Source organism: Ranitomeya variabilis, chromosome 4 (genome assembly GCF_051348905.1).
Source record: "Ranitomeya variabilis isolate aRanVar5 chromosome 4, aRanVar5.hap1, whole genome shotgun sequence".
Lineage (NCBI taxonomy): Eukaryota > Metazoa > Chordata > Amphibia > Anura > Dendrobatidae > Ranitomeya > Ranitomeya variabilis.
In genome coordinates, this window is record NC_135235.1 from 6,649,447 (window position 1) to 6,793,625 (window position 144,179).

Sequence of the window (144,179 nt, forward strand, 5' to 3'; positions counted from 1 at the left end):
ATTCTAATGAGGCCTGCCAGTTATTGCATTCAGGGGTCTATAGATGACCCTACTTATAAGTTTTTACTGGCTTTACACTTAAACATAAGGGAGGGCCTCATACACATTCTGTTCAGACTCAAAGGCTATGCACTAATACAGGGTGGATCTGAGTCCCTAATTTTTGGCTGTTGTTGCTTCATAAATTACACTGAAATTTCCTATTTTTTTAATTAAAAAATAAATTTTGGTTCACTTAAATTATAATTTTTTTTTTAATCCTTTTCAAATTTTGTATTATATACAAGTCCTTGCACAGGAGAGAATGTTTCTTTTCTGTAAAATGCTATTTCTCATGGGTTTGGAATGTTTTATTGTCAGTCCTTAAAGTGGAGTAAAAGTGTAACCCCTATTGTTCTCAGCATCGATCTGTGAGTCAGAAATGCTTCCAGGGATCTTCCTCATGCGGTTCTTTTCCCATTCAGCACTTTTGCCATCCATTTTAACATTTTCACTGCCCCCAGATCTCCTTGTAGGGTCTGCCGGAAAAAAGCTTGGATTTCCCATTGACTCCAGTCTCATTATACTCGTTACTCGAAACGAATATCCAAGCATATTAGTGCTCACTCATCTCTAGTAATATATGTTCTGGTCATGGTGTGGCGGTATTTGTCCATAGTATGTGGTATTATTTAGTCACTATACGGTGGTAATATGTGGTTTGGTCATGGTGTGGCAGTATTTGTTCCTTGTATGTAGCATTATTCGGATACTTTGTGGTGGTAATATGTGATCTGGTCATGGTTTGGTGATATTTGTTCCTTGTATGTAGCAGTATTCCTTCACTATGCGGTGGTAATATGTGGTCTGGTCATGGTGTGGCGGTATTTGTTCCTTGTATCATTTGGCATTATTCGGTCACTATGTGGTGGTAATATGTGATCTGGTAATGGTGTGGTGGTATTTGTTCCCTGTATGTAGTAGTATTCGCTCACTATGTGGTGGCAATATGTGGTCTGATCATGGTGTGGTGGTATTTGTCTCTTGTATGTGGTATTATTTGGTCATTATGTGGTGGTAATATGTGGTCTGGTAATGGTGTGGTGGTATTTGTTCCCTGTATGTGGTAGTATTTGCTCACTATGTGGTAGTAATATGTAGTCAGGTCATGGTGTGGTGGATTTTGTCCCCTCTATGTGATATTATTCGGTCACTATGTGGTGGTAATATGTGGTCTGGTCATGGTGCAGTGATATTTGTCTCTTGTATATGGTATTATTCAGTTGCTATATGGTGGTAATATGTGGTCTGGTCATGGTGTCATGGTATTTGTTTCTTTTATGCAGTATTAGTGGTCATTTTAAAAAATGGAAGTGACACATTCCCTTAAAGAAAACTAAATTAAAATATCCAATACTCTTTTTAGGAATAATTTTTAGGGAACTTGTCACCACGTTTGGCCGATATGAGATGAGACCATCATCTTTCAGGCCTGATATAGAGCATTCTATAATGCAGTATATCTGCCTCTAACTTGACCAGTAAAAGAAGAAAAATACGTTTTATTATATTCACCTGCGGGGGTCCGGGTCGAAGGGTGTCACTGGTCCTGGTCCGGCACCTCCCTTTTTACGATAGCTGTCCTACTTCTTGCTTCTTGGGATGACACCTCCCTATCTCATTCATACAGTCTCCTTGGTATTGCGCCCTTGTGCAGACGTACTTCTCTACCCTGTTGAGGGTGTCGGGAAAGATCAAAGAGCCTAGACACATGCGCACTGCAGTACTTTGCTCAGAGGGCAGAGACGTATGCCTGCGCAGAGAACAATATCTGGGAGACTGCATGAATGACACATCCCTCCTAATGATGAGTGAGCGAGCACAGATAAAGTGTTATAAGGTGTTATCTGAGCATGCTCGAGTGCTAATAGAGCATCATCAGACTGTTCTAATACTATGTTTGCCTCTCCGTGGCTGCAGATCTCGTGGCTGTTCATGTCACACACAGTATAGGACAGACTAAGTTCAACACAAAGGGATAAGGGAAGCAGAACCAAACACTAGGGAAGGGGGAAGTGGAGATGATCTAACGTCACCCTGTATGTCCTACCATCCCTATAAAGGTCCCACACCCATCGCCGAGCAGGATAACTAATCCCTGTGTGACTCTGGCGATAAGCCCTGGTCCGGGAGGACAGGATAAGCGCTAGTCAATCCCACTAACACTAAAGACAGTAAGGATAAATGAAACCAGGGGGGCACTTAGCTTGAGTAGACTAAGAGAGAAACACCGACGTCCTCCAAACTCCAAGAGGATGCTAGCAGACTGCTACAGCTCCAGAGGAGTACAAATAGGAAATAACACCTGCAACTCCCAACACAAAGTTGGGAGTTATAAACACCCAGGTCCAGGTGTGGCCATTAGCATCGGGGAGTGAGGTGGCCACTCGTCTGCAAAGCAAACAACTGAGACTTCTGCAGACAGATGCAGTACAACGGTCTGCAGCCTCTGATACATCCATGACAGTTTGACAGTTGCAACGCATGCAGGGATTGCATAACAAACACAATTCCTGCATGTTTTGCAGCTGTCGAACAGCCACAAGACCTGCAGCCATGGGGACACGATCATATTATTAGAGCACACCGAAGATATTCTATTAGCACTCGAGCATGCACAGATGACCCCTTATGACTCCTTATCCGAGCATGCTTACCCATCAATAGTAGGGATGCATCATCCACATGAAGCAAGAAGGAGGACGACGGTTGTAAGAAGATGGGAGGCGCCAGACCAAGAATATCGACACCCCCAGACCACACCACCCCACAGGGCAGTATAATTAAAGTTATTTTTCTTCTCTTACAGGTCGGGTTGGGGGCCGATATACCGCATTATAGAATGCTGCACATTAGGCCTATAAGGTGGAGGCCATATCACATATTGGCCAAACCTGGTGACAGGTGTTGTGGATTCTGTTTGTGGGCTCCCTCTGGTGGTTACTGCTGGTACTGGGTGACTTTGGTGGGTTGCGGCCTTTGGTTTCCACCTGTCCATCAGAGGCTGGGTGTTTCCTATTTTACCTGGCCTTTCTGTCATTCCCTTGCCGGCTATCAATGTATTCAGATGTGCTCTGTTTGGTTCCTGCCTACCTGCTCCCAGATCTTTCAGGATAAGCTAAGTGCTGATTTTCAGTTGTTGGTTTTTTTGTCCAGCTTGCTTATTATGTCTCTATGCTAGCTGGTAGCTCTAGTGGACTGAGGTTCTCCCCATGTGCCATGAGTTGGCACATGGGTTCTTGTAATCTCAGGATGGTTTTTTGATTAGGGTTTTTTGCTGACCGCTCAGACCCCTTTTGTATCGTTCTGCTTTCTAGTTTACAGCGGGCCTCAATTTGCTGAACCTATATATATCATCTGGTCTCCGGTGTATAAGAAAGACATAGCTGAACTAGAGCGGGTGCAGAGAAGAGCGACCAAGGTTATTAGAGGACTGGGGGGTCTGCAATACCAAGATAGGTTATTACACTTGGGGCTATTTAGTTTGGAAAAACGAAGGCTAAGGGGTGATCTTATGTTAATGTATAAATATATGAGGGGACAGTACAAAGACCTTTCTGATGATCTTTTTAATCATAGACCTGAGACAGGGACAAGGGGGCATCCTCTACGTCTGGAGGAAAGAAGGTTTAAGCATAATAACAGACGCGGATTCTTTACTGTAAGAGCAGTGAGACTATGGAACTCTCTGCCGTATGATGTTATAATGAGTGATTCATTAATTAAATTTAAGAGGGGACTGGATACCTTTCTGGAAAAGTATAATATTACAGGGTATATACACTAGATTCCTTGATAAGGCGTTGATCCAGGGAACTAGTCTGATTGCCGTATGTGGAGTCGGGAAGGAATTTTTTTCCCCATGGTGGAGTTACTCTTTGCCACATGGGTTTTTTTTGCCTTCCTCTGGATCAACATGTTAGGGCATGTTAGGTTAGGCTATGGGTTGAACTAGATGGACTTAAAGTCTTCCTTCAACCTCAATAACTATGTAATCTTACTCTTACCACATGGGTTTTTTTTTTTGCCTTCCCCTGGATCAACATGTTAGGGCATGTTAGGTTAGGCTATGGGTTGAACTAGATGGACTTAAAGTCTTCCTTCAACCTTAATAACTATGTAACTATGTAACTATCTCTATGTGTGTGCCTTCCTCTCATTTCACCGTCAATACATGTGGGGGACAACTATACCTTTTGGGGTTCATTCCTCTGGAGGCAAGTGAGGTCTTTATTTTCTCTGCAGTACTAGTTAGCTCTTAGGCTGGTGCGTGGCGTCTAGAACCAACGTAGGCACGCTCCCTGGCTATCTCTAGTTGCATTTGTCAGGCGTAGGGCAGCGGTCAGCCCAGGTTCCATCACCCTAGAGCTCGTCCGATATTTTGTATTACTTTGCTTGTCCCTTGCTATCCCTAGCCATTGGGATTCATGACAGTATAGCCGGCCCACAAAGTGTTAATTGTTTGGGCTGAAGCAGGAGAATTAGAAGTGTTTTAGGGAAATTTTTTTTTTTTTTTTTTCCTTCAGAGTTTTGCTGCCTAGCCCTTAATTGCTGTCTAGCTGCTTCTTACCTCCTCTTAACCCTTGAATGGCTCTGATATTAGCTGTTTAACATGGATGTCCAGAGTTTGGCTTCCAGCCTGAGTAATCTCGCGGCAAAAGTTCAAAACATACAGGATTTTGTTGTTCACACTTCCATGTCTGAACCTAGAATTCCTATTCCAGAGTTCTTTTCTGGAGATAGATCTACCTTCCTGAATTTCAGGAACAATTGTAAATTGTTTCTTTCTTTAAAATCTCGCTCCTCTGGAGACCCTGCTCAACAGGTTAAGATTGTAATATCTTTCCTGCGGGGCGACCCTCAGAATTGGGCATTTGCATTGGCACCAGGGGATCCTGCATTGCTCAGTGTGGATGCGTTTTTTCTGGCATTGGGATTGCTCTATGAGGAACCCAACCTGGAGATTCAGGCTGAAAAGGCTTTATTAGCCCTCTCTCAGGGGCATGATGAAGCGGAAATATATTGTCAAAAATTTCGGAAATGGTCGGTGCTTACTCAGTGGAATGAGTGCGCCCTGGCTGCAAACTTCAGAAATGGTCTTTCCGAGGCCATTAAGGATATTATGGTGGGATTCCCTACGCCTACAGGTCTGAATGAGTCGATGGCTATGGCCATTCAGATTGATCGGCGTTTACGGGAGCGCAAACCCGTGCACCACTTGGCGGTGTCTTCTGAACAGGCACCTGAGACTATGCAATGTGATAGAATTCAGTCCAGAAGTGAACGGCAAAATTATAGGCGGAAAAATGGATTGTGTTTTTATTGTGGTGATTCAGCTCATGTTATATCAGCATGCTCTAAACGCACAAAAAGGGTTGATAAATCTTTTGCCATTGGTACTCTGCAGCCTAAGTTCATTTTGTCTGTGACTTTGATTTTTTCACTGTCTTCCATTTCCGTCGATGCCTATGTGGATTCAGGCGCTGCCCTGAGTCTTATGGATTGGTCATTTGCTAAACGCTGCGGTTTTAGTCTGGACCCTCTGGAAGTTCCTATCCCTCTGAAGGGAATTGACTCTACACCATTGGCTATGAATAAGCCGCAGTATTGGACACAAGTGACCATGCGCATGACTCCCGTTCATCAGGAGGTGATTCGCTTCCTTGTACTGTATAATTTACATGATGTACTAGTGCTTGGTCTGCCATGGTTACAAACTCATAATCCTGTCCTGGACTGGAAAACAATGTCTGTGTTAAGCTGGGGATGTCAGGGGGTTCATGATGATGCACCTCCGATTTCAATCGCTTCATCTACTCCTTCTGAGATCCCTGCGTTTTTGTCTGACTATAGGGATGTTTTTGAGGAGCCTAAGCTCAATTCGCTCCCTCCTCATAGAGATTGTGACTGTGCTATAGAATTGATTCCTGGCAGTAAGTTCCCTAAGGGTCGTTTATTTAATCTGTCACTGCCAGAGCATACTGCTATGCGGAATTATATTAAGGAGTCCTTGGAAAAGGGACATATTCGTCCATCTTCATCCCCTCTGGGAGCAGGTTTTTTTTTCGTGGCCAAAAAAGATGGTTCCCTGAGGCCTTGTATAGATTATCGCCTTCTGAATAAGATTACAGTCAAATATCAGTATCCACTGCCATTATTGACTGATTTGTTTGCTCGCATTAAGGGGGCTAGGTGGTTCACTAAGATAGATCTTCGCGGTGCGTATAATCTGGTGCGGATAAAACAGGGTGACGAGTGGAAAACCGCATTTAATACGCCTGAGGGCCATTTTGAGTATTTGGTAATGCCTTTTGGACTCTCCAATGCTCCGTCAGTCTTTCAGTCCTTTATGCACAATATTTTCCGTGAATATCTGGATAAGTTTATGATTGTGTATTTGGATGATATTTTGGTGTTTTCTGATGACTGGGAGTCTCATGTTTTACAGGTCAGGAAGGTGTTTCAGGTTCTGCGGGCCAATTCTCTGTTTGTGAAGGGCTCAAAGTGTCTCTTCGGAGTCCAGAAGATTTCTTTTTTGGGGTACATTTTTTCTCCTTCTACTATTGAGATGGATCCCGTCAAGGTTCAGGCGATTTGTGACTGGACACAACCTACATCTGTTAAGAGCCTTCAGAAGTTCTTGGGGTTTGCTAATTTTTATCGTCGGTTCATTGCTAATTTTTCCAGTATTGTTAAACCTTTGACTGATTTGACTAAAAAGGGTGCTGATGTTGCTGATTGGTCTCCTGCGGCCGTGGAGGCCTTTCGGGAACTTAAGCGCCGGTTTTCTTCTGCTCCTGTGTTGTGTCAACCAGATGTTTCACTTCCTTTTCAGGTTGAGGTTGATGCTTCCGAGATTGGAGCGGGGGCGGTTTTGTCACAGAGAAGTTCTAATGGCTCGGTGATGAAGCCATGTGCATTCTTCTCTAGAAAATTCTCGCCCGCCGAGCGCAATTATGATGTGGGTAATCGGGAGCTTTTGGCCATGAAGTGGGCATTTGAGGAGTGGCGTCATTGGCTTGAGGGTGCTAAACATCGTGTGGTGGTCTTGACTGATCACAAAAATCTCATTTACCTTGAGTCTGCTGTTGTGGATTCTGTTTGTGGGCTCCCTCTGGTGGTTACTGCTGGTACTGGGTGACTTTGGTGGGTTGCGGCCTTTGGTTTCCACCTGTCCATCAGTGGCTGGGTGTTTCCTATTTTACCTGGCCTTTCTGTCATTTCCCTTGCCGGCTATCAATGTATTCAGATGTGCTCTGTTTGGTTCTTGCCTACCTGCTCCCAGATCTTTCAGGATAAGCTAAGTGCTGATTTTCAGTTGTTTGGTTTTTTGTCCAGCTTGCTTATTATGTCTCTATGCTAGCTGGTAGCTCTAGTGGACTGAGGTTCTCCCCATGTGCCATGAGTTGGCACATGGGTTCTTGTAATCTCAGGATGGTTTTTTTGATTAGGGTTTTTTGCTGACCGCTCAGTCCCCTTTTGTATCGTTCTGCTTTCTAGTTTACAGCGGGCCTCAATTTGCTAAAACTATATATATCATCTCTATGTGTGTGCCTTCCTCTCATTTCACCGTCAATACATGTGGGGGGCAACTATATCTTTTGGGTTTCATTCCGCTGGAGGCAAGTGAGGTCTTTATTTTCTCTGCAGTGCTAGTTAGCTCTTAGGCTGGTGCGTGGCGTCTAGAACCAACGTAGGCACGCTCCCTTGCTATCTCTAGTTGCGTTTGTCAGGCGTAGGGCAGCGGTCAGCCCAGGTTCCATCACCCTAGAGCTCGTCCGTAATATATTTGTACTTTGCTTGTCCTGTGCTATCCCTAGCCATTGGGATTCATGACAGTCTGCCAGGCGTTTGAATCCTAGACAGGCTCGTTGGTCGTTGTTTTTTTCTCGTTTCAATTTCGTGGTTTCATACCTGCCAGGTTCTAAGAATGTGAAGGCAGATGCTCTTTCCAGGAGTTTTGTGCCTGACTCTCCTGGAGACTCTGGGCCTACTGGTATCCTTAGGGATGGGGTAATATTGTCCGCCGTATCCCCAGACTTGCGACGTGCATTGCAGGAGTTTCAGGTGGATAAACCGGATCGTTGTCCGCCAGAAAGACTGTTTGTTCCGGATGATTGGACCAGTAGAGTCATCTCCGAGGTCCATTCTTCTGTGTTGGCTGGTCATCCTGGAATATTTGGTACTAGAGACTTGGTGGCCAGGTCTTTTTGGTGGCCTTCCTTGTCTAGGGATGTGCGTACCTTTGTGCAGTCTTGTGAAGTGTGTGCTCGAGCTAAGCCTTGCTGTTCTCGGGCCAGTGGGTTGTTGTTATCCTTGCCCATCCCGAAGAGGCCTTGGACGCACATTTCCATGGATTTTATTTCTGATCTCCCGGTTTCACAGAAAATGTCCGTTATCTGGGTTGTGTGTGACCGCTTTTCTAAGATGGTTCATTTGGTGCCCTTGCCTAAGTTGCCTTCCTCCTCTGAGTTGGTCCCTTTATTTTTTCAGAACGTGGTTCGTTTGCATGGGATTCCGGAGAATATCGTTTCTGACAGGGGATCCCAGTTTGTGTCTAGATTTTGGCGGACGTTTTGTGCCAAGATGGGCATTGATTTGTCTTTCTCGTCTGCATTCCATCCTCAGACGAATGGCCGGACGGAGCGAACTAATCAGACCTTGGAAACTTATTTGAGGTGTTTTGTTTCTGCTGATCAAGATGACTGGGTTGCTTTTTTGCCACTGGCCGAATTTGCTCTTAATAATCGGGGTAGTTCTGCCACGTTGGTCTCTCCTTTTTTTTGTAATTCGGGGTTTCATCCTCGTTTTTCCTCTGGTCAGGTGGAGTCTTCGGATTGTCCTGGAGTGGACGTGGTGGTGGACAGGCTACATCAGATTTGGAATCAGGTGGTGGACAATTTGAAGTTGTCTCAGGAGAAGACTCAGCAGTTTGCTAATCGCCATCGCCGCGTGGGTCCCCGACTTCTTGTTGGGGATTTGATGTGGTTGTCTTCTCGTTTTGTCCCTATGAAGGTTTCTTCTCCTAAGTTCAAGCCTCGGTTCATCGGTCCTTATAGGATCTCGGAGATTCTTAACCCTGTATCTTTTCGTTTGGATCTCCCAGCATCGTTTGCTATTCATAATGTGTTCCATCGGTCGTTGTTGCGGAGGTATGAGGTGCCCGTTGTTCCTTCGGTTGAGCCTCCTGCTCCGGTGCTGGTGGAGGGAGAATTGGAGTATGTTGTTGAGAAGATCTTGGATTCTCGTGTTTCCAGACGCAAACTCCAGTATTTGGTTAAGTGGAAGGGTTATGGTCAGGAGGATAATTCCTGGGTGGTCGCCTCCGATGTTCATGCGACTGATTTGGTCCGCGCCTTCCATAGAGCTCACCCTGATCGCCCTGGGGGTTCTCGTGAGGGTTCGGTGACCCCTCCTCAAGGGGGGGGTACTGTTGTGGATTCTGTTTGTGGGCTCCCTCTGGTGGTTACTGCTGGTACTGGGTGACTTTGGTGGGTTGCGGCCTTTGGTTTCCACCTGTCCATCAGAGGCTGGGTGGTTCCTATTTTACCTGGCCTTTCTGTCATTCCCTTGCCGGCTATCAATGTATTCAGATGTGCTCTGTTTGGTTCCTGCCTACCTGCTCCCAGATCTTTCAGGATAAGCTAAGTGCTGATTTTCAGTTGTTGGTTTTTTTGTCCAGCTTGCTTATTATGTCTCTATGCTAGCTGGTAGCTCTAGTGGACTGAGGTTCTCCCCATGTGCCATGAGTTGGCACATGGGTTCTTGTAATCTCAGGATGGTTTTTTGATTAGGGTTTTTTGCTGACCGCTCAGACCCCTTTTGTATCGTTCTGCTTTCTAGTTTACAGCGGGCCTCAATTTGCTGAACCTATATATATCATCTCTATGTGTGTGCCTTCCTCTCATTTCACCGTCAATACATGTGGGGGGCAACTATACCTTTTGGGGTTCATTCCTCTGGAGGCAAGTGAGGTCTTTATTTTCTCTGCAGTACTAGTTAGCTCTTAGGCTGGTGCGTGGCGTCTAGAACCAACGTAGGCACGCTCCCTGGCTATCTCTAGTTGCGTTTGTCAGGCGTAGGGCAGCGGTCAGCCCAGGTTCCATCACCCTAGAGCTCGTCCGATATTTTGTATTACTTTGCTTGTCCCTTGCTATCCCTAGCCATTGGGATTCATGACAGACAGCGCAGCCCAGCAGCAGAGCCCATGGACAGCTCAGCCCAGCAGCAGAGCCCATGGACAGGGCAGACCAGCAGCAAAACCCATGGACAGCACAGCCCAGCAGCAGAGCCCATGGACAGCGCAGCCTAGCAGCAGAGGACATGGACAGCACAGCCCAGCAGCAGAGCCCATGGACAGCGCAACCCAGCAGCAGAGCCCATGAACAGGGCAGCCCAGCAGCAGAGCCCATGGACAGGACAGCCCAGCAGCAGAGCCCATGGACAGCGCAGCCCAGGAGCAAAGCCCATGGACAGCACAGCGCAGTAGCAGAGCCCATGGACAGCTCAGCCCAGCAGCAAAGCCCATGGACAGGGCAGCCCAGCAGCAGAGCCCATGGACAGCTCAGCCCAGCAGCAGAGCCCATGGACAGGGCAGCCCAGCAGCAGAGCCTATGGACAGGGCAGCCCAGCAGCAGAGCCCATGGACAGCACAGCCCAACAGCAGAGCTCATGGACAGTGCAGTCCAGCAGCAGAGCCCATGGACAGCGCAGCCCAGCAGCAGAGCCCATGGACAGCGCAGCCCAGCAGCAGAGCCCATGGACAGGTGAGCCCAGCAGCAGAGCCCATGGACAGCGCAGTCCAGCAGCAGAGCCCATGGACAGCGCAGCCCAGCAGCAGAGCCTATGGACAGGGCAGCCCAGCAGCAGAGCTCATGGACAGCGCAGCCCAGCAGCAGCGCCCATGGACAGCACAGCCCAGCAGAAGAGCCCATGGACAGCGCAGCAGTAGTCAATTTTGCGCTCCACAATGGCAGCTGTCATCTCGTGGGTCTCATAGTGAGGGTCTCTGCCTACCACACACTATGCCATTGAGTGGAGGGATAACCCCTGTATTGGCACCCTCTCATGACTCAGACAAAGCCTGAAGAAGAAACGTTCTCGGACTTGGTTTTATTGAAGTTTTGGATATTGAGGTCCCATCCGTGACTCCTGTACATGTTGGCAGAGCCACCATTGCTCACAATAGAAGATTGTGGAAAATGCACCGCACTCACAAAAGTGCAGAAAGGGCGACACCATCACATACTTACACAGGCACTAACAATCCCAGCAGTATCTCCACCACCCTGACCGTCTGTACATAGTGATTGTGCCCTGCGGCGACCCCACAAGCCCCAGTCCATATATATATATATGTATTTATAATGTACCTTCATAAACAGGGAGCGAAGCATGCCGCACTCGTTGCCACTATGTGCCGCACCCTGTGCCCGCCATAACGCCGGAGATTATCATCTGGCCCGGGCACGAGGGTGTAATGCCAGAGATCTTTATGGGGTACATGCACAAGGACCCTCAGACTTTACAGAGAGCATTCTGGCATTGGCAGGGGCACTCTATCACACTGGCATCATTGGCGTAGAGCGTAATGTGACATCTCTGTGCCAGCGCCATCTATGGTTTACCAATGGGTGTCCCGTACTCCTTCCTCACGCTCACACAAGTCAGGCACTTCTTATAAAATGACACCATCCGCTTCTGCATCAGTTTGAAGGCCATGCAGATAATGGCCATGCCCAGCACCGTATACACTGACAGAAGCAGGAAAAACTTTGGGTGATCAGGAAAAATGTCGCCAAATCCAATGGTGGTCAGCGTTATAAAGCAGAAGTAGAAAGCCTCCAGCGTGGTCCAACACTCCCACAGGGGCAGGATCAGGGCCCCCAGCATGATGAACGCTATCACCACCAAGATGATGACCAGGATGGGCACGTCCAGCTGCTCCAGCTCCGCGCCAAGCTTGTCAAAGTTCAGTAGAGCCGGATGGGGGGTCTGCTTCATTTCCAGCTCGGGGCAGGAGTAGCACCTCATAAATGGGCCTTTTTTGGGTAAAACTCTTTCAGTGTTCTTCAATATCAGCAGCTCAAATATGTCCAGATTTCGGAGCTGCAGGAAGTTGTTCTTCACCGGCGCCTGGCTCTTCAGGATGTCTGTCAGATTCAGTGGTTCCTTGATGGATACGTGGCTGACCATAGTGGATGGAGGAGCCGACCTCTCCGGGAGACGACTCCGGCTACGGAAGACACTGGCTCTATGCCAGAAACATCGGTGCCAGGCGTCCAGAGCAGAGTTGTATGCCCGGGACATGAAAACAGCAAGGATATCACCAAGGTCCGCCAGCAGAAGAAGCATCAGAGGAATGCCAATTGCTGCATACAACATGGTGGCCACTCTCCCTAGCTGGGTGATGGGCACCATCCGACCATAACCTGAAAGGGAGACAGATGGAAGCCTTGTAAATCAACAGGTTAAATCCCTGATGTCTAGTGGGACAATACATCATGATCCTGGTGTCTCGTGGGATAATAGATCACATCCTTGGTGTCAAGCTCGCGCCCAGACTGGTTGGCGCGGGCATGCGGGGGTGTGGCCCCACTAGACCACAGACCAAACTTCCCTGGAAGGGGCATAACTAAGTAGCTTCCTAGGTGTTCGCTGGAGCCTCTGATGGTGAGGTCAGACTTGTGCAATAGGAAGCTACCAGGTACCACTCAAGGGTGGAGTCTGGCTGTTGCTGCTGATCCCACCGGGGAACGGAACATAGACAGGCAAGCACGGCTGGCACACTGGCAGACAGGCGGGCACGGCTGGGACACAGGCAGGCAGACGGGTATAACAGAGAAACTGGCAGGCAGGCGGGCACGGCTGGGACACAGGCAGGCAGACGGGTATAACAGAGAAACTGTCAGGCAGGCGGGCACGGCTGGGACACAGGCAGGCAGACTGGTATAACAGAGACACTGGCAGGCAGGCGGGCACGGCTGGGACACAGGCAGGCAGACTGGTATAACAGAGACACTGGCAGGCAGGCGGGCACGGCTGGGACACAGGCAGGCAGACGGGTATAACAGAGACACTGGCAGGCAGGCGGGCACGGCTGGGACACAGGCAGGCAGACTGGTATAACAGAGACACTGGCAGGCAGGCGGGCACGGCTGGGACACAGGTAGGCAGACTGGTATAACAGAGACACTGGCAGGCAGGCGGGCACGGCTGGGACACAGGCAGGCAGACGGGTATAACAGAGACATTGGCAGGCAGGCGGGCACGGCTGGGACACAGGCAGGCAGATTGGTATAACAGAGACACTGGCAGGAAGGTGGACACGGCTGGGACACAGGCAGGCAGACGGGTATAACAGAGACACTGGCAGGCAGGCGGGCACGGCTGGGACACAGGCAGGCAGACTGGTATAACAGAGACACTGGCAGGCAGGCGGGCACGGCTGGGACACAGGCAGGCAGACGGGTATAACAGAGACACTGGCAGGCAGGCGGGCACGGCTGGGACACAGGCAGGCAGACGGGTATAACAGAGACACTGGCAGGCAGGCGGGCACGGCTGGGACACAGGCAGGCAGACTGGTATAACAGAGACACTGGCAGGCAGGCGGGCACGGCTGGGACACAGGCAGGCAGACGGGTATAACAGAGACACTGGCAGGCAGGCGGGCACGGCTGGGACACAGGCAGGCAGACGGGTATAACAGAGACACTGGCAGGCAGGCGGGCACGGCTGGCTCTCTGGTAGGCAGACGGGTATAACAGAGACACTGGCAGGCAGGCGGGCACGGCTGGGACACAGGCAGGCAGACGGGTATAACAGAGACACTGGCAGGCAGGCGGGCACGGCTGGCTCTCTGGTAGGCAGACGGGTATAACAGAGACACTGGCAGGCAGGCGGGCACGGCTGGGACACAGGCAGGCAGACGGGTATAACAGAGACACTGGCAGGCAGGCGGGCACGGCTGGCTCTCTGGTAGGCAGGCAGGTACAGGTGGCTTTCTGGAAGGACAGGCGGACAAGGCTGGTACACTGGAAGAACTGGTAGGGACCGGTCTGCAGGCAGGTATGTAGAACAGGTAAGAACCTGTTTGGACAGGAGGACTAAATAATAGCTAGAGAAAGACTGCAAGAGTGGATGCAGAGCAAAAGCACAGGAGCTAGAGCCAAGAACAGAAACGCAGGAGGCGGAGCCTAGAGCTGGAGGCGGAGCCAAGCACATGACCGCAGGAGGCGGAGCCAAGAGCTGGAGGCGGAGCCAAGTGCAGACATGCAGGAGGCGGAGCCAAGTGCAGAAACACATGAGGCGGAGCCAAGAGCGGGAGAAGTAGAACCACAAGGAGCAGAGCAAGGTAGAACCACAAGAAGCGGAGCCGCAGAGCGACAGCTGAGCGGAGCCGCAGAGCAGGGCCACAGAGTGCAGAGCAAAGTCAGAGTACAGAGCAAAGTGCAAAGTGCAGAGTAAAGCTACAGAGAGCAAAGCTGAGAGCAAAGCCGCAGAGTGCAGAGCTGAGCAGAGCAAAGTCAGAGTGCAGAGCAAGACACAGAGTGCAGAGCCGAGAGCAAAACCACAGAGTGCAGAGCAAGTTCACAATGCAGAGCAAGGAGCAAAGCAAGGTTGCAGAGAGCGGAGCCGAAAGCAGAGTAAAGCAAGACACAGAGGGCAGAGCAGGGCAAAGCAAGACACAGAGTACGCACAGCAGAAAAAGCAAACCAAGGCAGGGATATAAACAGACACAGGAACGGGACTAGGCTAAAGCCCCCGTCACACTAAGCGAGGTCGCTAGCGAGATCGCTGCTGAGTCACAAGTTTTGTGATGCAACAGCGACCTCAGTAGCGATCTCGCTATGTGTGACACGTACCAGCGATCAGGCCCCTGCTGTGAGATCGCTGGTCGTGTCGGAATGGCCTGGACCTTTTTTTGGTCGTTGAGGTCCCGCTGACATCGCTGAATCGGTGTGTGTGACATGGATTCAGCGATGTCTTCACTGGTAACCAGGGTAAACATCGGGTTACTAAGCGCAGGGCCGCGCTTAGCAACCCGCTGTTTACCCTGGTTACCCGGGGACTTCGGCATCGTTGGTCGCGGGAGAGCGGTCTGTGTGACAGCTCCCCAGCGACCACACAGTTACTAAACAGCGACGCTGCAGCGATCGGCATCGTTGTCTGTATCGCTGCAGCGTCGCTAAGTGTGACGGGGCCTTAAGACAGAGTCAGGAACGAGACTAGGCACAGAGACATAGAGACATGGACACAAGCCAGGGTACGAAGCCCCTCTGGGTGGCTACACAGAAAACAGACCAGGGTACAACGCCCTCCTGGGTGGTAGACATGAGAGTAAGCGAGACAGGGCCTGGCACCTGGAGTAAGTTGCACAGGCCCCCACCAATGGGTGGGGATGTCTTAAATACAGGAAGCTTCATGGTGATTGGCCAGGGACACCTTAGCAAGGTGCACAGTCTCTATAAGAAACAGGAGTTGCCGGCGCCGCCCCCCTATGCACACAGACAGAGCATGCACAGAGCAAGCAGCAGACATGAGGCACACAGCATGGAGCTGGTGTAATGAGCTGGCCGGCTGTGACTGTTCTGTGATCATTGACATAGAAGAATCTGTGACAGACACTGCCCCCGTGTGGCCAGAAGTTATACCTATGCCGAATGTGATTACAGAGAAACAAACTGTATTGGCTAAGCTCCCCCCTGTTATGTCATGTGATCAGGAAGGAGAGGAAGAAAAAGCCCGGGAAGTCTGTCGGTGCAGAGAGAGATCAGTGTGTGATCTGGCGTCCTCCCATATATGCGACATAGGAGATTGCCTGGATGATTCCCCTCCCTTGAAAGCTGACTTCCAGATTCTTCCCAGCTCCCACACTGCAGACCACTCAGCGGTGACATCTCCACAGATCCTGAACCCACGAACTGTAAGCGGGTCCTCTGTTGAGAGGCCGAACATTCCACCCCTACCTGCCGTACCCCAAGGACTACAGTTTGGACCTGAGAGACGGAATTTTGTTTAATCCCTGTTGTTTTCTCTTCGGCTGGAGCGTCCCCCTGCAGTGACAGGCCTGCGACGTGGGAAGATAACCTTCTGGAGCAAAGAGACTGGTAACGTGTGGATAGGGAAAGTGAGGGACAGTTTGTATTACACGTTATTTCTGTGGATAGGCATATTTTGTGTTGTTTATTATTGTGTTCCGCTGTGTTAAGGAAAAATGTATAACAGTAAAGATATGTTTGTTAAAATGGAATCTGGGTGTGGAAGTTTTGCTGGGCCAGATCATGGATATACATGGGCGGCCTTGCCCTCGTCCACTTCATCTGGCGTAGTCGGCAGGATCTGTGCCCAGCAGGATTCCCACCCAGGCCCAGTGTACAGTCAGAAACCGCCGCCTGTGTCCATTGTAAACCAGGTCAGGAAATTTGGCGGGCGAAACTACCCCGTACCAGAGTGGGCGGAACAAGTGCGGATACTGGGAGAAATGTATAATATTGACCCTAAGACCTTGGCGGAAATGGCGGTACTGACGCTAGAGGGGGAGGCATGGACGACAGTCAGACTGGAGACGGTCAGGGGGCAGCGTGTGTTAGAGGATTTGGTGCGGGTGCTGGAAAAGACCTATGGACCTACTACGTACCAGGGAACACTGCGATACCTGTTCTTCAGACGGACACAGCTTGAATGGGAGGACATTCCCCAATATGCAAATGCCCTTCAGGTACTCCTTGAACAAGTCTGTGCAAGAGGGGAACAACTGGCTACTATAGCTCCTCGTGACCTGGTACTGAGAGACCAATTTGTTATAGGGCTGAGAGACCAGTATCTTAACCGTACGCTACAGGACTTGATTCGGATGACGCCGACTCTCACCTTCGCTGAAGTCAAGCAGGAAGCCATAGAACGTTCTAGGGGACCCGTCATGGATGTGGGGACTCAGAGCGCTGCGTGCAGATCCATATTAAACAGTAAACAGCCCAACAGTGACACCGAGGAGCTGAAACAGATGGTAGCAGATTTACAGCAACAGGTGTCACAGTTAACACTAGAACGACAGAGAGACCAGCGGATACGACCTAGCCGTCCCGCGGGACCGTGTTGGTCATGTGGTGACCCTCGCCACAGGGCGAATCGTTGTCCTCAACGAACAAACCATCAGTTACCACGACGAACAGAATATCGGCTACATCCACAAGCAGAGCCACCACGCCAGGTCTCACCACAATGGCCGCCGTTAAACTAGACACCGCTGCAGCTGAGGTACGAGCAGCAGGGGGGACAGAGAATGGGGTGTAGAAAAACAGAACCAGCAACGGAGTACTCTTGCCTCGAGTAGTCCTATACTTGAAGTTATTCTGGAGGGAATTGCGGTACAAGGATTGATGGACACTGGGTCGCAAGTGACCACGATCTCTGAACAGTTTTATGAAAAGTACCTCAAACCAAGAACTGCTTGTGATCCAGATACCACCGTTAAGATAATTGCGGCTAATAACCTACCCATTCCAGTAACCGGAGTCGCCTGGATGGATACGAAGGCCTGTGGACAAGACCTAGGAAAACGAGGAATCGTCATTGTCAAGGAAGGCTTCGGCTCCGAGACCCCAGTAATAATTGGAATGAATATCTTGAAAGACCTAGATCTTATGCTGTTGACAAGAAAAGGGCCCAAGTACTGGCAGAAAGTTACCAAACATAAACCGACTCGTCTGGCGTTCCAGCGCGTAATCCGGACCGTTGGACTTCAACAGATGGCAAAGGAACAACTACCCCTAGCAGCCATTAAAGTGCCCCGCTGTACTCCGATTACTTTGCCCGCTGAAAAAGAGACAGTCATTTCCCTGCCTCTTAACACCAACCGACAACTTGAAGGAGTTGAAGTGTTAATCGAACCGAGGGCTCCAAGTGGGGGTAAGCTAAACCCACTAGTCGCCCGCACCCTAGCCGTCGTGAGGAACGGAAGAGTCCCTGTCAGGTTAAACAACACCGCAGACGTAGGTGTAGCTCTCGAGGCTGGCACGCAACTTGCCAGAGTATATGCTCTACCCACAGAAGTGAACCCCATGGGACCCTTACAATTCACCCCATCTACAGAAGATGGCCGGACGGTAACTGTCTCAGCCATAAATGCTCAAGCAGATGATGAAGACATTGGGCGAAAACTACTGGAAAAAGTGCAACTGGACCCGTCCCAGTACACCAAACAGGAAGTGTCTCAAATGGAGAAACTACTGCGAGAACACCAAGACTCCTTTGCAAAGCATGACACTGACTTCGGGTACACCACCAGTATCCAACACGAGATTCCCACGGGTGATGCTGCCCCTATTCGCGAGAGGTACCGACAAATACCACCTCAACAATACCAGGAGGTGAAAAGCCTCTTAGAATCTATGCTACACGCCGGAGTGGTGCGGGAAAGCCAGAGCCCATGGGCTGCACCCGTGGTGATAGTCAAAAAGAAAGATGGATCCCTGAGATTTTGCGTAGACTACCGTCGGTTGAACGCTTGCACGATCCGGGACTCCTATCCACTCCCCCGGATCGAAGAGTCACTGACCGCCCTGAAAAAGGCCAAATATTTTTCGTCTCTAGACTTGGCCAGTGGATATTGGCAGGTCCCCATGAGTGAGAAGGACAGAGAAAAGACCGCCTTCATCCTTCCCATGGGCCTGTACGAGTTTGACCGGATGCCATTCGGCTTGAGTAACGCACCAGGGACCTTTCAGAGACTGATGGAACGCTGTCTGGGAGATTTCAACTTCGAATTCACGCTGATATACCTTGATGACATCGTGGTATACTCCGCCACCTTCGAGGATCATCTTCACAAGCTTGGCAAAGTGTTCCAGCGCTTGAAGAAACACGGCCTGAAGTTGAAGCCCAGCAAGTGCCATCTATTCCAGCAGGAGATCGATTACCTGGGGCACCGGATCTCGGTCGAAGGTGTCCAACCCTCTCCAGAGAAGATAGCAGCTGTCCAAGAGTGGCCACAGCCAACTACCATCAAAGAAGTCCAGGCTTTCCTGGGGCTAGCGGGCTATTACCGCCGATTTGTCAAGGACTTTGCCCGGCTTGCGGAACCACTGCATGAGACCCTCCGAGGAACCGCGAACAGTCCCAGAGGACGACGCATCAGCTGGGGGCCCGACCAAGAAAAATCCTTCCGGGCGCTTCAAGCTGCTCTGACATCACCCCCTATTCTGGCATTTGCAGACTACACCTTGCCGTTCCAGTTATACACCGACGCCAGCCTTCAAGGTCTCGGGGCGGTCCTCTCCCAAGTCCAAGATAACAAGGAACGCATAATAGCCTATGCCAGTAGATCCCTCCGTGAAACTGAAAAGAACCCCGTCAACTACAGCTCTTTCCGCCTGGAACTCCTGGCCCTGACCTGGGCTATGACAGAGAAGTTTGCTGGCTACCTGACAGGGGCGGAGGTGCTGGTCGTGACAGACAACAATCCTCTTGCCCACCTAGAAAATGCCAAACTAGGGGCAATGGAACAGCGCTGGATGGCAAGGCTCTCTAGATTCCAATACAAAATTAAATACAGAGCAGGGAAGGAGAATCAGAATGCTGACAGCCTTTCCAGAGTTACATCATCCCCGCCAGTGGGGAACCGGGATGAAGAGTTGGAGGAAGATGAACTGCCTGACTTTGCCCGGCTAGCTAAACAAATAGAAGATAGCCGCCAGTATGCTGTAGGCGGGATTGAAGCCGTAGTGGGGTCCCCCCTGTCCCAACAAGAATGGGCCAAGCTTCAAGATCGAGACCCTGAACACGTCTTAATGAAACAGTACGTGAAGACACAAGAGAAACCACCCTCCGAAGTAAGAGCCCGATTATCAACCAGGGCCTCTGCCCTACTTGCCCAATGGGATCGGCTGATCGTGAAGGATGAAGTCTTGTATCGCAGGGCCCTTTTATCTCATATGCTGGAAGAATGTTTGCAGATTGTCGTCCCGGTGCAGCTAGCCCATGAGATGGTGGCTGAAGCCCACAGAAGGAACGGCCACTTCGGCATAGACAAGACCCTCCGGTGGACCCAGCAATTCATTTTTTGCCCAGAACTCCGTAAGCTGGTTGAAAACGTCTGCCTAAGCTGTCGTACATGTGAACTCCACAAGTCTACTGAGCAGCGTGCACCCGTCCAGACCATTAGCACATCCAGGCCCCTCGAGTTGTTGATGGTGGACTGTTGTGTATCCGCTTTTTGGGCTCCCCTGGTGGTTGCTGGTGGTACTGGTGACTTGTTTGCACTTTGCTTCTTCTGTTCACCTGCTTCCATCAGTGTTTGGGAGTTTACTATTTAGCCTTGCTCTCCAGTCATTTCCTTGCCGGTCATCATTGTAACCAGAGCCTTCGGTTGCATGTTCCTGCTACTAGTCTGCTGATCAGCTAAGTGGACTTTGTCCTTTTGTTTTGTACCTTTTGTCCAGTTTGCAGTTTTTGTAAGTCTCTGTAGCTGGAAGCTCTTGCGGGCTGAAATTGCCACTCCTGTGTCATGAGTTGACACAGGAGTCTTAAAGTAATTTCAGGATGGTTTTTGAAAGGGTTTTCAGTTGACCGTGAAGTCCTCTTTTGTATCCTTCTGCTATCTAGTAAGTGGACCTCTCTTTGCTAAATCTACTTTCATACTGTGTATGTCTTTTCCTCTTAATTCACCGTTATTACATGTGGGGGGCTGCTATCATCTTTTGGGGTATTTCCCTAGAGGTAAGCCAGGTCTGTTTCTTCCTCTACCAGGCGTAGTTAGTCCTCCGGCTGGCGCGTGGCATATAGGAAGCCGTAGGTATGCTCCCTGGCTACTGTTAGTTGTGTGGTAGATTTAGCTCACGGTCAACTCGAGTTTCCATCACCCGAGAGCTCGTTCGTTACTTATGTGTTTTTTACGTTCCCTTGCCATTGGGAACCATGACAGTATGACCGGCCTACAAAGTGTTAATTGTTTGGGCTGAAGCAGGAGAAAAAGAAGTGTTGAAGGGAATTTTTTTTTTCTTTCCCTCAGAGTTTTGCTGCCTAGCCCTTAATTGCTGTCTAGCTGCTTTTTACCTCCTCTTAACCCATGAATGGCTCTGACCTTAGCTGTTTAACATGGATGTCCAGAGTTTGGCTGCAGGTTTAAATAATCTTGCTACGAAGGTTCAAAATTTACAAGATTTTGTTATACATGCTCCTATTTCTGAACCTAAGATCCCTACACCAGAGGTGTTTTCCGGAGATAGATCTCGGTTTTTGAATTTCAAATATAATTGTAAATTATTCCTTTCTCTCAGACCTCACTCCTCAGGAGATCCTGTCCAGCAGGTTAAGATTGTAATCTCTTTGCTGCGAGGTGACCCTCAAAATTGGGCATTTTCATTGGCACCAGGGGATCCTGCGTTGCTCAATGTGGATGCGTTTTTCCTGGCTTTAGGGTTGCTTTATGAGGAACCTAATTTGGAGATTCAAGCTGAAAAAGCTTTGATAGCCCTATCTCAAGGGCAAGATGAAGCGGAGATATACTGCCAAAAATTTCGTAGGTGGTCTGTGCTTACTCAGTGGAATGAGTGCGCCTTAGCGGCAAATTTCAGAGAGGGCCTTTCTGATGCCGTTAAAGATGTTATGGTCGGGTTCCCTGCGCCTACAGGTCTGAATGAGTCCATGACAATGGCAATTCAGATTGATCGGCGTTTGCGGGAGCGCAAACCCATGCACCATTTGGCGGTATCTTCTGAAGAGACGCCAGAGAAAATGCAATGTGACAGAGTTCTGTCCAGAAGTGAGCGGCAGAATTATAGGCGTAAAAATGGGTTATGCTTCTATTGTGGTGATTCTGCTCATGTTATATCGGCATGCTCTAAACGTACTAGGAAGGTTGACAAGTCCATTTCAATTGGCACTTTACAGTCCAAATTTATTTTGTCTGTAACCTTGATTTGTTCATTATCAGTTATTACCGTGGATGCCTATGTGGACTCGGGCGCCGCTCTGAGTCTTATGGACTGGTCCTTTGCCAGGCGCTGTGGGTTTGATTTAGAGCCTCTGGAAGTCCCTATACCTCTGAAGGGTATTGATTCTACACCTTTGGCTTGTAATAAACCACAGTTCTGGACGCAAGTGACTATGCGTATGACTCCAGACCATCAGGAGGTGATTCGCTTCCTTGTGTTGTACAATTTACATGATGTTTTGGTGCTTGGATTACCATGGTTACAGTCTCATAACCCAGTCCTTGACTGGAAGGCTATGTCTGTGTTAAGCTGGGGATGTCGGGGGGCTCATGGGGACACTCCTATGGTGTCCATTTCGTCATCTATTCCATCTGAGATTCTGGCATTTTTGTCTGATTATCGTGATATTTTTGAAGAGCCTAAGATTGGTTCACTCCCTCCTCACAGGGATTGTGATTGCGCCATAGATCTGATTCCTGGCAGTAAATTTCCAAAGTGTCGTTTGTTTAACCTATCTGTACCTGAACATGCTGCTATGCGCGAGTATATTAAGGAGTCCCTGGAAAAGGGACATATTCGTCCTTCTTCATCACCTTTAGGAGCCGGTTTTTTCTTTGTCTCTAAAAAGGATGGCTCTCTGAGGCCTTGTATTGATTATCGTCTCCTGAATAAAATTACAGTCAAATATCAGTATCCGTTGCCTTTGCTGACTGATTTGTTTGCTCGCATAAGGGGGTTAAGTGGTTCTCTAAGATTGATCTTCGTGGGGCGTATAATTTGGTGCGAATTAAGCAGGGGGATGAGTGGAAGACCGCATTTAATACGCCTGAGGGCCATTTTGAGTATTTGGTAATGCCTTTCGGCCTTTCTAATGCACCTTCTGTCTTTCAGTCCTTAATGCATGATATTTTCCGGGAATATTTGGATAAATTTATGATTGTGTACTTGGATGATATTTTGATTTTTTCTGATGACTGGGAGTCTCATGTTCAGCAGGTCAGGAGGGTTTTTCAGGTTTTGCGGGAGAATTCTTTGTGTGTAAAGGGTTCAAAGTGTGTTTTTGGGGTTCAAAAAATTTCATTTTTGGGGTATATTTTTTCCCCTTCTTCTATTGAGATGGACCCTGTCAAGGTTCGGGCTATTTACGACTGGACGCAGCCTACTTCTCTGAAGAGTCTCCAGAAATTCTTGGGCTTTGCTAATTTTTATCGTCGATTTATAGCTGGTTTTTCTGGCGTTGCTAAACCTCTGACGGATTTGACTAAAAAGGGTGCTGATGTTGCCAATTGGTCCCCTGCTGCCGTGGAGGCCTTTCGGGAGCTTAAGCGCCGCTTTTTGTCTGCCCCTGTGTTGCGCCAGCCTGATGTTTCTCTTCCCTTTCAGGTTGAGGTCGATGCTTCCGAGATCGGAGCGGGGGCGGTTTTGTCGCAGAAAAGTTCCGACTGCTCAGTGATGAGACCTTGTGCGTTCTTTTCGCGAAAATTTTCGGCCGCCGAGCGAAACTATGATGTTGGTAATCGGGAGCTTTTGGCCATGAAGTGGGCATTTGAGGAGTGGCGTCATTGGCTTGAGGGTGCCAGACATCAGGTGGTGGTTTTGACTGATCACAAGAATTTAATTTATTTGGAGTCTGCCAGGCGCCTGAATCCTAGACAGGCACGTTGGTCGTTGTTCTTTTCCCGGTTTAATTTTGTGGTCTCGTACTTACCGGGTTCTAGGAATGTGAAAGCAGATGCTCTTTCTAGGAGTTTTGAGCCTGACTCTCCTGGGAATTCTGAACCTGCTGGTGTCCTTAAGGATGGAGTGGTTTTGTCTGCTGTCTCTCCAGATTTGCGACGTGCTTTGCAAGAATTTCAGGCGGATAGACCTGATCGTTGTCCGTCTGGTAGACTGTTTGTTCCTGACGAGTGGACCACTAGAGTCATCTCGGAAGTTCATTCTTCTACTCTGGCAGGTCATCCGGGAATTTTTGGCACCAGAGATTTGGTGGCTAGATCCTTCTGGTGGCCTTCCCTGTCTCGAGATGTGCGTGTTTTTGTGCAGTCTTGCGATGTGTGTGCTCGGGCCAAGCCTTGTTGTTCTAGGGCTAGTGGGTTGTTGTTGCCCTTGCCTATTCCAAAGAGGCCTTGGACGCACATCTCTATGGACTTTATCTCGGATCTCCCTGTTTCTCAGAAGATGTCTGTCATCTGGGTGGTGTGTGACCGTTTTTCTAAAATGGTTCATTTGGTGCCATTGCCTAAGTTGCCTTCCTCATCTGAGTTGGTCCCTCTGTTTTTTCAAAATGTGGTTCGCTTGCATGGTATTCCGGAAAACATCGTTTCTGACAGGGGTACCCAGTTCGTGTCTAGATTTTGGCGGGCAGTCTGTGCCAGGTTGGGCATTGATTTGTCCTTTTCGTCTGCATTCCATCCTCAGACCAATGGCCAGACGGAGCGAACTAATCAAACTTTGGAGACTTATTTGAGGTGTTTTGTGTCTGCGGATCAGGATGATTGGGTTGCCTTTCTGCCGTTGGCGGAGTTTGCTCTTAATAATCGGGCTAGTTCTGCCACTTTGGTTTCTCCTTTCTTTTGCAATTCAGGGTTTCATCCGCGTTTTTCATCTGGTCAGGTTGAATCTTCGGATTGTCCTGGAGTGGATGCGGTGTTGGATCGGTTGCATCAGATTTGGGGACAAGTGGTGGATAATTTGGAATTGTCCCAGGAGAGGACTCAGCAGTTTGCTAACCGTCGTCGTCGTGTTGGTCCCCACCTTCGCGTTGGGGACTTGGTGTGGTTGTCTTCCCGTTTTGTCCCTATGAGGGTTTCTTCTCCCAAATTTAAGCCTCGGTTCATCGGTCCTTATAGGATTTTGGAGATTCTTAACCCTGTTTCCTTTCGTTTGGACCTCCCTGCATCTTTCGCTATCCATAATGTGTTCCATCGGTCGTTGTTGCGGAGATATGAGGAACCGGTGGTTCCCTCTACTGAACCTCCTGCTCCTGTGCTGGTGGAGGGTGAATTGGAGTACGTCGTGGAGAAGATCTTGGACTCCCGTATTTCCAGACGGAGACTTCAATATCTGGTTAAATGGAAAGGCTATGGTCAGGAAGATAATTCTTGGGTAACTGCCTCTGATGTTCATGCCTCGGATTTGGTTCGTGCCTTTCATAGGGCTCATCCAGATCACCCTGGCGGTTCTTGTGAGGGTTCGGTGCCCCCTCCTTAAGGGGAGGGTACTGTTGTGTATCCGCTTTTTGGGCTCCCCTGGTGGTTGCTGGTGGTACTGGTGACTTGTTTGCACTTTGCTTCTTCTGTTCACCTGCTTCCATCAGTGTTTGGGAGTTTCCTATTTAGCCTTGCTCTCCAGTCATTTCCTTGCCGGTCATCATTGTAACCAGAGCCTTCGGTTGCATGTTCCTGCTACTAGTCTGCTGATCAGCTAAGTGGACTTTGTCCTTTTGTTTTGTACCTTTTGTCCAGTTTGCAGTTTTTGTAATTCTCTGTAGCTGGAAGCTCTTGCGGGCTGAAATTGCCACTCCTGTGTCATGAGTTGACACAGGAGTCTTAAAGTAATTTCAGGATGGTTTTTGAAAGGGTTTTCAGTTGACCGTGAAGTCCTCTTTTGTATCCTTCTGCTATCTAGTAAGTGGACCTCTCTTTGCTAAATCTACTTTCATACTGTGTATGTCTTTTCCTCTTAATTCACCGTTATTACATGTGGGGGGCTGCTATCATCTTTTGGGGTATTTCCCTAGAGGTAAGCCAGGTCTGTTTCTTCCTCTACCAGGCGTAGTTAGTCCTCCGGCTGGCGCGTGGCATATAGGAAGCCGTAGGTATGCTCCCTGGCTACTGTTAGTTGTGTGGTAGATTTAGCTCACGGTCAACTCGAGTTTCCATCACCCGAGAGCTCGTTCGTTACTTATGTGTTTTTTACGTTCCCTTGCCATTGGGAACCATGACAGTGGACTATCTGTTGATTGGAACGGCGAATAGTGGCTACCAGTACTGTCTGCTGATGGTGGACCACTTCACGAAATTCGCCATCGCTGTTGCTACCAAAGATCAGACTGCCGAATCAGCTGCACAGGCCATCTGTCAACACTTCGTTCCGGTCTACGGGTGTCCGGAGCGGCTGCACTCGGATCAGGGGGCGTGTTTCGAAGGGCGAGTCATTGAAGAACTTCAGCAGATGTATGGAATCAAGAAGTCCAGGACCACCCCGTATCATCCACAAGGGAATGGCGCGTGTGAACGTTTCAACCGGACTCTCTTACAACTGATGCGAACCCTAGCAGAAGACAAAAAGCCCGACTGGCCTCGATTCCTCCCAGAACTGCTGTGGGCCTATAACAATCAAGTCCATTCTGTCACCGGATACACGCCTTACACCCTCCTTTTTGGCCGCCCAGGCAAAGGCATCCATGAGCTACACCTGTCTAACTCTGATGAAGACACCTGTGGTACCTATCCTTCCTGGCTACAAGCACACCGTCAAAGGATGGAAACTGTATACCGGCTGGTGGAACAGCAGATCCAGGACCAGGTCCACACTGATCCACTTCCAGTACAAGAAGACCTACTGAGTGTTGGCCAACTAGTCCTAGTTCGTGTAAAGAAACCACAAGGAAAACTCCGACCCAAGTGGGAGACCGAAGTCTATCGAATCATTGGACACCCGTACCCTGGTGGCCCCGTCTACCAAGTACAAGGCGAAGACAGCGGCAGCCTTCGCACCCTGCACCGTAACATGTTGCGCCCCTGTCGTTCTCAGCCTGACTCCCCTCCTATAATGCCTAGAGAGACGGATGTCACTAATACTGTGGGAGACACCGATACCGGGGATGTAGAAGTGGAAAACATCCATACCCCTGCTCGCCTGACTGACACGTCTGCACCCCTTACCTCCTCGACTGACTTACCGACTGGGGCGGAGAGTGGAGTGACTGATCGGGGAGAGAGACTAGCACCCGTTAGGCGGACAGCGAGGACCACCGCAGGAGTGCCCCCGGGACAGTCCTACAGAGACCAATATGTGTGGCCCTTTTCACAGCCGGGTCCTACAACCTCCACAGCCATCGCCGCCCTGGAGACAGTCGTTGACAGGGACTGCCAACCTTCAAGTGGGGGGGCGTGTAATGAGCTGGCCGGCTCTGACTGTTCTGTTATCATTGACATAGAAGAATCTGTGACAGACACTGCCCCCGTGTGGCCAGAAGTTATACCTATGCCGAATGTGATTACAGAGAAACAAACTGTATTGGCTAAGCTCCCCCCTGTTATGTCATGTGATCAGGAAGGAGAGGAAGAAAAAGCCCGGGAAGTCTGTCGGTGCAGAGAGAGATCAGTGTGTGATCTGGCGTCCTCCCACATATGCGACATAGGAGATTGCCTGGATGATTCCCCTCCCTTGAAAGCTGACTTCCAGATTCTTCCCAGCTCCCACACTGCAGACCACTCAGCGGTGACATCTCCACAGATCCTGAACCCACGAACTGTAAGCGGGTCCTCTGTTGAGAGGCCGAACATTCCACCCCTACCTGCCGTACCCCAAGGACTACAGTTTGGACCTGAGAGACGGAATTTTGTTTAATCCCTGTTGTTTTCTCCTCGGCTGGAGCGTCCCCCTGCAGTGACAGACAGGCCTGCGACGTGGGAAGATAACCTTCTGGAGCAAAGACACTGGTAACGTGTGGATAGGGAAAGTGAGGGACAGTTTGTATTACACGTTATTTCTGTGGATAGGCATATTTTGTGTTGTTTATTATTGTGTTCCGCTGTGTTAAGGAAAAATGTATAACAGTAAAGATATGTTTGTTAAAATGGAATCTGGGTGTGGAAGTTTTGCTGAGCCAGATCATGGATATACATGGGCGGCCTTGCCCTCGTCCACTTCACTGGCAGCAGAGAGAAGTCACAACAAGGCCCAGAGAAGTGAGTGAGTTTGAGAGTAATGCAGGTGGGGGATGGGAGGCCATGCAGTGATGCCAGCAGGGTTGTTACACTTGGTGTTTAGTGGGATAACAGATCTCTTTCCTGGTGTCTCGTGGGATAACAGTTCACATCCCTGGTGTCTTATTGGGTCCTACACATCCCTGGTGTCTAGTGGGATAATAGATCTCTTTCCTGGTGACTCGTGGGATAATAGATCTCTTTCCTGGTGTCTCATGGGATAATAGATCACATCCCTGGTGTCTTATTGGGTCCTACACATACCAAGTGTCTAGTGGGGACCCGTCTATTTTTCATAACCAGCCTTGCTAAAGCTGACAGCCCCCAGCTGTCAGTTGTGCCTGGTAAATATGAAAAATACAGGGGAACCCCATGTCATTTTTTACATTTTTTTTTTGTATTTATAGCGCAGGTGCTGGCTGATGAATACTCCCATTACCTACGCCTGCCCTCGCTGTCATTAGATGCAGCAGGTGTAGGCTGATGGGAGTAGTAGTCCACAGACACAAAAAGAGGACTTAAAAATCCTCCAGAAAATTGAAAAAAATTGTGATTTTTTTTTGGGAGTAGTAGTCCCATCAGCCGCTGCCTGTGATTGGGGATACACTTATTACCTCCGGTCACAGCTGCGGGCTCATGCTGTCATTTGACAGCATGGGTGCCGCAGATTTCTGACCAGCGGTAATGATCTTACCACCGATCCGAGGCAGTGTCATGCATATGCCCGCGTGTCAAACATTGGATGTTTGGGCCCCTTTCATGTGAATGGGGTCCGGGTTTGGGTACTGTTCTGTTATCCGAACCACACTTATTTATTTTTAACTGTTCGGCCGAACCCGCCAGACTCGAACATCCAGGGGTCCACCAGTCACTACCTACAATGTCTCTGTTGCGAAGCACAGGTGGACAGGAAAAGGATAACTAGTCTCAGCAATCTCACAGCTAAGCAGCCACACACTGCCAGCGTCCAGCTGTACCTGTGGCATTAGTGCGGCACTGCCTCATCCGGAGATGATCCAGGTGGTATGAAAGTCTCTAACACATGGCATGAATGTGGCACACAGCTTCACCATTTTAGAGCAATTTTTGGGCAGATTTATCTCTACCATTGTCTTCAATAATAGTAAAAGATTATAATTCAATGTGCAAGTATAAGTCCCAGTATAACAGCCATCAGTGAGGAGACAGGCGGCAGTCTTATCTGGTCCACACTGACTGCTGGCTATGAGATCATCGCTACAAGGGCACCAAGCGTTGATCCCCCCTGCTCCAGCCCACCACAGCCATTCATGACTTGTGCCTAGGAACTCGCATGTTTCCTCCACTGTAGGCCTATCAGGTCTCTACCCCACTGCTGCGGACGATCCTCTGCTCCAAACTATCTGCAGACACCCCAGTGACCATCTATAATCAACAGCTCCTGGAAATCCTGGCTCCTCCCCTGAGGAACATCCCATCTGCTACTCACCGATTGTACTGAACACCGTAAAACAGAAAAACAAGGAGCTGTAGAAATCCCAAGCAGCATCAGCATTATTATACATGTCAATCAGACGCCGGGACTCAGTCCGAAAGCAGTCTAGAAGAAAAAGACAAAAGTCTAAATTAGCCTTGTCATAGATGTAATGGTAAAATAGGACCAATATTTAAACCATCTTGAGTGGGAATGTGTCACCCTCATATTTAGCTTTGAGGCATAGCTTCATCATAAACAGTAAAAGGAAAAAGAGCTAACACTTCATTAGTCACCTGCTCACAGTGGTTGGAAAGTGGGTTTTCTGATGGAGAGCAGACACAAAGTCCAGACTCAGTGTATACAAGAGGCTAGGAGTTGAGAAATGTATTGCCTCCGTGGATAACTCTTCCTGTCTTCAAAAGAATTACATCCGACTCCTAGGAGCCGTATTCCAGTTATGGATATTGGGTATTTTGTGACTGGGGTAGGTCCTATAGCTATGAGAGACATAGTTACGGCGTTGTGACGCAATGGATTCATTTCAATCACTGTGCTGTCTGCGCATCAGCCCTATTATCTGCCAGATAGGTAAGGATATACAGTGTGTATATTCATCAGACCAAAATATATATTAAACAATATTTTAACAAAAATCACAATTATATCACCATAACATTTTATGTATTTGAAATCTTTATTGACAATCGACAGGATAAAATAATTGAAAACAATAAAAACATTTTTTATTAATTAAAAAGATTTATTTAAAAAAAAATATATAACAATAAAATGTGTATATATATATCTCCTATGAATGCAGTTTGTGGAGATTCAAATTTTATTAAAACCTACGTGTGCGCAGGGCAGGGCATACCCAAACTGATTGGCACAGATAATATATATAATAATTATATAAATAAATATATATAATAAATAATACTAGAATTAATATTAAAATTAATTGGCAGCAAAGCAAGTATAACAAAATATATAAATATGTGATAAAAAATGAGTAGATAAAGAAATCCAGTGATAAACACTATAAGTAGGTGTATATATCGATTATTCAAATTAATGTAATAATAATAATAGTGCCACAGTGCAAAATATTAAAACAACACAAAATGTTCAAAAGATAATAACCAGAACTGAAATTAAAAATGCAACAATAGTGACAAAGTGCAAGAAAAAGGTTTCTCCAGAGTCACAATTGCTGCCAAATAAAGTGCCACACAAAAAATTAGTATAATATACCAGCCAGTGTTAGGACGCCACTGCCCCGCACACACCACACTCCAACGATCGTTTCGCTTGCCGCTTCATCAGGAGGAAGATGGACAGTCACAAGCCATCACACACAGAAGAGCGGCTGACATTATTGTACCAGGAGCGGCACAAGGTCACCCAGGAGCAGTGTGAGAGACTGGAGGGAAGCTGCCAAGACGCAGGAAAGCTGGGATTAACAATCATGAGTCGCCCGCCTGGGCAGTGGGGTACTTGGCACCGGGTCTGATCGCTCTTAAAGGGGATGTCATGGTGGCTGCGACCTTGTCCGTGGCCCTGGGCGCTCAATTAAAGGGGAACAGTCTTTTAAGAGGAATTGTGAATAAAGTCTATTGTTCGTGACGCCACCTGTGGTTTTTGGTCAGTAGGGACCGACGCTGCTTAAAGGGGTCCTCTAGGCTGATGTTCTTGCAGCAAGATGGTGACGCTTCCCACAGGTGAAGTAGGTCCCCAGGGCTCCCAAGGTGTATGGGCAAGGATGGAGCATGCCGGCAAATAAGCGGAGGACACAGAGTTGTAAAGTCTTTACCTGGTTTACTGGCGGTAGCAGTCCACAGTCCAGGGTACCAGGAACAGGTGGAATGGTCCGGCCGGCCTGGGTGCAATAGTGGATCCCTCTCCCAGGTGAGGTCTGTTATCCTTCCTACTCGCGTAGTATGCCAGGTCCCTGCTGCCTGTAGCTTGCTGGCAAAGTCCTCTGATGCTCACTAACATACAACCCGTCAGGTTCTCTTCCTTTCCTGGAGCTGCTCAAACGTCTGCTGCACGGCCCCACTGTCTGTTCCACGTCTGCTCAGCTGCACACTTCTCTAGCTGATGTTCCCAGACAAGCTCCTCTCTGGCAATCTCTGTCCAACTCGCTTTCTTTCCAGGGACTGCACCACTTTCTCGTGCATGCACGGCCCCTCTGCTTTTCCATTCTCACTCTTCCTCAGTCTCTCCTGACTAAACTGTCTAACTCCTCCTACAGACCAGGATATCTCTCTGAGGGAAGTGCAGCGCCCCAGAGTCCTGGTCGCTGCAGTAATGTCGCTCTTCCATCAGGGGGAGTGATATTACGTCTGATGGTACTAAGGAGTTCACCTGACCAGGTATCACAAGTCACACACTACACTTCACCCTCCAGTCCACCAGGGGGAGCCTTGCTTCTATCTATTAGGGCACTCTTCACACACGGGTAAAACTGGTGGGTTGGATAGGAAGTCAGTCAGAAGCTGCCTGGGTTTGACCCAGAGAGGACCTGTCAGGAAGACAGGGGGAGAAGGAGGAACATCTGAGCTGCAGACAGAGGGTCCCTGTCAGGGGTGGGATCCTGACAGAGGCCAAGCACGAGATAGAACATTATGGAGCTGCACACGCGCCCCATGCGGCAGCATCCTAAGAAAGGACACGAAGCAAAGTATATTGTGGAGAGTGAGAAACGAAGTCACAGCACAAGGAGATAATACCGGGAGGAGTTCTGCCCCAAGATCGGCAGCCTCCTTCTGAGGTGCGCAGCCGGTGGCCGGAACACCGAGGGAGCAACTGATTCTACGCATTACTTCAGAGACCAGCAGGACAGTCAATTCCAAGTTGGCTGCCCGACCTTAATACCTAAGAAGACACGGAAGCAAATTGTGGGAGAGGGGCGTCTCTAGGGTCCCTATAAATAAGCTCCAGGCCTACCCCGTCATATGGGTTGTCCTATCCATACCATCTGGGGGACAGAGAGAGAGAACATCAGAAACATCCACGAAAGTTGTGAGGACTATCCCGTGGTGCTCAGCAGGGAGGTACTACAACACACAGGCGCAAGTAGGAAGGCTACTGATTTCCACTTGGATAAGGAAACTCTGGATGTGCCTTCGGACCGGCCGGACTCAGCCTGCCCTGTGAACGGTACTCTGGACTGTGGACCCTGAAGTCTTCAGTAAAAGGTAAAGAGACTGCAACCTTTGTGTCCTCGTTATTCATTGCGCCTTACATCGTCCACCATCACCACCTACACATCTGGGAAGCCCTGGGGACATACTTCACCTGTGGAAAGGTACACCATCTAGCTGCTTCTATTCCATCACCCCAGTGGACCCCTAAGCAGCGTCGGTCACCCTGACCGAACACCACAGGTGGCGTCACGAACACTGTACAAACTACACCTTTAATTGGACGCCCCTCAAAGGGCCACGGACCGGGTCAGGCCACCGTGACATCCCCAGAACCGAGAGAGATAGACCCGGTGCCGAGTACCCCATTGCCGTTACGCATGGGGGCGCTCCAAAATCTTGGCGTCACGAACAGGATCTACTTAAGCCTGAAAATCAGGTCATGTGTGCCTAAGAACTGTGTCAGAACTGTATTGGAACTGTGATTTATTGCAAGGACTGTGTATTGCCATTTGCCGCCAAAATTCCCGCCAAAATCTCCGCCATTATAGCACTATGTGGCGAGCAGGAAGAGTAGGGCGTGTCATTGTGGGCGTAGCCTGGAAGAACGGTGCGAAAGTGGAGCCAGCCCCCCACAGATACTACTATGTCCGAGAGATAGTAACATAGTAACATAGTTAGTAAGGCCGAAAAAAGACATTTGTCCATCCAGTTCAGCCTATATTCCTATATTCCATCATAATAAATCCCCAGATCTATATGGAGCGCCCCCACACCGCCGCAGGGCCGAGGGGTACCCGGAGCCGGGCCTCTAGGTCTCAGTCCTGGGGTTGTCACGGTGGCTAGACCCGGTCCGTGGCCCTGTCCGTCAGTGGGGGGGACGTCCGGTGAAGTAGGTGCTGTTAACGGTGGTGTAGCGGTGCAGTTGTGGGGTGCAGGTCGCGGTAAATAACGAGGACACCAGGTTGCAGTCTCTTTACCTCTTTACTGGAGATCTCTCGGTCCTCAGTCCGGAATCCGGCCCACCAGGCTGCGCAAGTCCGGCCGGTCCAATGGCACCTCCAGAGTTCTCCTCACAGGTGGAAATCAGTGCCTTCCTTCTTAGCGCTTTGTGTTGTAGTCCTTCCCTGCTGTGCTTACGGAAAGTCCCCCACAACTGTTGTGTCTGTTTCTTAAGTTCCCTCACAACTCGATTAACTGATCTTCTGCTAATCTTCCGTCCCTTCCTGATGTTACAGTAAGAACGGCACCCATTTGTCAGGTAGGCCTGGAGTTCTTCCGGGACCCTAGAGACGCCCCTCTCCCGCAATTGCCCCCCAAGACTTCATAGGTGATATGTGGTAGACAGCCCGCCTGAGACTGACTGTCCTGCCGCTGTTTAGAGTATGGCTTAAAGCTGTATATTATTCCACTCCCTCGGCGTTCCGGCCACCGGTAATGCGCCTCAGCAAGGTGCTGCCTCTTTCAACAAAACCCCTGCTGGTATTCTCTTTCTGCTTGATTTCGTTTCTCACTCAGCACAATCTATCTCGCTTCTAATCCTTTCTTAGGGCACCGCCGCTATTCTGAGCAGGCACGGTCCCGTTACGTTCTTTCAATGCCAAGCCTCTGCCAGGATCCCACCCCTGGCAGAGACCCTACTGTCTCTTCCTCCACAACACCCTCTCTCACTAGGTGTTGCTTCGTTCAATCCAGTCAGCGTTCTCTTCTAACTTCCTGCCTGACCCCCAGTTTACCCACTATGGTGGGGAGTGGCCTAATGAATAGCACCCTTAGCTCCCCCCGGAGGCCCAGCTGTGAAACATATTGGTGTCTGTGATACCTGATTGGAGGAACTCCTTCAGTGCCATCGAACGCACCATGGCTCCCCTTAGTGGCGGAGCCACAGTACTGCAACGACCAGGACTCTGGGGCGCTGCACTCCCCCCTGGTTAAACACAGTACTCCGGGACTGGGAAGAAAACAACAATACAGGTTAGCAAAAAGACATACAATTTTTGTTGAGTGCAAAACAATAAGCATACTTGAACAGGCTTCCCTTTATGGGAGGTGAGGACACTTTAACGTTACAAAACATAATCAAATATCATAGCAACAGGCTACAATTTACTCTCATTACCCAACCGGGTATTCTACTAAGTGCAAATGCTGGAACAATAAATTAACATTGCCTTTAAGAAACATACACTCTTAGTTTATCAAAGGCCTTCCTATAATCACATTACAGGGCAAGGTAACTCTTCATTCTCCTACTTTTGAACCTGCAGGACCGCCTGTCCCTATGGCACCAGACCTACTGCCTCTCCTTTCTTTTACAGGACCGCCCCGTTCAGCCAGGGCCTACTGCCTTTCTCTACTATACATAGTATAGACATAACATTCCTTTCAGTTTGAGAGCATGGAGCCCACTCTGCCTGGCTCCTATAAGGACTCACTCACTAACCCCTACGGGTCTACTTTCTGTCCTTAGTAACGAACTAACTTTCTATGGGGACGCAGGGTTTACCTTCTATCCTCACCTTCATTATTACTTTCTTACGTTTCTATCCATGCAGAACTCTAGTCTACCTCAACAGGCTTTCTGCATCTTTCCTTTTGAAGAACATTATTCAAGCTTCACATTTCAAACATATTAAACACATATAACTTTTCATGTAAAACGGTTACATTTCTTGCAAAGCATCATCATGACATTACTGTTCCAAAACAGTATCACTTTCAGGTTCAATTCCAACCTCCCCTTTAAGAGGAGATCAAGTCTTTCTGAGGTAGCTCTTCTTCTCAGCCTACCAGTCCATACCAGAGCTCCGGAATGGCATCTTCGCAAAGTGTCTTTAACTAAAGGTACCTTCACACGAAGCGACGCTGCAGCGATAGCGACAACGATGTCGATCGCTGCAGCGTCGCTGTTTGGTCGCTGGAGAGCTGTCACACAGACCGCTCTCCAGCGATCAACTATGCCGAGGTCCCCTGGTAACCAGGGTAAACATCGGGTAACTAAGCGCAGGGCCGCGCTTAGTAACCCGATGTTTACCCTGGTTACCAGCGTAAAATCTAAAAAAAGCAAACAGCACATACTTACATTCACGTCCCCCTGCGTCCACTTCCTGACTGACTGAGCGCCGTACAGTGAGAGCAGAGCGGTGACGTCACCGCTGTGCTGCTTTCACTTTCACTTTGCGGCGCTGAGTCAGAGGAGGAAGCAGACTGCAGGGGACGCAATGTGAGTATGTGCTGTTTGTTTTTTTTACATTTTACGCTAGTAACCAGGGTAAACATCGGGTAACTAAGCGCGGCCCTGCGCTTAGTAACCCGATGTTTACCCTGGTTACCAGTGTAAAATATCGCTGGTATCGTTGCTTTTGCTTTCAAACACAACGATACACAGCGATCGGACGACCAAATAAAGTTCTGGACTTTATTCAGCGACCAGCGACATCACAGCAGGATCCTGATCGCTGCTGCGTGTCAAACGAAACGATATCGCTAGCGAGGACGCTGCAACGTCACGGATTGCTAGCGATATCGTTATAATGTCGTTTCGTGTGAAGGTACCTTTAAACCAGTAGGAAGCACCTTTAAGAAGGTGCAAACTATTTACAGGAAAGTTTGAATCATGCACAGTCCATGATTACTGCAGTTTGTGTAACTTTGTGCAAAACCTCAAGAAAACAACAATAGTGACCCCGGGTCAACAAAGGGGTCACCTTTTTAAAGTTTACCCTGGACGGGTTTAGCAGCAACTTAAAGAACAAACAGTAACTATTTACATTTTCAGGTTTCCGAGGTTTACTCTTGTTCAGGTGGCCTTGGCCCCTGGCTCCCGGCTAATGTCGCGCCAGTGTCACTGGTGGGTCTTCCCGGTGCAGTCAGACCGCTTGATGCCTGAACCTGAAGACGGATCCTAGCTGCCAGCTCAGTTGCTGCAATGACATGTGCAGTGGCAATGTTGGTAAGCTCTGCTACATTCGGTTCAATCACAGCCGAAGTAGTAGATGACACTCTCTCAGGTCCACGTCGGCGAACGTTACGGGCACACCCTTCCTGGGCACTCCGATGGCGGGTATCTCCTGACCGTACAGGCTTCAGACCCTGGTTCACGGCTGATGCGGCGGGGGTTTGTCCCATCTCTTTCCAGTCTTTCCATTGGGAAATCAGGCACTGCTTATATTGCTCCCAAGTGAGCACGGCAATGGCGTGACCTCTTCTCCAAACCCCATTCGGCTCAATCCGGGGGGCCTCCCACCGGAGAATCACTCCCTCCGAGCTCACATCTAGGAACTCTCCCATTGCGGTCGGTGGCGGGGATACCAGACCCTTCATTACTTCGAGGGATGATGCCACCATTCCCGCCATCAAGAGGCAGCTACTGTTGTGAAGGGGGTCGGTCGCGGGAGCGGGATCGAGCGGGGAGGCAGGGGTATCTTCCGTACCTACACCTAATGTGGTTCCACCGATGTCGATCTGATCCATTGACGAGAACGCTGGAGTCGGCCGCAGCCCGGACCGCAGCTCCTCCGATGCGGTCCTCGAACGCTGTTCCGCTCGCTGTGGTTCCTCCTCCGCTGACTCCGAGGCCAGGATTGGGGAACTCGGCCCCGCTATCTGTTCCAAGGGCTTCGGATCCGCCGGCTGTAGAGGACACGGGTCCACTTCCAGTGAACGAGGGTAAGCCGGGACTGTTCCTTCCTCGCTCAGGCACTTGCTGTTCATCATCGCTGCCTGATAGTCGGTGGCAGTGCATGCACCTGACTCCACCATTTCTCCGAGGTCGGGCTTCTCCATCTCCTGCTTCCCGCCGTTGCAAATCAGGAGGTTGTCTTCTGCTTTGGGGCAGGTCATCTCCTTGCAGCCCGAAGCGCAGAGGGCGGTATCCATTTCTCGCGCCATTCTGGTAGTCTCCTCCCATAGCACGCCCTCCTTCTTCTCCAAAGTAGCAATGGCGGCGGCTTTTGGCGGGAACTTCTATTGGTCAATGGTAGCACACAGTCTCTCAATAAAGCTACAGTTCATGCACAACAAATCACAGTCTCTAGGCACACATGACCTGATTCTTCAGGCTTAAGTAGATCCTGTTCGTGACGCCAAGTTGGAGCGCCCCCACACCGCCGCAGGGCCGAGGGGTACCCGGAGCCGGGCCTCTAGGTCTCAGTCCTGGGGTTGTCACGGTGGCTAGACCCGGTCCGTGGCCCTGTCCGTCAGTGGGGGGGACGTCCGGTGAAGTAGGTGCTGTTAACGGTGGTGTAGCGGTGCAGTTGTGGGGTGCAGGTCGCGGTAAATAACGAGGACACCAGGTTGCAGTCTCTTTACCTCTTTACTGGAGATCTCTCGGTCCTCAGTCCGGAATCCGGCCCACCAGGCTGCGCAAGTCCGGCCGGTCCAATGGCACCTCCAGAGTTCTCCTCACAGGTGGAAATCAGTGCCTTCCTTCTTAGCGCTTTGTGTTGTAGTCCTTCCCTGCTGTGCTTACGGAAAGTACCCCACAACTGTTGTGTCTGTTTCTTAAGTTCCCTCACAACTCGATTAACTGATCTTCTGCTAATCTTCCGTCCCTTCCTGATGTTACAGTAAGAACGGCACCCGTTTGTCAGGTAGGCCTGGAGTTCTTCCGGGACCCTAGAGACGCCCCTCTCCCGCAATTGCCCCCCAAGACTTCATAGGTGATATGTGGTAGACAGCCCGCCTGAGACTGACTGTCCTGCCGCTGTTTAGAGTATGGCTTAAAGCTGTATATTATTCCACTCCCTCGGCGTTCCGGCCACCGGTAATGCGCCTCAGCAAGGTGCTGCCTCTTTCAACAAAACCCCTGCTGGTATTCTCCGTCTGCTTGATCTCGTTTCTCACTCAGCACAATCTATCTCGCTTCTAGTCCTTTCTTGGGCACCGCCGCTATGCTGAGCAGGCACGGTCCCGTTACGTTCTTTCCAATGCCAAGCCTCTGCCAGGATCCCACCCCTGGCAGAGACCCTACTGTCTCTTCCTCCACAACACCCTCTCTCACTAGGTGTTGCTTCGTTCAATCCAGTCAGCGTTCTCTTCTAACTTCCTGCCTGACCCCCAGTTTACCCACTATGGTGGGGAGTGGCCTAATGAATAGCACCCTTAGCTCCCCCCGGAGGCCCAGCTGTGAAACATATTGGTGTCTGTGATACCTGATTGGAGGAACTCCTTCAGTGCCATCGAACACACCATGGCTCCCCTTAGTGGCGGAGCCACAGTACTGCAACGACCAGGACTCTGGGGCGCTGCATATATCCTTCTACAGAACCTAATAATTGTATGATACAATATTGTTCTGCTCCAGGAAGACATCCAGGCCTCTCTTGAACCCCTCGACTGAGTTCGCCATCACCACCTCCTCAGGCAAGCAATTCCAGATTCTCACTGCCCTAACAGTAAAGAATCCTCTTCTATGTTGGTGGAAAAACCTTCTCTCCTCCAGACGCAAAGAATGCCCCCTTGTGCCCGTCACCTTCCTTGGTATAAACAGATCCTCAGCGAGATATTTGTATTGTCCCCTTATATACTTATACATGGTTATTAGATCGCCCCTCAGTCGTCTTTTTTCTAGACTAAATAATCCTAATTTCGCTAATCTATCTGGGTATTGTAGTTCTCCCATCCCCTTTATTAACTTTGTTGCCCTCCTTTGTACTCTCTCTAGTTCCATTATATCCTTCCTGAGCACCGGTGCCCAAAACTGGACACAGTACTCCATGTGCGGTCTAACTAGGGATTTGTACAGAGGCAGTATAATGCTCTCATCATGTGTATCCAGACCTCTTTTAATGCACCCCATGATCCTGTTTGCCTTGGCAGCTGCTGCCTGGCACTGGCTGCTCCAGGTAAGTTTATCATTAACTAGGATCCCCAAGTCCTTCTCCCTGTCAGATTTACCCAGTGGTTTCCCGTTCAGTGTGTAATGGTGATATTGATTCCTTCTTCCCATGTGTATAACCTTACATTTATTATTGTTAAACCTCATCTGCCACCTTTCAGCCCAAGTTTCCAACTTATCCAGATCCATCTGTAGCAGAATACTATCTTCTCTTGTATTAACTGCTTTACATAGTTTTGTATCATCTGCAAATATCAATATTTTACTGTGTAAACCTTCTACCAGATCATTAATGAATATGTTGAAGAGAACAGGTCCCAATACCAACCCCTGCGGTACCCCACTGGTCACAGTGACCCAGTTAGAGACTATACCATTTATAACCACCCTCTGCTTTCTATCACTAAGCCAGTTACTAACCCATTTACACACATTTTCCCCCAGACCAAGCATTCTCATTTTGTGTACCAACCTCTTGTGCGGCACGGTATCAAACGCGGTATCAAATGCCCGTCAACAAGAAAGGTCCGCCTCCGAGTTTGGGATGGTGGAGGAAGAAGAAACCGCCCTCCAGACGGGGAGGAGCTGGAGTCACTGGACGCCACGAGGGAGAATCTGGTTGGCAGCATGACAAGCGAAGGTCGCCCGGAAGAGGGGGAGAAAACCCACACCAGTCCCAGCCAATGGGAGCCAAGTGAACCCTTACCAGGCTGCGTGGACCCGGAGATCCTTGGGGCGGAAGTGGAGGAACTATGACTTCAGATCCGGAACCTGTGTCAGCGTGCGGCCGCTACCAGCGAGGGGCCACGTCATCACCAGGTGCCGACACCTCCGTCTGCTGAAAAGGAGACCGGCGCCAGAGACACCGCAGAGGCAGGTAACGACATCGACCCTGCCCGGTTGACCGAGGAACTCCTGCTTATCGACGTAGACTCACCCCCGCCACGACCACCCAGACGGGTGTGTAGCCGCATCGAATGCGAGAAGCCCTGGGAGACTCTAAAGACCGCCGACGTTCCCTTGCAGCCCATCAAGCAGCCCGTAAATCTCCAGGTGGAGTGGATGACCTTTAAGTGGACCCGCGCTACCACCAACCTAATCGGGTTCCCCGGAGGGACACCCAGGCCGGGATCTCTACCCCGGTGACCGCGTTCGGTACACCCGTCACTGGGGAGACAAAGGGTGGTATGCTCTACATGTTCACAAGTACAAACCGGAGATAACTGTGCCACCTTCTTACGACTCTCCACCGGTGACCCTCCCTTCGATCCACCAGTGCGCCAAGTGCCTTTGGACCATTACTCCAAGATGAACTGTGAGTACACAGACCCCTATCCAGAGTGCAGATGCATCTATGTGGTAGCAGGTGGTGGTCAGCACCCACAGGGGCCGCCTCCGAAATCGTCAGAATAAACCTCAGAGCCACAACCATGTAAATAGTTAACTGTTTGTTTCCCCTGTTTTCTGCTGCTAAAACCCGTAGGGGTTAGTGAGTCCTCCAGAGAGCCATAGACAGATGGTTGATAGACTTAGTACTTAGAAAAAGAAAAACGTTAAATTATTGTTGTAGCACTTAGTAGGTAGAATACCTGTACGGGTAATTGGTTCTATAGATAGATCATAATTATTTTCAATTTGCTTTTGCACAATGTAAATATGTTCTTTTTTGTAACGTTCAAGTGTCCTCACTAGTGTTGAGCGATACCTTCCGATACTCAAATTTATCGGTATCGGATGGTATCGGCCGATATCCCAAAAATATCGGATATCGCCGATACTGATACCCGATACCAATGCAAGTCAATGGGACACAAGTATCGGTAGGTATCCTGGATGGTTCCCAGGGTCTGAAGGAGAGGAAACTCTCCTTCAGGCCCTGGGATCCATATTCATGTAAAAAATAAAGAATTAAAATAAAAAATATGGATATACTCACCCGTCCGGCGGCCCCTGGACCTTACCGATGTAACCGGCAGCCTCCGTTCCTAAGAATGAGGAGTTTAGGACCTTCGATGACATCGCGGCTTGTGATTGGTCGCGTGACCGCTCATGTGACCGCTCACGCGACCAATCACAAGCCGCGACGTCATCGCAGGTCCTAAACTCCTCATTCTTAGGAACGGAGGCTGCCGGTTACATCGGTAAGGTCCAGGGGTCGCCGGACGGGTGAGTATATCCATATTTTTTATTTTAATTCTTTATTTTTTACATGAATATGGATCCCAGGGCCTGAAGGAGAGTCTCCTCTCCTCCAGACCCTGGGAACCATACACTGGGAACTTCCGATTCCGATATCACAAAAATTATGGAACTCGATATCGGAATTCCGATACCGCAAGTATCGGCCGATACCCGATACTTGCGGTATCGGAATGCTCAACACTAGTCCTCACCTCCCATAAAGGGAAGCACTGTTAAATTAATTTGTTTACAGCATTCCAAAAATGTTGTACGTCTTTTGCTAACATGTATTGTTGTTCTTCTTTTCCCAGTCCCAGAGTACTGGATTTAACGTGGGGGAGTGCAGAGTCCTGGTTGCTGCAGTAATGTCGCTCTTCCACCAGGGGGAGTGATATTACGTCTGATGGTACTAAAGGAGTTCACCTGACCAGGTATCACAGTCACACACCACACTTCACACGCCAGTCCACCAGGGGGAGCCTTGCTTCTATCTATTAGGGCACTACTCACACACAGGTAAAACTGGTGGGTTGGATAGGAAGTCAGTCAGAAGCTGCCTGGGTTTGACCCAGAGAGGACCTGTCAGGCAGACAGGGGGAGAAGGAGGAACATCTGAGCTGCAGATAGAGGGTCTCTGTCAGGGGTGGGATCCTGACAGAGGCCAAGCACGAGATAGAACGTTACGGAGCTGCGCCTGCATCCCATGCGGCAGCATCCTAAGAAAGGACACGAAGCAAAGTATATTGTGGAGAGTGAGAAACGAAGTCACAGCACAAGGAGATAATACCGGGAGGAGTTCTGCCCCGAGATCGGCAGCCTCCTTCTGAGGCGCATAGCCGGTGGCCGGAACACCGAGGGAGTAATTGACTCTACGTATTACTTCAGAGACCTGCAGGACAGTCAATTCCAAGTTGGCTGCCCGACCTTAATACCTAAGAAGACACGGAGGCAAATTGTGGGAGAGGGGCGTCTCTAGGGTTCCTATAAATAAGCTCCAGGCCTACCCCGTCATATGGGTTGTCCTATCCATACCATCTGGGGGACAGAGAGAGAGAGAACATCAGAAACATTCACAAAAGTTGTGAGGACTATCCCGTGGTGCTCAGCAGGGAAGTACTACAACACACAGGCACTAGTAGGATGGCTACTGATTTCCACTTGGACAAGGGAACTCTGGATCTGCCTTCGGACCGGCCGGACTCAGCCTGCCCTGTGAACGGTACTCTGGACTGTGGACCCTGAAGTCTTCAGTAAAAGGTAAAGAGACTGCAACCTTTGTGTCCTCGTTATTCATTGCGCCTTACATCGTCCACCATCACCACCTACACATCTGGGAAGCCCTGGGGACATACTTCACCTGTGGGAAGGTATACAATCCAGCTGCCATTCCATCACCCCAGTGAACCCCTAAGCAGCGTCGGTCACACTGACCGAACACCACAGGTGGCGTCACGAACACCGTACAAACTACACCTTTAAGTGGACGCCCCTCAAAGGGCCACGGACCGGGTCAGGCCAGGCCACCGTGACTTCCCCAGAACCGAGAGACATAGACCCGGTGCTGAGTACCCCATTGCCCTTTTGCGTGGGGCGCTCCAATACTTATCCTTAGGGTAGAGACAGACTGCTGTATTTCTCGCGTGAGAATCACATCGTAAACCTCGTACTGGCTGTCGGCTCTCCTGACCTGAGCTTGACATCTGCATAGTAATCCATCATGCTAGTTTATTAACCCTTCAGGTGATTTTCAGGAATTAATGCAATGTGTCATGATAGGAATGAAAAAGTGCATTTTTACCACCTAAATGCCGCTAACTTCTGAACAGGTTACAACAGCGGGCAGACTCTAAGGACACTATTTGGCCGTGAATTGCCATGGCAAACATCAGAACCACACAATCATGATCTGAGGCACCAATTGGGATAAAGAGGAAGCCCCCACACTCTGTTAACCATTTATATGATGTAGTCACTATTGACAGCAGCATCTAAGGGGTTAAACAGATTTGGATGGTGCAAACACTGATCGAGGCTGATTCAGCAAGTTGTCAGCTATAGAGTCCAGCCGACAGCTGCTGGATTGTCACCTGTATGGGGAGGCTACATTCTTATATCTCAGGTCAGTTAAAAGAAGTATTGGCTGTCATTAAGGGGTTAAAGCCCTCAGAGATGAGGTGGCCCGGTTAGTGCTCCTCCGGGAGGGGATTGAGAAAAGTGCAGGTCCCTTCCTGGAGAGGTTTAAGAACCAGCGGCGGTTCTCAGAAATGAAGGGGTTAAATACCTCAGGAGAGCCGCCAGCCGGCGTCCTAAGCGACGAGGAGGAGGAGGACGACGACGTGGCTGTGACTGGAGTCCTACAAGCTGGAACCAGCCGGGAGAGTGAGCCGCAGAGCCGACAACAGGGAAGCGGCCTCCCGGCACGGCAGAGGACTCCGACAGCACAGGCTGGAGTGTCAGCGGAGGAAGAGGAGGAGGGCGGTCTGCTAGAGGAGATCCGAAAGCTGGAGTCTCCAGTGAACCTGGACCGCTTCTCCTTTGGTGAGGACGAGCCAGCAGAGGAAACAAAGAAGAGGAAGAAGAAAACGAAGGAGACCGCACGGGAGGTGGTGAGTTACAGATATGTACCTATGGCTGATGTTACACCTACCACCTCCTGTGTAAACCCCACCAAACCTAAAGGCACGGGCTCTGCAGTGGGTCCGGGGCATAGGCAAGGTGGGGAGAGGAGGAGGACGTCCGGCGGTGCTGCCGTCTGTGCGGGGAACAGTGCAGGGGGCGAGGCTGTGGAGGTACTCACGGCGCCGGACATAGGGGACCCCGAGGAGTTTCCCTCTCTGCCCTCTGCGGCTAAGCCGGTTATCACCGGGGCCAAGGAGGGCGAGGGGGATGTCCATGCCGTTGCGAAAGGGGGACGGTGTGGGCAGACTCCATCCCTGCTCACTACGGCTGAGCCGGCCGACGCCGGGGCTGTGGGGGGCAGGTCCGAGAAACTTGGTGCGGCGAAAGGGGGGCGCACTGTTGTGACAGGGGCGCAGTGCACCGCAATGAAGAAGAGGCACACGGCTGCGACAGGGGAGCAACGTGTCAGGAATAAGAAGCAGGGGAAAAATAAAACTGCCAAGAATACTGGGTGCACTGCTGTGACAGGGGGGCAGTGTGCCCCAGCGGCAAAAAAAAGACACTAATCCCCCGAAGTTTGTGGCTACAGGGCAGGCGGCTGATAAGCAGTCTGCCCAGGACACTACGGGGCAGAGCTCCACGAGCACCATAGAAAGTCAGCACTGAATCAAAGAAAGCGGGTGAGATGCTGCACCCCTCCCCCGGTCCAGCAGGTGTGAGTGCAGAGACTTCAGACACAAGGGAGGAAGGAATGATGTGACTGTGGAAGGTGCAGAGAACAGTGGAACAAATTCTGGTGAGAATAGTGGTAATGGGGTGATGGGAGGTGGTGGTAATGGTAAGAGGAGTGAAAGGAGCTGTTCAGAAAATGATGGGAGTAGTAGTGGAGTGAATGAGGAGAGCAACACTGGTGTTGGTGGAGGGGTACTAGGTAATGGTCCCACTGCCCCCCCGCCAGGGGCGGGGACTTCAGACCCAAGCTATTCAGGGGCTGTCACTGCTGGGGGTAGTAGTGCGCCCTTGTCTGGTGACCCTGAGGATGGTGACTTGCAACAGCGCTTCCTGGACGCCCTGAGGAGAGGGGAGAGTTCCATCAATGTAGAGGGGAGGGAGGTTGATCTGTCTTTCTGGATAGAGAGACACGGTCTTTCCGCCTTCCGAGATAGAGGGGCAGAGACTGTCTGGTCTCTGCCGACACCGGGGCAGAGGAGTAACCGTAGGAACGTGGCCCGTCTCCAGTGGGTAAGCAAGGATGCCTGTCCTGATCGGTCAAAGGTTGCTGAGCTCCTGCTGGGGATAAGCTTTGTCGCCGGTGGAAACACCGCCGATGCAGCTGCACAGGGGCCCCGAAGGAGAGGGGGCCCGATCAGCTTCTGAACTGTCTTGTTCTCTGACAGAGCCAGTGGCAGCATCTACACTAATAGGAGAAGGGGGCCCCTACCTGAGTCTTTTGCCATCAGAGAGGGGTGTGCAGTCTGCAGAATATGTCAGGAGGGGCCCCTTCCTCTCCTCCTACTTGATGCTGCTGCTCACTCTATGATGCAGGAGCCTGGGATCTCTGGACATGCCCCCCGGGATTACTGGACACGCCTCCTGGGATTACTGCACACGCCTCCAGGATTCCTGGACACGCCTCTGGGATTCATGGACACACCCTCGGGATTCCTGGACACGCCTCCTGGATTACGGGACTCGCCCCCGAGATTCCTGAACACGCCCCCGGCTTCTCTGCGTCGTCCTTCAGGCACAGGCAGGATGACAGGCCTGGTAAGTATGGTGGATCTCAGCCCACCCTGTCTCCTGCCTCCTCACTGCAGGGAGCAGCCTCCAAGCAGTCAGTACAGCTGACACGTCTCCTTCCTTCTCCTTCCTTCTGAGCAGTTCTTAGGTAACAACTGCACTGCCTTACCGCTGTGAACATTGGCCATCACACCAATCCCACGGCCTCCTGTCCTGAGGGGGCTTTACTAATATTAATAATAATAATTTTTATTTATATAGCGCCAACATATTCCGCAGCACTTTACAATTAAGCGGGGACATGTACAGACAATAAATTCAATACAGGTTAAGACAATTTAAACAGTGACATTAGGGGTGAGGTCCCTGCTCGCAAGCTTACAATCTACAAGGAAATGGGGGGACACAATAGGTGAAAAGTGCTCGTTATTTCAGGTCTGGCAATTATAATACATAGGGATTTTCATAGAAAGCTGCATGATCCGGTCATCAGCCCGTGTGTTTAAGTGCAATAATCAAGTATCAAGTGCAGTTATCGTGTGCATGGAGGGTGTGGAGACAGATGAATAGTAGGGGGCAGATTCAGAGTAATATTTGGAAGGAGGGAACAGGGCAAAGTTAGTTTACTGAGTAGTTGGTGTGGTGGCTTGCTTGAAGAGATAGGTTTTTAGAGCGCGCTTGAATAGGTCGGGGCTAGGTATCAGTCTGATCGTCTGGGGAAGTGCATTCCAGGGAGCTGGCGCAGCACGAGAGAAGTCTTGGAGATGGAGGTGCGAGGTTCGGATTAGGGGGGATGTTAGTCTTAGGTCATTTGTAGAACGGAGGGCACGTGTAGGGCGATAGAGATGAGAGAGGAGATATAAGGCGGTGCAGAACTGTGGAGGGCTTTGTGGGTGAGAGAGATGAGTTTATACTGGACCCTGTAGCGAATGGGTAGCCAGTGTAATGACTGGCACAAGATGGAGGCATCGGTGAAGCGGCTGGACAGAAATATGACCCTGGCTGCCGCATTCAAGATGGATTGGAGAGGAGAAAGTTTGGTAAGAGGGAGACCGATCAGAAGAGAGTTGCAGTAGTCCAGACGGGAATGAATAAGAGCGACAGCAAGAGTCTTAGCAGTTTCAACGGTGAGAAAAGGTCGGATTCTGGAGATGCTTTTAAGATGCAGGTGACAAGAGCGAGTGAGTGATCGGATGTAGGGAGTAAAGGAAAGTTCGGAGTCGAATATGACCCCAAGACAGCGGGCATGCTGCAGGGGAGTTATGGTTGAACCCTCCAGGGTAATTTCGATGTTGGGTAGAGTGAGGTTAGTAGAAGGGAGAAACACAAGAAGTTCCGTTTTGGAGAGATTTAATTTCAGGTAGAGGGAGGACATGATGTTAGAGATAGCAGACAGACAATCCTTGGTATTTTGAATTAGGGTAGGGGTGATGTCGGGGGAAGAAGTGTATAATTGGGTGTCATCAGCATAGAGATGATACTGGAACCCAAATCTGCTGATTGTTTGTCCAATAGGGGCAGTATACAAAGAGAAGAGGAGGGGGCCCAGGACTGAGCCTTGCAGAACCCCGATAGTAAGGGGACGAGGAGAGGAAGAGGAGCCGGCAAAGGGTACAGTGAAGGAGCGGTCAGAGAGATACGAGGAGAACCAGGAGGGGGCTGTGTCCTTGAGGCCTATGGAGCGGAGCATAGTGAGGAGGAGCTGGTGATCCACAGTGTCAAATGCGGCAGAGAGATCCAGGAGAATCAGCAGAGAGCAATGACCTTTGGATTTAGCTGTTATTAGATCATTAGTGACTTTAGAAAACCGCCGCACTGGCCCCTTCCGAAGTAACAGCTGCAGTGTGAAAGGGGCCTGAGAGGCCAGTGCAGTAATTCTCCAATAAAGCCCCTCACTGCAGGGGTGGTAAGTGGCTATAGGGGCTCGGGAAGGGTGATGTGATGGCCGATGTTCACATGGGTCAGGACCTGCCAGAACTTCTCAGGAGGATGGAGGAGAAGTGTCAGATGTACTGACTGCATGGAGAATGTTCTCTGCAGCTATCAGAGGTAGTGACCAGGCAAAAGGACCGGTGACAGCTGGAGATCTCGCCAGTATGAGCTGATGGAGGACTGAAGACCCCCAGGATGGAGCTGCTGGAGATGGAAGAATGCACCTGGCAGAGGGACGACATGTGTAAGTCATAAAATGTGTACAGACTATCATCTATGTGTGTGTATATATATATATATATATATATATATATATATATATATATATATATACCTGTAACATAGTAACATAGTTACATAGTTAGTAAGGCCGAAAAAAGACATTTGTCCATCCAGTTCAGCCTATATTCCATCATAATAAATCCCCAGATCTACGTCCTTCTACAGAACCTAATAATTGTATGATACAATATTGTTCTGCTCCAGGAAGACATCCAGGCCTCTCTTGAACCCCTCAACTGAGTTCGCCATCACCACCTCCTCAGGCAAGCAATTCCAGATTCTCACTGCCCTAACAGTAAAGAATCCTCTTCTATGTTGGTGGAAAAACCTTCTCTCCTCCAGACGCAAAGAATGCCCCCTTGTGCCCGTCACCTTCCTTGGTATAAACAGATCCTCAGCGAGATATTTGTATTGTCCCCTTATATACTTATACATGGTTATTAGATCGCCCCTCAGTCGTCTTTTTTCTAGACTAAATAATCCTAATTTCGCTAATCTATCTGGGTATTGTAGTTCTCCCATCCCCTTTATTAATTTTGTTGCCCTCCTTTGTACTCTCTCTAGGTCCATTATATCCTTCTTGAGCACCGGTGCCCAAAACTGGACACAGTACTCCATGTGCGGTCTAACTAGGGATTTGTACAGAGGCAGTATAATGCTCTCATCATGTGTATCCAGACCTCTTTTAATGCACCCCATGATCCTGTTTGCCTTGGCAGCTGCTGCCTGCCACTGGCTGCTCCAGGTAAGGTTATCATTAACTAGGATCCCCAAGTCCTTCTCCCTGTCAGATTTACCCAGTGGTTTCCCGTTCAGTGTGTAATGGTGATATTGATTCCTTCTTCCCATGTGTATAACCTTACATTTATCATTGTTAAACCTCATCTGCCACCTTTCAGCCCAAGTTTCCAACTTATCCAGATCCATCTGTAGCAGAATACTATCTTCTCTTGTGTTGACTGCTTTACATAGTTTTGTATCATCTGCAAATATCAATATTTTACTGTGTAAACCTTCTACCAGATCATTAATGAATATGTTGAAGAGAACAGCTCCCAATACCGACCCCTGCGGTCCCCACTGGTCACAGCGACCCAGTTAGAGACTATACCATTTATAACCACCCTCTGCTTTCTATCACTAAGCCAGTTACTAACCCATTTACACACATTTTCCCCCAGACCAAGCATTCTCATTTTGTGTATCAACCTCTTGTGCGGTACGGTATCAAACGCTTTGGAAAAATCGAGATATACCACGTCCAATGACTCACCTTGGTCCAGCCTATAGCTTTCCTCTTCATAAAAACTGATTAGATTGGTTTGATAGGAGCGATTCCCCATAAACCCATGCTGATATGGAGTTAAGCAGTTATTCTCATTGAGATAATCCAGAATAACATCCTTCAGAAACCCTTCAAATATTTTACCAACAGTAGAGGTTAGACTCACTGGCCTATAATTTCCAGGTTCACTTTTAGAGCCCTTTTTGAATATTGGCACCACATTTGCTATGTGCCAGTCCTGCGGAACAGACCCCGTCACTATAGAGTCCCTAAAAATAAGAAATAATGGTTTATCTATTACATTACTTAGTTCTCTTAGTACTCGTGGGTGTATGCCATCCGGACCCGGAGATTTATCTATTTTAATCTTATTTAGCCGGTTTCGCACCTCTTCTTGGGTTAGATTGGTGACCCTTAATATAGGGTTTTCATTGTTTCTTGGGATTTCACCAAGCATTTCATTTTCCACCGTGAATACCATGGAGAAGAAGGTGTTTAATATGTTAGCCTTTTCCTCATCATCTACAACCATTCTTTCCTCACTATTTTTTAAGGGGCCTACATTTTCAGTTTTTATTCTTTTACTATTGATATAGTTGAAGAACAGTTTGGGATTAGTTTTACTCTCCTTAGCAATGTGCCTCTCTGTTTCCTTTTTGGCAGCTTTAATTAGTTTTTTAGATAAAGTATTTTTCTCCCTATAGTTTTTTAGAGCTTCAATGGTGCCATCCTGCTTTAGTAGTGCAAATGCTTTCTTTTTACTGTTAATTGCCTGTCTTACTTCTTTGTTTAGCCACATTGGGTTTTTCCTATTTCTAGTCCTTTTATTCCCACAAGGTATAAACCGCTTACAGAGCCTATTTAGGATGTTCTTAAACATTTTCCATTTATTATCTGTATTCTTATTTCTGAGGATATTGTCCCAGTCTACCAGATTAAGGGCATCTCTAAGCTGGTCAAACTTGGCCTTCCTAAAGTTCAGTGTTTTTGTGACTCCCTGACAAGTCCCCCTAGTGAAAGACAGGTGAAACTGTACAATATTGTGGTCGCTATTTCCTAGATGCCCGACCACCTGCAGATTTGTTATTCTGTCAGGTCTATTAGATAGTATTAGGTCTAAAAGTGCTGCTCCTCTGGTTGGATTCTGCACCAATTGTGAAAGATAATTCTTCTTGGTTATTAGCAGAAACCTGTTGCCTTTATGGGTTTCACAGGTTTCTGTTTCCCAGTTAATATCCGGGTAGTTAAAGTCCCCCATAACCAGGACCTCATTATGGGTTGCAGCTTCATCTATCTGCTTTAGAAGTAGACTTTCCATGATTTCTGTTATATTTGGGGGTTTGTAACAGACCCCAATGAGAATTTTGTTACCCCAATGAGTACAGTGCTTACATGTATCTATGTGTGGTGTGGTTATCTGTGCATGTATGTGTGTATACACACTGATCATAGTATGTAGCACCCCAGGTGACCGGTTGTTACAGTGATGTTGCCTTCCCTTCAGGGAGGGTAATATCATGCTCAGAGGCAATGGAGTTCTCTTTACCAGGTAAGGCACTCACACACAACACATTTGAAATCCAGGCCAGGAGGGGGAGCTCAGGACCCGGATTCAGGGGAGCTTCCCTAGGCTTTAGGTATCCTGATCTGGAGGAGGAGCTAGTTAGTTGTTCAGACAGAGACACTGAAGGAGAAGGAAGTCTGGAACTGAGTGCAGACAGAGAGGCCTGGCAGCCACGTGGGAGCTGTAGCCTCTGGAAGAGAAAGAACCTGAAGGGTTGTCGTATGTGGTGGAGCTACAGAGGAAAAGAGCAGAGGAGAGAGAAAGGTCTCAGAGGGGAACAGTGGAAGGACACCCTCAGAGCCAGAGCACAGTGCCGGGTACCGGGAGCCTGAGGCCTTAGTGGAACTGTACGACACTTGGCAGAACCGGAGGGCTCAGAACTGTATGTAATTGCCCCACACCACACCTGAAACGCAGCAGCACCTAAGGAGCCCGGGGCATGATAGAGTCCCTGTAAAAAAGGCTCAAGCTGCCTGTCATGCAGGTACCTGTCCCAGGACAGGGGGAATAGAGGACTCTGCCGAAAGCTTCAGGCAGCAGGGACTTCACTTTAGCAAGCGCTAGTTGGAAAGGCTCATGGACCTCAACTGTGAAGGAGATTCTCCTATTGCCTCTGAGCCAGCCGGACCACCATCACCCGTGCCTGGTATCCTAGACTGTGGCCTGCCAACTACAGTAAACCAGTTAAAGATTTACAACTTGTGTCCATTACTCATTTTTCCGGCCTACACCATCATCGCCATACACTTCAGGACCTCTGGGGACCCCGCTCCACCTGTAGGAGGCATTACCATCATTTCTGTGATAACATCCCCCCCAGGATGTTCTTATGCTCTTCTTCCTGGGGCCTGGGGTGCCCCTGTCTCCCTCTCTGGGCGGACGATGAGCCGTCTCAGGGTTGGAGTAGGTGGGTAAGGTTCTTCTCACCTGTCCTGACCTCCTCAGTCCCTCTTGGGCCGGTTGCTGCTGCTGCTCTCTGTCCCTCGCCGGCACAGACCAGGGAACAGAAGCCTGGGAAGCCATGCCGGCCTCCCAGGAAGCCTGCCTCCACCTGGGGAGAAGAGAGGCCGACTCTGGGCCTCCTCCTGGAAGTGCTGGAGCTCACAAGACAGGTGCTGCTCCTAGCAGGGTGTGACTGATTGTGGGCACGTCTCCTACAGTCTCTTCCTCCCCCAGTAATGGCTGATAACAGGGAGTAATAGATTATAGTCTCCTGTCCTACAGTTTTCTCCCCCAGCAATGGCTGATAACAGCGGGTAATAGCAGGCGTCAGCTGCACTCACCGTGGGTCATGTTGGCAGTGCTCGCCCTCCACAGTTCCTCCAGCACATGCTCCTGCAGAGTGGTCTTGTTGTGTGAGGACGTCTCCAGTCTCAGGAAGATCATGGCCCCCAGGACACTGTAGAGGATCAGGGCGCAGACCAGGCAGATGTGGGGGAATAGCGCCCAGAGGAGGCGGGTGAGTCGCCCGCTGCAGCACTGCTCCTGTGACATGCTGCAGCCGGAGGAGAGTGGAAGTAGTGACCGGCTATCAGCTGTGGGTTACTGGTCCCCTCCCTCATGTGCGCAGCTCTCAGCCCCACACTGAGGCATCCCAGCGGAGGAAGCGCAGCCAAGAGCAGCACTCTACTTAATGCAGCCAGGAGCTAGTTATTGATCTGTTGGATAAAGTGCAGGGGCTGAGATGCTGGTAGGCTGTTGTATCTAAGGCTGCCATGTGTGATACTGTCTGCTGAGCCGTGTACAGTATGTGTATCTAATCCTATTATGTGTGGTATGTATCTCATGTAGCCTCCAAACCCTACATTTTACTCCAATCACATTTAAAGCTGCAGTTTGGAACATTAGGCCTCATTCTGTAGTTTGTATCATTTGTCTGCGGCAACACAGTATTTGAGGAAAGCCGTTTACTTATGGGTATGTTGCCCAGTTATAGATACTTGGGGTTTTGTGGCTGCAGTGGGTGTTGTGGGGGCTAGGAGGGCGGAGGGCACATTTAGCTCCAGAGTGGTCTGTGCTTTAGTGATACTCAGAGGCGCAGCTCAGGGGGTGAAACATCGGAGTAACCCTCAACCAGTTAACACTGATTACAAGGACAGTGGAGCCCCTTAATAGTGGGTACAGGGGAACCTCAGCAGATGACCGCGCTGTTGCTGAAAATAATCTCTGTAAAAAGCCCAGCACTGATATTGCCGCCATATGGTGACTATATAGTAGTATTCTGACTCTTCAAGGAAGTATGAGTCTCGTCTACGTTCACATTTGCGGTCTGCGCCGCAGCGTCGGGCGCCGCAGCGTCGCCGCATGCGTCATGCGCCCCTATATTTAACATGGGGGCGCATGGACATGCGTCGCACTTGCGTTTTGCGCCGCATGCGTCACTGCGGCGCACGCGTCCGGGCGCAGAGGACGCAGCAAGTTGCATTTTTGCTGCGTCCAAAATCAATGAAAAAAAAGGATGCATGCGGCGCAAAACGCAGCGTTGTGCATGCGTTTTGCTGCGTTTTTGTTTGCGTTGTGCGTTGCGGCGCCGACGCTGCGGCGCACAACGCAAATGTGAACGTAGCCTAATAAATCCTTAGCCATCAATCCCTTACATACCTTTATGATTGTTGTACTCACATGCCAGGCATCCTCAGGTATTACAAGTCAGTACAGTTAAGTTGGCACTAAGAGTCCAGGAGAAACAGAGTTGATATTCTCTGAAATCTTGTATTAAAGGGAACCTGTCACCCCCAAAATCGAAGATGAGCTAAGCCCACCAGCATCAGGGGCTTATCTACAGCATTCTGTAATGACTGGCACAAGATGGAGGCATCGGTGAAGCGGCTGGACAGAAATATGACTCTGGCTGCCGCATTCAAGATGGATTGGAGAGGAGAAAGATTGGTAAGAGGGAGACCGATCAGAAGAGAGTTGCAGTAGTCCAGACGGGAATGAATAAGAGTGACAGTAAGAGTCTTAGCAGTATCAACGGTGAGAAAAGATCGGATTCTGGTGATGTTTTTAAGCTGCAGGTGACAAGAGCGAGTGAGTGATCGGATATAGGGAGTAAAGGAAAGTTCGGAGTCGAATATGACCCCAAGACAGCGGACATGCTGCTTGGGAGTTATGGTTGAACCCTCCAGAGTAATGGGGAATGCAACTCCGCTGCCTCCAATTGTCAGGACAATTACACAACTGACTGACGAGTGATGGACGAGGCCACGGCGGCGCATACACCTTCGATTCCAGTGCATGGTGTGTATATATATATATATATATATGGTGTGTATTTATATATAACAAAAGGAACTACTACTCACTGCCAATATCAGCAATTTATACCGGCTGATTGGATGCCCGTTACAGGTAGCACACAGCTTCAGGGTTGCGGTTTTACATGTTACTGTATATATTTAATCTGAAAGGTAGGCAGTGTTTATAAAAATATACAAAGATGATACAAAATGGGAACAAAACAATGCGATATAAACAATCATATAAAATAAAAGGGAATAACAAAATAGAATTATTAAACCTGATATAACAAATGCCTCAGAGCTTAGCGGAGGGAGGTCAGTTATGATCTGGTGGCCTAAGAGCAGCATGAGACGTACTCTGGAGAAGGTGGTACCTGTACTGACCGCAGACCCTGAACTTAACACCGCAACTAGAAGTAGCCGTGGAATGTACCTAACACTCCCTAGACATCTCGACACAGCCGGAGGACTAAATACCCCTAGAGATAGAAAAGGGAAAACTATCTTGCCTCAGAGAAAATCCCCAAAGGATAGACAGCCCCCCACAAATATTGAGTGTGAGAGGAGAGGGAAATAACATACGCAGACTGAAATCTGGCCTACAGGGAGCTCCGGCGACCTTCCAGAGGGCTATGGATAGAATCCTTGCACCCCATAAGGCATACGCTGCTGCGTACCTGGATGATATCTGTTGTGAACTATACTTCTTGGCTCCCTCTTGTGGTCACTAGTGGTTTGGCACTTGGATTGTCTTTTCCCAGGTTGGTACTCACCTGGTTCGTTAGGCCTGGGGTGTTGCTATTTAAACTTCCTGGATTCTCAGTCCAGTGCCTGGCATCGTTGTAATCAGTTCATTTCTGTTTGCTCCTGTCTACAGGTCCTGGTTCTTTGCAAGATAAGCTAAGTCCTGCTTTCTTATTTTTGTTTATTTGCATTGTTCATATTTTTGTCCAGCTTGTACAAAATGTGATTCCTGATATCGCTGGAAGCTCTAGGGGGCTGATATTCTCCCCCCTCACCGTTAGTCGGTTCGGGGGTTCTTGGATATTCAGCGTGGATATTTTGTAGGGTTTTTTGCTGACCATATAAGTCATCTTACTATCTTCTGCTATTAGTCAGTGGGCCTCTCTTTGCTAAAATCTAGTTCATTCTTACGTTTGTCTTTTCTTCTTACCTCACCGTTATTATTTGTTGGGGGCTTGTATTATAACTTTGGGGTCTTTTCTCTGGAGGCAAGAGAGGTCTTATTTTCCCTGACAGGGTTAGTTAGTTCTCCGGCTGGCGCGAGACGTCTAGAATCAACTTAGGTACGTTCCCCGGCTACTGCTAGTTGTTTGTGCTAGGATCAGGTATATGGTCAGCCTAGTTACCACTTCCCTATGAGCTGGTATTTATGTTTGCAGACTTTGCTGTAATCTCTGAGATCCTCTGCCATTGGGATCATAACAGATATCGTCATCTTTAGCCCGGACTGGGAGAGTCATCTGGAAAAGGTCCAAGCGGTGTTTGATGCTATAAGAGAGGCCGGATTTACAATAAACCCGAGGAAGTGTGCCTTGGGTAAAGAAGAAGCTAAGTACCTTGGATACATAGTGGGTCGTGGAGAAATAAAACCCCAAATCAGTAAAGTGGAGGCAATTCAAACATGGCCAAAACCAGTTTCCAAGAAGCAAGTTAAAGCCTTTCTGGGAATCGTGGGATATTACAGGAGGTTCATCCCAAACTTTGCCACGATGGCTGCGCCTCTGACTGACCTGCTAAAAGGGACAAAATCAGTAATGGTTAAGTGGTCCGAAGAAACAGAGTCAGCCTTCCAAGGAATGAAAGAGGCTTTGTGTAAGCAACCCGTTCTGATGGCCCCAAACTTCAAAAAAGAGTTTATTCTTCAGACAGATGCCTCAGATGTCGGGGTGGGAGCAGTCCTTTCCCAAAAGCTACATGGGGAGAAGCATCCAGTCCTCTATCTGAGTAGGAAGTTGTCCTCGTCTGAAAAGAACTACTCAGTCGTTGAGAAGGAGTGCTTGGCCATAAAATGGGCGGTGGACACATTACGGTACTATCTGCTGGGACGTAAATTTAGATTGATATCCGACCATGCCCCACTTAGGTGGATGAGGGAAATGAAGGGTAGAAATGCTAGGGTCACCCGTTGGTTCTTAGCCCTGCAGGACTTCTGTTTCCATGTGGAACATAGGGCCGGAAAGCTGCACGGTAATGCTGATGCCCTGTCAAGAATCCCTTGTCTAGTGGGGGAAAGTGCCAAGCCCCACGGCTTTAGGCAGAGGGGGGAGGTATGTAGCGTGGCTAAAGGGTGTCTAATCGACGGGAGATATGTGTCGCATAGATGGCTTGCCGCTGTGATGTAACCATAGCTACCTATATGTCTGTCAGGACCTGTGGTGATGTCAGACCACATGGCTAATCATGTGATGGGTTACTGGGTGTGGTTAGCTCTATATAAGACAGGCTAATGTTTAACACAGGAGGATATGTGTGGAGGTGCTAGCCTCTAGTGTGTTAAGGCTCCAGCACTGTGCCTGAAGGAATGGACACTTGTTTTTTCCCTTTTTCCTGAGTTAAAGGCTATTTGTTTTCCTGTTTATGCTAAACTGGTTTATGAAGCAATAAACCTTTGAACTTTTGTTGGAACCTGCCTCCTAAGTGTCAGCCGTCGCACCTGAGTGAGTGAAATCCCTACACTATCTATAGATATATCTATATATGTATCCATCTATCTATAGATATATCTTTCTATAGACAGATATATCTATAGATAGATAATACGAAGCCCGATGTTTAGTAATAAACATAATAAAATGGTAGTTAAAGAGCTAAATAAAGACACACACAAAATCTTTGTTAGGCCGGGATGACACTTGCAAGAAACTCGCACAAGTCTGGCACCTCAATACCCGACACTGCCGCCAGCACTTGGGACCGGAGCGTTCAGCTACATAAAAATATATGCAGCCACACACTCCGGTCCCAAGTGCGGGCGGCAGTGTCGGGTATTGAGGTGCCAGACTTGTGTGAGTTTCTCGCAAGTGTGACCCCGGTCTTAAACGCAATGTGTTTATTTTTTTAAAACTGGAAAAAAAAATTGCGTTAGCTCCTGTGCAATTTTCAAGTCCAGAGTTGGAAAGCCAGTGACTGGGGGCCAATGTTTGTAGCCTGGGAAGGGGTTAATACCCATGGAGCTTCCCAGGCTATGAATATCAGCCCACAGCTGTATATTTAGCCTTTACTGGTTATTAAAATAGGGGTCCCCCACCAAAAAATGACGTGTGGTCCCCCTTTAATTTATAGTCAGGAAGGCTATGCAGACAGCTGTGGGCTGATATTCATAGCCTAGAGACGGGCCATGGATATTGGCCCCCCTGGCTACAAATACCAGCTCCCAGCCGCCCCAGAAATGGCGCATCTGTGTAAGATGCGCCAATTCCAGCACTTAGTGTCTCTCTTCCCACTGCCCTGTAGCGGTGGCATATAGGGTAATAAGGGGTTAATGTCACCTTTGTATTGTAAGGTGACATCAAGCCTGGTTATTAATGGAGAGCCGTCAATAATGCACCTATCCATTACTAATCCTATAGTAGTGAAAGAGTTAAAAAAAGACACAGCCAGAAAAAAATATTTTAATATTCTTAATTTCACCATACTTACAACCATGCCTAATTCCCCGAAGCCATCGATCACCTGCAAAAAATAAAAAATAATAAACCAACCGTATACTCCCTGTCCAATTAATAACCAGTGTCCCACGACGATCTCCCCTATAGAACAGTGACATCAGGAGATGTCACTGCTCTATAGGCCTCCCAAGATGCAATGACAGGAGATAATGGCTCCTGCAGTGCATCGCTGAAGAGGTTACCTGAGTTCATTCTCTTGCTTTATGGCAATGCTAAGTGGGAATTTTCTCACACAGCACTGCTGGCGAGAAAATGAACTTAAGTGACCTCTCTGCCGGCAGCGGTGGAGGGATATACATCGCGGAGGATTACCTCCACTGTCAGTTCACCAGGGGGCCCCTGTAGAGCGCTGACATTGCCCGATGTCACTGTTCTACACGGGAGATCATCATGGGACACTCGTTATTAACTGGACTATGGCGGAAAGGTAAGTATAGGTTGGGTTATTATGTTATTTTTATTACAGGAGAATCGAGGGCTTTGGGGACTAGATGATTGGTAAGTATGCACTCTATGTTATGTGTTGTATTGTGACATGCAGAAATACTGCTAACTGTTGTTTCTTCAAAAGCATCCAGCAACTAGAGGGGTTAACACAGTCACAGGAGACAGGGAGTGGTTAGCATAGTCCCAGGGGGATGTGTAAAACTTGCTTACCAGTCTGGCAGGAATGAGTGGTGTGTTTCTGTGATCTCTGTCACAGAAGTTCAGGCAAGTGAGCCATAGGAATCCTAGATTCATGTACAGAGTGGAGTTGGGCTATCCCTACACTGCTAGCTGAGGAAGTCTAACAGGAGCAGGAAGATAAGGACTGGAAGAAGTTGTGTACAGGGATCATCTCCCTCAGCAAACCCCCCTCCCTCCTCCATTACCCTGTGCTGGAAGGAATGCTGTATACTCCGGGGCTTTTGTAAAGAGTCTTGATCTGTGCTGAACTGTGCTGTCTAAAGAGACTGTTAGTCAATGTACCTCTAAGAAGCAGCTGTTTATGAAGCCTGTGCTTAAGAGACGTGAATTGTCCTGAATGTGCGGTGACATTAAACTGCACTGTTCATCTGTTCAGGAGGACTCTATCAATTGTATCTGTGTGAGCAAGTGGATCCATCTTGTGCCTGAGGAAGCTGCAGTACATGGTCGCCCTGAGTAACGGTTCCCCCAGAGTTCCAAAGAATTCATGAGACCTGTTCCGCTCCTATCTGAACCTAGCGGCGTGCATGTCACAGTATGTTATGTGTATGTACTGTATGTCATAAGTTGTATGTTCTGTATGTTTGTTTTTTTTTCTTCTGAACACAACCATTGTCTGATGGGACTACTTTCCCATCGGCAATGCTGTCACTGTGAGCATTCATTGCCGGATGGGAGCAGTAATCCTATCAGACAATGGCTGCTTACACAGATCCGCACACACACACCCGCACACAGACACAGATTCTTGCAGACACGGGCACACACATACACCCACATAGCTCCACCCACACTCCGCCCTCACACTCCCTCCTCCTGATCTAGAGCATTTCATCCGCAGCTAAACCGCAGATCTTTTTTACATCTGCGGTTTTGCTGCGGATGTTCCTGACTCAATGGAAGTCAATGGGTGCAGAAACACTGCAGATCCGCCAAAAGAATTGACATGTTGCGGAAAAAAAAGCTGTGATTCTGCGCGTCTTTTTCCACAGCATGTGCACAACAAATGTCAATTTCACATAGACTAACATTGGCTGTGGTCTACACTGCAGATTTGATGCAAAAACGCAGCAGAAACGCATGAAAATCTGCAACGTGTGCACATAGCCTTACTGCACAAATGCCACAAAGTATCTCACCTATAATACACAATCCAGCACAGAGACAAGCCTCAAAACTTCTGGAACAAGGTAATTTGGAGTGATGAGACCAAAATTGAACTTTTTGGCCACAACTATAAACGTTATATTTGGAGAGAGGTCATGCTGAAAGGAGCACCATTCCTACTGTAAAGCATGGAGGTGGATCGCTGATGTTTTGGGGATGTGAGCTACAAAAGCACAGGAAACATGATCAAAGTTGAAGGAAAGATGAATGTAGCACGTTATTAGCAAATACTGGAGGCAAATTTGCAGTCATCAGGCCGGAAGCTGCGCATGGGATGTACTTGAATGTTCCAACATGACAACGATCCAAAACACAAGGCCAAGTCGACCTGTCATTGGCTACAGCAGAACAAAGTGAAGGTTCTGGAGTGGCCATCTCAGTCTCCTGACCTCAATATCATTGAGCCACTCTGGGGAGATCTCAAGCGCGCAGTTCATGCTAGACAGCCCAGGAATTTACAGGAACTGGAGGCTTTTTGCCAAGAAGAGTGGGCAGCTTTACCATCTGAGAAAATAAAGAACCTCATCCACAACTACCACAAAAGACTTCAAGCTGTCATTGATGTTAGAGGGGGCAATACACTGTATTAAGAAATGGGGGATGTGAACTTTAGATCAGGGTCATTTGGATGTTTTGGGTTGTCATTAGGATTTAAAAAGAGAAAACACAGTAGATGACAATAAATGGCTTCACCCAACCACTAACCATGAGTGGAGAAAAAGTTTTGGTTTTATCATTCATATTCTCTGAAGAATGGCCAAGAAAGCAAAAATTCTGCCGGGTGTGTAAACTTTTCAGCACAACTGTAATAATTTGCAATAAGGAGGAAATGGAGTCAGAAAATACCAAAAAATAAACAAAATGTTATTTAGAAATACATAGCTATATAATAGATATTAATGACATGGGTCACGTGTGCAAATAAGTGAATAAATCCATAGGTGTAATAAATGACCGAGGAAAGACTGGGAAACAGGAAGACAACCTGCTAATGTGAGCCTAGTAACAGTGTGTGTAGCCAGTAATATGTCGCAGAAAATAACGGCAATCACTCTATTTAAACATGTCCGCGACATTATGGCGGCGGAAACAAAGATGGATATATCACAACTCAAAACGATACCACGCCATTTTAAACACCACAAATGCAACCCTGGATCTTTTTTGGTACGGGGCATTGAACATGTCCAATGTGGAATCAGGGGAGGTGACATTCAACGCCTTCTCGCCACAAGGAGTGCAGATGGATTACCACATTGGGCCCTATGGCTGCCATAGGATAGGATGAGGCCCAGGGATTTTCCTCTTTCCTGTGACGTTCCTGATATGGCTGCATGTCCATGCTATTATTATTTCCCCTTATATACTTATTTATATACATATATTTTTTTTTCCTTTGCCTTCCTCCCTTCTTTCCATTGTCTTTGTCACACACTAACCAGATTTAATGTCGTTTTCAGTCTATGGGGTTTAACGTTATTATTATTTCTAATTTAGTTTGGAATCCTATGTTCAAGCTATGGTGGTGAGATTGGATTGGGAGATAACTTCATCATATACCTGGACTCTAAGGAGGAGCAGAGGACTATCCTGGACCTAGATGGAGGCGACTTTTCATCCAAGAACGGCCTTCTATAAGATTGGAGAATACTCGCTACACGCTGATGCGACTAATGAACGCTGAGATAAACATGCGAATGGTGCGCACAATGTTACTTCTCGTGATATACTAGTCCTAGATTCTGCTGTGATATCACGGCCCAATTCTTGTGTCCATCCCCTTCCTTCTTCATATCTCCAATGATTGTGTTATGTAATGTTGATGATAGCGCAATAATCTGTTGATTAGATGTTTATACATGGGTTCACTTAAAAATATTGGTGATTATAATCCGCACAGTGCACTTTATTTATATATTGATGAATATATTACTTAATAAGAAACATGGCTTTCAATTTATTAATTTGTTGGCACATAAATTATTAGCTTCAGCTGATACATTGTACTTAAGGCACTTTAGAATAGGCACTAAATAGCACTTACAAACATGCACCGTGTCCCGTGCTCTTGTTCTCCCCTCCTCCGGATTGCCGTCCAGCTCGTGTAAGCGTGATGTGTGGCTAGGCGCCGGCCCGCTCACGTGATCAGGAGGGACGTCCATTCCGCAGTGTGCATCAGCATGACTACGGGACGCGATGCATGTACACGCGCACTTCAGCCTAGCGCTGATAGGTGGCTGGGTGGTCATGTGACCGGAACGGCTCACTATTAATACGGGACTGAACTCTAGATTAAGCCACGCCCCCTGAGGAAGCGAGACTATTTGTACGCGAAACGCGCGTTGGGGTTTGTGGCTGAGGTCCTGATGGGAACTGACTATTCAAATGGGTAATTATTGCCTTTATTTATTTGCATTAACCCTGCTATTCTCCAGGTTACCACTATACACTTGTTATCTTCCGGTCATTTTTGACCGGACCTAATAAAGTCTTTATTTTTAGCTAATTTAAGTGTTTTAATTGAATAATTTTTGCAGTATTATATTGTGAACCTGGTTGTTTATAAACAAATGAAAAATGGAAAGAAAAAGTAATTTTTTTATTTTTTTGTCAAAACATTTAACATGGCTTTATTGGAATATTTATGCATATTGCATATTTGCACATACAAAAATAATGATTCATCCAACTGTAAACTATAACTAATAACAATAAATGTATGTGTAAATCTGCCTGGACCAAAAGGACCTAAATAAATTGATAAATAGTAGTAGATGTAATATATAGTCCAAAATGAGATTATAGCTCCTTTATTTTACTCATAAAATGGCTGGAGATCACTATAAAAGGCTATCGGTCATTTCTGACCGAAGAGTACAAGTGTATAAAAAATTGTGGAGCAAAAAGTAAACATAAAAAAATAGATATAAAAATACGCATAGTAAGAACCCCTCAAATGAGGAAAAGTCAATCAACCACAAGCTTCAGAACCGCATCTTGAATTTTTTTTAAAATATTAAAGTTCAAAATTGGTCGTTTTTGACCGAAGACAACAGCAGGGTTAATGTAGGTGTGACAGGCACGCTAAGCTACAGACATTGTAGACATATTTTCTGCGACATATTACTGGCTACACACACTGTTACTAGGCTCACATTAGCAGGTTGGCTTTCCTCGGTCATTCATTACACCTATGGACTTATTCACTTATTTGCACACACGTGACCCATGTCATTAATGTCTATTATATAGCTATGTATTTTTTAATAACATTTTGCTTATTTTTTGGTATTTTCTGACTCCATGTTCACCTTATTGCAAATTGATTGATGAGTCACCATTTACCCGAGTGTCTAATTTACTGGTATCTGTTAAATACAACTGTAATGATGTCACCACTGTGACTCTAATAATAGCCACCACTGCGCCCCCACATAATGAAGCCCACCAATGTGCTGCCACATAATAATGTCACTTTCCCAGAGGAGCATGGCACAGTGAATAGGCCCCCTTACATTGGCATGCCAGAGCCGGTACGTCACTCTCGACAAGGAGAAACGTTGCCCCTTATACTTCAGTCCAGAGCCTCTAGCCGAACCAAGGCTCAAACTTAGCACTGACGAGGTGCAAAGACTCCAAAACACCTTGAGTGCTGTCGTTTGGCCTCCTGGCATTGCCACTTCAGTGGCTTAAGCCGTTTCCTGCTTTTGGGGGACAGCCAGGAGGAATCGGGAGATCCTGGAAGCTATGGATGATGGTAGTGAGGGTTAAATTGTCTGGGATCGGTGATACCCGGGTCAAATATTGATTCAGGATTGACATAGCTGAAGATAAGAAGATGCATTTTCCTCTGGGATATTTGGTCACCATGGAGCTTAATGACATCCTCAAGACTCGGACGACTGCAGCAGCTCAGGAGGGAAGGCAGGTACGTGCACAACCTTTTTGTTTCCATGACTGACACTACTTTATTTTTAAAGACACATTGCACTTTTGTTCAGCACTCCCACAGGGTCCTGAATGGAGAAGGGCTCTGGACCGGGAAGTACATTTTTTTTTGTGAGATTTGGGACTGATCCCCAAAGCCCAGGAGGCATCCATTCCCCCCTCTTAAATTTTCAATTGGGAAAAATAGAGTTTTTGTTTTTCTCAGATACCCCTATGAACTGCGGGAGGTGTAAGAATTGCAGGCATACCCAGGATAGTTGCGGGGAAATGCTAACTTGCAGGAATCACAGTGGTTCTGGCCATAAGGCAAAAGACTGCACAAATCCTGTTATGTGCAATGCTTGCGGTGAGGAGGGCCACAAGTAGTGGCACTGTAAGGCCAGGGCTAGTCCTAGGTCTTATCCTGAAGTCTCAGGTGGGGCGCCTGCGTCACCTGCTGCTGCTGTTGTTGACATTCCACAGGTTACAGTCCTGGATCTTAATGAGGAACTTGAGTCTCCTGAAATCATGGCTACCCATGAGGTCCTGCCCCAAACTGAGTCTCCCAGCCCAGAGGCGGCAAGTTTGGAACTTGCTGAAGTTAATTGTGAGCTCCCTCATCAGACTGAGGTCTTTGGGGATGGGCAGTCGGACAGTTCTCTTGGTAAGTCCCCAGTGTATCTTGGGTAGCCACTGAGGAGGAGTTGGCCAGTTTTGAAGGTCAAGGTGACTTCATTTTGACAAGGTCCTCTGAGAACAAGGGCCCAGAACTTCCTGTAAGAAGCCCAGAACGGATTGGGCAAGTGAAGATTGTGCAAGTCAGGTGAGTGAGCGTAGTTACCTTCAGAATGTCTTCTCTCCTGACGCCAGTGCATTTTTAGGTATTTCCACGGACTTAAACAGATTCGATGAGTTGCAGTTCCAAGTGGAATATGCAAACACTTGAAGAGGACTGGCAGGTTTGTCGTCATGTATATAATACCATTATATTATGGCTCCCAAGGCTGGTTGGGGCATTGTGTCCCTGAATGTAAAATGTAAGGCAAATTAGATCCAGTTCCAGGAGGGCAACGTCATAAATTATATCAAACAGATAAATGCTGTTGTAACACCCCAGGTAACCGGCTGTTACAGTGGTATTGCCTTCCTTTCGGGGAGGGTGATGCCATGCTTGGAAGCAAGGAAAAGATCCCTTTAACAGGTAACATATGTATGCAACACTGTTAGGATTTGAACCTGCGACTCTTTGCTTGCTACTAGTCTGTTCCTTTGCTTGATGAGCTATTTGGAACTTGCTTGACTTCTGCCTGAAACCATATGAACTTCATCACATCGAGATCATCACCTGCCCTGCTGATTTGTCCCCGCCCTGACTGAGCTTGATTGGACCTGCTATATATACCTGGCCCTGTGCAGCTTCCTGTTGCTGAGTATTTTGTGTGCTCAGTCTAACTGAGTGAAGCAATCTCTGAGCTCCTGGTTGGAAGGTGTCTTGCTGGCATCTCCCTGCATCTTATTGATATTCTGCTGCTACTACTGTAGCGCCCCCACCGCCGCAGGGCCGAGGGGGGCCCGGTACCGGGCCTCTGAGTCTCTGCTCTGGGGTTGTCACGGTGGCTAGGCCCAGTCCGTGACCCTGCCGAGGGGCGTACAGTGATAGATATGATGGATGATGGTAGTGGTGGTGGTGGTGCGGTGCAGTAAATAACGAGGACACCAGGTTGCAGTCTCTTTACCTCTTTACTGAAGATCTCTGGGTCCTCAGTCCGGAATCCGGATAACCAGGCTACGCAAGTCTGGCCGGTCCAATGGCACCTCCAGAGTTCTCTTAGCAGGTGGAAATCTGTGCCTTCCTTCTAGCGCTATGTGTTGTGGTCCTTCCCTGCTGTGCTTACAGAAAGTCCCCACAACTGTTGTGTCTGTTTCCTAAGTTCCCTCACAACTCGATTAGATGATGTTCTGCTAATCCTCCGTCCCTCCCTGGTGTTCTGGTTGGGACGGCACCCGTTTGACGGGTAGGCTCGGAGCTCTTCCGGGACCCTAGAGTCGCCCCTCTCCACAAGTTGCCCCCCAAGACTGCATAGGTGATATAAGTTAGACAGCACGCCTTAGACTGACTGTCCTGCCGCTGTTTAGAGTATTGCTTGAAGCTGGATGTTGAAATACTCCCTCAGCGTTCCGGCCACCGGTAGTGCGCCTCAGTAGGGTGTTGCTTCGGTCTTTCAGCATGACCCCTACTGGTATTCTCCTATTGCTTGATCTCGTTTCTCACTCAGCACAATCTATCTCGCTTCTCGTCCTTCCTTGGGCACCGCCGCTATCCTGATCAGGCACGGTCCCGTTACGTTCGTTCAAGTTGCCAAGCCTCTGTCAGGATCCCACCCCTGACAGAGACCCTACTGTATCTTCCCCCACAACACCCTCTGCCACAAGGTGTTGCCTGGTTCCAACCCAGTCAGCTTTCTGATCTAACTTCCTGCCTGACCCCCAGTTTACCCACTATGGTGGGGAGTGGCCTAGTGAATAGAACCCTTAGCTCCCCCCGGAGGCCCAGCTGTGAAATGTATTGGTGTCTGTGATACCTGATCAGATGAACTCCTTCAGTGCCATCAGACGTACCATAGCTCCCCTTAGTGGCGGAGCCACAGTACTGCAACGACCAGGACTCTGGGGCGCTGCACTCCCCCCTGGTTAAACACAGTACTCCGGGACTGAGAAGAAAACAACAATACAAGTTAGCAAAAAGACATACAGTTTTGTTGAGTGCAATAACAATAAGTATACTTAACAGAGCTTCCCTATATGGGAGGTGAGGACACTTGAACGTTACAAACATGGTTAAATATCATAGCAACATGCTATAAATAACTTTCTTTTACCCAACCGGGTATTCTACTAAGTGCAAAATTGTTGAACAATAGTTTAACATTGCCTTTAAGGACATACACTCTGAATCCGCTAAAGACCTTCTTATAATCACATTATAAGGCAATTTAACTTTTACATTCTCCTTCTTTAAATCTGCAGGACCGCCTGTCCTAACGGCACCAGACCTACTGCCTCTCCTTTCTGTTACAGGACCGCCCCGTTCAGCCCGGGCCTACTGCCTTTTCAACTACTATACACAGTATAGAGCATAACATTACTTTCAGTTTAAGAGCACCGAGCCATTTTTACATGACTCCTAGGAGGACTCAGGGTTTACCTTCTATCCTCATTGTCTATCAACATTATCAACCATTTTCTTTACATAACATTAAACCTTCTCATTATCTTTCTCACTAACATGCATGCTGGACACCACGTCTACCCCTACGGGCCCACTGCATCCTTCTTCTAGCTTTCACTTTCTTTCAGGGAACATCATCAGCATTTCTTTACAATTAACTAGTTGGATACATATAACTTTCTCATATAAACATTATCGTCACTTTCTTTTCGTCAAAGCATTATTGCCACCTGTCTTAAAGCAATATCACCATTTAAGTGCAACAAATGAACATCCCCTTTAAGAGGGGACCAAGTCTCTATGAGGTAGCATATCTTCTCAAGCTACCAGTCCATACTCGGCAAAGGTTCCAGTGTGGTATCTTCACAAAGAGTCCTTTTTGAAGTAAAACCAGTAGGGAACACCTTTAATAAGGTGCTAACTATGTACAAAAAGTTTGTATCATGCACTGTTCATGATTGCGGCAGTTCTGGAAACTTTGTGCAAAACTTTAGAAAAATCAAACAAAACAATAGGGATCCCGGGTCAACTAAGGGATCCCTTTAAAAGTTAACCCTGGACGGCTTTTAGCAGCAACATAAGAGAACAGTAACTATTTACATATATAAAGCATTCATGCTTACTCATGTTTCGGTAGAGAAGGTGGTTCACCACCCCTGGCTGAGGCAGCACCCATGCTGGTAGTTGGTCTCCCAGGCGCCATCAGATCAGCCGGTGTCTGGATTTGAAGGCTAATCCTGCTTGCAAGTTCAGTAGCCGCTACAAGGCGTACGGTGGTGATAGGAACAAGATCTGGCAAATCGGGATCAGTCATGGTCGGGGCGACAGGGGGCGCTCTCTCAGGTTCACACCGTCGAACGTTCCGGGCGCACCATCCTTGTGCATTCCGATGACGGGTGTAGATCACCTGATCCCCTCTTTGTAATGGGTCACCATCTCGACTGCAGCAGGGGGTTTTCACGTTGTAGCTAGTAACAAAGACATCAGTTGGTAGCCCCGGTTCCTGTATGGAGCCCCATCCCCTCTTCGGGTGGTAGGCCAGTACAGTTCCCCGCTTTACCACGTCTTTCCTGCCGGGCGCAGACTTCTTACGTTGTGTGTCATGTTGTTCGGTCTCGTCTCGATCTTTCCAGTGTTGTATTAGACATTGCTTATACTGTTCCCAGGTAAGTACCGCAAGGGTGAGGCCATCCTCCCGGGTCCCATCCGGCCCGGTCCAGTGAGTGTCCCACCGGAGGATCACCCCGTCTAGGCCCACATCTATGGGTTCTCCCATCTTGGTTGGTAGCGGAGGCACTAGCTTTCCCATCGCGTTAGAGGTGAGGATGACCCGCTCCACCAAGAAGGAACGATCATTGCTGGGGTGAGGAGCGGTCACAGGAGCGGGATCGGTCAGGGGAGCCGGATCGGTCGGGAGAGCAGAATCGGCCAGGGGAGTAGGGATGCCGTCCATACCTGCGCCTGATGTGATTCCACCGATGTCGCTCCGGTCCATTGACAAGGGCACTGGAATCGGCTGCAGCCCGGACCGCGGCTCCTCCGGAGTCACCTCTTGATGTAGCTCCGCCCTCCATGGTTCCGTGGCTGGGATAGGTAGGCTCGGCTCTTCCACTGGCGGCTCCCAGGGGTTCAGGTCTCTCACCGGCGGTGGACGCGGGTCCGCCTCTGATGGGTGAGGGCAAGCCGGGATCACCTCGCCGTTGCTCGGGCACTTGCTGCTCATCGTCGCTGTCTGGCATTCGGCGGCAACGCATGCACCTGGCTCCGCCATTTCTCCGAGGTCGGGCTCCTCCTTCACCTCGTTCCCGCCGTTGCAAATCAGGGGGCGGCTCTCCTCTGCTGCTGGGCAGGTCGTCATCTCGCAGCAGGAGTTGGAGGGGGCGGTCGCTACTTCTGGCGCCGCTTTGGTAGTCTCCTCCCATGGCACGCCCTTCTTCTTCCTCTGCGCTCCCTGTGACGCTGCAATGGCGGCGGTTTTGGCGCGAACTTTTGGCGGCAAGTGACAATCCACAGTCTTTGCAATAAAGTACAGTCTAAGCACAGCAAATCACAGTCCCAAGGCACACATGACCTGATTCTTCAGGCTTAAGTAGATCCTGTTCGTGACGCCAAGTTGTAGCGCCCCCACCGCCGCAGGGCCGAGGGGGGCCCGGTACCGGGCCTCTGAGTCTCTGCTCTGGGGTTGTCACGGTGGCTAGGCCCAGTCCGTGACCCTGCCGAGGGGGGTACAGTGATAGATATGATGGATGATGGTAGTGGTGGTGGTGGTGCGGTGCAGTAAATAACGAGGACACCAGGTTGCAGTCTCTTTACCTCTTTACTGAAGATCTCTGGGTCCTCAGTCCGGAATCCGGATAACCAGGCTACGCAAGTCCGGCCGGTCCAATGGCACCTCCAGAGTTCTCTTAGCAGGTGGAAATCTGTGCCTTCCTTCTAGCGCTATGTGTTGTGGTCCTTCCCTGCTGTGCTTACAGAAAGTCCCCACAACTGTTGTGTCTGTTTCCTAAGTTCCCTCATAACTCGATTAGATGATGTTCTGCTAATCCTCCGTCCCTCCCTGGTGTTCTGGTTGGGACGGCACCCGTTTGACGGGTAGGCTCGGAGCTCTTCCGGGACCCTAGAGTCGCCCCTCTCCACAAGTTGCCCCCCAAGACTGCATAGGTGATATAAGTTAGACAGCCCGCCTTAGACTGACTGTCCTGCTGCTGTTTAGAGTATTGCTTGAAGCTGGATGTTGAAATACTCTCTCGGCGTTCCGGCCACCGGTAGTGCGCCTCAGTAGGGTGTTGCTTCGGTCTTTCAGCACGACCCCTACTGGTATTCTCCTATTGCTTGATCTCGTTTCTCACTCAGCACAATCTATCTCTCTTCTAATCCTTCCTTGGGCACCGCCGCTATCCTGAGCAGGCACGGTCCCGTTACGTTCGTTCAAGTTGCCAAGCCTCTGTCAGGATCCCACCCCTGACAGAGACCCTACTGTATCTTCCCCCACAACACCCTCTGCCACAAGGTGTTGCCTGGTTCCAACCCAGTCAGCTTTCTGATCTAACTTCCTGCCTGACCCCCAGTTTACCCACTATGGTGGGGAGTGGCCTAGTGAATAGAACCCTTAGCTCCCCCCGGAGGCCCGACTGTGAAATATATTGGTGTCTGTGATACCTGATCAGATGAACTCCTTCAGTGCCATCAGACGCACCATAGCTCCCCTTAGTGGCGGAGCCACAGTACTGCAACGACCAGGACTCTGGGGCGCTGCACTACCCTGAACTCCTGCTGCTCATACGGACTTTGTGCACCTGTGTGATCCAGGCCGGCCCTTGCTTGGGCTGGTCCCTGCATCTGCGGATATATTGAACTGCCACTGCCATATATTGCATCTCCAGAGGTCTTTCCACGGTCCGGTCACTTGTATACACCTGCTTCAGCCACTGACCTTCAGTCCTGTATCGCCAGTAACATGACAGGATACTCAGCCCAAAAATGGAGGCCGCTGGGGCAGAAACTATGGAGACACGTGTCAGAAAACGGCAGGGTGCAATGTCCAATTTGCACGCCGAACAGATGAATGGAAAAGCACAGATGGACGCATTTATTATACAAAACGACCATAATGTCCAGAATCTCCAACAAACTATCCAAGATTTGCAGAATATGGTTGTTACGGAGAAACGGGGTCACATGGGTGCTCTCATCCGCTGGCCCGGCTGTCTTTAGCAAGACTGCATGGACCACGGCTCATACCACTGAACGCCCGCTCTATCTCCCAGTGGGCAATGCACTACACAGACATCACAGGGTTAAGGTAAAACAGGGTGGCAATACTTTATTGAACCACAGCACACAATAGCAAACAGAACATTCCCAACATGCCTAGAATTGTATGGGTATATGGGCGCATATAAAATATCACTGCGTCTACATGTATTTCCAGTATGACATGATGTCAGAGCTCCCAGGTTCGCTACTCCATCTGTGGATGAACGCACAGAGAAGGGGTAACGACAAGCATAGGTAGATGACCAAGAACTGTCCATAGAGTCCATACAAGGTCCAAAGCCAGTTGACACGAGAGTCACCACCTGGCTTATCTGACCATCTCCATGGAACCAGGCGACCAGCGGGTCCCAACCCTGGCTTTCTCCAAACAGATCCATGGTTCAGAGATGGTCACTGGATCAGATCTGTGTCCTTCCAACCGGAGCTGGAAACCCCTAGGTTGTATCCTATAGAATCCTAGATCAGTGTCCCTCGTGATGGGGCCATGATGAATTGGCTGCAGTCCTTTCTCTTGTCTCTTGGGTGGTTTGCAGAATGTCTGGCTCGTAGCTCTGACTTACTTCAGATTTCAGGATGTGATCTCTGAGTCTTTCTATGCCCAAGTCATGTAAGCCACTCCCAGAATCACCCAGGGTCTCCCAGTCCAACATCAAGATAAGGCAAACAATGGTGATGGGATTAAGTAGCACCATTAGCATATAAGCACACATCAATAAACAAAGCCCAACACACTCAATGTACAGTCACCATTACAGACTTAGGCTACTTTCACACTAGCATCGTGCGCCGCACGTCGCTATGCGACATTGCTGTGCACCGACGCTAGCTGTGGAAGCGCCGCACAAAGGGGGCAGCGGATGCTGTTTTTCAATGCATCCGCTGCCCCATTGTGAGGTGCGGGGAGGCGGGGGCGGAGTTCCGGCCGCGCATACGTGGTCGGAAAAGATGGGAATGACGCACCAAAAAACGTTACAAGCAACGTTTTTTGGTGGCGACGGTCCGACGCAACATGACGCAACCGTCACACGACAGTTGAGACGTGTGGCAATGCGTCGTTAATAAAAGTCTTTGGAGAAAATTACGCATCCTGCAAGCAGGATGCGTTTTTTCTCCAAAACAACGCATAGCGACGTGCAGTGCACAACGCTAGTGTGAAAGTAGCCTCACACTGTATGTTAAATGTTATCAGTCTGCAAGTCTGTCCTCCTGAACCACCAGACACAAACACTCAAATGCACAAGCCAATATACAGATGAAAAGCCAGTTCTTATTGGTCTTCAAAAACATAGCTGTCTGGGTAATTAAGATACAATCTGGTTTCTTCACAACAGTACAGGTGTTGACTGTCCGAATTACACAGCTAGAAGGACAAGCTTCCGTCTCAGCGTCTGACAGGCCCCCCCAAATTGCCACCATTTCGTTTTGGAGGTGATCGAGATAAATTTCGTGGATTTTTGAACCAATGCTATCTGTTCTTTGATACACATCCTAATCAGTTCCTGACCGATAGGTCAAAGGTGTTATGCATCATTATGCTGTTAACCCACAAAGCGATCGCTTGGGCTAATCCTCTGATTGAGACTCGGGACGCACGTTTAGACAATTTGAATGAGTTAATTCGGGCGATGCAGCAGATGTTTGATGACCCAAATCGTGCAGCTACAGCTGAATCAACGATGCTGGCGTTGCGACAAGGCAAACGTCCCGTCACAGAATATGCTATGGAGTATAGGAGGTTGGCCATCGACACTGAATGGAATAATGCAGCAAAAGTTACCTTCTTTAAAAGAGGACTTTCTAGTGCAGTAAAGGACAAACTTGCCTGTGGAGAGACCCCTTCAGATTTGGATGATTTCATCAAACATTGCATCCGGATTGATACCGTTCTGTCTGAACGACGACAAGAGAAGTGGAATTCCATGAATTGCTCAACAAACTCATATAACCCTCCCCTGCCATCAGTCATCAAAGAAGTGCCTAGCCGGAATTCCCGGGATACAGAATCAGAGCCGATGCAAGTAGATGCAAGCCAGAGACGAGCGAGTGCAGAACGAAGAGAACAAAGATTTAAAGAGAATCTATGTCTGTACTGCGGGGAATCAGGACATTTTATCCCGTGTACAGGTCTGCCTTCAGCAAAAGATACAGCTGATCTGATAATTTGCAATGTTTTTCGTCTCCACGGAGTGCCGGATGAAGTCGTCTCAGATCGAGGTGTGCGATTTACATCTAAATTTTGGCGCAGTCTGTGCTCAGCACTAGACATCAAGGTACGATTGTCAACCGCTTATCATCCGCAATCTAACGGTCAAACAGAACGTACGAATCAGACGCTGGAGCAGTATCTTCGTTGTTATATTTGCCATCTGCAAGACGACTGGGTAGATTTGTTGCCATTAGTTTTCATACAACAATTCACAGAATGCCTCTACGAAACAGACGCCATTTTTTGCAAATCTTGGATATCATCCAAACATCCTTCCCAAGAATCCTGTGGCGCCATTAATACCAGCAGTCGCAGAAAGAATCTCTCTCCTACAGAAAAATCTGAATGTCCTGAAAGACGCATTAAGGGAAGCTCAGGAGAAATATAAAAAAGCTGCTGACAGGTATCGTAGACCCACTCCGACGTTTAGGATTGGAGATCGAGTGTGGTTATCCACTAAGAATTTGAAATTGAAGATTCCTTCTCCTAAATTAGGACAGAAGTTTGTGGGACCATACAAAATCAATAAGATTGTGAGTCCATTGGCTGTATGTTTACAGCTACCAAAATCAATGAAGATTCATCCCGTATTCCATGTGTCTTTGTTGAAAGCCGTCACAGCCAATCCATTCCCAGAGCGATCCCCTCCGCCTCCCGATTCAATTGAAGTGGACGGACAGGAGCAGTTTGTGGTGGAGAAGATCTTGGATTCTCGAATTCATAGAAATGGTTTACAATATTTGATCAAATGGCAGGGCTACGACACGGAAGAAAATTCATGGGAACCGGTAGGCAATGCTCCCCGTTTGATTAGACAATTTCATCAGTGGTATCCTGCAAAGCCTGGGCAAATTGCGTCCAGAGGTCGCCGTTAAGAGGGGAGTATTGTTAGGATTTGAACCTGCAACTCTTTGTTTGCTAGTCTGTTCCTTTCCTTGATGAGCTATTTGGAACTTGCTTGACTTCTGCCTAAAACCGTATGAACTTCATCACATCGAGATCATCACCTGCCCTGCTGATTTGTCCCCGCCCTGACTGAGCTTGATTGGACCTACTATATATACCTGGCCCTGTGCAGCTTCCTGTTGCTGAGTATTTTGTGTGCTCAGTCTAACTGAGTGAAGCAATCTCTGAGCTCCTGGCTGGAAGGTGTCTTGCTGGCATCTTCCTGCTTCTTATTGATATTCTGCTGCTACTACCCTGAACTCCTGCTGCTCATACGGACTTTGTGCACGTGTGTGATCCAGGCCGGCCCTTGCTCGGGCTGGTCCCTGCATCTGCGGATATATTGAACTGCCATTGCCATATATTGCATCTCCAGAGGTCTTTCCATGGTCCGGTCACTTGTATACACCTGCTTCGGCCACTGACCTTCAGTCCTGTATCGCCAGTAACGCGACAAACACGTTCTGACTCCAGGCCAGAAGGGTGAGCTCTGATCCAGTTTGTGGGTGGCTCCCCTATATATATTCTGGCTTGAGGAAGTGTTAGAGGGGAGTCTGTGAGAGGAGAGTGAAGAGAGAGGAAGCAGAGAGAGTTCAGGAAGAGAGCTGGGGCCATGCAGACGAGCAGATCTGCAGCTACTGGAAAGGAAAGAGAGGAACGGAACAGTTTAAAGAGAGTGTGAAGGAGGGAGAAAAGGTGAAATAAAGAGCTGGAGGGAAGCTGCAACTGAGCTTCCTTCACGCTGAAGTGCAGAATACCGATAGCCGGAAGACTGAGGTTGTGGGGGTAACTCTGTGCCCCACAGCAGAAACTGTCAGACAGTAGATTGCAGGTCACCTGTCCACCATTAACACCCGAAGGCACAGTAACAGATAGAGCCTGGAGTCATCTTGAGAGACCCTGTAAAAAGGCTTGAGTTACCTGCCATGCGGGTGTCCTACCAACAAGGGGGACAGAGAGGACGTGAGGACCTTGTGTGAGGCCTAAGGCAGCAAGGGACTACAACACAGCGCTGAAAGGAAGGCTTCAAACCCTACCTGGCTAGGGGTATCTCAGAATCGCTTCCAAGCCGGCCGGACCATACCTGTACCTGTGATCCGGTACCCTGGACTGTGGCTGCCTTACACCAGTAAAGAGGTAAAAAGACTGCAACCTTGTGTCCTCTGTTTTCTTACTACAACATCTTTATCTACTACACCGGGAGCCCTGGGGATCCAGCTTCACCTGTGGGAATCCATGCCATCCCAGCTGCCATAACATCACCCCAGTGGACCCCTTTAAGCAGCGTCGGTCATCCCTGACCGAATACCACTGGTGGCATCACGAACACTCTTATTTCTAATAACCCCTTTAAAGTTCCTTCCTTTAATTTGGACATCCAGGGTCTCGGACCGGGTCACTACCACCGAGACCACCCCTTTAATGACACCGACCCGGTACCGAGTCCCACTAGTCCCTGGCAGGGGCGCTCCACTGACATCTTCTGTCTGCAGGAATGTGGGATTATGGACTCTCCAAGCGATAAGGACTGGCCTTACAGACAGCATGTGTGGTCCAGCTCACGTGTTAATAGAAATGATGGTGTAGGGATATAAATGGGTAACGGAGATTAGTCTAGATAGCTACACGATGGTAGAGATGGGTTGATGTATAAATGTACATGTCAGCTATAGGGGCTGACGGGTTAGAATTATTAATGTGTACTGTCCATCAAGGACAGCGCTGCCACTAGGAATTTCAGGGCCTCATACTGGCAAAATTTTTGGGCCCCCTTGAGACTCCACCCAGGCTCCACCCCAGCTCCGCCTCCAACCCACGAACCTTCCACAGTCCCACTGCCCTCTCCTGGAAAAACTTCTGCACCACGTCCTCAGCAATCACACTCTATCAGTTCCTGAAGAACACCAGATCACATTCATAGCCAGCAGCTTTTGTTTTGACCAAAAGATTTTTTTAAGCTGCCACCATGACTCGGTAGACTCTTCTGGTCAGGTCCTACTCTAGTCTAACCTATTAAATATTTCTTTAAAAATCCAGTGCTCTTTTTACATATATTTTTATTTGTTTTTCTTTAAGGGAATCACATACATTTTTTTAAATGACCAATAATACAACATACAAAAGGGACAAATACTGTCACACCATGACTAGACCACATATTACCACCACATGATGACCAATAATGTCATATACAAGGGACAAAGACAGTCGCACCATGGCTGGATCAAATATTACCACCACATAGTGACCGACTACTACAATACTGATCATTAATAAAAACAAAACACAATACTAATATTCATCTCTCTGCTCGCTACTCCTCCGCTTCCCCCCTCTGCAAATCTCTTCACTGGCTCCCATTCCCTCAGCGTATCCAGTTCAAATGACTAATACTGACCTACAAAGCCATCCATAACCTGTCTCCTCCATATATCTCTGAACTAATCTCCCGATATCTTCCCTCACGTAGTCTCCGGTCCTCCCAAGACTTCCTTCTCTCTTCCACACTTATTCGCTCCTCATCCAACCGCCTCCAAGACTTCTCCAGAATATCCCCCATCCTCTGGAATTCTCTGCCCCAACACGTCTGACTATCAAACACATTCGGATCCTTCAGACGGAACCTGAAAACACATCTCTTCAGGAAAGCCTACAGCCTGCACTGACCCTGCTGCCTCCTCACCACTACCGGAGATACTGCCTCACCAACACCGGAGCTCCTGCAACCCTCAACCTATTGTCTCCTTCCCCATAATCCTGTAGAATGTAAGCCTGCAAGGGCAGGGTCCTCACCCCTCTGTATCAGTCTGTCATTGTTAGTTTGTCTACTGTGAGTGATATCTGTAACTTGTATGTAACCCTTTCTCATGTACAGCACCATGGAATCAATGGCGCTATATAAATAAATAATAATATTACCATAAGTGCCATTACTGTTGTGAACTCTATTTTTGGGCTCCCTCTAGTGGTCACAAGTGGTACTGTGTAGTGTTGTCTTTCTGCAGGTTGGCAGCATCAGCTGGTTCGTTATCCTTGGTTGGTTTCCTATTTAGCTCACCTGGATACTCAGTTCCTTGCCTGCTCTCAATGTATTCAGTGCTCTTCAGATTCCTTGTGACTACCTTACTCCCAGTCTCTCCAAGACAAGCTAAGTTTTTGTTTGTTTATTTTTTGATTATCAGCATTCATCATGTTTCTTGTCCAGCTTGCTAAAATGTGATTTCCTCGCTTGCTGGTTGCTTTAGGGGACTGAGTTTCTCCCCCCACACCGTTAGTTGGTGCGGGGATTCTTGAAATCTCAGTGTGGATATTTTGTAAGGGTTTTTTACTGACCGCACAGACCCCTTTTCTATTTTCTGCTATCTAGTATTAGTGGGCCTCATTTGCTGAATCTGCTTTCACCCCTGTGTATGTGCCTTCCTCTTACCTCACCGTTATTATTTGTTGGGGGCTTCTATAACTTTGGGGATTATTTCTCTGGAGGCAAGTGAGGTCTTTCTTTCTCTCTAGGGGTAGTTAGTTCCTCAGGCTGGCTCGAGACATCTAGGATTTTAGTCACGTTCACCGGCTACCTCTAGTGTGTTGGATAGGTTCAGATTTGCGGTCAGTCCAGTTTACCACCTCCCTAGAGCTTGTCCTATGTTTTGTTACTTAGCTGGAGTATTTTGTGATCCTCAACCACTAAGGATCATAACAGTAGAGCAGGCCAAAAAGTGTTTAATGCATCGCAGAAGTGGGATAAAAAGAAGACCTGAGTACATTTTTTTTTTTTCCTCCCGCTTTTCCTTTGCTGCAGTCTGTTTAGCTTCTTTCATCCCCTTGAACTCTGGGTGGTTTTGAGCTCAGCTGCAGACATGAATGTTCAGACTCTGGCTTCTAGTGTGGATCATCTTACTGCACGGGTGCAAAGTATTCAGGATTTTGTTATCCATAGCCCTATGTCAGAACCAAAGATACCCATTCCTGAGTTGTTTTCTGGAGATAGATCTAGGTTTCTAAATTTTAAGAATAATTGTAAGTTATTTCTATCTCTGAGACCTCGTTCCTCTGGTGATTCCGCTCAGCAAGTTGAAATTGTTATCTCCTTGTTGCGTGGCGATCCTCAAGATTGGGCTTTCTCTCTGGCGCCAGGAGATCCTGCATTGCTTAATGTAGATGCATTTTTTCTGGCTCTTGGACTGCTTTATGAGGAGCTGAATCTTGAGAATCAGGCAGAAAAAGCGTTGCTGGCTATCTCTCAAGGTCAGGATGAAGCAGAGGTGTATTGTCAAAAATTTCGGAAATGGTCGGTGCTTACTCAATGGAATGAGTGTGCCCTGGCTGCAAATTTCAGAGAAGGTCTTTCTGAGGCCGTTAAGAATGTTATGGTGGGGTTTCCCACCCCTACAAGTCTGAGTGATTCTATGGCTTTAGCCATTCAGGTTGATCGGCGTTTGCGGGAGCGCAAATCTGCTCATCCTTTGGCGGTATTTTCTGAACAGAGACCTGAGTCTATCCAATGTGACCGAACTCTGACCAGAATTGAGCAACAAAGTCATAGACGTCAAAATGGGTTGTGCTTTTACTGTGGTGATTCTACTCATGTTATCTCAGCATGCTCTAAACGCTTAAAAAAAATCGCTAAACCTGTCACCATTGGTACTATACAGCCTAAATTTATTTTGTCTGTTACTTTGATTTGTTCTTTGTCGTCCTACTCGGTTATGGCTTTTGTGGATTCGGGTGCTGCCCTGAATCTGATGGATTTGTCATTTGCCAGGCGCTGTGGTTTTGTCCTGGAGCCTTTGGAATTTCCTATTCCTCTGAGGGGAATTGATGCTACGCCATTGGCTGAGAATAAGCCTCAGTATTGGACGCAAATGACCATGTGCATGACTCCCGTACATCAGGAGGTGATTCGCTTTCTTGTTCTGCATAATTTGCATGATGTTGTCTGTTGTGAATTAGACTTTTTTGGCTCCCTCTTGTGGTCACTAGTGATATGACTCTGGGATTGTCTTTCCTCAGTTTGGCACCCACCTGGGTCGTTAGTCCAGGGGTGTTGCTATATAAACTTCCTGAATTCTCAGTCTGGTGCCTGGCATCGTTGTAATCAGTTCCTTTCTGTTTGCTCCTGTCTGCTGGTCCTGGATCTTGCAAAATTAAGCTAAGTCCTGCTTCTTGGTTTTTTGGTTATTTGCATTGTTCTTATTTTTTTGTCCAGCTTGTACTAAATGTGATTCCTGATTTTGCTGGAAGCTCTAGGAGGCTGGTATTCTCCCCCCGGGCCGTTAGACGGTTCGGGGGTTCTTGAATATCCAGCGTGGAAATTTTGATAGGGTTTTTGCTGACCGTATAAGTCATCTTACTATATTCTGCTATTAGTCAGTGGGCCTCTCTTTGCTAAATATCTAGTTCATTCTTACGTTTGTCTTTTCTTCTTACCTCACCGTTATTATTTGTTGGGGGCTTGTATCCAACTTTTGGGGTCTTTTCTCTGGAGGCAAGAAAGGTCTATCTTTTCCCTTCTAGGGTTAGTTAGTTCTCCGGCTGGCGCGAGACGTCTAGAACCAACGTAGGCACGTTCCCCGGCTGCTGCTATTTGTGGTGCTAGGATTAGATATACGGTTAGCCCAGTTACCACTGCCCTATGAGCTGGTTTTTTGTGTTTGCAGACTTGGTATTTACTTTTGAGACCCTCTGCCATTGGGGTCATAACAGTATGCCAGGCCAAAGTTGAATGTTTAATGCATTGCAGAAGTGGGATAATAAGAAAGGAAATTCTGAGGTTTTTTTTTTTTTCCTCTCTTTCTTCCTCCCCTTTACCTCTGAGTGGCTTGAGCTTGCTGCAGACATGAATGTCCAGACCTTGATTACAAGTGTAGATCAGCTTGCTGCTCGTGTGCAGGGCATACAAGATTTTGTTACCAGTAGTCCAATGTCTGAACCTAAAATACCTATTCCTGAACTGTTCTCTGGAGACCGATTTAAGTTTAGGAATTTCAGGAATAATTGTAAATTGTTTCTATCTCTGAGACCCCGTTCATCTGGAGACTCAGCTCAGCAAGTAAAAATTGTTATCTCTTTTTTTGCGGGGCGACCCTCAGGATTGGGCTTTCTCGCTAGCGCCAGGAGATCCGGCATTGGCAAATATTGATGCGTTTTTTCTGGCGCTCGGATTGCTTTACGAGGAACCCAATCTTGAAATTCAGGCAGAAAAAGCCTTGCTGGCTATTTCTCAGGGCCAGGATGAAGCTGAAGTGTATTGCCAAAAATTTCGGAAATGGTCCGTGCTTACTCAGTGGAATGAGTGTGCTCTGGCCGCAAATTTCAGAAATGGTCTTTCTGAAGCCATTAAGAATGTGATGGTGGGTTTCCCCATTCCTACAAGTCTGAATGATTCCATGGCGCTGGCTATTCAAATTGACCGGCGTTTGCGGGAGCGCAAAGCCGCTAATCCTCTGGTGGTGTTGTCTGAACAAACACCTGATTTAATGCAATGTGGTAGAATTCAGACTAGAAATGAACGGAAAAATCATAGACGTCAGAATGGGTTGTGTTTTTACTGTGGTGATTCTACACATGTTATATCAGCATGCTCTAAACGCCTAATAAGGGTTGTTAGTCCTGTCGCCATTGGTAATTTGCAACCTAAATTTATTTTGTCTGTGACTTTAATTTGCTCATTGTCCTCCTACCCTGTTATGGCGTTTGTGGATTCAGGTGCTGCCCTGAGTCTTATGGATCTGTCATTTGCCAAGCGCTGTGGTTTTGTTCTTGAGCCGTTGGTAAATCCTATCCCTCTTAGAGGTATTGATGCTACGCCATTGGCGGAAAATAAACCGCAGTTTTGGACACAGGTAACCATGTGCATGACTCCTGAACATCGGGAGGTGATTCGTTTTCTTGTTCTGCATAAAATGCATGATTTGGTCGTTTTGGGTCTGCCATGGTTACAGACCCATAATCCAGTCTTGGATTGGAAGGCAATGTCTGTGACAAGTTGGGGCTGTCAGGGAATTCATGGTGATTCCCCGCCGGTGTCTATTGCTTCCTCTACTCCTTCGGAAGTTCCTGAGTATTTGTCTGATTATCAGGATGTATTCAGCGAGTCCAGGTCCAGTGCTCTGCCTCCTCATAGGGACTGTGACTGTGCTATAGATTTGATTCCAGGTAGTAAATTTCCTAAGGGAAGATTATTTAATCTGTCTGTACCTGAGCATACCGCAATGCGTTCGTATATCAAGGAATCTCTGGAGAAGGGGCATATCCGTCCATCCTCTTCCCCTCTTGGTGCGGGATTCTTTTTTGTGGCCAAGAAGGACGGATCTTTGAGACCTTGTATTGACTATCGGCTTCTGAATAAAATCACTGTTAAATTTCAGTATCCTTTGCCTCTGTTGTCGGACTTGTTTGCCCGGATTAAAGGTGCCAAGTGGTTCACCAAGATAGATCTTCGTGGTGCGTACAACCTTGTGCGCATTAAGCAAGGAGATGAATGGAAGACAGCATTTAATACGCCCGAAGGTCATTTTGAGTACTTGGTGATGCCTTTTGGGCTCTCTAATGCTCCTTCAGTGTTTCAGTCCTTTATGCATAATATTTTCCGGAAGTATCTGGATAAATTTATGATTGTTTATCTGGATGATATTCTGGTTTTTTCTGATGATTGGGACTCGCATGTAGAGTAGGTCAGGATGGTGTTTCAGGTTTTGCGTGAGAATGCTTTGTTTGTTAAGGGCTCAAAGTGTCTCTTTGGAGTACAGAAGGTTCCCTTTTTGGGTTTTATTTTTTCCCCTTCTGCGGTGGAGATGGACCCAGTCAAGGTCCGAGCTATTCATGATTGGACTCAACCCACGTCAGTTAGGAGTCTTCAGAAGTTCTTGGGTTTTGCTAACTTCTACCGTCGTTTTATCGCTAACTTTTCTAGCGTTGTTAAACCTTTGACGGATATGACCAAGAAAGGTTCAGATGTTTCTAACTGGGCTCCTGCAGCCGTGGAAGCTTTCCAAGAGTTGAAGCGCCGGTTTACTTCGGCGCCTGTTTTGTGTCAGCCTGATGTCTCACTTCCCTTTCAGGTTGAAGTGGATGCTTCTGAGATTGGGGCAGGGGCCGTTTTGTCGCAGAGAGGCCCTGGTTGCTCTGTAATGAGACCATGTGCTTTTTTCTCTAGGAAGTTTTCGCCTGCTGAGCGGAATTATGATGTTGGCAATCGGGAGTTGTTGGCCATGAAGTGGGCATTTGAGGAGTGGCGTCATTGGCTCGAGGGTGCTAAGCATCGCGTGGTGGTCTTGACTGATCACAAAAATCTGATGTATCTCGAGTCTGCTAAACGCCTGAATCCTAGACAGGCCCGTTGGTCATTGTTTTTCTCCCGTTTTGACTTTGTGGTCTCGTATTTACCAGGTTCAAAGAATGTGAAGGCTGATGCTCTTTCAAGGAGCTTTGTGCCTGACTCTCCTGGAGTCGCAGAACCAGTTGGTATTCTTAAAGAGGGAGTTATTTTGTCAGCCATTTCTCCGGATTTGCGACGTGTGTTGCAGAGATTTCAGGCTGGTAGACCTGACTCTTGTCCACCTGACAGACTGTTTGTTCCTGATAAGTGGACCAGCAGAGTCATTTCCGAGGTTCATTCCTCGGTGTTGGCAGGGCATCCGGGAATTTTTGGCACCAGAGATTTGGTGGCTAGGTCCTTTTGGTGGCCTTCCTTGTCGCGGGATGTGCGGTCTTTTGTGCAGTCCTGTGGGACTTGTGCTCGAGCTAAGCCTTGCTGTTCTCGTGCCAGCGGGTTGCTCTTGCCCTTGCCTGTCCCGAAGAGGCCTTGGACACACATTTCCATGGATTTCATTTCAGATCTTCCGGTGTCTCAGGGCATGTCTGTCATCTGGGTGGTATGTGATCGTTTTTCCAAGATGGTCCATTTGGTATCTTTGCCTAAGCTGCCTTCCTCTTCCGATCTGGTTCCTTTGTTCTTTCAGAATGTGGTTCGTTTACACGGCATTCCTGAGAATATTGTGTCTGACAGAGGATCCCAGTTTGTTTCCAGGTTCTGGCGATCCTTTTGTGCTAAGATGGGCATTGATTTGTCATTTTCGTCTGCCTTTCATCCTCAGACTAATGGACAAACGGAGCGAACTAATCAGACTCTGGAGGCTTATTTGAGGTGTTTTGTTTCTGCTGATCAGGATGATTGGGTGACCTTCTTGCCGTTGGCTGAGTTTGCCCTTAATAATCGGGCTAGTTCCGCTACTTTGGTTTCGCCATTTTTCTGCAACTCTGGTTTCCATCCTCGTTTTTCCTCGGGACATGTGGAGCCTTCTGACTGTCCTGGGGTAGATTCCGTGGTGGATAGGTTGCAGCGGATTTGGAATCATGTGGTGGACAACTTAAAGTTGTCACAGGAGAAGGCTCAGCGTTTTGCCAACCGCCACCGCGGTGTGGGTCCCCGACTTCGTGTTGGGGATTTGGTATGGCTGTCTTCTCGATTTGTTCCTATGAAGGTCTCCTCTCCTAAATTTAAGCCTCGCTTCATCGGTCCTTACAAGATATTGGAAATCCTTAATCCTGTGTCCTTTCGCTTGGATCTTCCGGTGTCGTTTGCCATTCACAACGTGTTCCATAGGTCTTTGTTGCGGCGGTACGTTGTGCCTGTGGTTCCTTCTGTTGAGCCTCCTGCTCCGGTGTTGGTTGAGGGCGAGTTGGAGTATGTGGTGGAGAAGATCTTGGATTCTCATCTCTCCAGGTGGAGGCTTCAGTATCTGGTCAAGTGGAAGGGCTATGGTCAGGAGGATAATTCCTGGGTGGTTGTCTCTGATGTGCATGCGCCGATTTAGTTCATGCCTTTCACGCTGCTCATCCTGATCGCCCTGGTGGTCTTGGTGAGGGTTCGGTGACCCCTCCTTAAAGGGGGGGTACTGTTGTGAATTAGACTTTTTTGGCTCCCTCTTGTGGTCACTAGTGATATGACTCTGGGATTGTCTTTCCTCAGTTTGGCACCCACCTGGGTCGTTAGTCCAGGGGTGTTGCTATATAAACTTCCTGAATTCTCAGTCTGGTGCCTGGCATCGTTGTAATCAGTTCCTTTCTGTTTGCTCCTGTCTGCTGGTCCTGGATCTTGCAAAATTAAGCTAAGTCCTGCTTCTTGGTTTTTTGGTTATTTGCATTGTTCTTATTTTTTTGTCCAGCTTGTACTAAATGTGATTCCTGATTTTGCTGGAAGCTCTAGGAGGCTGGTATTCTCCCCCCGGGCCGTTAGACGGTTCGGGGGTTCTTGAATATCCAGCGTGGAAATTTTGATAGGGTTTTTGCTGACCTTATAAGTCATCTTACTATATTCTTTCTGCTATTAGTCAGTGGGCCTCTCTTTGCTAAATATCTAGTTCATTCTTACGTTTGTCTTTTCTTCTTACCTCACCGTTATTATTTGTTGGGGGCTTGTATCCAACTTTTGGGGTCTTTTCTCTGGAGGCAAGAAAGGTCTATCTTTTCCCTTCTAGGGTTAGTTAGTTCTCCGGCTGGCGCGAGACGTCTAGAACCAACGTAGGCACGTTCCCCGGCTGCTGCTATTTGTGGTACTAGGATTAGATATACGGTCAGCCCAGTTACCACTGCCCTATGAGCTGGTTTTTTGTGTTTGCAGACTTGGTATTTACTTTTGAGACCCTCTGCCATTGGGGTCATAACAGTTGTCGTTTTGGGTCTGCCATGGCTGCAGGCTCATAATCCAGTTTTAGATTGGAAAGCTATGTCTGTGTCAAGTTGGGGTTGTCAGGGAATTCATGGCGATGCTCCGTTGGTGTCTATTGCTTCTTCCACTCCTTCTGAGGTCCCTGAGTTTCTGTCTGACTACCAGGATGTATTTGATGAGCCCAGGTCCAGTGCCCTGCACCCTCATAGGGATTGTGACTGTGCTATAAATTTAATTCCTGGTAGTAAATTCCCTAAGGGACGACTTTTTAATCTGTCTATACCAGAGCATGCCGCGATGCGGAGTTATATAAAGGAGTCTTTGGAGAAGGGACATATTCGCCCATCCTCTTCCCCTCTTGGTGCAGGATTTTTTTTTGTGGCCAAGAAGGACGGTTCTTTGAGACCTTGTATAGATTATCGTCTTCTGAATAAAATCACAGTCAAATTTCAGTATCCTTTACCACTATTGTCTGATTTGTTTGCTCGGATTAAGGGTGCCAGTTGGTTCACCAAGATAGATCTCCGTGGTGCGTATAACCTTGTGCGCATTAAGCAGGGAGATGAATGGAAAACAGCATTTAATACGTCTGAAGGCCATTTTGAGTACTTGGTGATGCCTTTTGGACTCTCTAATGCTCCTTCTGTGTTTCAGTCCTTCATGCATGACATCTTCCGAGAATATCTGGATAAATTTATGATTGTTTATCTGGATGACATTTTGGTCTTTTCTGATGATTGGGAGTCCCATGGTCAGTCCCATGGAGTCCCATGGCAGGTTAGGATGGTGTTTCAGGTCCTGCGTGCTAATGCTTTATTTGTGAAGGGCTCAAAATGCCTCTTCGGAGTACAGAAGGTCTCCTTTTTGGGTTTTATTTTTTCTCCTTCTACTGTGGAGATGGACCCAGTCAAGGTCCAGGCTATTCATGACTGGACTCAGCCCACGTCTGTTAAGAGTCTTCAGAAGTTCTTGGGTTTTGCTAATTTTTACCGTCGTTTCATTGCTAATTTTTCTAGCGTGGTTAAACCTTTGACGGATTTGACCAAGAAGGGTTCTGATGTGACTAATTGGTCTCCTGCGGCCGTGGAGGCCTTTCGGGAGCTGAAGCACCGGTTTTCTTCAGCTCCAGTCTTATGTCAGCCAGATGTCTCTCTCCCCTTCCAGGTCGAGGTTGATGCTTCTGAGATTGGAGCAGGGGCTGTTTTGTCGCAGAGAAGCTCTGATGGCTCTGTGATGAAGCCATGTGCTTTCTTTTCAAGAAAGTTTTCGCCTGCCGAGCGGAATTATGATGTTGGTAATCGGGAGTTGTTGGCTATGAAGTGGGCATTTGAGGAGTGGCGACATTGGCTCGAAGGAGCTAAACATCGTGTGGTGGTCTTGACTGATCACAAAAATCTGATTTATGAATCTGCCAAGCGCCTAAATCCTAGACAGGCTCATTGGTCGTTGTTTTTCTCCCGTTTCAACTTCGTGGTCTCATACCTACCTGGTTCGAAGAACGTGAAAGCTGATGCACTTTCTAGGAGTTTTGTGCCTGACTCTCCGGGAGTTTCTGAGCCGGCTGGTATTCTCAGAGAGGGAGTGATTTTGTCTGCCATTTCCCCAGATTTGCGACGAGTGCTGCAGAAATTTCAGGCGGATAGACCTGACCGTTGTCCACCAGAGAGACTGTTTGTCCCGGACAGATGGACCAGCAGAGTTATTTCCGAGGTTCATTCTTCGGTGTTGGCGGGTCATCCTGGGATTTTTGGTACCAGAGATTTGGTGGCTAGGTCCTTCTGGTGGCCTTCCTTGTCGCGGGATGTGCGTTCCTTTGTGCAGTCTTGTGGGATTTGTGCTCGGGCTAAGCCTTGCTGTTCTCGTGCCAGCAGTTTGCTTTTGCCTTTGCCTATTCCGAAAAGGCCTTGGACGCACATTTCCATGGATTTTATTTCGGATCTTCCAGTATCTCAGAAAATGTCTGTCATCTGGGTGGTGTGTGATCGTTTTTCCAAGATGGTCCATTTGGTGCCCTTGCCTAAGTTGCCTTCTTCCTCCGATTTGGTTCCTCTATTTTTTCAGAATGTGGTTCACTTGCACGGCATTCCTGAAAATATTGTGTCTGATAGAGGATCCCAGTTTGTGTCCAGGTTTTGGCGGACTTTTTGTGCTAAGATGGGCATTGATTTGTCTTTTTCGTCGGCCTTCCATCCTCAGACTAATGGCCAAACCGAGCGAACTAATCAGACGTTGGAAACTTATTTGAGATGTTTTGTTTCTGCTGATCAGGATGATTGGGTGACTTTTTTGCCATTGGCCGAGTTTGCCCTTAATAATCGGGCTAGTTCTGCTACTTTGGTTTCGCCTTTTTTCTGCAATTCTGGTTTCCATCCTCGTTTTTCCTCGGGTCAGGTTGAGCCTTCTGACTGTCCTGGGGTGGATTCTGTGGTGGATAGGTTGCAGCAGATTTGGAACCATGTGGTGGACAATTTGAGGTTGTCACAGGAGAAGGCTCAGCGCTTTGCCAACCGCCACCGCGGTGTGGGTCCCCGACTTCATGTTGGGGATTTGGTGTGGCTGTCTTCTCGGTATGTTCCTATGAAGGTCTCCTCTCCTAAATTCAAGCCTCGCTTCATCGGTCCTTATAAGATCTTGGAAATCCTTAACCCGGTGTCTTTTCATTTGGATCTCCCAGCATCGTTTGCCATTCATAATGTGTTCCATAGGTCTTTGTTGCTGAGGTATGTGGTACCTGTGGTTCCTTCTGTTGAGCCTCCTGCTCCGGTGCTGGTCGAGGGCGAATTGGAGTACGTGGTGGAGAAGATTTTGCAGTCTCGTATCTCTAGACGGAGGCTTCAGTATTTGGTTAAGTGGTAGGGCTATGGTCAGGAGGATAATTCCTGGGTTGTCGCCTCTGATGTTCATGCGGCCGATTTGGTTCGTCCTGGTCGCCCTGGGGGTCTTGATGAGGGTTCGGTGACCCCTCCTCAAGGGGGGGGGTACTGTTGTGAATTAGACTTTTTTGGCTCCCTCTTGTGGTCACTAGTGATATGACTCTGGGATTGTCTTTCCTCAGTTTGGCACCCACCTGGGTCGTTAGTCCAGGGGTGTTGCTATATAAACTTCCTGAATTCTCAGTCTGGTGCCTGGCATCGTTGTAATCAGTTCCTTTCTGTTTGCTCCTGTTTGCTGGTCCTGGTTCTTGCAAAATTAAGCTAAGTCCTGCTTCTTTGTTTTTTGGTTATTTGCATTGCTCTTATTTTTGTCCAGCTTGTACTAAATGTGATTCCTGATTTTGCTGGAAGCTCTAGGGGGCTGGTATTCTCCCCCCGGGCCATTAGACGGTTCGGGGGTTCTTGAATATCCAGCGTGGAAATTTTGATAGGGTTTTTGCTGACCGTATAAGTCATCTTACTATATTCTGCTATTAGTCAGTGGGCCTCTCTTTGCTAAATACCTAGTTCATTCTTACGTTTGTCTTTTCTTCTTACCTCACCGTTATTATTTGTTGGGGGCTTGTATCCAACTTTTGGGGTCTTTTCTCTGGAGGCAAGAAAGGTCTATCTTTTCCCTTCTAGGGTTAGTTAGTTCTCCGGCTGGCGCGAGACGTCTAGAACCAACGTAGGCACGTTCCCCGGCTGCTGCTATTTGTGGTGCTAGAATTAGATATACGGTTAGCCCAGTTACCACTGCCCTATGAGCTGGTTTTTTGTGTTTGCAGACTTGGTATCTACTTTTGAGACCCTCTGCCATTGGGGTCATAGCAGTATGCCAGGCCAAAGTTGAATGTTTAATGCATTGCAGAAGTGGGATAATAAGAAAGGAAATTCTGAGTTGTTTTTTTTTTTCCTCTCTTTCTTCCTCCCCTTTACCTCTGAGTGGCTTGAGCTTGCTGCAGACATGAATGTCCAGACCTTGATTACAAGTGTAGATCAGCTTGCTGCTCGTGTGCAGGGCATACAAGATTTTGTTACCAGTAGTCCAATGTCTGAACCTAAAATACCTATTCCTGAACTGTTCTCTGGAGACCGATTTAAGTTTAGGAATTTCAGGAATAATTGTAAATTGTTTCTATCTCTGAGACCCCGTTCATCTGGAGACTCAGCTCAGCAAGTTAAAATTGTTATCTCTTTCTTACGGGGCGACCCTCAGGATTGGGCCTTCTCGCTAGCGCCAGGATATCCGGCATTGGCAAATATTGATGCGTTTTTTCTGGCGCTCGGATTGCTTTACGAGGAACCCAATCTTGAAATTCAGGCAGAAAAAGCCTTGCTGGCTATTTCTCAGGGCCAGGATGAAGCTGAAGTGTATTGCCAAAAATTTCGGAAATGGTCTGTGCTTACTCAGTGGAATGAGTGTGCTCTGGCCGCAAATTTCAGAAATGGCCTTTCTGAAGCCATTAAGAATGTGATGGTGGGTTTCTCCATTCCTACAAGTCTGAATGATTCCATGGCGCTGGCTATTCAAATTGACCGGCGTTTGCGGGAGCGCAAAGCCGCTAATCCTCTGGTGGTGTTGTCTGAACAAACACCTGATTTAATGCAATGTGGTAGAATTCAGACTAGAAATGAACGGAAAATCATAGACGTCAGAATGGGTTGTGTTTTTACTGTGGTGATTCTACACATGTTATATCAGCATGCTCTAAACGCCTAACAAGGGTTGTTAGTCCTGTCGCCATTGGTAATTTGCAACCTAAATTTATTTTGTCTGTGACTTTAATATCCTCATTGTCCTCCTACCCTGTTATGGCGTTTGTGGATTCAGGTGCTGCCCTGAGTCTTATGGATCTGTCATTTGCCAAGCGCTGTGGTTTTGTTCTTGAGCCGTTGGTAAATCCTATCCCTCTTAGAGGTATTGATGCTACGCCATTGGCGGAAAATAAACCGCAGTTTTGGACACAGGTAACCATGTGCATGACTCCTGAACATCGGGAGGTGATTCGTTTTCTTGTTCTGCATAAAATGCATGATTTGGTCGTTTTGGGTCTGCCATGGTTACAGACCCATAATCCAGTCTTGGATTGGAAGGCAATGTCTGTGTCAAGTTGGGGCTGTCAGGGAATTCATGGTGATTCCCCGCCGGTGTCTATTGCTTCCTCTACTCCTTCGGAAGTTCCTGAGTATTTGTCTGATTATCAGGATGTATTCAGCGAGTCCAGGTCCAGTGCTCTTCCTCCTCATAGGGACTGTGATTGCGCTATAGATTTGATTCCAGGTAGTAAATTTCCTAAGGGAAGATTATTTAATCTGTCTGTACCTGAGCATACCGCAATGCGTTCGTATATCAAGGAATCTCTGGAGAAGGGGCATATCCGTCCATCCTCTTCCCCTCTTGGTGCGGGATTCTTTTTTGTGGCCAAGAAGGACGGATCTTTGAGACCTTGTATTGACTATCGGCTTCTGAATAAAATCACTGTTAAATTTCAGTATCCTTTGCCTCTGTTGTCGGACTTGTTTGCCCGGATTAAAGGTGCCAAGTGGTTCACCAAGATAGATCTTCGTGGTGCGTACAACCTTGTGCACATTAAGCAAGGAGATGAATGGAAAACTGCATTTAATACGCCCGAAGGTCATTTTGAGTACTTGGTGATGCCTTTTGGGCTCTCTAATGCTCCTTCAGTGTTTCAGTCCTTTATGCATGATATTTTCCGGAAGTATCTGGATAAATTTATGATTGTTTATCTGGATGATATTCTGGTTTTTTCTGATGATTGGGACTCGCATGTAGAGCAGGTCAGGATGGTGTTTCAGGTTTTGCGTGAGAATGCTTTGTTTGTTAAGGGCTCAAAGTGTCTCTTTGGAGTACAGAAGGTTCCCTTTTTGGGTTTTATTTTTTCCCCTTCTGCGGTGGAGATGGACCCAGTCAAGGTCCGAGCTATTCATGATTGGACTCAACCCACGTCAGTTAAGAGTCTTCAGAAGTTCTTGGGTTTTGCTAACTTCTACCGTCGTTTTATCGCTAACTTTTCTAGCGTTGTTAAACCTTTGACGGATATGACCAAGAAAGGTTCAGATGTTTCTAACTGGGCTCCTGCAGCCGTGGAAGCTTTCCAAGAGTTGAAGCGCCGGTTTACTTCGGCGCCTGTTTTGTGTCAGCCTGATGTCTCACTTCCCTTTCAGGTTGAAGTGGATGCTTCTGAGATTGGGGCAGGGGCCGTTTTGTCGCAGAGAGGCCCTGGTTGCTCTGTAATGAGACCATGTGCTTTTTTCTCTAGGAAGTTTTCGCCTGCTGAGCGGAATTATGATGTTGGCAATCGGGAGTTGTTGGCCATGAAGTGGGCATTTGAGGAGTGGCGTCATTGGCTCGAGGGTGCTAAGCATCGCGTGGTGGTCTTGACTGATCACAAAAATCTGATGTATCTCGAGTCTGCTAAACGCCTGAATCCTAGACAGGCCCGTTGGTCATTGTTTTTCTCCCGTTTTGACTTTGTGGTCTCGTATTTACCAGGTTCAAAGAATGTGAAGGCTGATGCTCTTTCAAGGAGCTTTGTGCCTGACTCTCCTGGAGTCGCAGAACCAGTTGGTATTCTTAAAGAGGGAGTTATTTTGTCAGCCATTTCTCCGGATTTGCGACGTGTGTTGCAGAGATTTCAGGCTGGTAGACCTGACTCTTGTCCACCTGACAGACTGTTTGTTCCTGATAAGTGGACCAGCAGAGTCATTTCCGAGGTTCATTCCTCGGTGTTGGCAGGGCATCCGGGAATTTTTGGCACCAGAGATTTGGTGGCTAGGTCCTTTTGGTGGCCTTCCTTGTCGCGGGATGTGCGGTCTTTTGTGCAGTTCTGTGGGACTTGTGCTCGAGCTAAGCCTTGCTGTTCTCGTGCCAGCGGGTTGCTCTTGCCCTTGCCTGTCCCGAAGAGGCCTTGGACACACATTTCCATGGATTTCATTTCAGATCTTCCGGTGTCTCAGGGCATGTCTGTCATCTGGGTGGTATGTGATCGCTTTTTCAAGATGGTCCATTTGGTATCTTTGCCTAAGCTGCCTTCCTCTTCCGATCTGGTTCCTTTGTTCTTTCAGAATGTGGTTCGTTTACACGGCATTCCTGAGAATATTGTGTCTGACAGAGGATCCCAGTTTGTTTCCAGGTTCTGGCGATCCTTTTGTGCTAAGATGGGCATTGATTTGTCGTTTTCGTCTGCCTTTCATCCTCAGACTAATGGACAAACGGAGCGAACTAATCAGACTCTGGAGGCTTATTTGAGGTGTTTTGTTTCTGCTGATCAGGATGATTGGGTGACCTTCTTGCCGTTGGCTGAGTTTGCCCTTAATAATCGGGCTAGTTCCGCTACTTTGGTTTCGCCATTTTTCTGCAACTCTGGTTTCCATCCTCGTTTTTCCTCGGGACATGTGGAGCCTTCTGACTGTCCTGGGGTAGATTCCGTGGTGGATAGGTTGCAGCAGATTTGGAATCATGTGGTGGACAACTTAAAGTTGTCACAGGAGAAGGCTCAGCGTTTTGCCAACCGCCGCCGCGGTGTGGGTCCCTGACTTCGTGTTGGGGATTTGGTATGGCTGTCTTCTCGATTTGTTCCTATGAAGGTCTCCTCTCCTAAATTTAAGCCTCGCTTCATCGGTCCTTACAAGATATTGGAAATCCTTAATCCTGTGTCCTTTCGCTTGGATCTTCCGGTGTCGTTTGCCATTCACAACGTGTTCCATAGGTCTTTGTTGCGGCGGTACGTTGTGCCTGTGGTTCCTTCTGTTGAGCCTCCTGCTCCGGTGTTGGTTGAGGGCGAGTTGGAGTATGTGGTGGAGAAGATCTTGGATTCTCGTCTCTCCAGGCGGAGGCTTCAGTATCTGGTCAAGTGGAAGGGCTATGGTCAGGAGGATAATTCCTGGGTGGTTGCCTCTGATGTGCATGTGGCCGATTTAGTTCGTGCCTTTCACGCTGCTCATCCTGATCGCCCTGGTGGTCTTGGTGAGGGTTCGGTGACCCCTCCTTAAAGGGGCGGTACTGTTGTGAATTAGACTTTTTTGGCTCCCTCTTGTGGTCACTAGTGATATGACTCTGGGATTGTCTTTCCTCAGTTTGGCACCCACCTGGGTCGTTAGTCCAGGGGTGTTGCTATATAAACTTCCTGAATTCTCAGTCTGGTGCCTGGCATCGTTGTAATCAGTTCCTTTCTGTTTGCTCCTGTCTGCTGGTCCTGGATCTTGCAAAATTAAGCTAAGTCCTGCTTCTTGGTTTTTTGGTTATTTGCATTGTTCTTATTTTTTTGTCCAGCTTGTACTAAATGTGATTCCTGATTTTGCTGGAAGCTCTAGGAGGCTTGTATTCTCCCCCCGGACCGTTAGACGGTTCGGGGGTTCTTGAATATCCAGCGTGGAAATTTTGATAGGGTTTTTGCTGACCGTATAAGTCATCTTACTATATTCTGCTATTAGTCAGTGGGCCTCTCTTTGCTAAATATCTAGTTCATTCTTACGTTTGTCTTTTCTTCTTACCTCACCGTTATTATTTGTTGGGGGCTTGTATCCAACTTTTGGGGTCTTTTCTCTGGAGGCAAGAAAGGTCTATCTTTTCCCTTCTAGGGTTAGTTAGTTCTCCGGCTGGCGCGAGACGTCTAGAACCAACGTAGGCACGTTCCCCGGCTGCTGCTATTTGTGGTACTAGGATTAGATATACGGTCAGCCCAGTTACCACTGCCCTATGAGCTGGTTTTTTGTGTTTGCAGACTTGGTATTTACTTTTGAGACCCTCTGCCATTGGGGTCATAACAGTTGTCGTTTTGGGTCTGCCATGGCTGCAGGCTCATAATCCAGTTTTAGATTGGAAAGCTATGTCTGTGTCAAGTTGGGGTTGTCAGGGAATTCATAGCGATGCTCCGTTGGTGTCTATTGCTTCTTCCACTCCTTCTGAGGTCCCTGAGTTTCTGTCTGACTACCAGGATGTATTTGATGAGCCCAGGTCCAGTGCCCTGCTCCCTCATAGGGATTGTGACTGTGCTATAAATTTAATTCCTGGTAGTAAATTCCCTAAGGGATGACTTTTTAATCTGTCTATACCAGAGCATGCCGCGATGCGGAGTTATATAAAGGAGTCTTTGGAGAAGGGACATATTCGCCCATCCTCTTCCCCTCTTGGTGCAGGATTTTTTTTTGTGGCCAAGAAGGACGGTTCTTTGAGACCTTGTATAGATTATCGTCTTCTGAATAAAATCACAGTCAAATTTCAGTATCCTTTACCACTATTGTCTGATTTGTTTGCTCGGATTAAGGGTGCCAGTTGGTTCACCAAGATAGATCTCCATGGTGCGTATAACCTTGTGCGCATTAAGCAGGGAGATGAATGGAAAACAGCATTTAATACGCCTGAAGGCCATTTTGAGTACTTGGTTATGCCTTTTGGACTCTCTAATGCTCCTTCTGTGTTTCAGTCCTTCATGCATGACATCTTCTGAGAATATCTGGATAAATTTATGATTGTTTATCTGGATGACATTTTGGTCTTTTCTGATGATTGGGAGTCCCATGGTCAGTCCCATGGAGTCCCAAGGCAGGTCAGGATGGTGTTTCAGGTCCTGCGTGCTAATGCTTTATTTGTGAAGGGCTCAAAATGCCTCTTCGGAGTACAGAAGGTCTCCTTTTTGGGTTTTATTTTTTCTCCTTCTACTGTGGAGATGGACCCAGTCAAGGTCCAGGCTATTCATGACTGGACTCAGCCCACGTCTGTTAAGAGTCTTCAGAAGTTCTTGGGTTTTGCTAATTTTTACCGTCGTTTCATTGCTAATTTTTCTAGCGTGGTTAAACCTTTGACGGATTTGACCAAGAAGGGTTCTGATGTGACTAATTGGTCTCCTGCGGCCGTGGAGGCCTTTCGGGAGCTGAAGCACCGGTTTTCTTCAGCACCAGTCTTATGTCAGCCAGATGTCTCTCTCCTGTCATGATCTCAATGGCAAGAGATCATAGCATCAGCATATAAAGGAACTAGCTCTTGGAAGATGGGAACTGAGCTGACCATGAACTAAACCTAACGCACAACTAGCAGTGGCCGGGTAGCATGCCTACGTTGATTCTAGATGCCCAGCACCAGCCGGAGGACTAAATAATGCTAGCAGAGGAAAATATTAGTCCTAGCTCACCTCTAGAGAAATACCCCGAAAGGAGACAGAGGCCCCCCACATGTATTGGCGGTGAATTAAGATGAAATAACAAACGTAGTATGAAAATAGGTTTAGCAAATTTGAGGTCCACTTACTACATAGCAGAAGACAGAAAGGACACTTTCATGGTCAGCTGAAAACCCTATCAAAACACCATCCAGAAATTACTTTAAAACTCTGGCATTAACTCATAACACCAGAGTGGCAATTCCTGTTCACAAGAGCTTTCCAGACACAGTAACGAAACTACAGCTGTGAACTGGAACAAAAATGCAAAAACAAACATGGACAAGAGTCCAACTTATCTAGTAGTTGTCTAGGAGCAGGAACAAGCACAGAGAGGCTTCTGATAACATTGTTGACCGGCAAGCAACTAACAGAGCAGCAAGGTTATATAGCGACTCCCACATCTTGATGGGAACAGGTGAACAGAGAAGATGAAGACACCAGTTCAATTCCACCAGTAGCCACCGGGGGAGCCCAGAATCCAAATTCACAACAGTACCCCCCCCTCAAGGAGGGGGCACCGAACCCTCACCAGAACCACCAGGGCGATCAGGATGGGCCCTATGAAAGGCACGAACCAGATCAGAGGCATGAACATCAGATGCATTCACCCAAGAATTATCCTCCTGGCCGTATCCCTTCCACTTGACCAGATACTGGAGTCTCCGTCTGGAAACACGAGAGTCTAAGATTTTCTCCACAACGTACTCCAACTCACCCTCAACCAACACCGGAGCAGGAGGCTCAACGGAAGGCACAACCGGTACCTCATACCTGCGCAATAATGACCGATGAAAAACGTTATGAATAGAAAAGGATGCAGGGAGGTCCAAACGGAAGGAAACAGGGTTAAGAATCTCCAATATCTTATACGGGCCGATGAACCGAGGCTTAAACTTAGGAGAAGAGACCCTCATAGGGACAAAACGAGAAGACAACCACACCAAATCCCCAACACAAAGCCGAGGACCAACACGACGGTGGCGGTTGGCAAAAAGCTGAGTCTTCTCCTGGGACAACCTCAAATTGTCCACCACCTGCCCCCAGATCTGATGCAATCTCTCCACCACAGCATCCACTCCAGGACAATCCGAAGATTCCACCTGACCAGAGGAAAATCGAGGATGAAACCCCGAATTACAGAAAAACGGGGACACCAAAGTGGCAGAGCTGGCCCGATTATTGAGAGCGAACTCCGCCAATGGCAAAAAAACAACCCAATCATCCTGGTCAGCAGACACAAAACACCTCAGATATGTCTCCAGGGTCTGATTAATCCGCTCGGTCTGGCCATTCGTCTGAGGATGGAAAGCGGACGAAAAAGATAAATCTATGCCCATCCTAGCACAGAATGCCCGCCAAAATCTAGACACGAATTGGGTCCCTCTGTCAGAAACGATATTCTCAGGAATACCATGCAAACGAACAACATTTTGAAAAAACAGAGGAACCAACTCGGAAGAAGAAGGCAACTTGGGCAGAGGAACCAAATGGACCATCTTAGAGAAACGGTCACACACCACCCAGATGACAGACATCTTCTGAGAAACAGGCAGATCTGAAATAAAATCCATCGAGATGTGCGTCCAAGGCCTCTTAGGAATAGGCAAGGGCAATAACAATCCACTAGCCCGAGAACAACAAGGCTTGGCCCGAGCACAAACGTCACAAGACTGCACAAAGCCTCGCACATCTCGTGACAGGGAAGGCCACCAGAAGGACCTTGCCACCAAATCCCTGGTACCAAAAATGCCAGGATGACCTGCCAACGCAGAAGAATGAACCTCAGAGATGACTCTACTGGTCCAATCATCAGGAACAAATAGTTTATCAGGTGGGCAACGATCAGGTCTATCCGCCTGAAACTCCTGCAAGGCCCGCCGCAGGTCTGGAGAAACGGCTGACAATACCACTCCATCCTTAAGGATACCTGTGGGCTCAGAGTTACCAGGCGAGTCAGGCTCAAAACTCCTAGAAAGGGCATCCGCCTTAACATTCTTAGAACCCGGTAGGTATGACACCACAAAATTAAACCGAGAGAAAAATAATGACCAGCGCGCCTGTCTAGGATTCAGGCGCCTGGCGGTCTCAAGATAAATCAAATTTTTGTGGTCAGTCAATACCACCACCTGATGTCTGGCCCCCTCAAGCCAATGGCGCCACTCCTCAAAAGCCCACTTCATGGCCAAAAGCTCCCGATTCCCAACATCATAATTCCGCTCAGCGGGCGAAAATTTACGGGAAAAGAAGGCACAAGGCCTCATCACGGAGCAGTCAGAACTTTTCTGCGACAACACTGCCCCAGCTCCGATCTCAGAAGCGTCGACCTCAACCTGAAAAGGTAGAGCAACATCAGGCTGACGCAACACAGGGGCAGAGGAAAAACGGCGCTTGAGCTCCCGAAAGGCCTCCACAGCATCAGGGGACCAATCGGCAACATCAGCACCCTTCTTAGTCAAATCGGTCAATGGCTTAGCAATATCCGAAAAACCAGCAATAAATCGACGATAAAAGTTAGCAAAGCCCAAAAATTTCTGAAGACTCTTAAGAGAAGAGGGCTGCGTCCAATCACAAATAGCTTGTACCTTGACAGGATCCATTTCAATGGAAGAGGGGGAAAAAATATATCCCAAAAAGGAAATCCTCTGTACCCCAAAAACACACTTAGAACCCTTCACACACAAAGAATTAGACCGCAAAACCTGAAAAACCCTCTTGACTTGCTGGACATGAGAATCCCAGTCATCCGAAAAAATCAGAATATCATCCAGATACACAATCATAAATTTATCCAAATAATCGCGAAAAATATCATGCATAAAGGACTGGAAAACTGACGGAGCATTTGAAAGACCAAAAGGCATCACTAAATACTCAAAATGGCCCTCGGGCGTATTAAATGCGGTTTTCCACTCATCCCCCTGCCTGATTCGCACCAAATTATACGCCCCACGAAGGTCAATCTTAGAGAACCACTTGGCCCCCTTTATGCGAGCAAACAAATCAGTCAGCAACGGCAATGGGTATTGATATTTAACAGTGATTTTATTCAAAAGCCGATAATCAATACATGGTCTCAAAGAGCCGTCTTTTTTTGACACAAAGAAAAAACCGGCTCCTAAGGGAGATGACGATGGACGAATATGTCCCTTTTCCAAGGACTCCTTTATATATTCTCGCATAGCAGCATGTTCAGGCACAGACAGATTAAATAAACGACCCTTTGGGTATTTACTACCCGGGATTAAATCTATGGCAGAATCGCACTCTCGGTGCGGAGGTAACGAACCAACCTTGGGTTCTTCAAAAACGTCACGATAGTCAGACAGGAACTCAGGAATTTCAGAGGGAATAGATGATGAAATGGAAACCACAGGTACATCCCCATGAGCCCCCTTACATCCCCAGCTCAACACAGACATAGCTCTCCAGTCGAGGACTGGGTTGTGAGATTGCAGCCAAGGCAATCCTAGCACCAAATCATCATGTAGATTACACAGCACCAGAAAGCGAATAATCTCCTGGTGATCCGGATTAATACGCATAGTTACTTGTGTCCAGTATTGTGGTTTATTATTAGCCAATGGGGTGGAGTCAATCCCCTTCAGAGGAATAGGAGTCTCCAAAGGCTCTAAATCATACCCACAGCGTTTGGCAAAGGACCAATCCATAAGACTCAACGCGGCGCCAGAGTCGACATAGGCGTCCGTGGTAATAGATGACAAAGAGCAAATCAGGGTCACAGATAGAATAAACTTAGACGGTAAGGTGCAAATGGAAACAGATTTACCAAGCTTTTTAGTGCGCTTAGAGCATGCTGATATAACATGAGTAGAATCACCACAATAGAAACACAACCCATTTTTCCGTCTAAAATTCTGCCGCTCGCTTCGGGACAGAATTCTATCACACTGCATACTCTCTGGCGATTTCTCAGTGGACACCGCCAGATGGTGCACTGGTTTGCGCTCCCGCAAACGCCTATCGATCTGAATAGCCATTGTCATGGACTCATTCAGACCCGCAGGCAAAGGGAACCCCACCATAACATCCTTAATGGCATCAGAGAGACCCTCTCTGAAAGTCGCCGCCAGGGCGCACTCATTCCACTGAGTAAGCACAGACCATTTACGGAATCTTTGGCAGTAAATTTCCGCTTCATCTTGCCCCTGAAATAGGGACATCAAAGTTTTTTCTGCCTGAAGCTCCAAATGAGGTTCGTCATAAAGCAACCCCAAGGCCAGAAAAAACGCATCCACATTGAGCAACGCAGGATCTCCTGGTGTCAATGAAAAAGCCCAGTCTTGAGGGTCGCCCCGGAGCAAGGAAATCACAATCCTGACCTGCTGTGCAGGGTCTCCGGCAGAGCGAGATTTCAGGGACAAAAATAATTTGCAATTATTTCGAAAATTCTGAAACCCAGATCTATTCCCCGAGAAAAATTCCGGCAAAGGAATTCTCGGCTCAGATACAGGTGCATGACAAACAAAATCTTGCAAATTTTGTACCTTCGTGGCGAGATTATTCAAACCTGCAGTTACACTCTGAAGATCCATTACAAACAGGTGGACACAGAACCATTCAAAGATTAGAAGGAGAGAAAAAAAAAAAAAAAATTTCAGCAGACTACTTATTTCTCTCCTTTCTCAGCCAAGGATTTTAACCCTTTAGTGGGCCGGTCAAACTGTCATGATCTCAATGGCAAGAGATCATAGCATCAGCATATAAAGGAACTAGCTCTTGGAAGATGGGAACTGAGCTGACCATGAACTAAACCTAACGCACAACTAGCAGTGGCCGGGTAGCATGCCTACGTTGATTCTAGATGCCCAGCACCAGCCGGAGGACTAAATAATGCTAGCAGAGGAAAATATTAGTCCTAGCTCACCTCTAGAGAAATACCCCAAAAGGAGACAGAGGCCCCCCACATGTATTGGCGGTGAATTAAGATGAAATAACAAACGTAGTATGAAAATAGGTTTAGCAAATTTGAGGTCCACTTACTACATAGCAGAAGACAGAAAGGACACTTTCATGGTCAGCTGAAAACCCTATCAAAACACCATCCAGAAATTACTTTAAAACTCTGGCATTAACTCATAACACCAGAGTGGCAATTCCTGTTCACAAGAGCTTTCCAGACACAGTAACGAAACTACAGCTGTGAACTGGAACAAAAATGCAAAAACAAACATGGACAAGAGTCCAACTTATCTAGTAGTTGTCTAGGAGCAGGAACAAGCACAGAGAGGCTTCTGATAACATTGTTGACCGGCAAGCAACTAACAGAGCAGCAAGGTTATATAGCGACTCCCACATCTTGATGGGAACAGGTGAACAGAGAAGATGAAGACACCAGTTCAATTCCACCAGTAGCCACCGGGGGAGCCCAGAATCCAAATTCACAACACTCTCCCCTTCCAGGTCGAGGTTGATGCTTCTGAGATTGGAGCAGGGGCTGTTTTGTCGCAGAGAAGCTCTGATGGCTCTGTGATGAAGCCATGTGCTTTCTTTTCAAGAAAGTTTTCGCCTGCCGAGCGGAATTATGATGTTGGTAATCGGGAGTTGTTGGCTATGAAGTGGGCATTTGAGGAGTGGCGACATTGGCTCGAAGGAGCTAAACATCGTGTGGTGGTCTTGACTGATCACAAAAATCTGATTTACCTTGAATCTGCCAAGCGCCTAAATCCTAGACAGGCTCGTTGGTCGTTGTTTTTCTCCCGTTTCAACTTCGTGGTCTCATACCTACCTGGTTCGAAGAACGTGAAAGCTGATGCACTTTCTAGGAGTTTTGTGCCTGACTCTCCGGGAGTTTCTGAGCCGGCTGGTATTCTCAGAGAGGGAGTGATTTTGTCTGCCATTTCCCCAGATTTGCGACGAGTGCTGCAGAAATTTCAGGCGGATAGACCTGACCGTTGTCCACCAGAGAGACTGTTTGTCCCGGATAGATGGACCAGCAGAGTTATTTCCGAGGTTCATTCTTCGGTGTTGGCGGGTCATCCTGGGATTTTTGGTACCAGAGATTTGGTGGCTAGGTCCTTCTGGTGGCCTTCCTTGTCGCGGGATGTGCGTTCCTTTGTGCAGTCTTGTGGGATTTGTGCTCGGGCTAAGCCTTGCTGTTCTCGTGCCAGCGGTTTGCTTTTGCCTTTGCCTATTCCGAAAAGGCCTTGGACGCACATTTCCATGGATTTTATTTCGGATCTTCCAGTATCTCAGAAAATGTCTGTCATCTGGGTGGTGTGTGATCGTTTTTCCAAGATGGTCCATTTGGTGCCCTTGCCTAAGTTGCCTTCTTCCTCCGATTTGGTTCCTCTATTTTTTCAGAATGTGGTTCGCTTGCACGGCATTCCTGAAAATATTGTGTCTGATAGAGGATCCCAGTTTGTGTCCAGGTTTTGGCGGACTTTTTGTGCTAAGATTGGCATTGATTTGTCTTTTTCGTCGGCCTTCCATCCTCAGACTAATGGCCAAACCGAGCGAACTAATCAGACGTTGGAAACTTATTTGAGATGTTTTGTTTCTGCTGATCAGGATGATTGGGTGACTTTTTTGCCATTGGCCGAGTTTGCCCTTAATAATCGGGCTAGTTCTGCTACTTTGGTTTCGCCTTTTTTCTGCAATTCTGGTTTCCATCCTCGTTTTTCCTCGGGTCAGGTTGAGCCTTCTGACTGTCCTGGGGTGGATTCTGTGGTGGATAGGTTGCAGCAGATTTGGAACCATGTGGTGGACAATTTGAGGTTGTCACAGGAGAAGGCTCAGCGCTTTGCCAACCGCCGCCGCGGTGTGGGTCCCGGACTTCGTGTTGGGGATTTGGTGTGGCTGTCTTCTCGGTATGTTCCTATGAAGGTCTCCTCTCCTAAATTCAAGCCTCGCTTCATCGGTCCTTATAAGATCTTGGAAATCCTTAACCCGGTGTCTTTTCATTTGGATCTCCCAGCATCGTTTGCCATTCATAATGTGTTCCATAGGTCTTTGTTGCTGAGGTATGTGGTACCTGTGGTTCCTTCTGTTGAGCCTCCTGCTCCGGTGCTGGTCGAGGGCGAATTGGAGTACGTGGTGGAGAAGATTTTGCAGTCTCGTATCTCTAGACGGAGGCTTCAGTATTTGGTTAAGTGGTAGGGCTATGGTCAGGAGGATAATTCCTGGGTTGTCGCCTCTGATGTTCATGCGGCCGATTTGGTTCGTGCCTTCCACGCGGCTCATCCTGATCGCCCTGGGGGTCTTGATGAGGGTTCGGTGACCCCTCCTCAGGGGGGGGGGTACTGTTGTGAATTAGACTTTTTTGGCTCCCTCTTGTGGTCACTAGTGATATCACTCTGGGATTGTCTTTCCTCAGTTTGGCACCCACCTGGGTCGTTAGTCCAGGGGTGTTGCTATATAAACTTCCTGAATTCTCAGTCTGGTGCCTGGCATCGTTGTAATCAGTTCCTTTCTGTTTGCTCCTGTTTGCTGGTCCTGGTTCTTGCAAAATTAAGCTAAGTCCTGCTTCTTTGTTTTTTGGTTATTTGCATTGCTCTTATTTTTGTCCAGCTTGTACTAAATGTGATTCCTGATTTTGCTGGAAGCTCTAGGGGGCTGGTATTCTCCCCCCGGACCGTTACACGGTTCGGGGGTTCTTGAATATCCAGCGTGGAAATTTTGATAGGGTTTTTGCTGACCGTATAAGTCATCTTACTATATTCTGCTATTAGTCAGTGGGCCTCTCTTTGCTAAATATCTAGTTCATTCTTACGTTTGTCTTTTCTTCTTACCTCACCGTTATTATTTGTTGGGGGCTTGTATCCAACTTTTGGGGTCTTTTCTCTGGAGGCAAGAAAGGTCTATCTTTTCCCTTCTAGGGTTAGTTAGTTCTCCGGCTGGCGCGAGACGTCTAGAACCAACGTAGGCACGTTCCCCGGCTGCTGCTATTTGTGGTGCTAGGATTAGATATACGGTTAGCCCAGTTACCACTGCCCTATGAGCTGGTTTTTTGTGTTTGCAGACTTGGTATCTACTTTTGAGACCCTCTGCCATTGCGGTCATAACAGGGTACTGTTGTGAACTCTATTTTTGGGCTCCCTCTAGTGGTCACAAGTGGTACTGTGTAGTGTTGTCTTTCTGCAGGTTGGCAGCATCAGCTGGTTCGTTATCCTTGGTTGGTTTCCTATTTAGCTCACCTGGATACTCAGTTCCTTGCCTGCTCTCAATGTATTCAGTGCTCTTCAGATTCCTTGTGACTACCTTGCTCCCAGTCTCTCCAAGACAAGCTAAGTTTTTGTTTGTTTATTTTTTGATTATCAGCATTCATCATGTTTCTTGTCCAGCTTGCTAAAATGTGATTTCCTCGCTTGCTGGTTGCTTTAGGGGACTGAGTTTCTCCCCCCACACCGTTAGTTGGTGCGGGGGTTCTTGAAATCTCAGTGTGGATATTTTGTAAGGGTTTTTTACTGACCGCACAGACCCCTTTTCTATTTTCTGCTATCTAGTATTAGTGGGCCTCATTTGCTGAATCTGCTTTTACCCCTGTGTATGTGCCTTCCTCTTACCTCACCGTTATTATTTGTTGGGGGCTTCTATATCTTTGGGGATTATTTCTCTGGAGGCAAGTGAGGTCTTTCTTTCTCTCTAGGGGTAGTTAGTTCCTCAGGCTGGCTCGAGACATCTAGGATTTTAGTCACGTTCACCGGCTACCTCTAGTGTGTTGGATAGGTTCAGATTTGCGGTCAGTCCAGTTTACCACCTCCCTAGAGCTTGTCCTATGTTTTGTTACTTAGCTGGAGTATTTTGTGATCCTCAACCACTAAGGATCATAACACATTACACACAGGATCTCTGTACATAGTATATAGTGTATAGTGTCAGTGTACAGGTAATACAGTGATCACCATTGCCGTTATACACAGGAGCTCTGTATATAGTGTATAGGTAATACAGTGATCACCAGTGCCGTTATACACAGGAGCTCTGTATATAGTGTACAGCTAATACAGTGATCACCAGTGACATTATACACAGGAGCTCTGTATATAGTGTCAGTGTACAGGTAATACAGTGATCACCAGTGACATTATACACAGAAGCTCTGTATATAGTGTACAGGTAATACAGGGATCACCAGTGACATTATACCCAGGAGCTCTGTATATAGTGTCAGTGTTCAGGTAATACAGTTATCACCGGTGACATTATACACAGAAGCTCTTTATATAGTTTACTGTACAGTGTATAGGTAATACAGGGATCAAAAGTGACATTATACACAGGAGCTCTGTATATATTGTCAGTGTACAGGTAATACAGTGATCACCGGTGACATTATACACAGGAGCTCTGTATATGGTGTATAGTGTACAGGTAATACAGTGATCACCAGTGAAATTATAGGCTTGGTGTTCGACGTGTACATAGGTTAGATGTTAATGTTAATGAAAGCTCAACTGAACAAATACTGTCTTGTCCTATCCAAAGACCACTGACAACATCTATTACTGGACGGGCTTCTCCACTTTCTTTGTCAGCCACATAGCTGTACATAAGAAATGTGAAGATTGTTCCAGCTCCTTTCCAATTAAAAGTCCTTTATTGATCCATATCCTTAAAATTCATCCCTGCACAGAAGGGAATGTGAACAGCGACAAAAACCTGCTAATAGCAATCTTCACATTTCTTATGTCTTCAGCTGTTGCTACGTCTGGGTCAGGACGGGTTCACGTGCTCCTGTGGTCTGTTGGTGAGTTAACTGGGCCCTTGGCCCCTGTATTTTTCTATTCACATAGCTGTACGCCTTGTAGATGAGGGCCAGAAAGAGCATGTGCCTCCTTTTCCTCCACTCAGGGCCGCCATCAGGGCATTACTGCCTTTACTGGCATTTGGGGCCCGATGAGCAGGGGAGGCCTGCCACGGGCAGAATCTCTCCAAATCCTCCTCAAATGCTAGTGATGTATTAATGTACTGATGGTGGTTCTGGTGACATATTCAACTAAGTATCCCTTACGTGAGAAGGCTGCTCACATCCTCTTGATATCTGATACGTCATTTATGTTATAAAAAACGCTGTTGTGCTTGGTGTCTGTAATTGTCTGCATCGTTAACAGTGCTGTGATCTTGTCTGTCCTGTCTTCCTGATCCTGCCCATCCTACCGTAACCTGGTCCTGTGATTGTCCTGCCATAACCTGGTCCTGTGACCGTCCTACCATAACTTGGTCCTGATCCACCTTGTCTGCGTCTGTACCTCTATCCTCACGTGTCCAGTCTGAACCTGCACCTGTAATCCTGCTCCTGAGTCCGTCCAGTGTTCCTGAACCTACCCTGACCTTTCCTGCTCCAGAACCTGCTCTGTCTAACCAGCTGCCTGTCCTTCAGTTAACCAGTTCCTGGCCGTTCCTGCTTCCCTGCCCCTTTGGGGGTCAGCTGCTCCGTGGTCTGTCCTGGAGTAGTTCCTGGCATCCACCTTGGTTCAAATTTAACCCCGCCATCAGGGGCCATTGAAGAGTGCAGCACCATGAAGGGGCCACAGCAGCACCATGGAGAGGCCGCAGCAGCACTATGGAGAGGCCACAGCAGCACCATGGGGAGGCCACAGCAGCACCACGGAGAGGTCACAGCAGCACTATGGAGAGCCGTAGCACTATGGATACTTGACTTGTAAGTTGACAATTTGTTGTAACATTCTGTGCTGTTATCCTGGATGAAAAGAGACCCTGGATAATTGAACAATGATGTTAGCTGATATGTTGATTACACATTGTACAGACCAGCTAGTTTGTTGACTTGCAAAACAGAGAAAGAAACACTATGCAAATAGATTATATAATCAAACATGCGATTAGATTTCATCACCATTCTTCCCCTTTACCTGTGAATGCTGGATTGAAGTCCGCTATAAAAAGGATACATACATCCAGACATCCAAAGAACCAGAGACTTTACAGGACAGCAGCCAAGACATTATGGCTCCATCACGACGGACACAGATTTATAACAGATCTGCTCCATTGACCATCACTTACCCATAGATACGGTTGGGGTAGTCAGTCAGTATTTGGACCCACCAGTCACCTGGCTCCATGTAGATGTTCGGAGAAGCCAAGTTGTGACCCTCTGGTCACCTGGTATTGTACCTGAATGGATAGTCATCTTCCTATGCTTGTCATTACCTCCTCTCTGTGTGCATGCCACAGGTGGGGTAGTCAGCCCTTGAAGCTCTGAAGTCACAGCTGCCATTATCCTGGCGAGTCTCTGTAATGTGCACCATCTTGGCTACTGTGCTGGGATTGTTCTATGTGTTATCTGCCTGTTTTTTTGGTTCAATAGTGGTTGTCTGAGTAGTGTTACGCCCACGGGGAAAGGAGAGCGGGCGTTCAGTGGGATGATCCCTGGTCCATGCAGTTTTGGCTAGTGGATCTGGGCACCCGCTGATCCCTGTGTCTCCACAGCATCTAACTCCGCAGGTGTATGCATGAAGGGGTGCACAGCCTGGGCACAACCCAGAATAGTGAGTGCAACTCTGGAGGTGACAGGAGGATAAGACACAATGTAACAGCAGAATAGTGAGTGCAGCTCTGGAGGTGACTGGAGGATAAGACAAAATGTAACAGCAGAATAGTGAGAGCAGCTCTGGAGGTGACTGGAGGATAAGATGCAATGTAACAGCAGAATAGTGACTGCAGCTCTGGAGGTGACTGAAGGATAAAACATGATGTAGCAGCAAAATACTGAGTGCAGCAATGGAGGTGACTGGAGGATAAGACACAATGCAACAGCAGAATAGTGACTGCAGCTCTGGAGGTGACTGGAAGATAAAACACAATGTAACAACAGAATAGTGAGTGCAGCTCTGCAGGTGATTGGAGAATAAGACACGATATAAGAGCAGAATAGAGAGTGCAGCACTGGAGGTGACGGAAGGATAAGACATGATGTAACACCACAATAGTGACTGCATGTCACGGTTCACGGGGAGGATACCTTTATCATCCCCACCACTCACACCGAATTTTAATGAAACGGGGTTGCTTGATTGCCCCTGGTTCTTTCTGAAGGGCATTAATCTATATCACACTTCCCAGTTCAGGTTTGGAACTTACAGCTCTTGGCGCCCCCTTAACCTCAGGTCAGACCGGGTACTGCACCTAGGATAATTTGTCGCCAGAAAGGCTGCCTTACTTTGTACTGGCTAATGGGCCCTCTGAAGTGAGGGTAATATAACTACTCCCACTCAGACGGGAACAATAATTATCAACGCCGCCAGTCGCTACAAAGACTCACAAACGTCCAGGATAAATCCGCTGCCACCAGCTCCGATTTCTTAATTATTAACGGGTTCGGATCCAACCCAGATTAGTAGCATAATTCACTTGAGAGGACGTGACCGTACGTTGTAGAGCAAGGAGAGACAAGCTAGTAATTTTATATTTTACTCCAAAAAAGGTAGGTAGTGTTTACAGAGGTATTAAAAGATATTATAAAGGAGACAATTATCGTATCTCATGGCCGACCTTGTGCTTTGGAGGAGGGGACACATCTAGATGCATAGCACACATCTGTATAGCAGCTAGACCCCGGACAAAAGACACGTGAAGACTGCTGCTTCACTCACTTATTTCCTAGCCTAAAACCAAGGCACTTCCCCTGTGGTGACCTAACTTAGAGCCTGAAACCTCCCCTTTACTTAGAGTTATGGCAACTATTTTTATGCCTAGCTTGCTGTATGAATCTCGTATATGAAAGACAATGATCAGGATGTGCCCCACATCAGGGGGATTCTTTTAAGTGTAACCATGGTGTAATTACATGACCCGCTTATGAAGAAACCCGCTCTTTGCACTCATTAGGTTTAGATTCTAGCGATTTCAGGGAGTTATAGAACCCTCGATGGACATCCGGAATTTATAATTCTTATATCTATAGCCCTGATCAGTGCCAATAGACATACCCTTAAAAGAACAATAGAATCCCATGCTTTCTGTACCAGTTCTAGCCAGTACCAGGTGGGAGGGGGGAATGAGGAGTGTAGGGAGACTTATCTGTCACAGCATAAAGCCATATAAATTCTTGAGGGAGGGGGAAATGAGGGGTTTAGGCCCACAGCGTGTGTCTGAAAAGCCATGGAACTTTTAGGTAGATACTCAAGCATGGCATATTCACATTATCGTGACACTGCAGCTCTGGAGGTGACTGGAGGATAAGACCTGATGTAACAGAAGAATAGTGACTGCAGCTCTTGAGATGACTGGAGGATAAGACACGATATAACAGCAGAACAGTGACTGCAGCTCTAGAGGTGACTGGACTATAAGACATGATGTATCAGCAGAATAGTGACTGCAGCTCTGGAGGTGACTGGAGGAGAAGACAATGTATCAGCAAAATAGTGACTGCAGCTCTGGAGGTGACAAGAGGATAAGACACGATGTAACAGCAGAATAGTGAGTGCAGCTCTGGAGGTGACTGTTTAATGCTGTTACCAGCACCGAGCGGCTGGCTCCTGTCTTCCTGTCTGTGTAGAGTGTGAGCTCTTGCGCCATGTGCTGGACATGAATCATTGATGGTAATGCTTGTTCATCAGGATAACATGGCGGCGCATTACGTGAATCATCAGGGAACTCGCAGGAATGAATAATTTACGGACGTTAATCTGATGATTGCCGGATTTAATGGATGTGAAATGATGGAATCACTTGGTCCTGTATGTGGCAGAGAAACGCTCCAATTCCTAATCTCAGCATCCCTCCCACATCCCAGCTCCGTCCACCCCCTGTCTACAGGAATCTGTAACCCTGCTCATCCTGAGCCTCCTGATGCTAAAACTGCACAAATTATGCGCGTTGGGTATTTCCGGCACGATCCCACATACCAGGTAATTAGGGATCCATGCTTTTCATGATCAAATGGTTGATTGTGATTGTTTTGTCTTCATATCGTGGTGTTATTATGTTATTATTCTCTGTGATACGGCTGCAGTCACACCATCAGACACCCCTTCAGAAAAGTCCGACGAGAGCAGGAAACAACTAAGTGACATTCCTCCCCTAGAATCACTATGACATCTGGATACAATGCGACATTCCTCCCCTAGAATCACTATGACATCCGGACACAATGCGACATTCCTCCCCTAGAATCACTATGACATCCGGATACAATGCGACATTCCTCCCCTAGAATCACTATGACATCCGGATACAATGTGACATTCCTCCCCTAGAATCACTATGACATCCGGATACAATGTGACATTCCTCCCCTAGAATCACTATGACATCCGGATACAATGCGACATTCCTCCCCTAGAATCACTATGACATCCGGACACAATGCGACATTCCTCCCCTAGAATCACTATGACATCCGGACACAATGTGACATTCCTCCCCTAGAATCACTATGACATCCGGACACAATGTGACATTCCTCCCCTAGAATCACTATGACATCCGGACACAATGTGACATTCCTCCCCTAGAATCACTATGACATCCGGATACAATGCGACATTCCTCCCCTAGAATCACTATGACATCCGGATACAATGCGACATTCCTCCCCTAGAATCACTATGACATCCTGACACAATATGACATTCCTCCCCTAGAATCACTATGACATCCGGACACAATGCGACATTCCTCCCCTAGAATCACTATGACATCCGGATACAATGTGACATTCCTCCCCTAGAATCACTATGACATCCGGATACAATGCGACATTCCTCCCCTAGAATCACTATGACATCCGGATACAATGCGACATTCCTCCCCTAGAATCACTATGACATCCGGATACAATGCGACATTCCTCCCCTAGAATCACTATGACATCCGGATACAATGCGACATTCCTCCCCTAGAATCACTATGACATCCGGATACAATGTGACATTCCTCCCCTAGAATCACTATGACATCTGGATACAATGCGACATTCCTCCCCTAGAATCACTATGACATCCGGATACAATGCGACATTCCTCCCCTAGAATCACTATGACATCCGGATACAATGCGACATTCCTCCTCTAGAATCACTATGACATCCGGATACAATGTGACATTCCTCCCCTAGAATCACTATGACATCCGGATACAATGTGACATTCCTCCCCTAGAATCACTATGACATCTGGATACAATGTGACATTCCTCCTCTAGAATCACTATGACATCCGGACACAATACGACATTCCTCCCCTACAATCACTATGACATCTGGATACAATGTGACATTCCTCCTCTAGAATCACTATGACATCCGGATACAATGCGACATTCCTCCCCTAGAATCACTATGACATCCGGATACAATGCGACATTCCTCCCCTAGAATCACTATGACATCCGGATACAATGCGACATTCCTCCCCTAGAATCACTATGACATCTGGATACAATGCGACATTCCTCCCCTAGAATCACTATCACATCCGGACACAATGCGACATTCCTCCTCTAGAATCACTATAACATCCTGACACAATGCGACATTCCTCCCCTAGAATCACTATGACATCCGGATACAATGCGACATTCCTCCTCTAGAATCACTATGACATCTGGATACAATGCGACATTCCTCCCCTAGAATCACTATCACATCCGGACACAATGCGACATTCCTCCTCTAGAATCACTATAACATCCTGACACAATGCGACATTCCTCCCCTAGAATCACTATGACATCTGGATACAATGCGACATTCCTCCCCTAGAATCTCTATGACATCCGGATACAATGCGACATTCCTCCCCTAGAATCACTATGACATCCGGATACAATGCGACATTCCTCCCCTAGAATCACTATGACATCCGGATACAATGTGACATTCCTCCCCTAGAATCACTATGACATCCGGATACAATGCGACATTCCTCCCCTAGAATCACTATGACATGCGGATACAATGCGACATTCCTCCTCTAGAATCACTATGACATCTGGATACAATGTGACATTCCTCCCCTAGAATCACTATGACATCCAGATATAATGCGACATTCCTCCCCTAGAATCACTATGACATCCGGACACAATACGACATTCCTCCCCTAGAATCACTATGACATCCGGACACAATGCGACATTCCTCCCCTAGAATCACTGACATCCGGACACAATGCGACATTCCTCCCCTAGAATCACTATGACATCCGGACACAATGCGACATTCCTCCTCTAGAATCACTATGACATCCTGACACAATATGACATTCCTCCCCTAGAATCACTATGACATCCGGACACAATGCGACATTCCTCCCCTAGAATCACTATGACATCCGGATACAATGCGACATTCCTCCCCTAGAATCACTATGACATCCTGACACAATGTGACATTCCTCCCCTAGAATCACTATGACATCCGGATACAATGTGACATTCCTCCCCTAGAATCACTATGACATCCGGATACAATGTGACATTCCTCCCCTAGAATCACTATGACATCCGGATACAATGCGACATTCCTCCCCTAGAATCACTATGACATCCGGATACAATGTGACATTCCTCCCCTAGAATCACTATGACATCCGGATACAATGCGACATTCCTCCCCTAGAATCACTATGACATCCGGATACAATGTGACATTCCTCCCCTAGAATCACTATGACATCCGGATACAATGCGACATTCCTCCCCTAGAATCACTATGACATGCGGATACAATGCGACATTCCTCCTCTAGAATCACTATGACATCTGGATACAATGTGACATTCCTCCTCTAGAATCACTATGACATCCGGATACAATGCGACATTCCTCCCCTAGAATCACTATGACATCCGGACACAATACGACATTCCTCCCCTAGAATCACTATGACATCCTGACACAATGCGACATTCCTCCCCTAGAATCACTATGACATCCGGATACAATGCGACATTCCTCCCCTAGAATCACTATGACATCCTGACACAATGTGACATTCCTCCCCTAGAATCACTATGACATCCGGATACAATGTGACATTCCTCCCCTAGAATCACTATGACATCCGGATACAATGTGACATTCCTCCCCTAGAATCACTATGACATCCGGATACAATGCGACATTCCTCCCCTAGAATCACTATGACATCCGGATACAATGTGACATTCCTCCCCTAGAATCACTATGACATCCGGATACAATGCGACATTCCTCCCCTAGAATCACTATGACATCCGGATACAATGTGACATTCCTCCCCTAGAATCACTATGACATCTGGATACAATGTGACATTCCTCCTCTAGAATCACTATGACATCCGGACACAATACGACATTCCTCCCCTAGAATCACTATGACATCTGGATACAATGTGACATTCCTCCTCTAGAATCACTATGACATCCGGATACAATGCGACATTCCTCCCCTAGAATCACTATGACATCCGGATACAATGCGACATTCCTCCCCTAGAATCACTATGACATCCGGATACAATGCGACATTCCTCCCCTAGAATCACTATGACATCCGGATACAATGCGACATTCCTCCCCTAGAATCACTATGACATCTGGATACAATGCGACATTCCTCCCCTAGAATCACTATCACATCCGGACACAATGCGACATTCCTCCTCTAGAATCACTATAACATCCTGACACAATGCGACATTCCTCCCCTAGAATCACTATGACATCCGGATACAATGCGACATTCCTCCTCTAGAATCACTATGACATCCGAATACAATGCGACACTCCTCCCCTAGAATCACTATGACATCCGGATACAATGCGACATTCCTCCCCTAGAATCACTATGACATCCGGACACAATGCGACATTCCTCCCCTAGAATCACTATGACATCCGGACACAATGCGACATTCCTCCCCTAGAATCACTATGACATCCGGATACAATGCGACATTCCTCCTCTAGAATCACTATGACATCTGGATACAATGCGACATTCCTCCCCTAGAATCACTATCACATCCGGACACAATGCGACATTCCTCCTCTAGAATCACTATAACATCCTGACACAATGCGACATTCCTCCCCTAGAATCACTATGACATCCGGACACAATGCGATATTCCTCCCCTAGAATCACTATGACATCCGGATACAATGCGACATTCCTCCTCTAGAATCACTATGACATCTGGATACAATGCGACATTCCTCCCCTAGAATCACTATCACATCCGGACACAATGCGACATTCCTCCTCTAGAATCACTATAACATCCTGACACAATGCGACATTCCTCCCCTAGAATCACTATGACATCTGGATACAATGCGACATTCCTCCCCTAGAATCTCTATGACATCCGGATACAATGCGACATTCCTCCCCTAGAATCACTATGACATCCGGATACAATGCGACATTCCTCCCCTAGAATCACTATGACATCCGGATACAATGTGACATTCCTCCCCTAGAATCACTATGACATCCGGATACAATGCGACATTCCTCCCCTAGAATCACTATAACATGCGGATACAATGCGACATTCCTCCTCTAGAATCACTATGACATCTGGATACAATGTGACATTCCTCCCCTAGAATCACTATGACATCCAGATACAATGCGACATTCCTCCCCTAGAATCACTATGACATCCGGACACAATACGACATTCCTCCCCTAGAATCACTATGACATCCGGACACAATGCGACATTCCTCCCCTAGAATCACTGACATCCGGACACAATGCGACATTCCTCCCCTAGAATCACTATGACATCCGGACACAATGCGACATTCCTCCTCTAGAATCACTATGACATCCTGACACAATATGACATTCCTCCCCTAGAATCACTATGACATCCGGACACAATGCGACATTCCTCCCCTAGAATCACTATGACATCCGGATACAATGCGACATTCCTCCCCTAGAATCACTATGACATCCTGACACAATGTGACATTCCTCCCCTAGAATCACTATGACATCCGGATACAATGTGACATTCCTCCCCTAGAATCACTATGACATCCGGATACAATGTGACATTCCTCCCCTAGAATCACTATGACATCCGGATACAATGCGACATTCCTCCCCTAGAATCACTATGACATCCGGATACAATGTGACATTCCTCCCCTAGAATCACTATGACATCCGGATACAATGCGACATTCCTCCCCTAGAATCACTATGACATCCGGATACAATGTGACATTCCTCCCCTAGAATCACTATGACATCCGGATACAATGCGACATTCCTCCCCTAGAATCACTATGACATGCGGATACAATGCGACATTCCTCCTCTAGAATCACTATGACATCTGGATACAATGTGACATTCCTCCCCTAGAATCACTATGACATCCAGATACAATGCGACATTCCTCCCCTAGAATCACTATGACATCCGGACACAATACGACATTCCTCCCCTAGAATCACTATGACATCCGGACACAATGCGACATTCCTCCCCTAGAATCACTGACATCCGGACACAATGCGACATTCCTCCCCTAGAATCACTATGACATCCGGACACAATGCGACATTCCTCCTCTAGAATCACTATGACATCCTGACACAATATGACATTCCTCCCCTAGAATCACTATGACATCCGGACACAATGCGACATTCCTCCCCTAGAATCACTATGACATCCGGATACAATGCGACATTCCTCCCCTAGAATCACTATGACATCCTGACACAATGTGACATTCCTCCCCTAGAATCACTATGACATCCGGACACAATGCGACATTCCTCCCCTAGAATCACTATGACATCCGGATACAATGTGACATTCCTCCTCTAGAATCACTATGACATCCTGACACAATATGACATTCCTCCCCTAGAATCACTATGACATCCGGACACAATGTGACATTCCTCCTCTAGAATCACTATGACATCCTGACACAATATGACATTCCTCCTCTAGAATCACTATGACATCCGGATACAATGCGACATTCCTCCCCTAGAATCACTATGACATCCTGACACAATATGACATTCCTCCCCTAGAATCACTATGACATCCGGACACAATGCGACATTCCTCCCCTAGAATCACTATGACATCCGGACACAATACGACATTCCTCCCCTAGAATCACTATGACATCCGGATACAATGCGACATTCCTCCCCTAGAATCACTATGACATCCGGACACAATGCGACATTCCTCCCCTAGAATCACTATGACATCCGGATACAATGCGACATTCCTCCCCTAGAATCACTATGACATCCTGACACAATATGACATTCCTCCCCTAGAATCACTATGACATCCGGACACAATAAGACATTCCTCCCCTAGAATCACTATGACATCTGGATACAATGCGACATTCCTCCCCTAGAATCACTATGACATCCGGATACAATGCGACATTCCTCTCCTACAATCACTATGACATCTGGATACAATGCGACATTCCTTCCCTAGAATCACTATGACATCCGGATACAATGTGACATTCCTCCCCTAGAATCACTATGACATCCGGATACAATGTGACATTCCTCCCCTAGAATCACTATGACATCTGGCTACAATGCGACATTCCTCCCCTAGAATCACTATGACATCCGGATACAATGCGACATTCCTCCCCTAGAATCACTATGACATCTGGATACAATGCGACATTCCTTCCCTAGAATCACTATGACATCCGGACACAATGTGACATTCCTCCCCTAGAATCACTATGACATCCGGATACAATGTGACATTCCTCCCCTAGAATCACTATGACATCTGGCTACAATGCGACATTCCTCCCCTAGAATCACTATGACATCCGGATACAATGCGACATTCCTCCCCTAGAATCACTATGACATCTGGATACAATGCGACATTCCTCCTCTAGAATCACTATGACATCTGGATACAATGCGACACTCCTCCCCTAGAATCACTATGACATCCGGATACAATGCGACATTCCTCCCCTAGAATCACTATGACATCCGGATACAATGCGACATTCCTCCCCTAGAATCACTATGACATCCGGATACAATGCGACATTCCTCCCCTAGAATCATTATGACATCCGGAAACAATGCGACATTCCTCCCCTAGAATCACTATGACATCCGGATACAATGCGACATTCCTCCCCTAGAATCACTATGACATCCGGATACAATGCGACATTCCTCCCCTAGAATCTCTATGACATCCGGACACAATGCGACATTCCTCCCCTAGAATCACTATGACATCCGTATACAATGCGACATTCCTCCCCTAGAATCACTATGACATCCTGACACAATATGACATTCCTCCCCTAGAATCACTATGACATCCGGACACAATGCGACATTCCTCCCCTAGAATCACTATGACATCCGGATACAATGTGACATTCCTCCTCTAGAATCACTATGACATCCTGACACAATATGACATTCCTCCCCTAGAATCACTATGACATCCGGACACAATGCGACATTCCTCCCCTAGAATCACTATGACATCCGGATACAATGCGACATTCCTCCCCTAGAATCACTATGACATCCGGATACAATGCGACATTCCTCCCCTAGAATCACTATGACATCTGGAGACAATGCTACATTCCTCCCCTAGAATCACTATGACATCCGGATACAATGCGACATTCCTCCCCTAGAATCACTATGACATCCTGACACAATATGACATTCCTCCCCTAGAATCACTATGACATCCGGACACAATGCGACATTCCTCCCCTAGAATCACTATGACATCCGGACACAATACGACATTCCTCCCCTAGAATCACTATGACATCCGGATACAATGCGACATTCCTCCCCTAGAATCACTATGACATCCGGATACAATGCGACATTCCTCCCCTAGAATCACTGTGACATCCTGACACAATATGACATTCCTCCCCTAGAATCACTATGACATCCGGACACAATAAGACATTCCTCCCCTAGAATCACTATGACATCTGGATACAATGCGACATTCCTCCCCTAGAATCACTATGACATCCGGATACAATGCGACATTCCTCTCCTACAATCACTATGACATCTGGATACAATGCGACATTCCTTCCCTAGAATCACTATGACATCCGGATACAATGCGACATTCCTCCCCTAGAATCACTATGACATCCGGATACAATGCGACATTCCTCCCCTAGAATCACTATGACATCCGGACACAATGCGACATTCCTCCCCTAGAATCACTATGACATCCGGATACAATGCGACATTCCTCCCCTAGAATCACTATGACATCTGGATACAATGTGACATTCCTCCTCTAGAATCACTATGACATCTGGATACAATGCGACATTCCTCCCCTAGAATCACTATGACATCCGGATACAATGCGACATTCCTCCTCTAGAATCACTATGACATCCGGATACAATGTGACATTCCTCCCCTAGAATCACTATGACATCCGGACACAATGCGACATTCCTCCCCTAGAATCACTATGACATCCGGATACAATGCGACATTCCTCCCCTAGAATCACTATGACATCTGGATACAATGCGACATTCCTCCTCTAGAATCACTATGACATCTGGATACAATGCGACACTCCTCCCCTAGAATCACTATGACATCCCGATACAATGCGACATTCCTCCCCTAGAATCACTATGACATCCGGATACAATGCGACATTCCTCCCCTAGAATCACTATGACATCCGGAAACAATGCGACATTCCTCCCCTAGAATCACTATGACATCCGGATACAATGCGACATTCCTCCCCTAGAATCACTATGACATCCGGAAACAATGCGACATTCCTCCCCTAGAATCACTATGACATCCGGATACAATGCGACATTCCTCCCCTAGAATCTCTATGACATCCGGACACAATGCGACATTCCTCCCCTAGAATCACTATGACATCCGGATACAATGCGACATTCCTCCCCTAGAATCACTATGACATCCGGATACAATGCGACACTCCTCCCCTAGAATCACTATGACATCCGGATACAATGCGACATTCCTCCCCTAGAATCACTATGACATCTGGATACAATGCGACATTCCTCCCCTAGAATCTCTATGACATCCGGACACAATGCGACATTCCTCCCCTAGAATCACTATGACATCCGGATACAATGCGACATTCCTCCTCTAGAATCACTATGACATCCAGATACAATGCGACATTCCTCCCCTAGAATCACTATGACATCCGGACACAATACGACATTCCTCCCCTAGAATCACTATGACATCTGGATACAATGCGACATTCCTCCCCTAGAATCTCTATGACATCCGGATACAATGTGACATTCCTCCCCTAGAATCACTATGACATCCGGATACAATGCGACATTCCTCCCCTAGAATCACTATGACATCCGGATACAATGTGACATTCCTCCCCTAGAATCACTATGACATCCGGATACAATGCGACATTCCTCCCCTAGAATCACTATGACATGCGGATACAATGCGACATTCCTCCTCTAGAATCACTATGACATCTGGATACAATGTGACATTCCTCCCCTAGAATCACTATGACATCCAGATACAATGCGACATTCCTCCCCTAGAATCACTATGACATCCGGACACAATACGACATTCCTCCCCTAGAATCACTATGACATCCGGACACAATGCGACATTCCTCCCCTAGAATCACTATGACATCCGGACACAATGCGACATTCCTCCCCTAGAATCACTATGACATCCGGACACAATGCGACATTCCTCCTCTAGAATCACTATGACATCCGGATACAATGCGACATTCCTCCTCTAGAATCACTATGACATCCTGACACAATATGACATTCCTCCCCTAGAATCACTATGACATCCGGACACAATGCGACATTCCTCCCCTAGAATCACTATGACATCCGGATACAATGCGACATTCCTCCCCTAGAATCACTATGACATCCTGACACAATATGACATTCCTCCCCTAGAATCACTATGACATCCGGACACAATGCGACATTCCTCCCCTAGAATCACTATGACATCCGGACACAATACGACATTCCTCCCCTAGAATCACTATGACATCCGGATACAATGCGACATTCCTCCCCTAGAATCACTATGACATCCGGATACAATGCGACATTCCTCCCCTAGAATCACTATGACATCCTGACACAATATGACATTCCTCCCCTAGAATCACTATGACATCCGGACACAATAAGACATTCCTCCCCTAGAATCACTATGACATCTGGATACAATGCGACATTCCTCCCCTAGAATCACTATGACATCCGGATACAATGCGACATTCCTCTCCTACAATCACTATGACATCTGGATACAATGCGACATTCCTTCCCTAGAATCACTATGACATCCGGATACAATGCGACATTCCTCCCCTAGAATCACTATGACATCCGGACACAATGCGACATTCCTCCTCTAGAATCACTATAACATCCTGACACAATACGACATTCCTCCCCTAGAATCACTATGACATCTGGATACAATGTGACATTCCTCCTCTAGAATCACTATGACATCTGGATACAATGCGACATTCCTCCCCTAGAATCACTATGACATCCGGATACAATGCGACATTCCTCCTCTAGAATCACTATGACATCCGGATACAATGTGACATTCCTCCCCTAGAATCACTATGACATCTGGCTACAATGCGACATTCCTCCCCTAGAATCACTATGACATCCGGATACAATGCGACATTCCTCCCCTAGAATCACTATGACATCTGGATACAATGCGACATTCCTCCTCTAGAATCACTATGACATCTGGATACAATGCGACATTCCTCCCCTAGAATCACTATGACATCCGGATACAATGCGACATTCCTCCCCTAGAATCACTATGACATCCGGACACAATACGACATTCCTCCCCTAGAATCACTATGACATCTGGATACAATGTGACATTCCTCCCCTAGATTCACTATGACATCCGGACACAATGCGACATTCCTCCCCTAGAATCACTATGACATCCGGATACAATGCGACATTCCTCCCCTAGAATCACTATGACATCCGGAAACAATGCGACATTCCTCCCCTAGAATCACTATGACATCCGGATACAATGCGACATTCCTCCCCTAGAATCTCTATGACATCCGGACACAATGCGACATTCCTCCCCTAGAATCACTATGACATCCGGACACAATGCGACATTCCTCCCCTAGGATCACTATGACATCTGGATACAATGCGACATTCCTCCCCTAGAATCTCTATGACATCCGGACACAATGCGACATTCCTCCCCTAGAATCACTATGACATCCGGATACAATGCGACATTCCTCCTCTAGAATCACTATGACATCTGGATACAATGCGATATTCCTCCCCTAGAATCACTATGACATCCTTATACAATGCGACATTCCTCCCCTAGAATCACTATGACATCTGGACACAATGCGACATTCCTCCCCTAGAATCACTATGACATCCGGATACAATGCGACATTCCTCCCCTAGAATCACTATGACATCTGGATACAATGCAACATTCCTCCCCTAGAATCACTATGACATCCGGACACAATGCGACATTCCTCCCCTAGAATCACTATGACATCCGGATACAATGCGACATTCCTCCCCTAGATTCACTATGACATCCGGATACAATGCGACATTCCTCCCCTAGAATCTCTATGACATCCGGACACAATGCGACATTCCTCCTCTAGAATCACTATGACATCCGGATACAATGCGACATTCCTCCCCTAGAATCACTATGACATCCGGATACAATGTGACATTCCTCCCCTAGAATCACTATGACATCTGGATACAATGCGACATTCCTCCCCTAGAATCACTATGACATCCGGATACAATGCGACATTCCTCCTCTAGAATCACTATGACATCCGGATACAATGTGACATTCCTCCCCTAGAATCACTATGACATCCGGATACAATGTGACATTCCTCCCCTAGAATCACTATGACATCTGGATACAATGTGACATTCCTCCTCTAGAATCACTATGACATCCGGATACAATGCGACATTCCTCCCCTAGAATCACTATGACATCTGGATACAATGTGACATTCCTCCTCTAGAATCACTATGACATCCGGATACAATGCGACATTCCTCCCCTAGAATCACTATGACATCCGGATACAATGCGACATTCCTCCCCTAGAATCACTATGACATCCGGACACAATACGACATTCCTCCCCTAGAATCACTATGACATCCGGATACAATGCGACATTCCTCCCCTAGAATCACTATGACATCCGGATACAATGCGACATTCCTCCCCTAGAATCACTATGACATCTGGATACAATGCGACATTCCTCCCCTAGAATCTCTATGACATCCGGATACAATGCGACATTCCTTCCCTAGAATCACTATGACATCCGGATACAATGCGACATTCCTCCCCTAGATTCACTATGACATCCGGATACAATGCGACATTCCTCCCCTAGAATCACTATGACATCTGGATACAATGCGACATTCCTCCCCTAGAATCACTATCACATCCGGACACAATGCGACATTCCTCCTCTAGAATCACTATAACATCCTGACACAATGCGACATTCCTCCCCTAGAATCACTATGACATCCGGATACAATGCGACATTCCTCCTCTAGAATCACTATGACATCTGGATACAATGCGACATTCCTCCCCTAGAATCACTATGACATCCGGATACAATGCGACATTCCTCCCCTAGAATCACTATAACATCCTGATACAATGCGACATTCCTCCCCTAGAATCACTATGACATCCGGATACAATGCGACATTCCTCCCCTAGAATCACTATAACATCCTGATACAATGCGACATTCCTCCCCTAGAATCACTATCACATCCGGACACAATACGACATTCCTCCCCTAGAATCACTATGACATCTGGATACAATGCGACATTCCTCCCCTAGAATCTCTATGACATCCGGATACAATGCGACATTCCTCCTCTAGAATCACTATGACATCCAGATACAATGCGACATTCCTCCACTAGAATCACTATGACATCCGGACACAATACGACATTCCTCCCCTAGAATCACTATGACATCTGGATACAATGCGACATTCCTCCCCTAGAATCTCTATGACATCCGGATACAATGTGACATTCCTCCCCTAGAATCACTATGACATCCGGATACAATGCGACATTCCTCCCCTAGAATCACTATGACATCCGGATACAATGCGACATTCCTCCCCTAGAATCACTATGACATGCGGATACAATGCGACATTCCTCCTCTAGAATCACTATGACATCTGGATACAATGTGACATTCCTCCCCTAGAATCACTATGACATCCAGATACAATGCGACATTCCTCCCCTAGAATCACTATGACATCCGGACACAATACGACATTCCTCCCCTAGAATCACTATGACATCCGGACACAATGCGACATTCCTCCCCTAGAATCACTATGACATCCAGACACAATGCGACATTCCTCCCCTAGAATCACTATGACATCCAGATACAATGCGACATTCCTCCCCTAGAATCACTATGACATCCGGACACAATACGACATTCCTCCCCTAGAATCACTATGACATCCGGACACAATGCGACATTCCTCCCCTAGAATCACTATGACATCCGGACACAATGCGACATTCCTCCCCTAGAATCACTATGACATCCAGACACAATGCGACATTCCTCCCCTAGAATCACTATGACATCCAGATACAATGCGACATTCCTCCCCTAGAATCACTATGACATCCGGACACAATACGACATTCCTCCCCTAGAATCACTATGACATCCGGACACAATGCGACATTCCTCCCCTAGAATCACTATGACATCCGGACACAATACGACATTCCTCCCCTAGAATCACTATGACATCCGGACACAATGCGACATTCCTCCCCTAGAATCACTATGACATCCGGACACAATGCGACATTCCTCCCCTAGAATCACTATGACATCCAGACACAATGCGACATTCCTCCCCTAGAATCACTATGACATCCGGACACAATGCGACATTCCTCCTCTAGAATCACTATGACATCCTGACACAATGCGACATTCCTCCCCTAGAATCACTATGACATCCGGACACAATGCGACATTCCTCCCCTAGAATCACTATGACATCCGGATACAATGCGACATTCCTCCCCTAGAATCACTATGACATCCTGACACAATATGACACTCCTCCCCTAGAATCACTATGACATCCGGACACAATGCGACATTCCTCCCCTAGAATCACTATGACATCCGGATACAATGCGACATTCCTCCCCTAGAATCACTATGACATCCGGACACAATGCGACATTCCTCCCCTAGAATCACTATGACATCCGGATACAATGCGACATTCCTCCTCTAGAATCACTATGACATCCTGACACAATATGACATTCCTCCCCTAGAATCACTATGACATCCGGACACAATGCGACATTCCTCCCCTAGAATCACTATGACATCCGGATACAATGCGACATTCCTCCCCTAGAATCACTATGACATCCTGACACAATATGACATTCCTCCCCTAGAATCACTATGACATCCGGACACAATGCGACATTCCTCCCCTAGAATCACTATGACATCCGGACACAATACGACATTCCTCCCCTAGAATCACTATGACATCCGGATACAATGCGACATTCCTCCCCTAGAATCACTATGACATCCGGATACAATGCGACATTCCTCCCCTAGAATCACTATGACATCCTGACACAATATGACATTCCTCCCCTAGAATCACTATGACATCCGGACACAATAAGACATTCCTCCCCTAGAATCACTATGACATCTGGATACAATGCGACATTCCTCCCCTAGAATCACTATGACATCCGGATACAATGCGACATTCCTCTCCTACAATCACTATGACATCTGGATACAATGCGACATTCCTTCCCTAGAATCACTATGACATCCGGATACAATGCGACATTCCTCCCCTAGAATCACTATGACATCTGGATACAATGCGACATTCCTCCCCTAGAATCACTATGACATCCGGACACAATGCGACATTCCTCCCCTAGAATCACTATGACATCCGGATACAATGCGACATTCCTCCCCTAGAATCACTATGACATCTGGATACAATGTGACATTCCTCCTCTAGAATCACTATGACATCTGGATACAATGCGACATTCCTCCCCTAGAATCACTATGACATCCGCATACAATGCGACATTCCTCCTCTAGAATCACTATGACATCCGGATACAATGTGACATTCCTCCCCTAGAATCACTATGACATCTGGCTACAATGCGACATTCCTCCCCTAGAATCACTATGACATCCGGATACAATGCGACATTCCTCCCCTAGAATCACTATGACATCTGGATACAATGCGACATTCCTCCTCTAGAATCACTATGACATCTGGATACAATGCGACACTCCTCCCCTAGAATCACTATGACATCCGGATACAATGCGACATTCCTCCCCTAGAATCACTATGACATCCGGACACAATGCGACATTCCTCCCCTAGAATCACTATGACATCCGGATACAATGCGACATTCCTCCCCTAGAATCACTATGACATCCGGAAACAATGCGACATTCCTCCCCTAGAATCACTATGACATCCGGATACAATGCGACATTCCTCCCCTAGAATCTCTATGACATCCGGACACAATGCGACATTCCTCCCCTAGAATCACTATGACATCCGGACACAATGCGACATTCCTCCCCTAGGATCACTATGACATCTGGATACAATGCGACATTCCTCCCCTAGAATCTCTATGACATCCGGACACAATGCGACATTCCTCCCCTAGAATCACTATGACATCCGGATACAATGCGACATTCCTCCTCTAGAATCACTATGACATCTGGATACAATGCGACATTCCTCCCCTAGAATCACTATGACATCCGGATATAATGCGACATTCCTCCCCTAGAATCACAATGACATCCGGACACAATGCGACATTCCTCCCCTAGAATCACTATGACATCCTTATACAATGCGACATTCCTCCCCTAGAATCACTATGACATCTGGACACAATGCGACATTCCTCCCCTAGAATCACTATGACATCCGGATACAATGCGACATTCCTCCCCTAGAATCACTATGACATCTGGATACAATGCGACATTCCTCCCCTAGAATCACTATGACATCCGGACACAATGCGACATTCCTCCCCTAGAATCACTATGACATCCGGATACAATGCGACATTCCTCCCCTAGATTCACTATGACATCCGGATACAATGCGACATTCCTCCCCTAGAATCTCTATGACATCCGGACACAATGCGACATTCCTCCTCTAGAATCACTATGACATCTGGACACAATACGACATTCCTCCCCTAGAATCACTATGACATCCGGATACAATGCGACATTCCTCCCCTAGAATCACTATGACATCCAGATACAATGCGACATTCCTCCCCTAGAATCACTATGACATCCGGATACAATACGACATTCCTCCCCTGGAATCACTATGACATCCGGATACAATGCGACATTCCTCCCCTAGAATCTCTATGACATCCGGACACAATGCGACATTCCTCCCCTAGAATCACTATGACATCTGGAGACAATGCTACATTCCTCCCCTAGAATCACTATGACATCCGGATACAATGCGACATTCTTCCCCTAGAATCACTATGACATCCGGATACAATGCGACATTCCTCCCCTAGAATCACTATGACATCCGGACACAATACGACATTCCTCCCCTAGAATCACTATGACATCCGGACACAATGCGACATTCCTCCCCTAGAATCACTATGACATCCTGACACAATGTGACATTCCTCCTCTAGAATCACTATGACATCCGGATACAATGCGACATTCCTCCCCTAGAATCACTATGACATCCGGACACAATACGACATTCCTCCCCTAGAATCACTATGACTTCCGGACACAATGCGACATTCCTCCCCTAGAATCACTATGACATCCGGACACAATGCGACATTCCTCCCCTAGAATCACTATGACATCCGGATACAATGCGACATTCCTCCCCTAGAATCACTATGACATCCGGATACAATGCGACATTCCTCCCCTAGAATCACTATGACATCCGGACACAATGCGACATTCCTCCCCTAGAATCACTATGACATCCGGATACAATGCGATATTCCTCCCCTAGAATCACTATAACATCCTGACACAATGTGACATTCCTCCCCTAGAATCACTATGACATCCGGATACAATGCGACATTCCTCCCCTAGAATCACTATGACATCCGGATACAATGCAACATTCCTCCCCTAGAATCACTATGACATCCGGATACAATGCGACATTCCTCCCCTAGAATCACTATGACATCCGGATACAATGCAACATTCCTCCCCTAGAATCACTATGACATCTGGATACAATGCGACATTCCTCCCCTAGAATCACTATGACATCCGGATACAATGCGACATTCCTCCCCTAGAATCACTATGACATCCTGACACAATGTGACATTCCTCCCCTAGAATCACTATGACATCCGGATACAATGCGACATTCCTCCCCTAGAATCACTATGACATCCGGATACAATGCAACATTCCTCCCCTAGAATCACTATGACATCCGGATACAATGCGACATTCCTCCCCTAGAATCACTATGACATCCGGACACAATACGACATTCCTCCCCTAGAATCACTATGACATCCGGACACAATGCGACATTCCTCCCCTAGAATCACTATGACATCCGGATACAATGCGATATTCCTCCCCTAGAATCACTATAACATCCTGACACAATGTGACATTCCTCCCCTAGAATCACTATGACATCCGGATACAATGCGACATTCCTCCCCTAGAATCACTATGACATCCGGACACAATGCGACATTCCTCCCCTAGAATCACTATGACATCCGGATACAATGCGACATTCCTCCTCTAGAATCACTATGACATCCGGACACAATGCGACATTCCTCCCCTAGAATCACTATGACATCCGGACACAATGCGACATTCCTCCCCTAGAATCACTATGACATCCGGATACAATGCGACATTCCTCCCCTAGAATCACTATGACATCTGGATACAATGTGACATTCCTCCCCTAGAATCACTATGACATCTGGATACAATGCGACACTCCTCCCCTAGAATCACTATGACATCCGGACACAATGCGACATTCCTCCCCTAGGATCACTATGACATCTGGATACAATGCGACATTCCTCCCCTAGAATCTCTATGACATCCGGACACAATGCGACATTCCTCCCCTAGAATCACTATGACATCCGGATACAATGCGACATTCCTCCTCTAGAATCACTATGACATCTGGATACAATGCGACATTCCTCCCCTAGAATCACTATGACATCCGGATATAATGCGACATTCCTCCCCTAGAATCACTATGACATCCGGACACAATGCGACATTCCTCCCCTAGAATCACTATGACATCCTTATACAATGCGACATTCCTCCCCTAGAATCACTATGACATCTGGACACAATGCGACATTCCTCCCCTAGAATCACTATGACATCCGGATACAATGCGACATTCCTCCCCTAGAATCACTATGACATCTGGATACAATGCGACATTCCTCCCCTAGAATCACTATGACATCCGGACACAATGCGACATTCCTCCCCTAGAATCACTATGACATCCGGATACAATGCGACATTCCTCCCCTAGATTCACTATGACATCCGGATACAATGCGACATTCCTCCCCTAGAATCTCTATGACATCCGGACACAATGCGACATTCCTCCTCTAGAATCACTATGACATCTGGACACAATACGACATTCCTCCCCTAGAATCACTATGACATCCGGATACAATGCGACATTCCTCCCCTAGAATCACTATGACATCCGGATACAATGCGACATTCCTCCCCTAGAATCACTATGACATCCGGATACAATACGACATTCCTCCCCTAGAATCACTATGACATCCGAATACAATGCGACATTCCTCCCCTAGAATCTCTATGACATCCGGACACAATGCGACATTCCTCCCCTAGAATCACTATGACATCTGGAGACAATGCTACATTCCTCCCCTAGAATCACTATGACATCCGGATACAATGCGACATTCTTCCCCTAGAATCACTATGACATCCGGACACAATACGACATTCCTCCCCTAGAATCACTATGACATCCGGACACAATGCGACATTCCTCCCCTAGAATCACTATGACATCCTGACACAATGTGACATTCCTCCTCTAGAATCACTATGACATCCGGATACAATGCGACATTCCTCCCCTAGAATCACTATGACATCCAGACACAATACGACATTCCTCCCCTAGAATCACTATGACATCCGGACACAATGCGACATTCCTCCCCTAGAATCACTATGACATCCGGACACAATGCGACATTCCTCCCCTAGAATCACTATGACATCCGGATACAATGCGACATTCCTCCCCTAGAATCACTATGACATCCGGATACAATGCGACATTCCTCCCCTAGAATCACTATGACATCCGGACACAATGCGACATTCCTCCCCTAGAATCACTATGACATCCGGATACAATGCGATATTCCTCCCCTAGAATCACTATAACATCCTGACACAATGTGACATTCCTCCCCTAGAATCACTATGACATCCGGATACAATGCGACATTCCTCCCCTAGAATCACTATGACATCCGGACACAATACGACATTCCTCCCCTAGAATCACTATGACATCCGGACACAATGCGACATTCCTCCCCTAGAATCACTATGACATCCGGATACAATGCGATATTCCTCCCCTAGAATCACTATAACATCCTGACACAATGTGACATTCCTCCCCTTGAATCACTATGACATCCGGATACAATGCGACATTCCTCCCCTAGAATCACTATGACATCCGGACACAATGCGACATTCCTCCCCTAGAATCACTATGACATCCGGATACAATGCGACATTCCTCCTCTAGAATCACTATGACATCTGGATACAATGTGACATTCCTCCCCTAGAATCACTATGACATCTGGATACAATGCGACACTCCTCCCCTAGAATCACTATGACATCTGGATACAATGCGACATTCCTCCCCTAGAATCACTATGACATCCGGACACAATGCGACATTCCTCCCCTAGAATCACTATGACATCCGGATACAATGCGACATTCCTCCCCTAGATTCACTATGACATCCGGATACAATGCGACATTCCTCCCCTAGAATCACTATGACATCCGGATAAAATGCGACATTCCTCCCCTAGAATCACTATGACATCCGGAAACAATGCGACATTCCTCCCCTAGAATCACTATGACATCCGGATACAATGCGACATTCCTCCCCTAGAATCTCTATGACATCAGGACACAATGCGACATTCCTCCCCTAGAATCACTATGACATCCGGATACAATGCGACATTCCTCCCCTAGAATCTCTATGACATCAGGACACAATGTGACATTCCTCCCCTAGAATCACTATGACATCTGGATACAATGCGACATTCCTCCCCTAGAATCACTATGACATCCGGACACAATGCGACATTCCTCCCCTAGAATCACTATGACATCCGGATACAATGTGACATTCCTCCCCTAGAATCACTATGACATCCGGATACAATGCGACATTCCTCCCCTAGATTCACTATGACATCCGGATACAATGCGACATTCCTCCCCTAGAATCACTATGACATCCGGAAACAATGCGACATTCCTCCCCTAGAATCACTATGACATCCGGATACAATGCGACATTCCTCCCCTAGAATCTCTATGACATCCGGACACAATGCGACATTCCTCCCCTAGAATCACTATGACATCCGGATACAATGCGACATTCCTCCCCTAGAATCTCTATGACATCAGGACACAATGTGACATTCCTCCCCTAGAATCACTATGACATCTGGATACAATGCGACATTCCTCCCCTAGAATCACTATGACATCCGGACACAATGCGACATTCCTCCCCTAGAATCACTATGACATCCGGATACAATGTGACATTCCTCCCCTAGAATCACTATGACATCCGGATACAATGCGACATTCCTCCCCTAGATTCACTATGACATCCGGATACAATGCGACATTCCTCCCCTAGAATCACTATGACATCCGGAAACAATGCGACATTCCTCCCCTAGAATCACTATGACATCCGGATACAATGCGACATTCCTCCCCTAGAATCTCTATGACATCCGGACACAATGCGACATTCCTCCCCTAGAATCACTATGACATCTGGATACAATGCGACATTCCTCCCCTAGAATCACTATGACATCTGGATACAATGCGACATTCCTCCTCTAGAATCACTATGACATCCGGACACAATACGACATTCCTCCCCTAGAATCACTATGACATCCGGATACAATGCGACATTCCTCCCCTAGAATCACTATGACATCCGGATACAATGCGACATTCCTCCCCTAGAATCACTATGACATCCGGATACAATGTGACATTCCTCCCCTAGAATCACTATGACATCTGGAGACAATGCGACATTCCTCCCCTAGAATCACTATGACATCCGGATACAATGCGACATTCCTCCCCTAGAATCACTATGACTAGTGTTGAGCATTCCGATACCGCAAGTATCAGGTATCGGCCGATACTTGCGGGTATCGGAATTCCGATACCGAGATCCGATACTTTTGTGGTATCGGGTATCGGTATCGAAACAACATTAATGTGTAAAATAAAGAATTAAAATAAAAAATATTGCTATACTCACCTCTCCGACGCAGCCTGGACCTCACCGAGGGAACCGGCAGCGTTGTTTGCTTAAAATGCGCGCGTTTCCTGCCTCCCGCGACGTCACGGCTTCTGATTGGTCGCGTGCCGCCCATGTGGCCGCGACGCGACCAATCACAGCAAGCCGTGACGTAATTTTGAGGTCCTGGAAGCTTAATTCTAGGCATTCAGGATTTTAAAATTACATTCCGGCTTGTGATTGGTTGCGTGCCGCCCATGTAGCCGCGACGCGACCAATCACAGCAAGCCGTGACGTAATTTCAGGTCCTGAATGCCTATTTCTGCATTCAGGACCTGAAATTACGTCACGGCTTGCTGTGATTGGTCGCGTCGCGGCCACATGGGCGGCACGCGACCAATCAGAAGCCGTGACGTCGTGGGAGGCAGGAAACGCGCGCATTTTAAGCAAACAACGCTGCCGGTTCCCTCGGTGAGGTCCAGGCTGCGTCGGAGAGGTGAGTATAGCAATATTTTTTATTTTAATTCTTTATTTTACACATTAATATGGATCCCAGGGCCTGAAGGAGAGTTTCCTCTCCTTCAGACCCTGGGAACCATCAGGAATACCGTCCGATACTTGAGTCCCATTGACTTGTATTGGTATCGGGTATCGGTATCGGATTAGATCCGATACTTTGCCGGTATCGGCCGATACTTTCCGATACCGATACTTTCAAGTATCGGACGGTATCGCTCAACACTAACTATGACATCTCGATACAATACTACATTCCTCCCCTGGAATCACTATGGCATCCGGATACAATGCGACACTCCTCCCCTAGATTCACTATGACATCTAGATACAACGCAACATTCCTCCCCTAGAATCATTATGGCATCCGGATACATTGTCACGATATTGCCACGATAATGTAAAAATGTCATAATGTGAGACTAGTACTAGAGAGTACCATGTCACAGACACACACTGCAGCTTCGATCCCCATTTCTCCCCCCCTGCATTCGCTCATACCACAAACAAAGCACTATGGCAGAGACACTGTGCAACTTGATACTAATGTGTGAGCAGGATGTGGCTTTTAAACTGGAGGCGACCAATCCTGTAAAGCCACTCACCCTCCCTTTCCCCTGCTATATAGTGTAATTGGAGACCAAGATGCAGTAGCCCCTCCCTCCTCCCAGGAATGCCTTTTTCTGGGGACTCTAAAAACGTAAATTCTGAGAAAAGAGTGCATATCATTAGTCAGCCCACTTAGTGATATCACGACGAGAGGGCATATCTTACGCTGCTGAGTTGTGTTTTAGTCTTGGTCCAGGAAGCGAGCTAGCAACAGCTCAACAAAGCTGTGCTAATGCACCTGGATGTATCTCCTGAGCACACAGCCGCCATGCTGATATGAATTGATCTGAACAACCTGTAAGTGTTCTTTATTCAATGTTAATCCTATTTTTTTGTAATCTGTAATGTACACATGAATTTGTCTTCTTTGTAATATCTTTTATACTTTGTAAACACTGACTAACTTTTTATGGAGTAAAATATATAATTTACTAGCTGTCTCTTCCTGCTCTATGAACGAACTGTCGCTTCCTCTGAAGTGAATTACACTACTGATTTGGGTTGGCTCTGGACCTGTTAACCTTTGGTAGAGTTGGAGCTGGTGGCAGCATACTTTGTCTTGTGCGATTGGGGATCTTTGCAGCAATGGCAGCATTGATAATTATTGTTCCCGCCTATGTGGGACTGGTTATATTGCCGTTGCTGCAGCGTGCCCAATAGCCAGTACATAGCAAGCAGCCTTTCTGGCTACTAATTACCCTAGGTGCGGTACCTAATCTGACCTGAGGGTAAAGGGGGCGCCAGAGAGCTGCAAGTTCCAAACCGGAAGTGGGATATATATTGTCACGAATCGGGGGTGACCTTTGGCCAGCACATGGCTATCACATGTGCAGGGGGCTTATCTTAGTTATCCCCCACTGCTACAATGTGATGAAAACACAAACAAGGCTATTGACCTATCAATTTACCGCAGGGGCTTATTTTAGTTATCCCACTGCTGCTACAATATATCATGAACTGCAGGGATTTATGTATATCCTGCTTTCCAGTTCCGCTTCAGAACTTGCAGCTCTCCGGCGCCCCCTTACCCTCAGGTCAGTCAGGGAACTACACCTAGGATAATTGGTCGCTGGATGGGCCGATTCACTGTGGACTGGCTAGCAGGCACGCTGCAGTGAGGGAATTATAAATGATCAGGCCGCAGCCAGACAATAGCTTATAAAACCCTGTTCCATCGCTGCCAGCTCACCTGCCTAGCCCATAACACACTTCACTGCCACCAGCTCAGATTTCTCCACAGAGGGGTTCAGAGCCAACCCAAATTAGTAGCGTAATTAACTTCAGAGGACTTAGGAAGGAAAACGAAGCTAGTAGTTTTATATTTGACTCCATAAAAGATTTGGCAGTGTTTATAAAAGGTATATAAAGGTTTTACAATATGAGACAATTTAAAGTATGTACAAGGCAATCACAAAATAAACAGGGATTAAAACAGGAATTAACACTCACATGTGCTCAGATCATCCTAGCCAACCATGCTGGCGGGTGGAGCCAAATGTCCCAATTCATCAGTGAGTCTTCTTGGTGTGAAGTCCCAGGCAAGAGTGAGTGCTGGACTCACTGGCAGTAACTTATACTTGTAGGCTGTGACATCACTAAAGGGGGTTGAGTTACCCTTGCCCTCCCCTTTCCTCCGAGTTGCAGATTTACCAGCAATACCTATAATTCTCATAACTTGGCTTGAGAATCTAGCAGAGTGACGGCACACACATCACTCATCTTGTATTGAAATTAGCTTTCTAATGATACCGCACTGGGACTAGTTGTTCCACATGGTACAGGAGAAATCCGCACTTTGTACTCATTGCATTTAGCTGCTAGCGCTTACAGTGATTGACAGATCTACCAATGGAAATTCACATTATGTACTCATTTTCCTAGCCCAAATTGGTGGCCCAATATCTCACTATAATAGAACAAAGAACCTCATGTCTTTTGAGAGAGACTATACCAGTTTCAGCTGGTACTAGATGGGAGAATTGTCTACTGCAGCTACAGGGGCCATAAACATTCTTTTGGGAGGAGGGAATGAGAGGTTTGGGATTCGCACACACACACACACACACACACTCACACAGCAGCAGAAGCGAAGAGAAGGGGGTCAGACTCGCCCACTGCGTGTGTGATAACAAGGGAAAATAAAAATCATATTATACATTATCGTCACGCCTTCCCCTTCTGGTGTGCGCTACGGAGGCAGAACATCTCGGTACTCCACCATGTGCACCTCAGCAAGTTCACCCTGACGGGACAACCCATCTGCATTGCCATGCTCCCTGCCTGTTTCGTGCTTGATGGTAAAGTCGTACTGCTGGAGGGCAAGTGTCAGGACTTTTTGTGCATTACTGCCCTTTTCCAAGATGGCGTCTTTGGTCTCATGTGCACTATGTCTTCCTGCTATAAAACTCCACCCCAGCCTTCAGTCTGTGCTAGAGTAGTCTGCCTTGCATCCAGCTCCTGATCTCTGAATACTCCATGGCTATACACCTGCTCCTGTGAACCTGTGTGGTGATCCTGCTACTCTGCTCTGAGTTCCTGCTGCATACACAAGTTTCCAGTAATCAGCATTTGCTGGACATGTAAGCTGCTGCTGCTTTGTATTAACCTGAGACTATTAACCAGGCCTCCCTGGTTGAGCTAAGATATGATTTGAACTGCCTATAAGATATCTATCTGTGTCTGGACTAAGACAAGGATTTATTCGTGTCAAGTATCCACAAGAATAACTGTGCTTCATAGACTTTCTGCTTGATTGCATTTTGCTCTGAAGTTTCCTATAGACTGCTAAGCTGCGTTTATTATTTGCACCAAGTGTTGTGGACTTGAGTTTCTCTCTGCACCTGTTTGAATCACCATGTGATAATGTAGACTTTACCACTTATAAAACTGTGTCCTGTAGTTGTCTTGTTCCATGCAAAGAGTCTCCTGAGTTATCCCCTATAATTATTACAGCAAGGCTCCAGCGTAGCAACCTTCTGTTGGTTCCACACATGGTTTGTAGCCAGCGCAGAGGGTGGTGGTCCATCACCACAGTGAAGGTGCGATCATACAGGTGGGGCTGCAAACTTTGCAGGGCCCAGACTATGGCCAGTTGAATCACCCCCAGCTGTAACATCTAATTGATCTCCTGGTGCATAACCTGCTGCACCTCGTCAGAGATCCAATAGGGTGTTCGCCGTAGTGGGGCACGATTCCCGGTGTCCACCTCATGGACCGCTATCAGTCCTTCCAGGCCGGTTCGAGAACAACTGCAACCTCTGGGATTTGGTTAACAAGGCGCTTACCTCCACGTCCTCAATGGACCCACCGGCCTTGGGCCAGCATGTCCAGGAGGGGGCCTTCCTCCCCGTCTTCAGGCAGGCTGCAGACTGGTAGGACGTAAGGTTGACGTTCATGATGAGCCTTCATCATGTTGACGTGAAAGGCCTTTCGCCTACCCCAAGCATGGTCAAGCGTGACCACGTAGGTGACCGGGTTGAGCTGTTGATGGATGACGTACAGGCCTTCCCAGGCTGCCTGAAGCTTATCCTTTGGTACGGGGACCAGCACCCACACCTTTAGACCCATGTGGTAGGTCCGCTTCCGGGCCTTCTGGTTGTACCAATGCTTCTGATCAGCCTGAGCCTGCGTCATGTTGTCATGCACCAACTGCATCAAGGTCTGCATTTTGTCACGGAAGCGCATGACATACTCCACTATGGACACTTCAGAAGGGTTTGTCTCCTCTTCCCTGGACTCCCTTACCAACCAAAGGGGTCCCCAGACTGGAGCTCAAAGGGAGAGATCCCCGTCGAGGCCAGTGGAACCTCTCGGTAAGCGAATAGCAAGTGTGGGAGATACCGCTCCCAGTCGCATCCTTGGGTCTCAACCAGCATGCGTAGCATCTGCTTGAGGGTACCATTGAAGCTATCACACAAGCCATTGGTCTGTGGGTGATACGCACTCGACACCAGAAGTGGATCGCCCCCAGGCGCAGGGCAGTTGGGTACTCGGTACCGTGTCCCTCTGTCTCGGTTCTGGGGATGTCACGGTGGCCCGACCCGGTCCGTGACCCTGCTAAGGGGCACCCAATTAAAGGTGTAGTTTGTCAAGTGTTCGTGACGCCACCTGTGGTGTTCGGTCAGGGTGACCGACGCTGCCAGGTGTCCGCTGGGGTGATGGAATGGCAGCTAGATGTTATACCTTCCCACAGGTGAAGTATGTCCCCAGGGCTTCCCTTGAAGAGTAGGTGGTAATGGCGGATGTTATAAGGCATGATGAATAACGAGGACACAAAGGTTGCAGTCTCTTTACCTTTTACTGAAGACTTCAGTGTCCATAGTCCAGAGCACTGTTCACAGGGCTGGCTGAGTCCGGCCGGTCCGAAGGCACATCCAGAGTTCCCTTTGCAGGTGGAAATCAGTAGCCTTCCTACTAGCGCCTGTGTGTTGTAGTACCTCCCTGCTGAGCACCACGGGATAGTTCTCACAACTCTCGTGTATATTTCTGATGTTCTCTCTCTCCGTCCCCCAGATGATATGGATAGGACGACCCGTATGACGGGTTAGGCCTGGAGCTATTTTATAGGGACCCTAGAGACGCCCCTCTCCCACAATTTGCCTCTGTTGTCTTCATTAGGTATTAAGGTCTGGCAGCCAACTTGGAATTAACTGTCCTGCCGTGTTTTGAAGTAATGCGTAGAGCCAATTACTCCCTCGGTGTTCCGGCCACCGGCTACGCGCCTCAGAAGGATGTTGCCGGTCTTAAGGCAAGACTCCTCCCGGTATTATCTCCTTGTGCTGTGATCTCGTTTCTCACTTCTCCACAATATACTTCTTGTCCTTTCTTAGGATGCTGCCGCAATGAGGTGCAGGCGCAGCTCCGTAACGTTCTATCTCTTGCTATGTCTCTGTCAGGATCCCACCCCTGACAGGGACCTCTGTCTACAGCTCCGATGTTCCTCCTTCTCTCTCTCTGTCTGCCTGACAGGTCTTCTCTGGGTCAAACCCAGGTAGCTTCTCCTCTAACTTCCTATCCAACCCCCAGTTTTACCCGAGTGTGAGGAGTGGCCTAATAGATAGTTGTAGCGGTCCGTGACCCTGCTGAGGGGCGTACAATAATAGTTGTGGATGATGGTGGTGGTGCGGTGCAGTAAATAACGAGGACACCAGGTTGCAGTCTCTTTACCTCTTTACTGAAGGCTTCTGAGTCCTCAATCCGGAATACGGTTAACAGGGCTGCGCAAGTCCGGCCGGTCCGATGGCACCTCCAGAGTTCCCTTTGCAGGTGGAAATCTGTGCCTACCTTCCTGCGCTTGTGTTGTGGTCCTCCCCTGCTGTGCTTACGGGATAGTACCCCACAACTGTTGTGTCTGTTTCTCGTGTTCCCTCACAACTCGATTCTGATGTTCTCCCTCTACGTCCCCCTGATCTTACGGTTAGGACGCACCCGTATGACGGGGAGGCTCGGAGCTCTTCCGGGACTCCAGCGTCGCCCCACTCCTGTTGTTACCCCCCTGTGTCTTCCTGGGTCTGTGTGAGACAGCCCGCCTGTAACTGACTGTCCTGCCGTGGGTTTGAAGTTTGGCTTGGAGCTCTATACTTCCTCGGCGTTCCGGCCACCGGTTATGCGCCTCAATAGGATGTTGCCTCGTCTTACAGCACGACTCCTACTGGTATTCTCCTTATTGCGTTGATCTCGTTTCTCACTCAGCACAATAAACCTCGCTTCTTGTCCTTTCTTGGGGTACCGCCGCTATATCGTGCAGGCGCGGTCCCGTAACGTTCTCTCTGTTCGCTAGGCCTCTGTCAGGATCCCACCCCTGACAGGGACCCCTCTGAATCTTCCCCTACAACACCCTCTGCCACAAGGTGTTGCCTGGTTCCAACCCAGCCAGCTTTCTCCCTAACTTGCTGCCTAACCCCCAGTTTTACCAGACTGTGAGGAGTGGCCTAATAAATAGAACCCTTAGCTCCCCCTGGAGGTCAGACTGTGAAATGTATTGGTGTCTGTGATATCTGGTCAGATGAACTCCTTCAGTGCCATCAGACGCACCATAGCCCCCCTTAGCGGCGGAGCCATAGTACTGCAACGACCAGGACTCTGGGGCGCTGCAGAACCTTTTGCTCCCCCTGGTGGCTGGAGTGTGAAGTGTAGTGTGTGACTGTGATACCTGGTCAGGTGAACTCCTTTAGTACCATCAGACGTACCATCACTCCCCCTGGTGGGAGAGCGACATTACTGCAACGACCAGGACTCTGGGGCGCTGCACTTTCCCGCCGTTAAATCCAGTACCCCCGGACTGGGAAAAGAAGAATAACAATACATGTTAGCAAAAGACATACAAAATTTTTGAAATGCTGTAAACAAGTAAATATAACAATGCTTCCCTTTATGGGAGGTGAGAACACTTGAACGTTGCAAACAGAAACATATTTACATTGTGCTTAAGATTTTAAATAACACTTATTAATTAACTAACTATAAATAACCGTTATTACCCATACGGGTATGCTATCTGCTAAGTGCAAATACAAAACAGTACTTTTCCTTTAAGGGCGTGTACCCACTAACGGCATGCTATAAAACTCAAAAGTGCAAATCAACATTTCCTTTATTTCTCTCACTTTAATGTATGCAGGACTGTTTGTCTACCCCTACGGGCCTACTGCATCTTTCTTTTAGCTTTTCTCTCAGCAATTCTAATATTACTTTAACTTCGATTTTATTCAAGAACATTATAAGACATTTCTATTCCTAGCTACATACTATCACTATATAAAACATTATCACTGTCTAACTATTTAAGGCAACATTATCATGCTTTAGGCTAAGTGCAACAAATGAACATTCCCTTTAAGGGGAAACCAAGTCTCTTCTGAGGTAGTGCAAACCATCAATTTGCAAGTCAGTTCAAAGTAAGAACTTTCACGCTGTAATCAGGAACAGTCTCTTCAAAAAGCTCTTCTTTTTGTAAAACCAGTAGGGAGCACCCTTAAGAAGGTGCAAACTATGTACAGCAACAGCTTGTGAACCATTCACTGTCCATGATTCGGCAGTCTTTGATAAACGTAGAAAACTTGTGCAAAAACATAAAACAATAGGGATCCCGGGTCAACAAAGGGATCCCTTTAAGAATTAACCCTAGACGGGTTTAAAGCAGCAAAACAGGAAAACAAACAGTTAACTATTTACAGTTTTTGGTTCTCCGAGGTTTATTCTCATAGTAGGTTACAAGGCATCAGTCGATAATGAACACTGCCTGACCGGGGAAGCTTTGGTTCCATATCCTCGTCTGATGCAGTGTCAATGGTTCGTCTTTCAAATGCGGTCAAGTCACTAGCAGTTTTGGTTCGAATGTTAGTTTTGGTAGCATGTTCAGTAGTGGCAATGATGCACACAGTAGTAGTAGTGTTAGAATTTGTCAGTTCAGAGTTAGTCTTAGTCAGGACAGCAGGTTTCGCTACAACGGGGCCTATTAGCAGTGCTTCGGTCACCGGGGCAGGGTCCGCATTCTTACCTGCCGCAGTGGTGTCCTCGATGTTGGCTGGCTCTGCCGGCGGCGGCGTCCGCGACGGTGCTGGCAGCGGCTCCTGGAGCGGTGACGGTGTCGAGGAATCCTCCGCAGGTGTCGTCCGGTATGTGGCCTTGGTGTTTACTCGCATCTGCAGGAGCTGGTCAATCAACTCCTCCATTCCGGTCTGCAGGAAATCAGCATCAGCGGTGGAGGCCCTCCGGGTAGCTGGGGGAGTCCTCTGCTCTGACCCCATGCTCTGCCCTAGAGACGCCCCTCTCCCACAATTTGCCTTCGTTGTCTTCATTAGGTATTAAGGTCGGGCAGGCAACTTGGAATTAACTGTCCTGCTGTGTCTTGAAGTAATACGTAGAGCCTATTACTCCCTCGGTGTTCCGGCCGCCGGCTACGCGCCTCAGAAGGATGTTGCTGGTCTTAAGGCAGGACTCCTCCCGGTGTTATCTCCTTGTGCTGTGACTTCGTTTCTCACTCTCCACAATATACTTCGCTTCTTGTCCTTTGTTAGGATGCTGCCGCAATGAAGTGCAGGCGCAGCTCCGTAACGTTCTATCTCTTGCTAAGTCTCTGCCAGGATCCCACCCCTGACAGGGACCTCTGTCTGCAGCTCAGATGTTCCTCCTTCTCCCCTGTCTGCCTGACAGGTCCTCTCTGGGTCAAACCCAGGCAGCTTCTCTCTCACTTCCTATCCAATCCACCAGTTTTACCCGTGTGTGAGGAGTGCCCTAATAGATAGAAGCAAGGCTCCCCCTGGTGGACTGGAGTGTGAAGTGTAGTGTGTGACTGTGATACCTGGCAGGGTGAACTCCTTTAGTAGCATCAGACGTACCATCACTCCCCCTGGTGGGAGAGCGACATTACTGCAACAACCAGGACTCTGGGGCGCTGCAGCAGCTTCACCTGCATTTTCTTACAGAGAGCCTCCATTAGGCGAGACATGAATTGGGTCCCTTCATTAGCGTAGCTACTGGGGGGGCAGAGGGGGCCATCGCCCGGGCCTCGTCACATGAAGGGGCCCACTGGGAGCCAGGGCAGGGCCACTTCTGTGCCGAGGCAGAACACCGCATAGGAGCAGAGCAGTATAATGTCTGCTCCCGTCTGACGGAGACTCTGCACGCTGCTAGCACAGTGGCGGCTGCAGTCTCCCCCCTGCAGTGAATGGTTTCGCCCGTCTGACTCTGTTCATGAAGCTTTTCCTGGCTGCAGTTTTCCTCACTCTGTGCACGCTGGGGTTGGCTCAGGCACGCTGGGTCCTAGTGCCCACCTTGCATTTCACCTAGACACTTCCTGGTCCTGCAGTGGAAACTTCATCAGTAAGTGCTGGGATGGGACTTATCAGGTTTATTAAATTCAGGTATGCCAGTGTGAGACCGCTGGGGTATTGTGGGGGCGGAAAGTGAGTGAGGGGGAACAGGGTACTGGGGGGTGAATGTGAGTCCATGGGGGTATTGTGAGGGCAGAAGGTGGGTGAGGGGGGACAGGGCACTGAGGGGTGGATGTGAGATGATGGGGGTATTGGGGCTGAAGTGGGGGGTGGGGGACAGGGCACTGGGGGCTGAATATTATAATGTTTTGTTATGATATTATATGTACTCCATCACATAATATTTGCTGTCTGGGGAGGCTGGAGATGGGGGGATGGTAGGGGGCTTTTGATACGGACCACCTGGGTCTTTTATGACTATTAGTATAAGGAGCCGCATACAGTAACCAAGAGCTGCATCACATTTACAGCACCACTCCAGCATTATTTTTTATTTCATTGCTGGAGCGGTGCTGAATCCCCGTCCCCTGCCCCCTGTCTGATACTCACCTTCTGGCGTTTTCCTCTGTTTTAGTCTCTGCTCGGCTCCGTCTCCTGCAGTTTGTGACCTGTCCGAGGCTCCAGTGTTTCATGGAGCAGCGCAGAGGTCACTAATCAGTGTGAGTCTGTGGGAGCCTCATTCTCACTCTCAGGCTGTGTGCACACGGTGCGGATCCGCAGCAGTTTTCCATGTGGTGTACAGTACCATGTAAACCTATGGAAAACCAAATCCGCAGTGCCCATGGTGCGGAAAATACCGCGCGGAAACGCTTTGTTGTATTTTCCACAGCATGGCAATTCTTTTTGCAGATTCCGCAGCATTTTACATCTGCTCCTGTATAGGATTCCGCAGGTGGTAAAATGCAGGTGAAATCCACACAAAAAACACAGGAAATCCGCAACAAAGTGCACATAGCCTCACATTGAGCACTTGTGACATAGCTTCTAACTTCTGGCCTGTCAGAAGCTGCGCTCACAATTTGAGCCGCGGCACTGCAGCAGTGCCACAAAATACTGAATACGCCAGAGGATGAGTAAATGACCAGGGCATCCAAACCATGACAGGGAGCTGTGAGCCCATCATACTGTGTATACGGGAGCTGTGAGCCCATCATACTGTGTATAAGGGAGCTGCGGGCCCATCATACTGTGTATAAGGGAGCTGCGGGCCCATCATACTGTGTATAAGGGAGCTGTAAGTCCATCATACTGTGTATAAGGGAGCTGCGGGCCAATCATACTGTGTATAAGGAAGCTGCGGGCCCATCATACTGTGTATACGGGAGCTGTAAGTCCATCATACTGTGTATAAGGGAGCTGCGGGCCCATCATACTGTGTATAAGGGAGCTGTGAGCCCATCATACTGTGTATACGGGAGCTGTGAGCCCATCATACTGTGTATACGGGAGCTGCGGGCCCTTCATACTGTATAAGGGAGCTGCGGGCCCATCATACTGTGTATAAGGAAGCTGCGGGCCCATCATACTGTGTATAGGGGAGCTGCGGGCCCATCATACTGTGTATAAGGGAGCTGCGGGCCCATCATACTGTGTATAAGGGAGCTGCGGGCCCATCATACTGTGTATAGGGGAGCTGCGGGCCCATCATACTGTGTATAAGGGAGCTGCGGGCCCATCATACTGTGTATAAGGGAGCTGTGAGCCCATCATACTGTGTATACGGGAGCTGCGGGCCCTTCATACTGTATAAGGGAGCTGCGGGCCCATCATACTGTGTATAAGGAAGCTGCGGGCCCATCATACTGTGTATAAGGGAGCTGTGGGTCCATCATACTGTGTATAAGGGAGCTGCGGGCCCATCATACTGTGTATACGGGAGCTGTGGGCCCATCATACTGTGTATACGGGAGCTGCGGGCCCTTCATACTGTATAAGGGAGCTGCGGGCCCATCATACTGTGTATAAGGAAGCTGCGGGCCCATCATACTGTGTATACGGGAGCTGCGGGCCCATCATACTGTGTATAAGGGAGCTGCAAGCCCATCATACTGTATATAAGGGAGCTGCGGGCCCTTCATACTGTATAAGGGAGCTGTGAGTCCATCATACTGTGTATAAGGAAGCTGAGGGCCCATCATACTGTGTATAAGGGAGCTGCGGGCCCTTCATACTGTATAAGGGAGCTGCGGGTCCATCATACTGTGTATAAGGGAGCTGTGAGTCCATCATACTGTGTATAAGGGAGCTGCGGGCCCATCATACTATGTATAAGGGAGCTGTGGGCCCATCATACTGTGTATAAGGAAGCTGCGAGTCCATCATACTGTGTATAAGGGAACTGCGGGTCCATCATAATGTGTATATGGGAGCTGCAGGCCCATCATACTGTGTATAAGAGAGCTGCGGGCCCATCATACTGTGTATAAGGGAGCTGCGGGCTCATCATACTGTGTATAAGGGAGCTGCGGGTCCATCATACTGTGTATAAGGGAGCTGCGGGCCCATCATACTGTGTATAAGGGAGCTGCAGGCCCATCATACTGTGTATAAGGGAGCTGCGGGCCAATCATACTGTGTATAAGGGAGCTGCGGGCCAATCATACTGTGTATAAGGGAGCTGCGGGCCCATCATACTGTGTATAAGGGAGCTGCGGGCCCATCATACTGTGTATAAGGGAGCTGTGAGTCCATCATACTGTGTATAAGGAAGCTGCGGGCCCATCATACTGTGTATACGGGAGCTGCGGGCCAATCATACTGTGTATAAGGAAGCTGCGGGCCCATCATACTGTGTATAAGGGAGCTGTGAGTCCATCATACTGTGTATAAGGAAGCTGCGGGCCCATCATACTGTGTATACGGGAGCTGCGGGCCAATCATACTATGTATAAGGGAGCTGTGGGCCCATCATACTGTGTATAAGGAAGCTGCGGGTCCATCATACTGTGTATAAGGGAACTGCGGGTCCATCATACTGTGTATACGGGAGCTGCGGGCCCATCATACTGTGTATAAGGGAGCTGCGGTCCATCACACTGTGTATAAGGGAGCTGCAGGCCAATCATACTGTGTATAAGGGAGCTGCGGACCCATCATACTGTGTATAAGGGAGCTGCGGGCCCATCATACTGTGTATAAGGGAGCTGCGGGCCCATCATACTGTGTATAAGGGAGCTGCGGGCCCATCATACTGTGTATACGGGAGCTGTGAGTCCATCATACTGTGTATAAGGGAGCTGCGGGCCCATCATACTGTGTATAAGGAAGCTGCGGGCCCATCATACTGTGTATAAGGGAGCTGCGGGCCCATCATACTGTGTATAAGGGAGCTGCGGGTCCATCATACTGTGTATACAGGAGCTGCGGGCCAATCATACTGTGTATAAGGGAGCTGCGGGCTCATCATACTGTGTATAAGGGAGCTGCGGGCCCATCATACTGTGTATACAGGAGCTGCGGGCCAATCATTCTGTGTATAAGGGAGCTGCGGGCCCATCATACTGTGTATAAGGGAGCTGCGGGCCAATCATACTGTGTATAAGGGAGCTGCGGGTCCATCATACTGTGTATAAGGGAGCTGTGAGTCCATCATACTGTGTATAAGGGAGCTGCGGGCTCATCATACTGTGTATAAGGGAGCTGTGGGCCCATCATACTGTGTATAAGGAAGCTGCGGGCCCATCATACTGTGTATAAGGGAGCTGCGGGCCCATCATACTGTGTATAAGGGAGCTGCAGGCCAATCATACTGTGTATAAGGGAGCTGCGGGCCCATCATACCGTGTATAAGGGAGCTGCGGGCTCAGCATACCGTGT

At 47.8% G+C, this 144,179-nt stretch overlaps 1 protein-coding gene across 1 annotated transcript; it reads right to left on the reverse strand.

The window, feature by feature from the left end:
- Positions 1 to 11,418: 11,418 nt before the first annotated feature.
- KCNK18 (potassium two pore domain channel subfamily K member 18) lies at positions 11,419 to 52,365 on the reverse strand. The gene is made up of 3 exons (XM_077257893.1): positions 52,237 to 52,365; positions 29,379 to 29,489; positions 11,419 to 12,470 (listed from the first exon to the last, which is right to left on the reverse strand). The coding sequence occupies exons 1-3, from the start codon at positions 52,337 to 52,339 to the stop codon at positions 11,656 to 11,658; spliced, it is 1,029 nt and encodes a 342-aa protein (XP_077114008.1). The 5' UTR covers positions 52,340 to 52,365; the 3' UTR covers positions 11,419 to 11,655.
- Positions 52,366 to 144,179: the final 91,814 nt, after the last annotated feature.

What these genes read in the sequence shown, in the direction of transcription:
- KCNK18 (XM_077257893.1), bottom strand. Translation starts at nt 52,339, where the DNA reads ATGATCTTCCTGAGACTGGAGACGTCCTCACACAACAAGACCACTCTG. An exon ending in CACTGCCAACATGACCCACG is followed by an intron (nt 29,490 to 52,236) that starts GTGAGTGCAGCT and finishes TTTTTCTTCTAG; the next exon opens with ACTGCTTTCGGACTGAGTCC. An exon ending in TACGGTGTTCAGTACAATCG is followed by an intron (nt 12,471 to 29,378) that starts GTGAGTAGCAGA and finishes TCTCCCTTTCAG; the next exon opens with GTTATGGTCGGATGGTGCCC.